General features: G+C 44.0%; 3 protein-coding genes across 12 annotated transcripts; all 3 read left to right on the forward strand.

The window, feature by feature from the left end:
- Window positions 1–7,914: 7,914 nt before the first annotated feature.
- Window positions 7,915–41,869, forward strand: IL1RL1 (interleukin 1 receptor like 1). Of its 7 annotated transcripts, none has more exons than XM_054010151.1 (12): window positions 7,915–8,007; window positions 14,586–14,656; window positions 16,957–17,155; window positions 17,467–17,641; window positions 17,731–17,899; window positions 24,570–24,641; window positions 25,528–25,660; window positions 25,749–25,906; window positions 34,070–34,213; window positions 36,018–36,176; window positions 38,874–39,224; window positions 41,010–41,869. In XM_054010151.1, exons 2-11 carry the CDS (start codon window positions 14,593–14,595, stop codon window positions 39,218–39,220), a joined length of 1,620 nt encoding a protein of 539 aa, XP_053866126.1. In that variant the 5' UTR covers window positions 7,915–8,007; window positions 14,586–14,592; the 3' UTR covers window positions 39,221–39,224; window positions 41,010–41,869. The 7 variants fall into 7 exon arrangements, with proteins under 7 accessions (XP_053866126.1, XP_053866131.1, XP_053866138.1 ...); XM_054010156.1 differs by having other exon boundaries at window positions 41,027–41,869; XM_054010163.1 differs by lacking the exon at window positions 41,010–41,869 and adding an exon at window positions 9,048–9,145 and having other exon boundaries at window positions 38,874–39,558.
- An 11,621-nt stretch (window positions 41,870–53,490) lies between these two features.
- Window positions 53,491–90,031, forward strand: IL18R1 (interleukin 18 receptor 1). Of its 3 annotated transcripts, none has more exons than XM_054016536.1 (11): window positions 53,491–53,579; window positions 59,569–59,653; window positions 61,246–61,486; window positions 65,811–65,988; window positions 67,983–68,136; window positions 69,071–69,136; window positions 72,735–72,885; window positions 79,983–80,119; window positions 82,885–83,046; window positions 85,581–85,739; window positions 87,753–90,031. In XM_054016536.1, exons 2-11 carry the CDS (start codon window positions 59,596–59,598, stop codon window positions 88,139–88,141), a joined length of 1,695 nt encoding a protein of 564 aa, XP_053872511.1. In that variant the 5' UTR covers window positions 53,491–53,579; window positions 59,569–59,595; the 3' UTR covers window positions 88,142–90,031. The 3 variants fall into 3 exon arrangements, with proteins under 3 accessions (XP_053872511.1, XP_053872510.1, XP_053872512.1); XM_054016535.1 differs by lacking the exon at window positions 53,491–53,579 and adding an exon at window positions 54,162–54,378; XM_054016537.1 differs by lacking the exon at window positions 53,491–53,579 and adding an exon at window positions 54,162–54,378 and having other exon boundaries at window positions 61,249–61,486.
- Window positions 90,032–106,116: 16,085 nt separating this feature from the next.
- Window positions 106,117–135,912, forward strand: IL18RAP (interleukin 18 receptor accessory protein). 2 transcript variants are annotated; one of them, XM_054016538.1, is made up of 11 exons: window positions 106,117–106,199; window positions 109,424–109,606; window positions 113,362–113,632; window positions 113,893–114,067; window positions 115,729–115,903; window positions 116,698–116,766; window positions 117,051–117,174; window positions 123,904–124,058; window positions 124,479–124,616; window positions 129,183–129,353; window positions 134,909–135,912. In XM_054016538.1, the coding sequence occupies exons 2-11, from the start codon at window positions 109,534–109,536 to the stop codon at window positions 135,319–135,321; spliced, it is 1,764 nt and encodes a 587-aa protein (XP_053872513.1). In that variant the 5' UTR covers window positions 106,117–106,199; window positions 109,424–109,533; the 3' UTR covers window positions 135,322–135,912. The 2 variants fall into 2 exon arrangements, with proteins under 2 accessions (XP_053872513.1, XP_053872514.1); XM_054016539.1 differs by lacking the exon at window positions 124,479–124,616.
- Window positions 135,913–140,529: the final 4,617 nt, after the last annotated feature.

The raw sequence follows: 140,529 nt of genomic DNA on the forward strand, positions 1-140,529 counted from the left end.
AGCTAAAGTTACCAAGAGCTGAGATCACTGAGTGCTGTGTTAACCAGTGGGGGAGCCTGAAGCTATATTGCTAAGCGGCTGGCAGAGCGGAGCAGTTTGCAGTCCACAGAATGGTGAGTGGAGCAGTTTGCGGGACGGATGGTGGAGCGGCGCAGTTTGTGGGACGGTTGGAACGGCCCACGGAATGGCGAGCGGAGCTGAGCAGTTTGCGGGGTGACTGGAGGAGCAGAGTGGAGTGGAGCGGAGCGGCTGGTAGAGCGGAGCTGTTCGTGGGGTGGCAGGAGTGGCTCACGGTGCAGCTGGTGGAGTGGAGCAGCTCGTGGTGAAGGCTGCAGCGGAACCCCACGGAGAGGCAGGCAGTCGGCCTCGGACCACGTAAGGTGCCACTTAACACCCTATGTGTCCCCTTTTCTCCCCCCCTTTCCACCCAGGCTAGGGGGGGTAAAACCCTGCAGATAAACTTTTGAACTCTGGGGCTGCACTGACCACGGGCAGAGACTTTTGGGTTGTTGGACTTTTGGGATTCTTGGGTTGCTGGTCTCAAGAAACTTTTGGGGTGTTGGACTTTGGGGACTCTTGGTGATTTTTGTGTTGCTGGATTCAAGAACCAAAGGGAAAGGACACGGCCCAATTTGCTGGGGTAGGTCTTTTGCTCATGGTTTGTGTTATAAATCCTGTTTGTGGTGTTTTTCCAATTTAATGCTGATGTCGTTTACCTCATGTTATATTTTCTGCTATACTCAGACTCCGTGCTTGCAAGAGGGGAAGTATTGCCTCTTAGAGGCACCCAGGGGGTGGTATGTAATTGTCCCAGGTCACTGGGTGGGGGATCGAACCGGTTTTGCATTGCGTTATTGAAACGGAACCCCTAGATACAGAACCCGGCCCTTGTTGCTACCAACTCAGATGGGCAGAAGGGTTACACATGTAACTACAGGGTTGTTCTCAGGGCAAGCTCTAGGTTTTTTGCTGCCCCAAGCAAAAAATTTTTTGGCTCCCCCCCCCAGCCCACCAGTGCCCCCCCCCCACACCCCTTGCCTCCCCAGCAGTGGGTTCTCTCTTCCCCCACCCACTCACACCCCCTGCCGCCCCAGCACTCGGCTCCCCACCCCCAAATGTGGGATCCGCTACCAGCACATGGGCAGCCAAGCCCTGGCCCAGCCGCAACTGTCCCCATGCAGGTGGAGCTGCTGGGCGGCACAGCGCGGGAGTACTTCCAGGTGGCGGTGCGGTTGCAGGGCGGCGCCGAGAACACGGCCCCTCCCTGGGATTTGCGGCGCTGCTGGAGGCCGAGGTGGATCAGTTCGTACTCACCGCCCTCATCCCTGACGTGCTGGCAGCCCAGGATCTGGAGAGCCCCCGGACCTGCTGCTCTGCAGCCTCACTGCGCCCTGGCCCAGCTCCGGTGGGTGGGAAGGTGAGGATCTCCGGCTGTGGTGCTACCTGCTCAGCACCGACAAGCCCAGCCAGCCACTCACCTCCTCACACACTCCAGGAGCCCCTTGCTGCCGCAGCCCGGGCTCAGCTCCAGGGGACCCCGCTTCCTTCCCTTCCCGCTCCTCACACACTCTGGGAGCCCCTCTTGCCACCGCAGCCCGGGCCCTGGAGCCGAGCCCCGGCTGCGGTGGTGAGAGGGGCTCCAGGAGTGTGTGAGGAGCTGGGGAGGGAGGGAAGCGGGGCCCGGGATGCAGGGGGGAGGAGGAGTCCTGCTGCCGCTCCGAGTCTCCCCAGGGCGGCACGGCATTTCCCCGCCCGAGTGGGCTGTGCAGGGCGCTGCCGGGCTGTGTAGGGGTCGCGGATCCCAGCTTGCGCGCTGACAGGGCCAGTGGCTTTTTGCTGCCCCAAGCGGAAAAAAAAAGGGGGGGGGGGCGGCAGAGTGCTGCCCCTTAGAAAGTGCCGCCCCAAGCATATGCTTGGAGGGCTGGTGCCTAGAGCCGGCCCTGGTTGTTCTATAAAAGATGTCAGGGAGCTGGCTGAGCTAACCTTGTAGTCTGTCACTAGTAAGCCCGCTGCAGCTCTAGAGTGCAGTAGTTCAGAAATAATAAAAGCTAATTGTTGTTCAATTGTTATAAGACAGCTAATTTACTATGTGTATGCATTGACCCAGCTGGTGAGGCCGTGCACTCAACTTGATGGCATTTCTCTGTCTGTCTGTAATGCAATTACTTTTAAATGTCACCTCTGATCAATTCCAAAATGTCAGGGAATGTTCTAGGCATCAATGGGCAGAACTCTATTACTTTGGGGGGGAACTGGAAAACCTAAAGCGGGGAAAATGGGGGACATATGGAGGCCTTGTCATCTGTTTAGCCAAGCCATGGCTTCAAGCTCTTCTGCAATAGTCTACTACTCAAACACCTTCCAGAGAAGTGTCCCATCTCTTCTCTGCTCATCCACTCAGTAGAATTTAACATGTTGACACTCTGAATAATTTATCTCCCTGACAAACAATAATGGTGTGTTTGGAGAAATGGGGTGTGGAGAATATGGGGGAAGGGCAAACGGGGATGAAGGGGTACACATATAGCCCCTGGCAAAAGGAGAGAGATTTGGGGACCCTGGTATGGGGAGAAGGGGGAAATGGGATGAAAGAAGGGAATGGGGAACACATAGAGCCCATGCTATGGGGAGAAGAAGGGAATGGAGAGCATGGAGGGAAGTGGGAATGGGGTGCACACTGACATGAGGAGGACCATGGGGAATCCTAGTATAAGGGAAAAGGGATGTGGGAGGGGGGCACAAAGAGACCCTGGCATGGAGAGAAAAGGGGAATGGGAGGTACAGAGCTGCAGGCAGGAGGGAGGAAATGGGGGAGTTGCAGGGAGTCCCTGTAATAGAGGAGTTGGGAGGGGGCACACAAGGAGGTTGGGGGGTGGAAAGGAAGGAGGCCCTGCTGTGTGCAAGGAGCCTAGTCCTTACAAGCTCCGACGTATGCGATTCCCCCAGGTTATTTTGACTTGTATCTAAAAAACAATCAGCAGTCCTAGTCTCTAGGCATACATGAAAAATACAATCCCATAATAAACCAATCCAACTGTTTATTTTCCCTCCAAACTAAAAAATAGCTAGCTAATGAGGAAAATAAGCCTAAGCAATACCCAACTTCATCCACAAATGCAAACCTTTAGCACATACCTCTCCATAAGGCCCAAGTTAATAGACCGTGAACTAGGCCTTGTAGGTCAACAAGTTCAGGCTACTGCAGTTCAAGGTGGATAATATGTTCCAGCGCTGAGGCCCCAATCACCGTGGTAGTATGGCAAGACAGGTTCTAAGTAATTTAATGTTGTATAGGCCACCAATGCCCTAAACTACCGAGAAATCAACAGGCAGTGCAGATAATGAAGCACAGATGTCACGTTCTCCCAGCAAGATGACCTGCTTGATAAGCAAGCCATGAGCTTCAGTTTCTGATCATTGATGTAACGGATACATCTGCCCAGTGCTGAGGTGCATCAGCACTTGTAAAGTCCCTAGTAACATGTCAGCGACAGTGATAGCCAATGGAAGCTAGTCTAAAAGACCTCTAGTCTCTGTCTGTGTACAGTTGTGCTTCGCAATAGTCCCCAGACAGTAGTCCCTTCTCTTGGGCCTAACACCTGGTCAGAGCACGCTGATCACTTCTCAGACTAATTCCCAGTGTGTAGGGCAGTTTGCAATAGCCTTCTTCAGGCTCTAGGCCTTTAGGAGCCTGAGCTAGCTGCTCACTGTTTGCTCTGACTTGTGACTGCAGGACCCCTGCCCAGTCCCTGTTGCTTCCAACAAGTTCTGCACAGTTCTGAATTTGTCTGTGAGTGTCAGCCATCGCAGCCATGCTACACTTGTGGCTGTCTCCTGCTGCAGTCTGTGCCCCTGCTTGGCCTCCTGCTTGCCATGTAGCTCCTCAAAGCAGCTTCCCATGCAGTCAGCTTCTCTGCTCTGCTGCCAGCTCACCATGCAGCCCTTGCCTTCTCCCACAGCAAGGTCACTTCCAGGGTCAGGGTTTTTGCAATCATTTCTGCACCATGCCCTATTGGCTCCAGGTGGGGGGATGTGCCTATACGTCTGCTCTGGAGGGTCATAGATCAGCAGAGAAGGCATTGACGAGGGAATAGTAGTTACCTGCTTAGCAAATTCATCACAACTGGTGTAGGCCCATGCAGAGTGCATTGCAGTAGCCTAGCTTTGCGGTGACAAAGCATGGATGAGAGTAGAAAGAAATGGCTGTACTCTCTTAGCCAGAGGGAGATGGACAGAAATGTTCCTGGTCATTGCTGGGGTAGGAACATTTACTAGCAGCTGGCGATCCAACAATATTCCCCAGCTGTGGACTCTTGTAGGAAAAAGGGAGGCACACATGCTGTAAGATGGACTATATGGGCCAAAGGTATTAATGTAACCTAGTCACTGTTCAACATTAAACAGTTTTATACAAGTTTTGGGGTTTGGCATACACAGACTGCAGACTGCTTAATGCCATGGCAAACACACCATTAAACGTCCTTTTAAATCTTCTATTAAAGATACAGAAAAGAAGGAAAAACAGTTACAACATTTTAAATGTAAAGTATTAAATAAGGCTTTCATTTTAACAACATCCCTCATTCCCTTTCCCTTTTGGGGGGTGTTATAGAAGGACACGCCCCATTTGACCATCTCGAAGATAGCATGGTAAAGATAAGTGAGTAAAGATTGGCTGGAGCAGTCACTGGTACTGTTAAAGTCTGATCCTGTTTCCTAGAAGACAAAACGAGACAGACACAAACAAAGGGGGAGAGAAATGAACAGCAAACACAGAAATGTAGCTTTTGTCTCTGGTGTTGACTCTGAGGCTATGTCTACGCTACCGTGGTAAGCTACGCAACTCCAGGTACATGAATAATGTAGCTGAATTCAATGTACCTTAGGTCGAGTTACCGTGGGGTCTACACCACGGGAGGTCGACGGGAGAAACTCTCCCATCAACTTACCTTACTCTTCTTGTCGTGGGTTGAGTACAGTGATCGACTGGAGAGCAATCTGCTGTCAATTTGGCGGGTCTTCACTAGACCTGCTAAATCGACCACCGGTGGATCAATCTCAGAGCGTTGATCCTGGCTGTAGTGTAGACCTGCCCTGAGTTGCAGTCTCACTGCTGGAGAAACACGGGCATAGCACATGGTCTTATCAGCCACTGTGAGATCTGGTACATTTGTACCAGCATCAGGCTGTTCAGGGCTTTGCTTTTAGTTGCCTGTTTCTGGTCACTGGCTTGCAGCAGTGTTGAAAAATATGTATTCTTGGCCAGCTAAGCCAGACTCTTATTAGATAGAAGGGAAAAAGAAGAGAGACAGGAAAGAGAAGAAACAAGGTGGGTCAAGAAAAGGACACATGGGAGGGGTAGTGGGACAGTCTATTCCACACGGTGTTCGGGATTCAGCCAGTAGAGGTGGTGGAGTCATCTGCCATGATGGTGAAGCTTGTTCTAGTAGCCAATGTTCTTCCCCAAAGGAATAGCCCATCCTGTCTTTATTTTGCCCACCAATTAGGCTAACTTTCTCACTCACCAATTTTGGGTCATTGATTTCTGGTTCCACACTTTTCTTGTTTACCAAGCATGAGCTCTACACAGTCCTTGAGTTACTTCAGTACGCCTTTTTGGTTGGACTAATTCAGTCTTTCTGTCTCCCTTTCATACCTTTTCCCATCAACATTTGTTTTTATAGGTTCTTGTGACATCTTATGAACGTTCATGTATGTTTTATGTAGGACCAATTTGTAGGCCCAATTATCACAACATACCTGCCTCCAACCTACTAGCATCACCTAGGTTTTATCTGCATTGAGCCTCAACTCACTAGTTCCCAAGAGTCTCAGACCCTGGGTAAAGCATTCAACAACAGTGACTGGATGGGATGAAATAGAGATACAGAGATGAAGGTGATCGGAACACAGAAAGCATCACAGTCACACTTCCTCACTAACTCTCTCAGTGGCTTCTCTCATGTACACACATTGATCAGAAAAGCAAACAAGATGGAAGCTTATGGAGCTCCACATGTGGCTGCCTTCTGGGCTAATGAACAACTGTCCAAGGCTATCCTTTGAGTGTGTTCAGAAAGAAAGGAATGAAACCACCCATATGCAGGCCAATTCACTCTTGTCACAGTGCTTAAGTGACACAATAATACTTCATAATCAATGGTACTGAAGGCAGCTGACAGATCTAACATCAGCATAAAGCTCTATGAGACTTTTTTCCATGTTTCTGCACAGTTTTAATAAAACTGTATTTTGGATTGTCTTGCTGCTTATGGAGTCAGGCTGTATAAAGAAGAGACTGGGTAGAGCTGAACCCAGCTATATACCACCTAGAATGCTCTCAGGCCTTTATGGAATTAGTTCAGAGGCTGCCTGGCAGAGCAGGGACCAACCAAGTCCTATGTTGGCTGTGCTTGGGCCTGCATGGAATGGTTTCATGATGGGAGGGAGGCAGGTGGAGATGAGTCCAGCAGACTACTGTTTTGGCTGCTCTTGGGGCTGCCTGTAGTCAGTCAGTGAGTGGCTTGACAAGTGACAGAGACAGTGATCTGAGCTTTTAAAGCCATCACTGAAGGGTTGGGCTGAAGCGTTGTGGGATTGGATTAGAAGGATTAATTGTTCAGTTGTAGCTGTTACCCCAGCACTTACTGTCTGTAGTGGCAGTGCAATGACGCAGAGAGCCAGGGTGGACGATGTGATGGTTAACCTTGTTCAGAGCCAGAGCAACAATGGTGGTAACAGTGGTGGTAACAGGTGTAATAATGGCAGTGTACATATGGTGTGTTACTTCCGCAGTGGTTGCAATGTCATAACTTTCTGGTGTATACATGTCCTGTGTTGTTGGATTGTTTGTTTGGTAGTGAGAAAGAAAGTACAGCATAATTCCTGAATAAGTTCTTTAGAGGGCAGTCCAATAGGAAAGTATCTTTTCCCTCAGGGTTTGTAAGATCTCGTACCCAAGATGCGCCTTCAACTTTGCCCCTCTCTGAGAGGGAGATAGTCCTGGGGCCTTGGTCTGACAGCCCTGGGTGTGGTTCTGGTACTTTGGAAGCTGCTCAACACTCATGCAGAGGCTCTCAGCATTGTCTCATTGCTGTTTCACTGCTTTGGTGGCCTGCATCTTCTCCTTGGCAGTTCCTGCTCTTGTGGGTAACATAGTATAACACCATCCCACTTCCATTCTCCAGCTGCTCCCACAAACCTTGTTCCCTGCTCTCTCTCAGTTATTGTTGGTCCAGCTCCTCTGGCTACCTTCTAGACTGCTCTTTCCTGCAGCAGAAACTGCTGCTCAGGGGCTCCCTTCGGCATCTTCTAGCCCAACCATATGGCTGCACAGCTGCTCTCCTTTCTCATCTTTGCTGTAGGCTACCTCCTGGCTGCTTCCCTCACTAAAAAAGCTGCTCCCGCTACTCCAGCTCTTTCTCTGGTCATTTCTTTGGCCTTGCTGCCTGGCCAGCCATTCTCAAGTTCCTCTTCTGCGCTCCCTCCACCCTCTTTCAGTTCACATTTTTGGTCCCCAGTGTTCTTTGTATGTCACTTCTTTTTGGTTGTTAATCAAAGTGAATCATACAATTCTTTTTATTGTCCAAGTGCAGCTCTGTCCTTTTCTGCCAGATGTTTGTGGGAAAGGGTGCACTAGAATTAGCCAGCAGGCTTATTACATTGTAATCCAAAGGCTTTAAAAAGTTGATTTAAGTGTTGCACATAGTTGCACATTAATAACCAATGCAGTGTTGTTTAAGAAGTATATTTATTTCTAGTTAGTAGCGACCACATCTGATAGGCACTGGTTACCAAAGCAATTTCTGTGTCTATTACCTGATAAGCCCTATGCAGTGGGAGGTGCCTTGAAATGAGGTTACATATCTTGTTCCTACAGGCATGAATTGCAGAAGCAAGTTTATAAAGGTTCTACTAATCTCTGGCATGTGCTGTAATAGAGGAATCAATGCAGAGGACAAGACACACAGACCCAGCTGATTCTCTCCATTCTGAATTGTCCAATTGGTAGGTTCAATTTCTATATTATAATTTAAATGTAATTCAGTGTGTGATGGAGAACCAAAATAAAGATCACACAAAAAAGAATTCATGTAGGAAACTGAACATTCTGTGGGATCCATTCCTTTGGCATGAATAATTGTATAATCTCATTTACATGATTCTTTATTTCTGATGTAAACAATGTTGAGTGAAAGAAAAGGGAGGGACTCCAAGTTTGTGTGGAGTACAGGTAACTTTGGAATTCAAATGAATGACCTCCCTTGAAATGAGGTACAGTTTGAAACTAACATTTGTCTCTCAGTTTCCTAAGCTGAATATTTATTTACAATTCAAAGATATGATAGATGCTTCTTGTGTGCAACTGGTTTTTGCAGCACTGCATTTTCCACATTGATGTACCTGCCTGTTTCAAAACACTGCATTACTACAATATGTACGGCATTTGTGCCAACACTGTTATATTTTAATGTTGGGCTTGCTGAACTATACGGTTACAGTTTTGACTAACGTGGAAGGTACTGATTCCCTTGAGAGCTATTCCTAGCTCTAAATCCAATGCTATGCTCATTTTTTTAAAGCATCATTTTCTGTCAGAGTGAAAGCTTTGTGTATTGATAAAGTTGTGAAAATAACATCGGAAAGATGAATGGGTGCTCATTATGAAGGCTTCTAAGATTTCTTCACATTATGGGTATCATCTGGTATTTTATTCAAAGAGTCAAAACATTGTGAATGAGTAAATTCCTATAATATTAATTGTCAGTTTTTGCTAGTATGAAGTGTATGCATTTTATGTTTAGTCATATTTGTAAACAATATTATAAGTAATATCCGTATGTATTGCCAATATGCAAGTCTGGAAAACAGCTGACAATTGTGTTTGTTAACACAGCTGTATTTGGGGAGGCAAAACTATAAAAGAGTAGTTGTCTACCAAAGTAACACAACAACTAGATCCTGAGCACTCTCACTGTCTTTGAAATCAAAGGCAGCTGAGGCCACTTGGCATCTTACAGGGTCTGACACTTAACATGTCTTTTCAGAGAACTATGCTACATTGGAGGCACTCCTGTATGTTCAGACATTGGATATACAAAGTCTCCTTCACATGGTAAAGGTTTGGAGAACTGAGCCCACAAAGGTATATCTCTTCCCTCAGACCATGGAACTTATTATCAGGGTCAAAGGAAAGTTGCAGCAAAGCTGTTAAAGAATTACAGGAAAAGCTATTTTATCTAGAAAAGTGATGTTTTTGGAAGGATATTATGGAAATAAATCTATTGCGCAAGTGGTGTTCCAGGGAACTGTTAGGTAGTTTTTACTTTAAACATATTGTACGTTCCAAATATATCTGCAAAAGTGTGTGTGGTGAAAATCATATTCCCCTGTAAATATACAATACTGCCACATAGCCTGAATCCTACATCACACTATTTTAAGAGATTCCACAAATGTTTGAGCGTCCAAAGTCAGGCTGCCTCTGTCCCTCAGCCAAGATATAGGAGTCATTTGCCCATTCTTGCCGTTCTGGAACCATGGGCCTGATTCTTTGCACCTTACACCTTGTGCAAACACTTGTGCCCAGTGGATGTAACATGCTGCTAAATGAAAATGGTAGCATTTTACATCTGCTTTGTTCTTACACTTTGCATGAGCGTAAATGATAGCACAAGGTATAAGGTATTGGAGAACCGAGTCCATATTGCCAGGTCCATCGGTGTGTCTAGACAGTGCTAATCTGATCCAGCTTTTATTGAGGTCATTTGTAGATTTGCCATTGACTTCAATGGAAAATGGAAGCAGAATCAAGTTTTTGTTTTTAATTTCTGAAAAAAGTGTGTTTGAAAAACATACTTCTCTAATTATAACTCAACGTGTGCTGTATGTGAATCAGGAGCCCACTGAAAACTGATGCCAAGGCACATACAATGAGTTTTAAGAATGCAGTGATACGGCACAGTGAAAAGCACAGTGGCAAAAATTATTTGGGGAGAATTTGCCCTTGCAATGCGACTATTTTTGCACCCACTCTGCTGGTGCAAATTGATCACAAACCTAAAAGCCCCTCCAGGAAATACCCTTGGAACAAGGAGCCTCCTTTGCAATCTAGTTTTCACATCTGGTTCCATGGGACCCCTGACATAGGTGGTTTGCCAGTTCCAAGTCCTGGCCAGTGCACAAATTAGGGCAATGCTAGTTGTGCATTCTCTCCCCTCTCAGTCCTGTTGACTCTAGCTTGGTTATCTTTTATTTGGAAAATGCTGGTATTCAAGTAGTGTGAAGTAGGCTTTGAAGTTAAACTCTTAATGTGAACAAGGAAGTGCATCACGCCTATGGACTTGTCTGCATTACAGAGTCTTTGCCAGTACAGTAATGTCAGCAAAACACCCTAGTGTAGATGCAGTATATGCTGACAAAAGAAGATCTTTTGCTGTCAAAGCTTTACCACCTGCCCAAATGACATTAGCTATGCCTACAAAGCACTATTCTATCAGTAGAACTGCATCTCCACCGGGAGTTTTGCTGGTATAGCTATATTGGCTGGGGTGAGTGGTTTTTTTCCACACTCCTACCCAACATAGTTATGGAAGCAAAACTTTGAAGTGTAGACCAGGTTTTTCTGTTACAGTATGATGCAGTATTTTTGCAAGGCAAATCTTCCTTAATTTATATAAGGAAGAATGTATGTTAAGGGATATAAACTTCATTCTCTAAAGATGAAAGCTTAGATCTTTTAGTAAATGGCCAATGCTACTTCTCAAAAATTAAGAGAGTTGTGAGTGCTCATGATTTTCCATTAATCTTCAAACCCTACCCTCTACCCGCTGCCATATCACCCTCTTGTCGCTCGCGCACATGCACATCACCCTCTTGTGTGTGTGTGTCTCTGCCCCCCCCCCCCCCCCCCCCCGAAATTGGAAAGAGAGTTTGAGTTTGGACAATTTCTTACTCTAGGTAATATGTACAGTTCTTAGAAAGCAGATTGCTACCTTTATTTTTTGTCATCTTGTTTAGGTTTACACTTGCTTAACAAAATGTCTTTGAAATAAGTAGTAAAACAATTGTCATTTTCATTGGGATAAACGTGTTATGGACACAGCACCAGCAGTTTCACAAAAACTCACTTGGAAGAAAACATTTCCGGATTTGGAGGAGAAGGAAAGTTGTTCTGAACTGCTTCATGCCTATGTCATTTCCAATATTCTCAATAGCCTTCCATTTCATTACTAGATCAGAGGGTGTTTTTTCACCTATCTGACTCTTAGTCTCAAATGATGAACAAATAGGTCCAAATTTTAAAAACGATTTAGGTGCTACTGTGCTCAATGTCACAAAACCTAACTCATTTGAAAAAGGGATTTAGGCACTCAGTAGTCTGACATACCCCTTTGAAAGTGAAATTTAGGTCCCTAAATCAGTTAGGCATTGCAACAATGAGTGCAGCAATGCCTAAATAGCTTTAAAAATCTGGGCTATAATGACTAATGGGTATAATATTTGTATCTCTTCTTTCCCTGGAGAATATGGGGCTATGTTTCCCTATTTAGGAAGAACCCACAAATGGCAACAGTTTTAAATTATTACCAAACTGGACCTCAGTTGTGGAATGAAGTCAATGGCACTACTTACATGCATAAGTGTTTTCAGGATCAGGGCCCCCAGTTGGATGGATTCAGACTTGAGGTAAGCTGGAGGTGGAAAGCTCTACATTCCCTTACCAGTCCCCCGAATTATCTAGCTGTCAACCTGAGACCTTTAAAAACAAGATTTCAAACAAACAAACAAACAAAATATGAGGAACAAAGAGAAGTGTTTTGATATTTACTGTGTAGAAAAAGCAGATTTTGAAAAATCTATGAAATTTGCCTAAAATTGCCTGAGAAGAGATTGCTTTCCTCTTTTGAATCTAATTAAAATTGGCTGAAAATGTTCAGCTAATGATCTAAATCAGTGGTTTTCAACCTGTGGTCCGCTGACTACTGGGGGTCCACAGACTATGTCTAAAATTTCCAAAGGGGTCCACACCTCTATTTGAAGTGTTTTAGGGGTCCACAAATGAAAAAAGTTGAAAACCACTAATTTAAATGGTCTCTAAAAATTCCCCACAAATTATTTGTTTTTATTACAGCGTGATGGCAGTGACGCTGTAAAGTTAAGACTGAGATGATGCTTTAGTTCTAAAATCTTATATTTTCTGTCACTTCTGAATCTCCCTAAAAAGTATCGTATAAATGGAAACTCTAATATTTGCTCTCATTTCAGAATTGATTTTCATTATCACATTTAAAAAGTCTGAGAAAAATCCCCTGGCTGCTATTGAGCTTACTAAATTTGGAACAAGGGGGAAAGAAATCTAGCAAGATAGCTAAATATAAAAATGGTGCTTTTCGATGTGCTCTGAAAAATCAAAACCAACTTTGATTTACACTTCAGGCTTGGCATGAGCATAGCACTAGATGAAGAAAATAATGCAGTAGCTGAGTTTGAAGATATTTGACGCAGTCAAGGCTGATTCCTCACTCTGGCACTGCAAGTGCAGAAGGTGGGGGGCTCGCAAGGACTCTAAAAATTAATACTTGCCACTCCAGGCTTGTATTAAACTCCCAAGGTTACAGCTTTTCTCTGAACTTGGATGGGTAGATGCTGCCACCACCTAAGTGCAGAACCCCTTTCAGAGACCAGGAAGGCTCACCTGGGAATTCCTTCCTGTGGGGTGCCCTCAAGCCCTTTCACCCCCCCCCCTCCAGGGAAGAGCTGAGAAAGGAAAAAAAAAATCAGCTGTTGCCACCAGCTAATTAAACAACATGTGCACAAACCTCTTAAGACACAAAAATCCAATTCTGTTCTTAAAAAAGGTAAATTTTATTAATAAAAAAAGAAAGAAAATACATCTGGGAACTCAGGCTATTGCTAGGTTTTAAAAAAGGATCTACGAGGATTAAGCACCAAGAATAGTTTTCTTGAGGTCTAGCTTAAAGGTTATGAGCAAAACAAAAAGTACCTGGGGTTAGCACAGAGGCATCCACTAGCCAGAGACATTTCCTAATCTACTTACTTATCTGGGGTTTTTAAATGAGTAGTTTCTAGGTATGATACTGATGATTTTTTCATACCTGGCCCAAGCTCTTACAGCATCGCTCTGTCCTGTCCGCCTCTCTCCGGAGAACAGCAACAGACAGACAAAATTTTATTTTGAAATGAAGTTTTTAAATTTTCCCAAACAGAGTTGGTTTTTTTTTTTTTTGGCATATTCGTTTCGTAGGAAATTTCAAAAATGTTTTGAAATGTCAAATTTTCTTACAAAACAGAAATGCTGAATTTTGACCAGCTCTAATGGTACGGTAAGCTGTTATGGCTGCTTAGTTTAGTTGGATTGTACTTATTCTCTCTTCTGAGCTGTTGTCTGGATTCTTCTTCCTAGCATATGCATAATGTGCCTCTGGTAGCATGTTGCCTCTGGTGGCATACTGATTCATCACCGAATTTGGTCCACTGGTTGGCTCATCAGCTTCCAGGCACCGAGCCAGGCACTGACGGGGAGTGCGACATAAATGCTGATCCATGCCCTCCTTGTCTGTATTGAGCTAGGATAAGGCTATATTTGCAAATCTCCACAAATGTATACCAATTACACCATTTCCCCCCAATAAAGTATTTTGTTGGGGAAGTGCTGAGACATGCTGCTCATTTTGAATTCTAGCAGGCATTGTGAAGTCTCTGGAACTTTCTGGTACTGTATGTAATGGGAGTATGTCTGCTGCTACACCCATTAAGAGGGTACAGTTTGCACTCTCTTCCTTGCACATCTGTTTGGGCCATGTCTTCACCTCCTCTTTGGATTCCTTAATGCCATTAATGGCACTAATCCTGCACAGTTCTTGTGCTTAGGTGATTGCAAGGGCTCAGGCTGACACCACCCTGCATGAGGAGCACAAGAATTGGAGGGTCCTTGTGCCTTACTCGCTGTTATGCATCAGCGCATGGGGTTGGGTGCAATCTTGGCCTTCATTAGAATACAGAGATATTTTTCATGCTTGGATAAGCCAAGAACTGTTAAACAGCTTTTGCTCAACATTTTGGAACAAATTCACCTTTTAGCAGAGACCAATCTTGGGAAATATCACAAAAAAGAATAATTTTTTCATAAACATAAGAACGGCCATACTGGGTCAGACCAAAGGTCCATCTATCCCAGTATCCTGTCTTCTGACAGTGGCCAATGCCAGGTGCTTCAGAGGGAATGAACAGAACAGGTAATCATCAAGTGATCCATTCCCTGTCGTTCACTCCCAGCTTCTGGCAAACAGAGGCTAGGAACGCTGCTGTGAGCAACTCACACTGTAATGGCAGTGCCAACATAATCTAACTCTCATATTAGCTTATGAGGCAAATGCTATAAATCAAGCTGCAGAACTAGCATACTATACAGTCAGCAGCCTGTATGACTCAGTTTATCATCCCCCTGTACTGTTATCTCTTAATTGATGTGTATCTTTATCTGTACTCCAGCGATAGTACGGTGGATGCAGGAAGAGAGCACTCTGCAAAATCCCACTCTTTCTTTTTATTTCTTGATTTAGAATCGTGATGGACCTTTTGCAGTTGATCCTGCTATCTACTTTCCTCTCAGTTTCCGTGACATCAGAATCATGTAAGTCTCATGCTACAAATATGTGACTGTCTGTTCTACAGAAATAGCTTGAATGTCACCAAGTAATGGACACTTTACTTAAAACTAGCTGCTTTAGCTTAAGCCACCAAACACAGTTTATAATTAGTCCCAGATAGTATTGCCTAAGGTTATTGAAATACATCAACCACTGCCCGTCTCTGAGATATTAAACTAAGGGTATGTCTTCACTAGCAGCGCTTTAACGTGGCTGTGTAGTTGTGGCACCAGTGCTCAGAGGGAGCTCTCCCAGAGCTATAAAATACCCACCCTCATGAGGAGAGTAGCTACCAGTGCTGGGAGCGTGGCTCCCAGTGCTGGGGCACTGTCTACACGGCCACTTTACAGCGCTGAAACTTGCAGTGCTCAGAGTGTTTTTTTTTTCACAGCCCTGAGCGAGAAAGATGCAACGCTGTAAAGTCCCAGGCCTAAGCTTCCTTCATCTGCTTGTGGTAGCTATGCAGGTGGAAGATAAAGGTGCTTTATGAATGGATAACTGGTATTCTGGACCCCAGTTCAACAAAATCACCTAAGCACGTGGTTAAGTTTCACTGAAGTCAAGCATATGCTTAAGTGCTTTGCTGAACTGGAATTCCATTTTGTGAAAAATGCTGAAGTTTCACAAGTGGCTTCATTCCACATTGGAACAAAACTGAGCCGTCTCAAAAATTATTTGTGAAAAACAGAGCTCCTCTTAGAGATGTTCCAGTTTGTGTAAATAATTAAATATTCCTTGGGCCAAAGAGTGAGAGTGTGAATCTAGAACTTGGTGGTTAGGGCACTCACCTGGGATGTGGGAAACCCAGGTTAAGTTCCTGCTCTGAATCAGGCAGAGCAGGGATTTTAACCTGAAACCAATATATTGCCACCAAAATTTTCAATTTCACTGAATTTTCGGGTGAACCATTCCTGACCATATTTTTGACTATTTGATTCTGATATAATTCTGGACTTCTCTCTGTCTCACATAGTTCTATAAATAACTTATTACATCATTCATAATAAGAAAAATTTAGAAGGAATTAAAAATTGAATGGTGCTAAATTAACCCCTGTGCTGACTCCAGAAAGTCTGCTGTTGCTAGTGTTCCATAATTTAAATATGAGAGTAAGAATCAGTTTCCTTGTGTGTTTGTTACTTCATGGAGCTGCTAATCAATTAACTAAAACCATAAAGCAATCCTATTGTCCACTATAATGTGCTCTGGTAATTTAGTTTCATACCAAATCCAGCCTAAATTCCTTTTTCTAGCTCACAGGAAACATGTTGCACTCACAAATGCAATCTGAACTTGAAGTGAAGCATTTGTAGCAACGGCAATGCTGTATGCTCATGTGTTAATGAGAAGAGTATGTCACTTTGGATTTGCACTTATGTACTAAAAGCTAGTCCACACCTGAAAGTTTCATTAATTCAACTTAATACTGATTTAGTTAAACTGATGCAACACCCTGTGTAAATGGGGTGGGATCTGAGTTACTACAGAGAATTCTTTCCTGGGTGCTGGCTGGTGAGTCTTGACCACATGTTCAGGGTTTAGCTGATTGCCATATTTGGGGTCAGGAAGGAATTTTCCTCCAGGGCAGATAGGCAGAGGCCCTGGAGGTTTTTCGCCTTCCTCTGCAGCATGGGGCACGGGTCACTTGGTGGAGGATTCTCTGCACCTTGAGGTCTTTAAACCATGATTTGAGGACTTCAATAACTCAGGCATAGGTTAGGGGTTTGTTACAGGAGTGGGTGGGTGAGATTCTGTGGCCTGCGTTGTGCAGGAGGTCAGACTAGATGATCATAATGGTCCCTTCTGACCTTGAAGTTTGAGTCTATGAGTGTGGTTACTCTTATATCACCTTAAACCTGGTTTATAACAGTTTAGTTTCCACTTGGTACAACTGACAAAAGCCAGGTATCAACTGATATTGGAGCGCCCCCGTCCCCAAGTTGCACCAGTTTACCTAACTTGGTTTAAAATTCCACCTTTAGTTAAACAGGTACAGTTTTGTGTGTAGACATGGTTTAAATTATACCTCATCATACTGTCCCGTGATGAGTGTCCCAAGATATAATGCATTAATGATCATACAGCACTGCTCCTTCTGAAATTTTATTGCATTTTCCTATTAAATATGTAAAATGTCAGATACTCACAGGGTGAAATTCTGGCCCCTTTGAAGTCAATGTCTAAACTCCTATTGACTTTAATGGGGCCAGGATTTTACCCACAGTTTTGCCATGTAGTTTTTCTCCAGCCAGCATTGGGAACCTTTTATTTTCTTCTTTTCCAGTTCATGCAATGGAAGACGAGGCTTTGGTTGTAAAGTGTCCCCAAGACTGTCAAAATAGGACTGTCAAATGGTATCACACACAAACTAACCAGCTCATTCCTGCAGAAGAGGGTGGACGGATACATTCCTCTGGGCGATTTCTTTGGTTTCTGCCAACATCAAAAGAGGACTCGGGAAACTACACTTGTGTTACACACTAGTAAGCAGAACATTGAAAAATGCAAGTTTTAAGGCTATAATAAGCATAGATGGATAGTTATAATCCCAATCTGTATAATCTCACTTACTTTCATGGTATCCATCTGAATCCCTGAATCTTTTATATACACCAATTGCTATTTTTATGTGGTCATTTCCCCAACATTTAACTGCAAGAGAAATATAGTATCATGTGCATATGTATAAAGCAAAAATAACATTCCGTAGAAATTGTAGGTTATTTCTAGCTAATCCTTAGAAATATTCCACAGCCCTCTGTGTCTGATCTGTTTTTATTTTTATTTTTTAAAGTTCTAATTATACAAAACAGTCCACTGTGAGTGTGATGGTGTATCTACACAAACAAGGTATTTGTTTCCCAAGTCAGATACGTTATCCAAATGACACCGGAACGTTAACTTCTGGAAGAATTGTTTGCCCTACGATTGACAATTATGAGAAGGCTACTATTGTCAAGTGGTATAAGGTAAATAAAAACACTAACCACATCAATGAAAATCAGATTATTATTCTAAGTTACGTACAGCCAAATGACGAAAGTGTCTTATTTTTCAGGACTGCAAACCTCTCCAAGGACCACGTGAAAAATATTCAATGGGAGGGAAGTATCTTTTTATTAAACGTCCACAAAAAACTGATGAAGGACATTATACTTGCCATTTTACCTGTATACACAGTGGAAATATATATAATGTATCGGCGACAAGAATCTTTAGAGTTAAAGGTAAGCTGTTCATATTGCTGCTTAATAAGATAAGGATCACTACCTGCCTTGCTACAAAGTGAATTATGTGTATAATTAGAGAGAAGAAGGTTATCCACTAATTCGTTGCTCCTTGATGATGAAGCTTTTGACCAGCTGCTTACAACAGACTTTTGTGGATGGAGAAAGTTGAGATTCAGAGCCTGGTTGGGCTCCATCTCATAATAATCTCTCTGCCTTCCAACACTGCCTTGGCCCTGAATTGTGCTTTCTGACCACATTAAATCTCCCAGCAGCAGCCTCTGATAACACTGGCTGTTGGATGTGATGACAACGTTGCTGTTCTTGGGGCTATTCTGGTTGTGCTCATTTCTGGAGGTGAGAACTTGCTTGCTTGGTTCCCTCAGTGGAGTGCCACAAGGTTCCATTCTGTCCCCTTTGCTGTTTGGTGAGTATATAACAGACAACTCAGACAATATGCACAGAGGGAAACGTTTTGAGTTTTGTAGATGCATTTTGAGTTTAGTAGATGCATGAATCTTCATTATTTTGAAAGTGTGGGGGCCTCTCATGAGACAGGAGTGGAATATGGGGTACACTTTTGATTGCTGTCTTATCAAGGGGGCCCATCATTATGATCATGGTCAAGGACAGAGCTGACTGGACAACAATTCCATTTTGCAACAACATTTGAAGTTTTGAATTTGTTTTGTTTTTGATCCTCATTGGAATGTGGCACGGTGGGGGGTGTCTTCTTCCTCTGAAGCATAAGAGATGGCCACAGCTGAGGATGGGACACTGGAGAGGGAGGATAGGGCTCTGAGATGGTACCAAGCATTCTCTCCTCTCTCTGGTGCTTGGCTGGTGGGTCTTGCTCACATACTCAAGGTCTAACTGATTGTCATATCACTCTCACTCACTCATGCTCGGCACCCCAGTTGGGGTATGGGCCGCCAATCACAGATCTCCAGAGTCCTTTATCCTGGGCCATTTGCTCTAGCTGGTTCCAGGTATAGCCCATTTTTATGCTATCAGCCTGAAGGCCGCGTTGCCAGGTGTTTCCTCATCTCTGCTGCGACCTGCACCGTCTTTCTTGACTCGTACATGGTCCTCACGTTCCATGTACCAATGGTAATCCTCCTGGTTGCAAGAAGGGTAATTGGCTTAGTGGCTTCCTCACGACTTTCACCACCCAGTGTCATGCATCTTCGACTTGAAGACCCTTCTTTTTCCAGACTAAAGGTCTCTGTTATCTATATTGTTGGCGTTTCTGTAGCAGGTTGATTTTTTTACGGGGTGGAGTTGCTAGCCCCACGCCCAACCCTCCTCCTTTATCCTGACTTGGGACAAGCAGATGGCCCCAAAGGACCTCTCTGGTGGAGTTGATTGTCATATATAGGGTCTGACAAGAATTTTCCCCCAGGTCAGCGTGGCAGCACAAATTGGCATATTGCTTCTCCAGCACCAGGCCTGGTTCACTTGCTATGATCATTTGGGCATATCTCACTTAACTAATTCCCTGCCACTGCAGGGGTTTCTGGCACCGGTGCACCTCAGTTCTTTGTATTTTCTGATTATGACACACAATCATTTAGAGCAGGGGTCGGCAACGTTGGCACGCGGCTCACCAGGGTAAGCACCCTGGCAGGCCAGGCCAGTTTTATTTACCTGCTGACGTGGCAGGTTCGGCCGATCGCAGCCCCCACTGGCCGCCGTTCACCGTTCCGGGCCAATGAGGGCGGCGAGAAGCGGCGCGGGCGAGCGATGTGCTGGACAGGGCTTCTCGCCGCCCCCATTGGCCCGGAATGGCGAACCGCGGCCAGTGGGGGCCGCGTTTGGCCAAACCTGCCGCGTCAGCAGGTAAATAAAACTGGCCCGGCCGGCCAGGGTGCCTACCCTGGCGAGCCACGTGCCAACATTGCCGACCCCTGATTTAGAGAGTCGAGGTAGATAAGGTAATATATTGTTGTCATAACTATAAAGGGAAGGGTAACAGCTGTCCTGTGTACAGTACTATAAAATCCCTCCTGGCCAGAGACTCCAAAATCCTTTTCCCTGTAAAGGGTTAAGAAGCTCAGGTAACCTGGCTGGCATCTGACCTAAAGGACCAATAAGGGGACAAGATACTTTCAAATCTTGGGGGGGGGGGGGGAAGGCTTTTGTTTGTGGTCTTTGTTTGTGCGGCGTTAGCTCTCGGGACTGAGAGGGACCAGACATCAATCCAGGTTCTCCACATCTTTCTAAACAAGTCTCTCCTATTTCAAACTTGTAAGTAAATAGCCAGGCAAGGCGTGTTAGTTTTCCTTTGTTTTCTCAACTTGTAAATGTACCTTTTACTAGAGTGTTTATCTTTGTTTGCTGTACTTTGAACCTAAGACTAGAGGGGAGTCCTCTGAGCTCTTTAAGTTTGATTACCCTGTAAGGTTAATTTCCATACTGATTTTACAGAGATGATTTTTACATTTTTCTTTAATTAAAAGCCTTCTTTTTAAGAACCTGATTGATTTTTCCTTGTTTAAGATCCAAGGGGGTTGGATCTGTATTCACCAGGAGTTGGTGGGAGGAAGGAGGTGGAATGGTTAATTTCTCCTTGTTTTAGATCCCAGGGGGGTTGGAACTGTATTCACCAGGAGTTGGTGGGAGGAAGGAGGGGAATGGTTAATTTCTCCTTGTTTTAAGATCCAAGGGGTTTGGATCTGTATTCACCAGGGAATTGGTGAAAGGTTTCTCAAGGCTTCCCAGGGAAGGAATGGTGGCAGCGGGACCAGAGCTAAGCTGGTAGTTAAGCTTAGAAGTTTTCATGCAGGCCCCTACATTTGTACCCTAAAGTTCAAAGTGGGGATACAGCCTTGACAATTGTATTGGACCAACTTCTGTTGGTGAGAGAGACAAGCTCTTGAGCCACAAAGAGCTCTTCTTCAGGTCTGGGAAAGGTACTCCCAGCTTCAGCAAAATGCAAGGTGGAACAGATTATTTAGTATAAGTAGTTAGCACCTATTCTGAGGGACCATTCCATATACATTCACTACATACCCACAATCCTTTAGGGCGTAGCAAAGCCCCAGATGGTCCTGGTGCAAGAATAGAGTAGGGACCCCTTCCTAATTCTGAAATCTAAAATTTTGCTTACTTTTACCCTCATGGAAAATCAAAACATAGCCAACTTATCCATAAATACACAAATCCAATATGCAGGCTATGTCTACACATTTTTGCAAGTTATCTACACATTATTTACACATTTGTACAAAATTCTTACTGGTAGTACAGTGCTAAAATTTTATAGTGCAGGAGCCCTGCAGAGATGATCTTATGTTGGTAGTTCTTGTGTGTGATGTCACCATAAGATACAGCATCCATATTTTAAACCTAACATTTTACCAGTAAATAGAGGCTAATGGGAGAGTGTAGCGAGGTGAAGACTCAGTGGCACAGCGCTTCCTGCTGGTCATCTTGGGAATGAGCTCTTCCAGCCCAGAGCGCCCTCTGCAGACCGGTGTCTCACCTGTCACTGGCCCCCGTGTCCCTCCCGGATCCCGGTGCCCCTTTTCCTGGGGGTTCTGCCCCCAGCAGTACCTCCTTGCTGGGTTTCCCCTCCCAGGGGAACCCCGAACCCTCTATGCCCACCTCGCCTCAGTGGCTACTGCCAGTCATCAGCTAGCCCCCGCTCACTGAGGCAGACTGCAGTCTGTAAAGGCCACTCATCATCGGCAAGGGGGATTTGGACTTGCTGCCTCTGTCTACTTTGGGCTGCACCTCTCCAACCCCAGTACCCGGTTATAGGCCCTTAACAAGGCCTACAGCCTGGGGTTTTATTAGGCTGGAGCTCCCCAGCTCCCTCTGCCCTTTCCCAGCACTGCTCAACCTCAGGTACCCTGCTAGTACCCTTTGTGGGTCCCTAACTAGACCTACAGCCTGGGGCTTCGCTAGGCTGGAGCTCCCCAGCTCCCTTTGCCCTTCCCCAGCACTGCTCTACCTCAGGTACTCTCCTCAGCTTTCCAGACAGCCAGGTCCTTCTCTCTCAAGAGGTTAGATAGAGAGTGTGTGCTCTTTTGGCCCACTGCTATGATTGGGCTCTAATTACACTGGCTACTGCTGTGTCTGCTTTCCCAATCAGCCTCTCTTTTCCTAGCTGCAGCCCACTCCTGGGCTGTTCTAACCCCTCCGGGCAGGAGGGGGGTGTCCAACCCGCTACAGAAATCTGTGCAAGAACAATTCTGAGACTTCCCACATTAGTAATAAATACACATATTGTATCAACATAAACCACACATAACTCAGTTTTGATATGCCAAAATTTAAACTAACAAATCACACCCAAAGCAGGCATCTAGTTAGTCAAAAAGCCCAAGAGCTTGAGTCAATATTGTGTTACTCCAGATTCAAGTTGGTGCAGCTGTACTGGAACTAAAGGAATGGAATTGTTAAAGGGGAGGAATGCAATGGGGAATTAAGCCCCAAATCCTGAACCCACACTTTTGCCAAGGAAACACGTGGCAATTTGCACACTAATAGCATTTGCTTTGCATTCGCCAATCACATAGCTGGGCATCAAATGCAAACAAGAGTTATCACCAATTTACAGACCACTCAGGAAATTTTGTGGTCTCTGTGTCCCAGAAACCAAACACCAGGATCCATGCTGCCATTCAGTTAGAAAACCAAAACCTAGTATTAAAATAACTGCCTCTTCAGCACTTTTCAAAGTTCATGATCCCTACTCCATTTTCCATTACTGTCTAAGTCAGGCCCTTAAGGTCTAGCTGCTTCCATACAATAGAAGTGTTACCTGACCTAGATAAAAAGTCAGCTCCCACCAATATCTGTAACATCTTCTACGTACTTCTAAGATACACTCACTAATCAGATAGGGTTTGATCCTATCCCAGATGGAGCAAGATTTACTGGTATGCTTCAGCTACTTTAGGGCCACTCCAGAAACCCAGTTTAGCTGGCTGGTCAAACCAGTTTGACGATGGTTTTCCATTGTCAAAATGTTGCACAGGAGCTGGAGTGCACCAGTGAATCTAGCCTGGTTAGGAGAAACACACATTCTAACAGTGAAAACTGATTAATTCTGATCAGGGCTCGCTCCTCATCTCCCCCCTGAAACCTCTTCCCCAGCCTCCACCCCCTAGGGCAGGGGTGCCCCATCCCCCGAAATCCTTGCCCTGGAGCCGCTCAGCTCAGCCGCAGTGGGAACCTCCACACCCCCATCCCATCCCAGCCTGCACCCGCTGCCTGGCCCCCAGCAATCTCCAGTCCGCTCTCCCATACCTTCCCATTGAGCTCCTCATTGTTGAAGTAGCCACCACCGTGGCCTCTGCCTGGGCAGCAGGCCCTATGGGGGATGGGCACTGAGCAGCAGGTGTGGACTGGGTGCAAAGTGAAGCTTCAGCAGTGCTCGCGGTGCCACCAGGATTAGCTCCAAGCTGCTCAGCATCTGAGCCCTGGCTGCAGCCGTAGCTTACCCATACTGGGGATGGGGATCCCAAGGGGAGGAGGTGGGAATGCTTCTCTAGTGACCCAGCTGGGGGTTGCTTACTACTCCTCAGAGCCCCCACCAGCTGGTAGGTAGCTGCCTAGTCTGCCTATGTGTAGACTATGGCATAACTACAATGGTGCCTAAGGTATAGGGGCCTCTGCTGGTTGGGCCCCCATAACCTTGAGGGCCCTAGCACGACTGCAACACATGCATTGCATCATTGTAGCTACACCACTGCTTGAGGCCTTAGTGTGCTGATCTAATTCTGGTTGTTGGGCTTGGTGTAGGGGTGGCTGGGTGGCGTTGATGGCCTGTGATATATAGCAGGTCAGACTAGATGATCTTTGGCCTTAAACTCTGACTCTGTGAAAGCTGGAGTCAGGGGTTTGCAGCTGTGCACAGGTTGTGCCTGCACACTGGAAAATGTGGACCTATAAATATGTCAGTAGCATTATTACTGGAGATCTGAATTGCCACTTACCCCAAAGGAAAAGTGCCATCACTGCTAAAAGGTCAAGGAAAAGGAGTCTACCAAGCTGAAGTGATGGACAATAGTCCATTGCTCAACTGCCTGAGGGAATTCCCCATCCAGTCTTTAAAAAAGATTTAAATGTTACTAACGAGCAATGTAAACAGGTGAGAAAACATGATGGTGCATAACTAATTTTTCTTCTTCACCAAGTAGCTAAAGCAACATGCTTTAGAAAGTATCAGAGGGGTAGCTGTGTTAGTCTGAATCTGTAAAAAGCAACAGAGGGTCCTGTGGCACCTTTAAGACTAACAGAAGTATTGGGAGCATAAGCTGTTGTGGGTAAGAACCTCACTTCTTCAGATGCAAGACTGAAGTGAGGTTCTTACCCACGAAAGCTTATGCTCCCAATACTTCTGTTGGTCTTAAAGGTGCCACAGGACCCTCTGATGCTTTAGAAAGAGACTCTTTCTTCTTTCCCCTTATTTATGAATATTGATGTAAAAATGCAACAAAAATTAATAAACAACCTTTGCATGTAATACAAATATGCAGATTTTCTAAAGTATGTTGTCATGGGAGCAAAGTCAGATAATTCTAGTAAATATATGGACCACTGATGTTCTGGTGTTAGCTTGCATTTCTGCCTCTGCAGTGCTAAAAGGTTAGCACGGCAAACTATAACAAGAATGTGGTAAACCTGTCTGATACTTGCTTTCCTTTTGCCTTAATTTCAGAAGACGTTTCTTCACCTATGCCTTCCCAAATTCAATATCCAACAGACAATGCTGTAATACAAGTGGAGTCTGGTATGTATCAACTTCTTGTCTTAATAATTTTTAAATTACATTCCGCAGTGGGTTGCCTAACTCGGGATTGATAACAGAATCAGTGATAGAATTCTTCACCTTGAGGTTACTAGACTTCCATAGTGACAGAAAGTTATTTTCATTTAGTGGGTTGTTTGGGCATTAATTAACACTCTTGGGGCCATTCTCAGGAGAGAGGCCAAGGAAAGATCATGTAAACTAAGCTCTCCTCTCACCACTAGACATATTGCTTCCTAATCATAGTTTGGGTGCATTGGGCAGAGTGTGAGGATAGATTGTATTGCCTTCTGTGCTAAAGGATTTCATTCTCCTGGGTTGTCAGTTTAGCACCTTTTGTGCAGAGCAGTGGGTTCTGTCTGGGTTTTCTGCTCAGTGTCCCCATTTGGTTCCCTTGTTTTAAACCTATGATCTACCCTCCTATTCCTGCTCCCCCACCCATTACTATTTGTCCCCTGTATTTAGTTGATCCCAGTTCCTGTGGCTGCTCCCTTGATTAAGGGGATGGACCTTTAGTTCTAGGTGGGTTCTGTCCACCTTTCCAGGACATCAGATAGACCTTTTGCAAGCACTTAATTTACTTAAAGAAATACAATATTCTAAACTCTTTGCTATAATGAATCTATCATTCCCTATTTTCAGGAATGTTAGAATTCTTCTCTCTCCCTTGCACATTACCAGTTTATGCCATGAAGTATAAGATTTGTTAACCTTATTTTAGGCCTTGCCAACACAAACTTTCACAGATATAATTAAATCAGTTTTAATTCACATCTTCCATTATTTTAGTGCAAGTCAGTACAACTCTTATTTTGGAATTTTGCTTGTGTCAAGGATTATTTACAAAATCCCATTGACTTTTGTTTAGGTTCTCCTGTGAACATTAGCTGTGGAGCCTTTCTGGGGATTGGGAAGCAAAATATAGCCGTTGTTACATGGGAGGTTAATGGAATCAAAGCTGAATATCTTAATACTTCAAGGTTTCATGAAGACCATCAATTGTAAGCACAGCACCATGTGAAATAGTTTTCATATTTTGCAAGCTGTGCCTATCCATTAACAACTAACAGTAACAACTTTCTCTACTAGTTTTATGAGAGGAGATCGGGGATATTATGGAGAGTCCATTTTAACTATTGAGGAAGTAAAGGAAGAGGATCTTCTGTCGAATTTCACATGTACAGCACTAAATGAAATAGATCATGTAATGGTCACGGTGACATTACAGCTGAAAGTGCCTTGTAAGGGTAAGGTACCTTTCAATTTTTATACAGTTTGAAGAATCAGAAACATGTGGTTGTTTGTTTCAGCTGGCAAAAGTAAAATTAAAAAGTACCATCCCTCCCACTGCCACCCCATATTGTCAAACTATACAACATATATATAGTATACAAATATATATACACACAATATAATATGGAGAGTTTTGTTGGTGGATTTGTGGAGATCTGGTCTTGAAGCTTTAGGATAAAATCCTGGCAAAATTCCCATTGACTTTGCTAGAGTCAGGATTTCACCCTCAGAGTTTAGTGCTCTGAGGCAGGGGTTCTCAACCATTTTCTTTCTAACCCCCCCCCCCCCCACACACACACACATGCTATAAAAACTCTCAAGGCCCAGTTGTGTCATAATAACCGGTTTTCTGGTTTTCTGCATATAAAAGCAAGGGCCGGCATTAGGGGGTAACGAGCAGGGCAATTGCCTGGGGCCCCATGCCACAGGGCCTCCCACAAAGTTACTTTGCTCAGGCTTTGCTTCAGCCCTGGGTGATGGGGCTCAGGGCCCTGGGCTTCAGCCCCATGCAGGGGGGTTTTGGCTTTCTGCCCTGGACCCTAGTGAGTCTAACACTGTCCCTGCTTGGTGGACCCCCTGAAACCTGCTTGCGCCCCCCCCCCCCCCCCCCGGAGGGCCCTGGACCCCTGGTTGAGAACCACTGCTCTGAGGGACAGGATTCTGCTCAGTGTAAGTGTGGAGTGTTGCATGTATAGTGTAAATGAGAGATTCAAAATGACATGCAGCTAGGGTGACCAGATGTCCCGGTTTTATAGGGACAATCCCGATTTTGGGTCTTTTTCTTATATAGGCTCCTGTTACCCCCCACCCACTGTCCCAATTTTTCACACTTGCTGTCTGGTCACCCTACATGCAGGAGATCCAATTCTGCATCATGAGAATGTCGCTGCCAAATCACTCTTTCCTTGTGGCAAGATTAACCTTCCTTGAATCTATGCAAAGCAACCACTTGCCCATGTGCTGAGCACAACAGCCCCATGCAGCCTGCTGTTCACCACAGAAGGCCCCCCAGGATCAAGATCTGAGTCATAGATCAGTGTGTGGCATAGCTCTGATACAAGTCTCCGTTTCTGTTATCAGCAATGTTCAAATACTCTTTCTATCGCTTTTTGAAAAGAAACGATTGCTGCTAGTGCAAGACAAAGTCAGGAAACACAAAATCTTTAAGAAAAAAAAAGTTGAAGGTTGAGTTGCTAGTTCCTGTAGAGACAAAGGACTGCCCTTTCCCTCTCTTCTATTCTAGTCAGGTTCTTATGTCACCCTCATCACCCTAGTAACTGCCCACCTTCCAGAAGTGAATTAAGCCATGTGACTTGCATTCTCTCCCCAAGGGAGAATTGTGTGTACAGTGGTTTGCTTTTGTAGGGTGCTACTTTGGGGGTGGTTGTTATTTTTGTGTACATGCTGCTAAATGTGGTACGTGAGAGAAGGCAGGTTGAAGCAGTGCACCATGCACTTGGAGCAGAAGGTAGTGAGGTTTGGGATGGTCCTTAGCTCCTGGGGGAGTTTGTTCCACAGTCCCAGACCAACCCCCAAGAAAGTTCTATGTCCTAAACAGGTGAGCTTGACTTTTATAATAGAAAGTTCCATTGTGCCTGAGGAGCAAAGCTTTTAATTATGGTCTCCATTCCAGAGCTTTGGGTGGTCTTTTAGGCTACATCTACATTGCACATCACTGACGGCAACACGTAGAGACACATCGCATTGAAAAGCACACCATGTCCACACTCTGGTGTGTAGCTACATATGTCAGTGAAAGACTCTGGTAGAGGGGAGGTAGTGGGAAAAGCCTTTAGCAACTCTGCACTACAAGGGCTTTTCACTGCGGTGAGGCACCTCCCCCCACCAGAGCCTTTCCTCGCTGCCAGAGTTTTTCCCTGTGGTGGAGCAAAGGCTCTGGCAGCGGGGCAATGTCAGAGACTTTTCCTGCTGCCTGGAGTCTTTCCTCATGGCATGGAACTACTGGAGCCTTTCCCCACTGCTGGACTCCATACCCACTGCTGGAGAATTTTCCTGGGTTGGAGAAAGGCTCCAGAAGTGGGGAGGCAGTGGGCACTACACAGCTAAAAATAGCAGTGTAGCTGGGGAGGCATGGGTTGAACAAGTAGAGAGCTGTGTAGAGGATGCATTCAGGTACGTACCCACACCCTTCAGGTTTGTCTTTATTCACCTAAGCTGTGCCTCACCATCTACACTGCTATTTATACCTGTGCTCTGGGGACTATGTGTGTATGTACACTACACCCCACCAGAAGAAGAGTGCAGTGTAGACACACCCTTAGATATGCTAAGCGCAGGTCATTGAGTGCCTTGGAGATCGGACCTTGGCCTTGACTTGATAATCTATGGGAAGCAGGTTTGATATGCTCAAATATCCCATGTTGCTGAGGAGATGTACTTCAGTGTCACTGGCGTTTCCAAAGGGCTGATGGCTTCATGCTCAGATATATTGCATTGTGGTAGTCCAAGACATACGGTGATGAAACTGAGGCAAGGCCATCTTCCATCAGGATGGGATGGAATCTCCTAGCCATCCAGAGATGGTAGGAAGTGTTACTCAGAGATACTGCTGTGTGTGAGCTTAGTGCCAATGAGGAATTCATTCCTAAACTATGAACTGGATTGACCTCTTGTGGGTGTGTACCTTCAATCAAAGGAAAGTAAAGCCAGTGGGGCAGCCCCTGCAGTAATGTTGCTAACCATAGGTAATATATGTCTCTATATAATATATATAGTACATGGTAATATATGTCTCTTGTTGTGGTTCATATACAGCTGGATGAAGGAAACAATGACTACCTGTGTATCTGACTTTCAGTGTAAGAACAATTTTTGTCTCTCTGAATTCTGGGCAATGTAATCATTAAGTATCTGGTCCTTGCTGTAGACAAATCCTATTTTGTTTTTATCCATAGGTCATCAATAATAGTTCATGAAAGGCTCTTAAATGTGCCCACTTTGCTGCTGCCAGTGTGTGTGATGTCTGTACCCCTCTGTCTATTGCTGCTATCGCCAAGATCCCTACTTCTGTCATTCTTGACTGCTGGTGCCACCTCCAGGAGTGCTTATCCTCTGCTGTAGCTGCCCCCCCCTTCCTAATATGGCTCAACAATATTTATGGTGAAATGACAGTAGCTGGCATTTAAATCTAATCATTGATACAGTAGGGATTTCTTGTACCAGATGAATTATAACCTTGCAATAAAAGTCATGTAAAATGTCTCCCTTGTTGTTTTTTCCTGAAACAAGCAGACTTTTAAACAAATCCAATATCATCCTCCTTCACCATTTTCTTCCACTGTCCACAACCCTGCGCAGGCCTCCTAATGCCCTCTGCTACCCCATTGTTAGTGGCTCTTCCCACCCATCCGCACAGTCCCCTTCTGCCGGTGATGTGCTGCCAACATTTTCACAATTATTATTTGTATCACAAGAGTGCTGAGAGACTCTGTGGAGGATTAGAGCCTCACTGTGCTAGGCACTGTACAAACACATAGAAACAGTCCCTGCCTCAGAGAACAAGATGGAAAGAAGTTCTATTTTACAAAAAGAGAACTGAGGTATAGATGGATTAAGTGACTTGCCCAAAGTCACACAGGAAGTCCGTGGCAGAGCTGAAACTGAGCCCAGATCTCCTGGGTCCCAGTCAATTGCCTTAACTACAAGACTATCCTTAAATACAATGTCCCCCTTAATTTGTATTAGCAGGTGGAAGGGTGACAAAGGGATTAGGGTTGTGCTCACAAACAGGAGTGGGGAGGGATTGGGAAATCTATTCTTCCAGCTGCCCCCCGCCCCCCAGGTAAAACAGAAGTGCTTTCTCATTATCACTGCCAAGGAAGGAGCTGACACCTCTTGGCAAACATGCTTAGATTAAGTTCATTTCAGTGGAAATGTTTGCATTTCCTTCCCTTGGAATATACACAATGTATGTAGATTTGAAGTGTATGTGAAGATTTGTAGGAGGGCCTGGGTGTCTGTCCCAAAGATTTTTCTTTTTTAGTTTGTTTAATGACTGTGGCATGGTGCAACCCAGTGCCTTCCAAAAGCAATAAATCAGCTTTTCAGACACCTCTTATGTCACCAAAGATCCTTGCATACTGCTGCTGCTATACATAATAGTACTACAAATACCATACAATAAGAGAGACAAGGTGACCAACTTCTGTTGGTGCGAGAGACAATCTTTTGAACTTACACAGAAGTTGGTCCAGTAAAACATATTACCCCACCCACCTTGTCTCTAATATCCTGGGACCAACACAGCTACAACAACACTACAGACATAAAACCATGCAGTCAGCTCTGTCTGGGATGATTTGGAAGTATCCAGAAGGGGGTGAACTCTTTCAGTGGCAGGGAAATTGCCCATACCGTCCTTCCACTTTAGTACCAGAATTTTAATGAGGAGTTCCTGGGAATCTCGAGTCCCTTCAACCACCTCTCTGCCTCCTACTCCTCTACCCTCCTCCCCCCGCCTTCACCACCATCTGCCTCTACTTATGTGGTATGGCTCTTCCAGCGTACACTGTATCTTCTACCACTACTACTCCTCTAAGTGACTCTTCCTCCCAAGCTAGCCTTCCCCTTCCATCACTATCTCTAATCCACCCCATACACACTGTTCTTTCTCCCACGTGAATATTGCTCCCTTCCTCCATCCCACTCTCTCCTACTTCCTTTACCCCACAAACACCAGACTCCTTTCTCATGCAATCAACAGGCCCAAACACTTCTACTACAAACACCAAGTCTCATCCCATACTCCACATTCACGGTTTGTCCCTGATGTCTTCTGATTCCTCCTCTCCCAGGTCATGAAAAAGACGTTCCTGATGTCTCCTGACCCCTCTTCACAGGAACAACAGGCTGCTCCACTGCCTCCAGATGCTCCTATCTTCCTCTCCTTTGTCCCAGAGAGGGCAATCACCACATCCTCAGGATTCCCTCTGGCAGTATCTGACTGTCAGAAGCTGAGAGTGGATGACAGGGGTTGGATCACTCAGTGATTGCAAAGTTCTGTTCATTCCCTTTGAAGCATCTGGTGTTGGCCACTGTCGGAAGACGGGATACTGGGCTAGACGATTGATCTGACCCAGTGTGGCCGTTCTTATGTTCTCCCCATTCCCAGACAAGCCATGTCTGATGTCCTCTGAGGTCAATTCACAGACATGTTTTATCTGGTCTATATGTCTGTTTATGGAGTGTTGGTCTCTGAGCACCTACAATGGCAGGTTATTCCTCACATCTCTTAATCCCCTTTTCCTGCTCCTCTTCCACAGTTAGGCCAATCTCAGTATCTCTTCCTGTTTGCAGACTGGGTGCCTGAATACCTCTTAATTCTGCCCTGTCTCTTCACAGACTGGTTGCCTCTGGCATCTCTCTGTCCCTCACGCCCATTCAGAGATGTTCCACCCAGGACATTTCTGGGTTTACCATCATAGACAGCCCTCAGTGATATCTTCCATTTCTCCCTTCATCTTGATCTGGTGTCTTCTTATCCTCATTCACAGACAGGCTCATAATGTGGAAAAAAAATCGTTTCCTCCATGCACTCTCTGTTATAGAAAATATTTACTTCTGTAGACACCAAAATCATGCTGAGTGGAAGTGGGCCTACTTCCAGAACACCAGCTTCATTTTTTCTCAAATTCTTGGGAAAGTTCAGGACTGAATCTGGCACTCAGGTTTATCTCTGGAAGATAGATTTGGAAGTGAATTGCAGACATGGATCCAAACTTTGCTACTTGGATCTCTTTCTAATTTTGAGGCAAAAGCCGTTACAAAATATCTTCTGGCTGGTTTCCATTATGCTGTCCCTCTCCAGTCCCCTGATCTGTCTTCTTATCACCTCCTGTCTCCTAGTGTTGTTTTGTAAAGAGACAGCAATGCCATGTTCCCACAGCTTTTAGCTGTTACTTAAAAAAGCCCAACAACAACAAAAACCTATTAATGTGCTGTTTTTAGCAGGATGAAGTAAAGTAATAATTTAATAACGAGAAACACCTAAATCATCTTGTACAAGGTCTTCACAAGTACCCTGCCCAGAAATTGCACGTAACTCAGTTTCTCTCTCCCACAAGGACAAGAGGCTGAATCAGCCCTGTTGAGAATTGAACCCATAGTTCCAGGAAGCCCAATGTGGAGATTTCTGTCTGATACGTATACTTCATAAACACAGGAAGTTTATGACCTTTTTAACAATCCTTGTGTATCCAGCACAAATACAGATGTCAACAGCTCTTTATAAGGCTCCTGTATTTGCACTGCCGTAGAGCCAGGGCTCCATGACATGCAGATGAGGTACAGCCAATTCTGCTACATGAAGCGGGGGGCTAGATTTGCTCCCCCAAAACTCACTATAACTGTAACTGTGCCCTGGGAAATGACAGTGTTTCTTCCATCATTTTTTAAAATGTACATTAGACTGGTGGGGTGAAAGTGAATCCCTAAGCCTCAGTCCTCCAAATGGCGCCAGGTGGATGGATCCCTGTGCCCACATGGAGCCCCATTGACTGCTGTGGTGCTCTCTCTGTGCAAAATTTCTTGAAGAATCAAGTACTTAGTACTGGCTAGATACAACATGGTCAATTTGCTACATGAGGATGGTATTAGATTTAAGTACAAACAAAACTTGACAGTGATATAAATTAGCCAGTGAATGTTTGTTATAATGAAAAATGGTGGATCATAAATCGCATTGGAAACTATTTTAAATATTTGGAACTAGAAAGTGGTTTAACAATTTCTGTCTGTTTTATTATTATTATTTTGGCAAAAATATATCTGTGCTGGAAACTTGTATACCAAGGGCCAAATCTTCAATCTTTACTGAGCTAGCACTCCTTTTTCAGTGCAATCTGAATGCTGCCTAAGATTGGAAAGCCTTTGATTCTAAGTTATGGCTCAATGTCCTTGGAGAAGGCTAGGATGTTCTACTTAAATTTGCCTTGTCTATAGCTTCAAATGTAACACAAGCGCATAGGCTCATGAAAGAGAAAGCAAGAAAATAGTTTTTGTTTATAGAATTTAAACTAACAGATTTATTTGGGCATAAGCTTTTGTGGGTAAAAAAACCTCACTTCTTCAGATGCATGGAGTGTATAGATCAGTGGTTCTCAAACTGTGGGTCGGGACCCTACACTGGATCGTGACCACTTTTTAGGGTTGCTAACTTTGGTTGGATGAATTACTGGAGGTTTCATCACATGACATTATCTTTAACTAAAGATTAATCTTTAATTCCTGGAGACTCCAGGACAATCCGGGAGGGTTGGCAACCCTACTCCTTTTTAATGGGGTCACCAGGGCTGGCGTTAGACTTGCTGGGGGCCACAGCTGAAGCCAAACCCAAGGGCTTCAGTCCTGTGGGGCTCAGATTACAGGCCCCTTGCCTGGGGCTGAAGCCCTTGGGCTTTGGCGTTGGTCCCCTCCCCATCTAGGAGGGTGAGGCTCGGGCAGGCTCAGGCTTCAGTCCCCCTCCAGGGTTGTGTAGTAATTTTTGTTGTCAGAAGGGGGTCGCGGTGCAATGAAGTTTGAGAACCCCGGCTAGATGCAGCTCAGCATTGTTATTCTGCTTGTATTGAGGGGAGATATAGCAAAAAATACATTAATCTAAGGCAGGATCTCTCTTAGCACAGCTGCTGTCTCCTCATCCCACACTCCCCACCCCATGTCCCCTGATGTCACCTGAGGGGGGTGCGGCTGATGGTGAGGTCCTCTCTGCAAAGCAGCTACAATCACCCCACCCCTGATCTCACCTCTGATGGGAAAGGGCAAATGTTGGGGGCCTTCTTAGTGTGGTAGCTGCTTTATACCTTGGAGATAAAAGCTTATAAACCTCACCCAGCCCTGAAATGGCATATGGGAGGCAGGCCAGTGCGGGGAGCCCCCTCAATGCAGTGACTATAACACTCCCACCACACAGTCCCTGACATAACCTCCAGGAATGGAGCTGAAGGTGGGGTCTTCTGGACGCATCAGCTACCACTCACTGGGGGAGGTTCTTTTAATCCCTTTACTCCTTAACATCCTATCCAGGGTCTGTGTGAGAGGCAGAGGACAGGGCCCAGCTACTAGCATCTTTAATAATACTGTCTTTTTTCTTTTCTTGGCAGGAGATAATCACAGCACCTACACAACAATAGGGATTCTTGTTTTGTTAAGTATAATAGCCCTCTTGCTCATACTTTACCAGTTTTTCCGAATTGATATTGTCCTACTGTGTCAGCGGATATTTAAACCCTACAAAACCCAGGATGGTGAGTAAGAATTATGCAAAAGATAAGGGGGGGGGGAAGCGGAAGAGGTAAATTGCTCTGAAATGGCTTAATTGCATAACTGTTTATTGCATCCCATGTACTTTGGGCCTGATTCTCCACTCCGTTACTCCGTGTGAAGTCATTTGTACCCAGGCAACATAAGGGTAAAGTGGTAACATTCTGATCTCACAGTGTTGCATGCTCACTTTGCACAAGTGTGAAAGGCCATCTAATTGGCAAGGCAGTAGAGAATCAGGCCCTTTATAAAATATGAAGGCTGTTTCCTAAATTTAGTATGGGGGCGTGTATTTTGATGTACAAATACTAACCTCGAGGTCAGTTAGATTTAGATAGGCTCCCTAACCATCTGCAGTCCCTGTGTAAAGCCCTTTGTTCTCATGGGCTCTGTGTAAGTACTATTAGTATGAGAAAAAGCATTTCAACCCAAAGAAAATCCTTGTTTAATACTCTAGAGGGACAGTGCAAATATGATAAATAAGGCTATCAATATTAATTGTTGTAAGCATGCCTAGAGCATACAATGAGCACCTGTTAATAGAAGAACAGCTTTTATAAATCAAAGCAAAAATATATACATAAATAATAGACAAGTAACTGTTTGTTTTTTAAAAGGTTCCTTTGAGAAGGCACTTTTTATTTAACAGGTAATGTAAGTGAAGAACTTCACGATATAGTCATTGCTGCTCTATGGCAAAACATAATGAAAATTTTGTGTAAAACCAACCTGTTAATATGCACTGAGTTAATTCTGGCAAGTCTTCATTTATTTCATGCACCTTCTTTTCTATCTAATTTTATTTTACTTAAGGCAATTCACTTTTCTTTTGCATGACACCTTCCTTTATATCCCAAAGCACCATACAGAGTTCATTAAGTACATTTACAGTTAAATACAGGTGGGAGACTTAAAAATGGAAAAAAGAAAATGGAGGAAACAGAGTCCCTGTTTAGGAGGAAGTCAAAGGAGGAAAGACCAGTCCAGGAGAGGAAGTAGATGTCAGATTGAGGAGATGGCAACAAGCCAAACATGACTAAGATTAGAGGGGAGAATGAGATGAAGGGAGAGATGTTTGAAGGAGATGAAGGGCTTTAGGGTGACCAGACAGCAAGTGTGAAAAATCGGGACAGGGGGTAGGGGGTAATAGGATCCCATCTAAGAAAAAGACCCAAAAATCGGGACTGTCCCTATAAAATCAGGACATCTGGTCACCCTTGGCATAACAGAGACAATGGAGAATTTGAAGTAGGCCTTGGCTGTGATTGCGACACCATATCTTGCGTGAACAGGACTTTCACACAGATACATGAGGTATCATGGGAGTGAGGGGTAATTTCCACAAGCAGAAAGACTTCAAATGTACTGTCTGGTCCCAGCATGTCAAAGGATGTTACTGGCTTATGATGCCACCAGAGGAACAAATGCTGAAAATTATATTGGATTCATGCTGACATGTGTTGGTTTGTTTAATTCTTACTATATGACTAGTCTGGATTGTTGAATTTAGGGAAACAGTCTTTTGCGCTGTAAATTTCCACACGTGCATCAGTGTTTGTATAAAACCAGGGCCTAAATCATGACATCCATAATGGTAAAACACCAATGATATTGCTGCACATTTTTTTTAGTTTACAAATATCCATAAATTGATTTACAAGCTTCTGCTTAACAGAAAGGTCTAATTAAATCTATTTCAAAAGATTATTTTTTCTTTTCTAACTCTTGAAATAACTACTTTTCATCCACGCTAACAGCAATGTGCTTTCCCCTTGTTTCAACTTGCAGATGGGAAGATATACGATGCATATGTTATCTATCCCAAAAATCGCACTAATGAAGCTAATTTTGTGGAATATTTTGTTCACCAGATTTTGCCAGATGTTCTAGAAAATAAACACGGATATAAACTGTGTATTTATGGGAGAGACATGTTGCCTGGGGAAGGTAAGGATCAAAAGCCATTTTGCGGTGAATGACTTGTGGTTTGGGGGAGGTTTGTGTTCCTAGCTATTAGCCCACACTGGGGAGTAAGGAGTCTCTTTATGCTCTTGTGCAGGTTACTCTCATTGTGGGCAGCAGTGTGTGAGAGTAGCCTCTGTGGAGCTGCTACTCTCCCTCTGCACAGGTGGGTGAGGAGCACATGGGCAGAGCCACAGGATGTAGCTTTTGCTGGCTGGTGTGCCAGGGACAGTAATCTGCAGATTAGAGGCACAAATTATTTACCACCTTTCTGAAGAAACGGGGAACCATGAACTAGATTTTGACTCTTTTAGGTGTGTCTACATTGGAGCTAGAGGTATAATTCCAGTTTGGGCAGACATACTCACACTAGTTCTGATTGAGCTAACGTGCTAAAAATAACAGTGTAGCCATGGCTGCACAGGTGGCAGGATGAGCTGCCTAGAGTGCATACCGGGGGTCTCGGATGGGATTGTACTTGTGTTGGCTAACCTCTCCTGGTGCTCATGCCACAGCAGCTACACTTCTATTTTTAGCACTCTAGCTCAATTACAGCTTGTGCGGGTTTGACAGCCAAACCAGAAATTATACCACCAGCTCTAGTGTACACATACCCAAAGGCACAATCTGGTTCACGGGACAGTGCCTCAGAAGCAGACTCAGGACTTGTGGCAAAGCCACAGCTAAATCCAATGTGAGCAGCTTTACAAGAAACCGAAAAGGGAAAAATCACAGACTAACAGTTTAGGATTCAATCCTGCTGCTCTTTCTCATAATTGTATGCACACTGATGTTTCCTGAGGGATAACTTGCATGAGTAGGGTAGCAGGATCTGGCTATAAAGCACTAATCAAATACTCATTGGCCATGTAATAAAGGACTGATGCAAGCACAAGTCTTTGGAAAACTTTGAGGTAAGACTCCAGTTGATTTCAGTCCCTTCATCATTGGCACTCTCTATCACTGAAATACAGTTGCATAGGAAAAGTCAAATGACATGACTAGATTTAAAACAAGGATTGGATAATTGTTGGCTGGTAATCTTAGACAGATATGATTGATAAAATAAGGGCAATAAAATCGCACTCTATAAGGCATTTTCTGTAGGTATGGAGAAGAAATTATTTATCCAAGTACAGTATACTGTTGCATAATTGGTCAAATGCATAGGGAGTGCCACAGCGTGTCTGGCCCCTTTTAAAAGGCTGTATGGAAAGATGAACTCCAAGAAGGGGCCTGAAAAAGAACAGTGGGGAGCTGTTTGAAAACCCTTCAGGAAAGAAGGTAGGCCCAGAGAGGGCAGAGATTCAAATGGGGAGGGGGGGGGGGAGAAGAGTACACCTCTCCTGTGATTGGAGAACATTATTTCCAGTTAACTGTTGGGAAGGAAACTGAGGACTGCATCCCAGAAAAGGTAATTGAGTGGCTGAAGAAGTAGGTGTGGAGAAGTAGGAGATGACAAAGGTCTGCTTTAAAGATGATGGATTGAGTTATCTCTAATGTTAATAAGTAAACCAGCAGTGGGGTTATTTAACAGAAAAAAGGTTTCTGTGCAGTAATTGAAGAGAACTTGAAGAGAAGTATAGTCATGACTGGACCAATAGGCCCATATTCGGCCAGCTGAGGGCACACATGGATGACCCCAGCCGATGATAGGGGAATATTGTCTTCCTGTGAAATGTCAAATATTGATCTCTGATAATAGCAGGATCCTGGACTTTGTGAATCAATGGTCAAATCTGGTTTGACAAATCCTATGTTCCAAAATGAAATTTCATCTCTCAGATCTACAGTAGTTTAGCTGTGATTTTGTTAATAAAAAACACAGCTATTGCATGTCTCCTTAGGATTTGCATATGTTTGTAGACTAGACAGCATGCTTCTTGCACTAATATGGATTTGTCTTGCTCTGTGTTCATTTTGTCAGCCCAATTCTGATAATATTCACAAAAGCCCACACCATGTCCTTGAACTCTGTACACAACTTCTACTAAAATTACACACACAGATTAGGAGCAAAGTATGGCTCTATGTGTGTGTACTGGATCATTTACCAATTTTTTTTCTTTCTTCATAAAACTGGATCATATTGTTCCATCTATTTTTAAACAGAATTTCCCATAGATTGTGGAGAGTTCTGCATAGAAATGACTGGTATGATATGGATCACATATCCAATGCCGCAACATCCTTGTATCATTCCCAGAATCCCAGGAGTGAGTAGCAAAGGAGTGAGATCCTATTAATCTGACTGTACCATATGTCTGCATTCCTGAAAAGAAATATGTGAGAAGCTGATTATGCAGTTCAGAGCTGCATATAGCCAGCCAGTTCTCCATGAGAATCAGTTTGAGAACCTCTGATATAATTCTCAATTATCCATTGAATTTTACCTTAGGTTTTCAAAACTATGTAAAGCACCGAAATTAGAAATGCCCTCTAAAGAGTGGGCACCAGTAGTTAAGAATCCTCAGTGTATGAAGGTTTCAAATAAAGAGAGCATTTGAAATAATACCCTTGATTACTGTATGCTTTTCAGCTTCCATTCATAATGAGAGACTAATTCAGATTCAAGTGAGACAGAGGTTATATTCAATGAAAATATATATTGAGCGGAGAGAGGAGTCTGTAAAAGAAATCTCTCAATCTTGTGATTTTTTTTTTTTTTTTGCACATTATTAGATGCAGCCAATGCATTAGAAATGAGAATACAGAAGAGCAGGAGACTGATAATCATTCTAACACCACAGCTAATTCAGTGTGAGGAATTTGGTTATGAACATCAGATTGCCTTATACAGTGCCCTCATTCAGAACAACATAAAGGTGATCCTCCTTGAAATGGAGACAATTGGGAACTATGCGGGCTTGCAAGAATCCCTCAGGTACATCATCAAGCAGCAAGGTACCATAAAATGGAAAGAGAAGCACAAAGAATGTCCACATGCATCCAACTCTAAATTCTGGAAACTTGTGAGGTACCATATGCCACTGATACACAAGCCTTCACAACTCAACCATGCAGTGTAAATAGGTAGTTTTCTTAAATACTGTTACTTTGTCTGTTTGAATTGTCTGCTCTGGTTTGCTTTCTGTAAATATCAGGATATAGATCAGGGGTCTCAAACTCAAATGACCATGAGGGCCACATGAGGACTAGTACATTGGCCCAAGGGCCGCATTACTAACACCTCCCACCCCTGCCGCCCTCGGCCCCGCCCCCACTTCACCTCTTCCAAGAGGCCCCGCCCATGCCCCACCTCTTCTCACTCATTCCCTGCTCTCATTCCAACCCCTTCCCCAAAATCCCCAACCCAACTCTGCCCCCAAGGGGTGCAGGAGAGGTGTGGAGTGTGGTGGGGGCTTAGGGCAGGGAGTTGGGGTGTGGGGTGCAGGAGGGGTGAGGGGTACAGCAAGGGGTCAGGGTGCAGGATGTGGCAGGGGGCTCAGGGCAGGGGGTTGGGGTGCAAGAGGGGTGCAACAGGGGGATCAGGGCAGTGGGTTGGGGTGCAAGAGGAGTGCGGGGTGCGGCAGGGGGTTCAGGGCAGGGGTCAGGGTATGGCAGGGGGTCGGGGTGCAGGAGGGGTGCAGTATGGGGCTCAGGGCAGTGGGTTGGGATGCAGGAGGGGTGCGGGGTGAGGCAGGGGGTCGGGGTGCAGGGTGCGGCAGGGGGCTCAGGGCAGGGGGTTCGGCTGCAGGAGGGCTTCGGGGGGCAGGGCCTGGCCCGGCATGTACCGGGGGCAGGGCAGGCTCCCTCCCTGCCTGCCTGTCTGCCCTGCTCCCGCCCCACTCTGGGAAGAGGCTGGAAGGGGGAGCAGAGGGGCTATGTGTTGCTTCAGGCACCACTGCCAGCAGCTGCAGTTCCCCGTTCCCAGTCAATTGGAGCTGCTGGGGGTGCTGCCTGAAGCAACAGCCACACACACAGCCCCTCCGCCCCCCTTTCCCCATGTTCCAGCCTCTTCCCGGAGCAGGGCAGGTCAGGCAGGTATGGAGCCTGCCCTGCTCCTGGTGCATGTCCAGCCGGAGCTGCTCCGGTAAACACTGGAGGAGGGCAGGGGGCTGCGAGAGGCTGCAGAAAATCACCCCGAGGGCTGCGTGTTTGAGTCCCCTGATCTAGATCCTTCTTACTCTACATAAAATTTAAAAGAATGGCAACAAATTAAAATCCTCTTCCTTACTCCATCATTTTGTGAAGTAATCATGTTGTCTAACTGGTGGTCCCTCTAATCTTCATCCCCTAAACTCTCCTTCTTGTCTTATCGCACTATAGCGTATTTAATACTGGTTTTAATTCTGGGTTCTACTATCTTTGTGGGGCTACATTGACTTGTATCTGATAGCAGGATCAAAGGCTTAGTTTGTAAGCTCTTCAGCTCAAGGACTGGGACTCTTCTGGTTTTGGGAGGCTCCTATAACACAATGAGATGCTATTATAAATAAAATTATAACAACATACTAGTAATAATTAAGAAATGCTTTAGATGCTGCTGCTTATGTATTTTTGAATGCTTGGAATAAAAAATTTGAAATGTGAATAAAAATACATTCCTTATATAGGTAGTGAATTTATTATCTCTGTAATGTAAAAAAAAAAAAAAAAAAAAAAGAAAATATCACTCCAGTGTACTTTCATTGTACTGTAAACATGTTTTTAAAATTAATATTTTAAAGCTAAATTTACAGAAAGATGATTTTAATGAAAATTGCTACATTTTCAAAATCATCAACAAAATTAATTGCAAATAGTTAAATATTGTGGCTGTGCTTGATATTGGATTCTGAAGTAAAATGGGATATTTTGTATGCTTGATTGTTTCAGGTATCTTTTTCTCTTAGGTTCATGAGAGTTTGTAAGAATAATTCCAGATTCTGGTCCAGCAAGATCTTGTAAAATTCAGAGAAGAATCTGTGGGTTTGCTTAACTGAAAATCAAGCAATGACTTCTATCAGCTCTTGCAAGAAGATAGGGGCCTCTTATGTGTGTCCTTGCATGTGAACATGGGAAAGAGCAAGCTATGCAGAAAATAAGAGAGAAATTCTTACAAGCGATTGAAAAAGCATGTTTGTTATAAGGTTCTTCACAGAAGAGCCTGAAAGTCCTTTTTTTTTTCCTGCATTGATAAGAAGGGTTTTCTTGTGTGAATGGGGTTTCTTGAATGGTCAGAATGTTGGAAAGACAGCACACTTGTTTCTATCTCTAAATAATAGTTTACTTGCTTTTTTAAGTAGAGCTAGTCGAAAATTCACCATGGGTTTTCAGGTTTTGTTTTGTTTTGACAAAAAGTCTAAATTTTCAGCTATTTTGGTGAAAATTTTTGGTGGAATATTTTCCCCCTGACCAACTATATTTGACAATATGTTTGACATTAATTTGCCTTAGCTGAAAATGTACAAATTCAGCCTGGTTGTAGTTCAGATTTCCTCTGAGTTTGTGCCTGTTTGATTGGATCCCTGGCAAATTTACCCTCCCCTTTACTTTAATATCTATTTCCAAATAGAGAATCCTGCCTCACATACATGACAGATATCTATCCCAAAGTATGTGTTTCATTAGAGTATTCAGAAAGATGTGTTGGAGTAAAATAGAAACATTCATCTCTGAGAACTGATCAGTTTTTCAGTTTGTAATGAAGAGGAGTCAGAGCACCATCTAGTGGGTGAGTGGAATTGTTAGATTGCAGTCAGCTTAAAAAACATTTAATAGAAGTAAATACAGCGGGCCAGTTTCTCAGCTTGTGTAAACTGGAATGGCGTATTGAAGTCAATGGAGCTACACTGATTTACATGTACTGAGGATCGGAGAGAGCAGACAGGGCTTTTGAGGTACTAGGTCCACTAGCTCAGTAAAGAATAAAATACCCCTCGCAAAAGAAAAGTTGTTTGCCTCCAAGGCATGGAAGTTATACGGATGTGATACAATTAGTTGTGCCTTCTCATCTTTGGATATGGTACATCTCACAATGGCGTGCTCCAGCTGAAGCAACAACATAAGGTAGAGATGGAGAAATGAGGAGTGACATACTGGCCCTGTTGAAGTCAATGGTAAAATTCACATTGATTTCAATGGAGCCAGAGTTTCACCTGAGATACCTGCTAACATGAACCAAGTTGGTTTCGTAACCTGCGTACTACAACTTACGCTGTGTATCCCTTACATGTATTTAATGTGTATAAACCCTTTGTACAAACATGTTAAACACCCAAGGCCTGATTTACCACTGCAAAACTCCAGCTTTATACAGTTGTAACTCCACTGAGCCAGATTCACTGGTATGATTGCAATGCTTTGCATTGCTGCGTGGCACAAAGCAGCCAGAGCATCTCAATGGATCTGGCCACTGATTTCACTTGAATTATGTCAGTAAAACTGCAGTAATGCAATGGTAAATCAGGCACATTTTCTGATGTGTATTTTTCTATATACCACATATTTGTCATTATCTAAAAACTATAAATTTGGTACCATAAAATTACAGTTTACTTTAATTCACATTATTGTGGACTCTGTTGTGCAGTAATTGACCACCAAAGGAACTGTTTTCTATGCTGAAGGTAAGTGTAACAGGGGTAAATATCATTTGTGTGGTAATAGTGTCTCTATTTCTCAGCCTTTGAAAAATTTTCATTTTGAAGATAATGAAGTCAGCTGGCCAGAGACTTTTTATAGCAGAGTTAATATACAAAGGGAATTGTATGTCCCCGATCCATTCATATGTTGAAAAAGTTAAACTCTTGTTATAGGCCCATTCAAACAAAATGTTACCAACCCGCATAATATTTGCTGGCTTTCTTAAAGCCGAGGCCTTGGGGAATCATTTTCTCGTGATAATCTCAGCTTTTATTTATTAATTTTTAAAAAGTAAGTTTCTAGCCCAGCTGGTTATGGAGAAAAGCTCAAAAAAGATGAACCTTAAAGGGTCAGAAAGCAGAAGGCAAATAAAAAGAACCCATAATTTATCATTTGTTTAAAATCTCATGATTATTAAGCCACTGTCATGAGTTGGGGGCCTGGTTTTAGAACACCTGGGGCTGGCAATATTGCAACAGACCTTTAAAGTGAGTTAATGCCTACTTGAGAAATGACTGCATGCAGAAATGGGAGGATAGACTAACAGAATACCGCAGGCTAAAGGCAAAGTACTGTTTTTTCCTGTGGTCATGACTCTAGGATGTGTTGCTATTTAAGACGGAAGTTGTTTTGCAACTAAGTTCTCACGTTCCAGTTTTTAAAGTTAGCCCTTCTGTTTAGATAGAAAATAATCTTGAATAGAAAAAAAAAGATTGTGTGAAAACTCATTTAAAGCAAATAACGTTCACTAGATGTTTAATTAGGTGACCATGGCTGTCTCAATGTGGCACATTTTTCAGTCTGTTTGATTTTCATGATGATCAGATCATGTTGCAGTCCTGAAGTGTGGATATTTCCTATAGTCAGGTTGCTTTTCTGTTATAAGGCAGTTGTGTTCTCTGTGGACTCAGAACATTGGACTTGATTCTGCTCTGACACCAGTGTAAATGAGAACTCACTGTGAGATCAAAATCAGGACTATTAATGCAGCCAAGGGTCAGATCTCTGGTCAGCTGTGTGGGGTGTGACAGGCCATTACTGCTATGCATGATAAGTAGGAGAGCCAGACTGAGGTTCTGGATGATATCACAGACCCAGTCACGCTACTAACCATCTTGTACCTATTGTCGTGTGTTTTTCCTGATGGGGAACCCATCCATGCATAGATTCAGCATCAAGCACATGCTCCTGCTTTGGCCCATTCTTCCCCCAACACAGTCCATCAGTGAACCAGCCTGTCACCACTGCTCAACGTCTCCCGCAGACTAAGGATTTGTTTGTAGGTAGAGTTAGAGCACTGCAAGCTGGGTTGTAAATCTACAGCTCTCCAGCAGGCTGCGCAGTAACTGTCCCTGTGGACCCAGATACTGCACACTAAAAATTCCCTAGTGCACTTTGAGCTACTCTGATTTGAAACAGCAGTATGCAAAGCACACTAGGGAGTTTTTAGTGCTCAGCAGCAAGGTCCACGTGGACAGTTAGTGTGTGGCATCTTGGAGCGCTGTAGATTTACACCCCAGGATGCCATGTGCTAACTTGCTGTATGGACATGCCCTAAACCAATCCTTCCCTACAATGTGCCACAGCCCGGTAACCCACCAAGAACCTATACCGATCCTCAGCCCCCAGGTATCTCTGTTTCTCAGGCCATGCCAAAACACCTGATCCCTTCTCTTTTACCAGTCCTTACCCACATCCTAGCACTCTTGTGTGTCTATTTCCTCCCCCAGAACACAATCACCTTTGTAAATCTAACCCCTGGCTCTGTAACCCTGACCCCCTCCCAGCAGCCTACTCAGGGTCAATTGAACCAATCTGTCTCTGGCAGCCCTGCTTCTATATGGTATCGTAAATGCAAGGTCAGAGGGGGGTTGGCTGACCCCGTCCCAGCCCATCTTTCCAGGCAGGCCCTGCACCCTGGCACAGTGCTCCAGACATGCTGCGATTACTGCCACCAACCCAAAAATCTAAAACACAAAAATGAGCAGTGGTTTGCAGAGAACATCCCCTAATGCACCCCCCTTCTTCCCACATTATAGATAGAGGAGGTGTCTTCCCTCTCTACACAACATTAAGACTATGAGGAAACCACATAGACACAGTTGTGTTCCAAATAAATGTTTTTAACATATATATATATATATATATATATATATACATTGTTGCTCCATACCATAAGCACTCAGTAGCTTTTGCAATAGAAGATGGGGAGGCCCACTACATAGCTTCCCAACTAATTAAAGGGGTACTTCCCAATTCCTATACATTGTAGGTATTCCGTGTTGCACTACTATATTATGCAAGATGCAGCATGCCAGGAATATCCCATTGACCCACCTGGGCTTATACTGCAGTGTGCCACAAGACAGATGAAGACACCTCCACTGAATCTTGATGCCAAAGGCTCTCTCACTATTACTGGCTGAGTGGTTTAGTGGGTATGATGATAATGGGTTTTCAGTCTGAGAGTTGACAATGGCATCATGAACCATGATTGTGTGGGATATTGTTGACAAGTGCTGAATTTCAGCTTTCCCTGGGGTTGGTTTCCCTGCTCCGCCCTAGGCCCTACCCCCACTCCACCCAAAGTCCACCCTTGCTCTGCCTCTTCCTGCCCCACTCCTCCCCCCCCACCCAGTGCCTCCTGCCTGCCACCAAACAGCTAATTGGTGGTGGACAGTAGGCGCTGGGAGGGAAGAGGGAGGAGCTGATTGGTGGGTGGCTGGTGGCTGGTGGGTGCTGATCAGCCACTGTTTTTTTCCGTGGGTGCTCCAGCCCTGGAGCTCACATCGGGTTGGCGCCTATGATATTGTCTCTCTTCTGTGAAGGAAACATGTGAAGCAAGGAGAAAGAACCCATACCATTATGCGTGTCTTGCACTGTAGTATTGGCAGTGGGTTGGGATAAGGTGTGCTTGGTCACGGAAGGAAGGGGTGGGGATGCACTGTGTGTGTGTGTGGGGGGGAGGGGGCGAGAGGGTGTGTGAATTTCCTATCTAGCAGCCACCCTGCTGGGAATTCCTCTTTGATGAAGTGCCTTGAGAGTCCTGCCATCGCCCAGATGTGAGAGTCATGGCAGGATCCAGGATGACTTCCGTGAACCGGAATTGTTCATTGCAGGCAGCCATCATGTTGAGAGTGTATGCTGTATATCTATTGATGTAAGCGTATATATCTATGCTCAGCTTCCTTATGGTGACATAAGTGCCATCCTCAACTCTGAGTACAGATGGGAAATGCAGTGACAAACCTATCAAACGCTCACATGTTCTTCTGATGCATTCGTCTATGCATTGGGAAACCAACATAGTCAAGGGTGTAGTTCAGCAGAACCTCAGGAATTGGTGCACTACGTAGGAGGCAGTGGACTGGGTTATTCCTATGGTCTCGCCTATGAGTCTCTGGGATGATCCAGTAGCCAGAATATCCAAGGCAGGGATGACTCTGATGGGCTCTAGGAGTGCCTGGTTCCATTGTATGATGGTGTAGAGATTATTGTTGGGTAAATTGCAGAGGTCATGGATGGACTTCTGGGTCAACCTATATTTCTGTATGCAGACTTGCTCAGGTAGCCCAAGGAAGCTGCTGGGAGGCTGGTAGATGTAAGGGTGTGGGTATGGGTATCTCCATGCCCCCTCCAGCTCAGCACTGGTCTCCATTTGCACTGTCTCCTTCATTTCTATTAGGAATGGTACTATGCAGCTGTTCCAAATGATTTTCTGCTCTCCGGCCTCCCCGCCTCAACCCAGCAGCCTTCTTACTCCCTCTTCCATCCACTGGTGATCCTGCTCACTAGCTCTGACCCAGCCCTTTCCCCATTTCCTGAGGATGCCCTCACAGCTTTCTAGCCCTACCTAGCTGGGTTCCACCTGCCCCACCTTATCTGACTACCTGAGCTTTCCATACACTCTTCTCTTCCCCTGCTGTGTCCCACTACCTCCCCCGCCCCCTGTTCACCTAACCCAATCCCCATCCCTCAGCAACTAAACTCTGTCAAACTCAAAAATGTCTCGTCACACACATCTGTTTCTCTGGCTCATGCCAATAACTCTCACATTCACCCTGAAGTTCCTTCCCACCTTGTGTCTTTTGAATGGGCATATTGCTGCCACTCACCTATTAGTGGCCCCCATGTGGTTCTCCTGATGCAGGCCATGGCAGGTGACAGGTGTCAGGTTGATCCCTCTATGCCTACAGTGAGATAGGCATGCAGCCACCTAGGTTGAAAAGGCCAAATAGGCATTCAGGGGATTCTCTTTCAGCAAGGGGACTGAAAGGTGGCAGGTGCATCTGTGCACATGTTCTGATGGTTCAGGCTGGGGCTGCACCTAGGAATGAGCCCCAGATCCTATGGCCTTGGCCCTTTGCCATGGGGGTACTGGTTGTCTTTTGAAATGTCAATAGGTACTGATAGGTGGGAAAATAGGTGCTATGGGGACTTTGGTGTGGCTCTGAAAATGTCAGTAGTGCTTAAGCAGTTGACTTGGTCACCTATCTGCATCTTCAGGTGCCTAAATACCTTTATACATCTGGCTCTGTGCCTACATGGTAACGTTTTACCAGTTAAACCAGTATAGTTCTACTGGAATGGTTATACTAGTCTAACCCTCTGTGGGGAAATTCTTATTCTGAAATATAGGTGGCTTTTTTTTTATTTCGCTTAAACCACTTCCCAAATGATGTAAGCTAAAACTGGCCATCTTATACTGGAATGTGTCCATACTGGGTGTTATGCTGGTATAACTATATTGGTTTAATTTCATATCTTATACTAGTATAACTTTCCTGTGTAAACAAGCCCCGAGTAAGTCACTTACTCTGAGGCCATGTCTACACTACAAAATTATGTCGACTCAGGTACGTTGGCATACAGCCGCTGCAGTTATCACTTGTACATTTCAACACTTTGCACCTTGTGTCAGCAGTGCATGTCCTCACCAGGAGTTCTTATATCAATGCAGAGAGCAGTGCACTGTGGGTAGGTATTCCACTGTGAAACTTGCCACCATCCAGCGCAGGGTGTTTTGGAAAGTTTTTGAAAAGCCTGATGGGGGGCTGAAACAAGTTGCACTGGTGTAACTGAAAGCATGCTATCAATTTCCCATAATGCAGTGTTCTCCATCCCATAATTTCATCTGCCTCCCCCAGTATATTACACCTTCTTTTCAAAAACTGCACAAACCTGCATGTCCCTCCCCACTGCTTGCCATTTCTGAGAGAATCATGGAGCTTGCACAGCTCTGCACTATTGTCAGGAGCATTGCAAGCACAGGGTGCATGATCCTCCAGTATTTGCAGAGCTACAAGAGGAGCCATGGGGAACATGATGATTTCTTGGAGGCTAGGTTGCTGTGGCACATAGAAAGAAACAATTCAAGGTTGTTAGTGGCATTCATGAAGCAGCTGGAGATGGAGTGCCAGTTTTGGGCCCAAGAAACAAGCACTGACTAATGGGTTGTGCAGATTTGGGATAATGAGCAGAGGCTGCAGAACTTTTGGCTGCGCAAGACCACATTCCTGCCAAACTTGCCCTAGCGCTTTGGCAATGGGACACCAAAATGAGGGCCGCATTAACAATTGAGAAGCGAGTGGCGATTGCACAATAGAAACTCGCAATGTCAGATTGCTACCGATCAGTCAGGAATCAATTTGAAGTCAGGAAATCCACTGCAAGGGACATTGTCATGCAAGTGTACAGGCCCATTAATCACCTCCTGTTATGTGGAACTGTGACTCTGGGCAATGTGAAGGACATGGTGGATGATTTATGCAGCAATGGGGTTCCTTAACTGTCGAGGGGTGATAGATGGCAGGCATATCCCTATTTTAGCACCAGACCACCTCATCACAGAGTACATCAACAGAAAAGGCTACATTTCTATGGTAATGCAGGCACTGGTGGATGACCAGGGACACTTTACTGACATCAATGTGGGCTGGTCAGGGAAGGTATATGATGTGTGCATCTTTAGGAACACAGGACTGTTCAGAAAGCTGCAAGCAGGGACTTTTTTTTCCGCAACGGTCAGATTACCATTGGGGAATGTTGAAATGCCAGTAGTGATCCTGAAGCCCCTTGCTACCATGCTTCATGAAGCCATATATCGGCCACGTCAACAGCACCAAGGAACACTTCAATTATATGGGGTCAGCAGGTGCAGGATGACAGTTGAATGTGCCTTTGGTCATTTGAAGGGTCGTTGGCATTGTTTTCTTATAAGATTGGGCCTCAGTGAGAAAAATATCCCAATGATTATAGCTGCTTGCTGTGTCCTGAATATGTGAAGCAAAGGGGGAAAAGTTTCCGCTGGGGTGGAGGACAGAGGTGGAGCAGCTGTCGGCTGAATTTGAACAGCCAGATACAAGGGCTGTTAGAAGAGCTCAGTGCGGAGCTATCTGGCTCAGGCAGGCTTTGAAAGACCATTTTAATAGTGAGCCAGAGTAGTGTGTGTTGTTGTAGTGTGCTGCACCTGATCTTGCTCCTTTGCAGCCTGGTATGAATCTTGCAGTGACTGCTCTGTATGTAGGAATATAACATTGTCAATGCACCTATTAATATTGTCTGTGAATGATGTAATGGGTTCTGTGACAAAATGAAGTAATAGGAAATTGGTGGGTGTCAGACCAGCTCAGCACCAGATTTATTTAATAATAATAATAAAGATTAATTTTGTTCCAAAGATAGAATTTTATTCTGTAACATGAACCAAGCAATTATAAAAAACATTGATAAATGAAGGGAACAGAACTTATGAAGGGGAAAGAAAAACTCCATTTCAGGTACACATACATCAACAATGGCTTTCACAGGTCATGATATGTGAAGCTGTGATTGTCTTTAAAGTCCCCCTGGGTGGAGTGGTAAGCATGATGCTCTGACTGCTGAGGTTACATGGAATGTAGAGGGGGGGGTATAGGGAGGTCCTAATATTACAATCTCTATAGGCTGCAGAGGGAGGCGAGCACAGGATTGCTGAACCTGCAGATCCACCAAAGCCTGCAGCATCTCTGTTCTCTGTCTGAAAAGCGCAAACATGTCAAGCTATACCTCCTTCTCCTTTTCCTGCTCCTTTCTCCTCCCGACTATATCCTTCTCCAGGCTGTCTGCAAGGGTGATTCTCCAGGCCCTGGTCTTGTTCTCTGATGCAGGACTAGCTTGTAGGATCTCCAGGAACATGTCATCCCAAGTCCTCTTCTTTTTCCTCTGTATCTGGCTTAGTCATTCTGAGGGTGTGGAGGGGGAGACACTGAAGGCTACAATGTCAGCAGCTGCAGAAAAACATACAGGCACCATTGTCAGTAGGGTGACTAGATGTCCCAATTTTATAGGGACAGTCCCGATTTTTGGGTCTTTTTCTTATATAGGCTCCTATTGCCCCCAACCACCTGTCCCGATTTTTCACATTTGCTGTCTGGTCACCCTAATTGTCAGTGTATTTGTGACGGAAACTGAAACTTAAGATACTGAACTCACTCCCCTTGTTCCCCAAAAGTTGCAAGCACCACATTTTCACTTCTGCTTGGGATTGATAGAATGGGGCCGGGAGGGCGGCAGAGTGTTAGGGAAATGAGGGTGGAATAGCTTGTTGACATAATTATGGTTGTATAGGGAAATAGCACTGAATACTGGCACCATTTTACACAGGAGGTGGTGATTTTAGCTGATATCTCACTCCCTAGGATAACGGAGGTAGAGAAAGCACAGCCGGTGCTGGAGTCCCGATTCTGCCTGCGCCCATATGCTGCTATCCTGTGAATTGCAATGGTGCCTGTTGAAGTAATTGCTGAATGGTGTGGGAATGCGTCATAGCACGGCAGAAGAAATAAGGCAGGCCTCCCAGAAACCTCCAGCAGAGAACTACAGAGTACCTCCATGAAAGTTTCATCTAGAATCCTATGGAGGATTCATAGGACATCCTGGTCCACATAAACAAACTGCTCTGTGTGGCCCCCCCCTCTGCCTAACTCTAGAGCGGAATGAAAAGCAGATAGCAACCCTACTTCTCTTATTTTTTTCACTACCTTTTCAAGTAAAAGAAGAGTAAATTAACAGATGTACTGTTAACTGCTACTTTGGGGGTTCCAGCTATGTAATTTCAAAGCAAACTGCATACTTACCAGAGGTTCCTCCCCCTGCATGAGGCTCACCCATGTTCCACTGGTGGGACTGGCTGGATGGCAGCTGGATTTCCCTGGTCGCCTGTTTCCCATACGCCTCCTCCTCTTCTTTCCTACTCAAGGCAGGGGCCTGTGATTCCGGCTCCTCGGAAGTACTCATGGTGCTGTTGGGCGTGGTGGTGGGGTCTCCGATCGATTGTTGGCCTTCCTGGCCTTCTGATATGCTTGCCCCAGCTCCTGGGCTTTCATGCGGCACTGCTGCTGGTTCCTGCCATACCCCTTCTCCTGCATCCCCTGAGCAATCTGCTTGTAGATGTCCATGTTTCTACTGTTGGATTGGAGCTGTGCCTGCACAGCCTCTTCTCCCCACAGGCCCAGGAGAGCCAATATGTCCTGTGTACTCCAGGAAGGAGCACACCTGCAGTATGTAGCTGGCATGGTCGGCTGGGCAGTTGCACTCAACAATGGAGAGTTGCTAGGTGTACTCACCAAGCTGAGCAACCAGGAAAAGGAATTTCAAAAATTTAAAGGGGAGAGATGGCTTTCTGTCTACCTGACCCCTGAGCCCCTAGCGGAATTCACAACAGTGTCCAGAGCTGTCAGTGTGGGGCATTGTGGGACAGCTCCTGGAGGCCAGTAACAGTTGACATAAGTAACACAGTATCTACTCTATCACTGTGTCAATCTGATTACATTGACCATGACCTAAGCTGCTCAGGAAGGTGTAGACCGACCATAGGCCATTTGACCGTTGTGTCATCTACTCCTGCTCAGAGCAGGTCTAGATGACATGGCTGTCTATATTACAGTTTTCACTATTGCTAGCATCCATGCTAGATCAATGGTAACAGACCTGTCTAAATGTTTAAGTTTTTCTGTTTTTAGGTCCTGACAATACTTTAGGCCTGGCCTACACTAGAAAATTAAGTTGGTTTAACTACGTTGATCAGGGATGTGAAAAATCCACACCCCAGAGCGGCATAGTTAAACTAACCTAAGTCCTGTGTAGACAGAGCTAGGCTGATGGAAGAATTCTTTCATTAACCTAGCTACTGCCTGTTGAGGAGGTGGATTACCCATGCCGATGGAAGAACCACTCCTGTCCGTGTAGGTATTATCTACATTGGAGCACTACAGCGGCACAGTTGTGCTGCTGTAGTGTTTTAAGACAAACCTTTAGTATAACTTTGATAGGGTTACTGGCCTATTGGATGGGGGTAAGCAATAGACATGATATAGCCTGATTTTAGTAAGCCTCTTAACACAATCCCACGACATGCTCATAACCAAACTAGGGAAATGTGGTCTATGTGAAATTATTATAAAGTGGATGCACATCTTGTTGAAACACCATACTCAAAGAGTAGTTATCAACGGTTCATTGTCAAACTGGGAGGACCGTGTATATTTCTTGAGAGCCCACGAGGATCTGTCCTCGGTCCAGTACTATTTAATATTTTTATTCATGACTTGGATAATGCTTATAATAGTTGCAGATGACACCAAGCTGGGAGGAGATGCAAGCACTTTGGAGGAAAGGATTAGAATTCAAAATGACTTTCACAAATTGGAGAACTGGTCTGAAATCAACAAGATGAAATTCAACAAAGACAAGTGAAAAGTGCTTCACTGAGGAAGGAAAAATCAAATGCACATCTACAAAATGGAGAATAACTAGCTAGGCAGTAGTCTGATTAAAATAATTATAAATTATTTATTTATTTATTGCTGAAAATGATTTGGGTCTTACAATGGATCACAAATGGAATATGAGTCAACCATGTGATGCAGCTGCAAAAAAGGCTAATATTCTGGGATGTAAACAGGATTGTTGAATGGAAGACAAGATATGTAATTTTCCTGTTCTGCTTGGCACTGGTGAGGGCTCAGCTGGAGTACCGTGTCCAGTTCTGGATGCTATGCTTCAAGAAAGAGGAACAAATTGGAGTGTCCCAGAGGAGGACAGCAAAAATGATAAAAGGTTTAGAAAATATGACCTATGAGGAAAGATTAAAAAATATGGGCATGTATAGTCTTGAGAAAAGAAGCCTGAGGAGGGCCCTGATAACAGTCTTCACATATATTAAGGGGTGTTATAAAGAGGATGATGATCAGTAGTTCTCCATATTCACTGAAGTAATGGACTTAATTTGCAGCAAGGGTTTAGGAAAAACCTTCTAACACTAAGGATAGGTAAGCATTGGAATAGGCTTCCATGGGAGGTTGTGAAACCTGTCAGTGGAGGGTTTTAAGAATGTTAGCAAAACACATATCAGGGATGGTGTGCATTTACTTGGTCCTGCCTCAGCACTGGGGTCTGGCCTTGATAGGGTTGCCTGGTGTCCAGTTTTTGACAGGTAAGTCCGGTTTTAAGGGGACCCATACAGGCTCTGGTCAGAAGTATTGACTGGACACCAAAAGTCCAGTCACTGCATATCTGTCGTGCCCCCGATCCCACCAGCCCAAGACTCCTTTAGCCCCCAAGTGCTGGCCCCAGAGCCAAAGAGGGGCAGAGCTGGACTCAGCCACTAGTCCCCTCCCAGCGGGGCTGGGGAGGACACTTCTCCTGTACAGGGCCTGGTCAGACATACCTCCAGGAACCTCCCACAGCTGCAGGAAGCTCCCTGAGAACTCTTTGCCTCGAGCTGCTGCTGGCCAGAGCAGGAGAACCACGGTCCCCGTCAGCCTCCCTCTTCTCTTTATGGTGAGTGAGCCTTTGGGTGGGGATGCCTGGTTTTGAAACATTGGAGAGTTGGCAACCCTAGGCCTGGATGAAACCTCAACGTCCCTTCCAGCCCTCCAGCTCCAGGAGCCTGAAGTCAGAGACCCAGGAGTGGCACTGGCCCCGGCCTCGGTTAGAACAGCTGCTGTGGTTGAGACCTAAGCCTGCACTGCCACGGCCAGTCAAGTCAGGGGGCAGCCAGCTTGTCGGGGGCGCCTGACTGGCCTGTACTGGGAGCGGAGACTGGGCCGCAGTTTCCCCAGCTGGACGTGGGGTAATGACAGCGCTCTCCCACGCAGCCTAGAATGTTAACCGGGGAGAGTCTGTACAGCAAGTGGGGCCGGGCCCAGCCGCGGCCCCTTTCCACGGAGAGCAGCCGCAGGGGCCAGGGCTCCGCGCAGCAAAGCGCGGCTGGTCCCGGCTGCCCGCGGATTGCAGTTCCCGCCTCAGCAGCAGCCCGGCGCCGCGCGGGGCGCAATGCCCTGGGCAGGCGGAGCCCGAGCCTGGCCAGGACGGGGGCGCTTTGCGGGCGGCTCCTTCCTGGCTGGCAGCCCCGGAGGCTGCTCCTCTGCAGGCGCCTGTTGCTCTGCCCCGGGGCGCGCTCCCTGCCCGGGCTCCTCTGCTGTTCCCGGGGCGCTCGGCGCTTCCCCTCCCTGCCCCGGGCGCTTCTCCTCTCGCCCTGCGCGGGTGAAGCGGAGCCAGCGGAGCAGAGCGAAGCGCGTCTCCCTGTCAGGCCGGGTTTCTGCTCCTTCGCCGCTGCCCGCTGCCGCGACAGGAGCCGGTAAGAGAGCTAGTCCCTGGCGGGGGGGAGCCGGGGGGTGAAGCTCTTTGGTGCTGACTGGGCACCTCTGAACCTACAATGAGGATCTGTCGCTACTAGGGAATCCCCCGGGCTGTTCCCAGGCCGGGCTGGCCAAAACCACCCCAACTTCTTCAGCGAGTCGGTAGCCAGAGCTAGCCCGTCCTTCAGCCCCCGCGCCCTCGCCGGGAAGGCGGAACTCTCCTGTCCCCGCCAAGCGAAGGATGCGCAGAAGGAGGGTCGCTCGCTGCGGAGCAGAGGGTCCCTGTGCCGAGGTCCCCTGTGCGAGCCAGACACGCGGAGGTGTATTCGCCTGTAGAATCAGCGATGTGCTAGCCTCCAGTTGAGACAATATGTTACTCACAGTAAGCAAGGTTTTCACTGTATGTGAGCCAGGGGAATCCCCCCCGCCCCATCTCACCGTCAGTTTCCTGACTGCTCATTCAGTAATTTCGCAGGCACAGATTATTCATTTTTTCTGCTTTTAAATGTTTGTCTGCCACTTACATGATCGTTTACCTACATATATACTATGATACACTATTGAACAGCTGATAGCTCTGAGACCTCATTGTGACCATCTTTGCTGATCCTTGGCACCAAAGAAATGTCACCGAATCAAACTGGCTTACAGAAGGGCTAGTTCAGGGGTGGGCAAACTTTTTGGCCCGAGGGCCACATCTGGGTATGGAAATCGTATGGCGGACCATGAATACTCACAAAATTGGGGGTTGTGGTGTGGGCTGCGGCTGGGGGTGCGGGCTCTGAGGTGGGGCTGGGAATGAGGGGTTGGGGGTGCAGGAGGATGCTCCGGGCTGGGACCGAGGGGTTCAGAGGGTGGGCGTCCAGGCTTTTGGCAGAGCTTACCTCAAGCAGCTCCCAGAAGCAGCAGCATGGCGCCCCTCCGGCTTCAACAGAGGCACAGCCAGGCGGCTCTGTGCGCTGCCCCGTCCACTGGAGCTTGGGGTGGGGGCAGTGTGTGAAGCCCCCTGACTGCCCCTACATGTAGAAGCTGGAGAGGGGAACGACATGCTGTTGCTTCTGGGAGCCGCGTGGAGTTGGGCAAGTCCTGGACCCCACTCCCCAGCAGGAGCTTGAGGGCCGAATTAAAACACCTGGAGGGCCGGATGCGACCCCGGGGCCGTAGTTTGCCCACCCCTGGGCTAGTTTAATCAGGCCAGCTAATGCCATGCAACAAGGAATATAACATACCCCAGGACTCCGGTATGTTATATTCTCCTTAAAACCGTTGTAACGGCAACAGGAATGATCGCTTACTAAGAAATTTGGATTGCAGGTCCTTTATTCACCAATTCTGAAATGCTAACATTCTTGACTGCATATTATCCATTGGGCAGTGAATCGGTGTTGATAAAGAGATTTAAACTCCCTTGCCTCTTCTAGTGTTCCCTGCAAGTCAGCAGTTCACATAGAACCGCTGAGCATTCTTCCCTCTTCAGTCTTTAAAGTCTCATTTCAGCAAAATGCTCACGAGTATGCATAATTTTAAGCATATTTTTAAATGCTTTGCTGGATTGAGGCCTAATATAAAGTAATGAGAATTGGTTTTTCCTAGTTTCACCTGGAAACCTGTCATTCCCTGTTACTAACATGTCACTTAGCCTGGTGAGTTTTCCTGTATTCTTCAGATACACCTCTACCTCGATATAACGTGGTCCTCAGGAGACAAAAAATCTCACCGTGTTATAGGTGAGACCGCATTATATCAAACTTGCTTTGGCCTGCCGTTCCTTATTCCCTGATCGCCCCCTTCAGAGACCCCCGTCCCTAATCACCTCCAGGACCCCACCCCCTACCCAACTCCCCTGCTCCCTGTCCCCTGTCCATGCCCTCCACCCCCTGACAGGCACTCACCGGCAGCGGCGGGAAGCGGAGCAGCCCGGCCCCAGCCCGCTCCACTCCGCCACCTCCCAGCCGCAGCGCTCCGCTTCCCGCCGCTGGTGAGTGCGGGGAGGTTGGGGAAAGGACGCCCCCCGCACGCACCGGCGGCGGGAAGCGGAGCGACGCGGCCACAGCCCGCTCTACTCTGTCATCTCCGCTTTCCGCCGCAGGTGAGTGCGGGGAGGTTGGGGAAGTGGCAGAGTGGAGCAGGCTGGGGACGGGCTGCTCTGCTGCTGCTGGTGAGTGCGGGGGGGGGGGATCCCATCCCCCAAGCCCTCTCCCCCGAGCAACACAGCTGGGGCCAGGGCGAGGGAAGCGGAGCGGGCTGCTCCCGGCCCCCCGCTAATCCCCAGGGCCACTCTGGGACTGCGGGGCCCCCAAAAGTGCTCCCCACAGCTCCTGCCTCCCAGGCGCTGAGGGAGGGAGCCCCTGACCACCCCCCAAGACCCTCTGCCCTTTATCCAACCCCTCGGCCCCAGCACCCTTAACATGCTGCTCAGAGCAGCGTGTCAGAGCTTTACCACTTTGTATGCGAAAATGTTATATCAGGGTAGAGGTGTATCGGACCTTATGTTTTATTGACAGGAAACATTCCCTTGGTTTGTTCTAGTACCGTTTTTAAAAATAGTTTTTCATTCCTTTCTGAACATCACAACTTCTTCCTCTTTTTTGAAAGAATCTCTTTTTATAAGACAAATTTCAGCGGAAACAATTCCCTCCCACATTTTTCCTGATCGTGACATGAAGATGGTGGCAGATAATGTGGCTCAGGAGATTAAATCTCCCAATTTGCTAGCATGAGTGGGAGAAACCCAAGAGAAAAAAATCAAATCTAGCAAGCTGAAATTAAGAGTGTGTGTCTTGCCTATGAGTAGCAACTATTAGTCACAAGTCCAGATATTATGAAGTATTTTGCATACCACTCTGTACCTTAACCTCCCTGAACACTCTTCTGCCTGTTTCAAAGAATAGTTTGAATCAAGAGTGGAAACTCTTAAAATATGCTGCTAAGAAGGAAAAAACAACAACAGCATCAACAAAACTGTGCTACTAAAGGATGAGAAAGTGAGGTTTAAATAGAGTAGATATTAAATGGTGCTCCTGAGTCTATATCAGAAGTTCCACTCATCATGCTGGTGTGATCTGCCAAAAAAAGAATAGTATTTAAGAACCATAAATTATCAGATTTCAGTTTCAAACCTTAGGTAGCTGTGCACATTTTCACTACCTTTTTCAAAGGCGGTCTATGATTTTTGTATCTCACCTGGTTAGGATGCCTGCCTCTAGAAAAAAAAAGTTCGGCTAGAAGATATGCAACCCGATATAAACTCAAAGAATTAAACAACAAACAAACCTTGCATTAGTTTTTATGCATAATCCCTGAGTCTTTATATTCTATTCAGGATAGGGTATGGAACCTTATTATTCATGTGACTTTTGTTTTTTAGCTCAGTACTTGGTCCTGCTAGTGAAGGCAGGGGGCTGGACTCAATGACCTTTCAGGGTCCCTTCCAGTTCTATGAGACAGGTATATCTCCATTTTTTGGGGGGAGGGATAGCTCAATTGTTTGGCCTGCTAAACCCAGGGTTGTGAGTTCAATCCTTGAGGGGGCCATTTAGGGATCTGGGGCAAAAATCTGTCTGGGGATTGGTCCTGCTTTGAGCAGGGGGTTGGACTAGATGACCTCCTGAGGTCCCGTCCAACTCTGATATTCTATGATTCTATGACCAGTAGCTCAGGAGCTGAAGAAGTCACAATAGCCCAGCTGCTGTGGAGATGAATTTGGGCTAGGTATTGTCCTATGGAAATAGGTTTTGCCTTCTTTACATTAGTAACTGGAATATTTTAAAAGAAAATAAGCTCATGCTGTCCTCCTGAAGAAGAATCCAGTCTAGGCAGTAGGTAATACTGGCTCTCAAAGGTTGGAAAATTAACTTATTTCTTCTTTGTAGGTATGTGTCTGAGGCAGGCGGGGGAGAGGGAAGGGAAGGGACAGGGAGGAGACAGTGAATCTTCAATGGATCAGAGAGAGCAAGTGAAAGAGGGGGAGAACAATTACATCTATTTGTATTATTATTTTATTTTTAAAAAGTGCTATTTTAATGATGCAAGAGCTTGCAGTTTTAATTCAAAATTGTGTATAGTTGTAAATCTCAATGGCAAGCTTTACAACAAGCTTATGCTAAAATTGCAAAAGGTTTAGTTAAAATACCCCCAAACAAACCTGAAATCAGAAATCTGCTTCTCTCAGAGCTGTCCACAGAGTCCTAAATTATACCATATTCATTGGATGTGTGGCACATATGTCACAAATTCAGGCATATGTGTACATGTGGCTTAGGGAGAGGGACTGGGTAAAGTTGCCTCACCTGGCTGTAGAGGTATGTATTAGTTGGTCTTAGTTTATTATTCTGAGTACACATAATGTTTACATTAATAAAGCACAACAGTACAGTATTAGAACCGATCCTATTATTAGGTGCTGTGCTGACTACCCTGTGTTGTCCCACTGAAGAGTCTCCACTTCAGTCTTATTTACTAATGTTTTACTCTTGCTTTTACTGGTATAAATGTCAATACATGATGAAAAGCAGTGACTCATGCCTCCTCTGCCCTCAAGTAGTGCATAAGGCAGTTAAAATAATGTATACTTCTATCTAAGTGGCATGTTAAAATCTAATATGAAGAAAATTGAAGACAGCTGGCATGCTTCCTGGTTTGCCAACAGATTTTTGTATTTTTAGCTATAACTACAGATGCCTTCAGACTGTGGGCTTGATCTTATGTTAATTGAAGTCATTCGCAAAATTTCCATTGACTTTAATGGTCCAATCCTGCAAACACCGTAGTCATGATGGAAAGCCCTAGCGCCCAATAATTAAGGTTTGCAAGATCAGGTCTTTAGTTTGATTGCGTCTATAGCTAGAATGAGCAGCATTTTATAATGTACAGTACTTAATCAAATATGAGTCAAAAAGAAATGATATAGAACATCTAACATGAAATATAAATAGTGGAAGGAAAAACAACCATTCTCTCCAACTGATATGAACCTTGCCAGTAAAACTCCTGGATTATGACCTTATACATGTAAATACGCTTTGATGATAAAAAAATTTCTGGTGGAAATCCCATCTTCACTACACATTTGTTATATTACTCATGAACTTAGTTTTAGACAAATTTGTTGTATATGTGATGGATCATGTATATTTGTTTTTCTTCCAAAACTCTGTCAGTTAAACGAAGAACACTTCCCTTTTTTCCAGAGAAGAAGCTACAAGTAAGTCAAGAAAATGGCTTTTGAAAGTCTGATTATTCCATTTTTAATGTTCCTCAGCAAAGCTACAACTGGTAAGCATAAATCAGTTTGACAGTAAGACATGGCATAATTTAGTGAATATTTGGTATACTGTAGCTGGGTGAATTTTTTTTGAATGAATAGTTTATTTGCTGAAAAATGCAGTTTTGGGTCACTATTTGTGACTTTGGGTCAAAGTTGGCAGATAGTTTGGGGCAACACAATTTTTTTTTTAATTGAAAATGTCTAAATGTTTCATTTAAAAAATGTCAAAATGAAACATTGCAACTTTTTGTTTTGAAAAGACATTTCATTTAGAAATTTAGTTAAAGAAACAAAGGGTAACAAATACTTGAAAACAAAATGAAATGAAAAAAAAAAGGTGTTTGTTTCAGTCAAAGAAAACATTTTGTTCAACTCAAAGTGAAGTTTTGTTGGATTTTCATTTCAGCAAGAAAAACTGAAGAATTTTCATTTTGGGTTGATTGGTTTGGCCACTGAACTGAAAAAAATCGGTTATTTGCTCAGTTCTAGTGAGTAATGCATAATGCAATGACATTCTGCTCTTTCGCTTGTTGCAGTACTGGAATCTACAGTACATACCAGGAATTAAGTAGAACAATGGATAGTTATTCTAATTAAGTTAGTAATGGGTCTGAACCAAACCCTAGACCAAACACTTCCAATGTCTGATAAAGTTCAGATCCAGTTCCAGACTTTGCCATTTAGATAGACCCATCTTTAAATAGAAAAATTGTGAAAGGAGAGGAAGAAAGATTCTGCCACCCTTCCTCACTAAAAGTAGTACCTTACGTCCTGATCCAAAGTAGTTACTGTCAACAGAACAATTCCAATTGACTGAATGGGCTTTGGATCCTGGCCTTGCTCTGTAATTAGCCCCACTGAAATCAAGTAAGTAAGGTACTATCCCACCTGAATAAGGATTGCAGAATTGGGCTGTGACAGAGAACTGGGAACCAACAGCTGAGCCAGCACTCTGATCACTTGAACACCAATTAAATCCATCACCCCCAGGCTGGACCTGACTGTGCCTAATTAGTGGATTAGAATGGGCTGAGGAGGACTAAAAAGGTAATTAACCCGTTAACACAGAGGGTGGAAGAAGGAAGATGCTGTGGAGGGGCAAGTTAGTGGGACCAGAACCAAAAAGGGTCTATGGATGGAGAGATTTCTTCTCTCTACTTGGCAGAGGAGAAATTGATGCTGTGAATGATGTAGTCAGTAAAGGGGGGAGAGCAATGTAAAAAATTATAGGGTGGTGGTTAACAATAGAAAGTCTCTGAATGACCTGTGGAGAAAGAGTAGAAGACAGGAGCAGGACCATGCTCTATCACGGAGGCCCTTACAGATGTTTCCTGAAGTCCATGGGAAAAACTGCCACTTTCCTGTAGGCATGAGAAGTTTTGCCTGAGTAAGGGCAGAATAAAGGCTTGAAAACTGGGTCCTCAGGTTGGGATAAATATTGATTTCCTGATATGGCCACACTCTTCAGCAGCTATTAGGTCTGCTGAAAGAAAATCTGTTTAGAAAGAAACCGGATAGACAGCAAGTGCCATTAGAATCAGTCCAGTCTCATTATCTGAAAACAGTGTTTTGCTTCCTAACCATTCTTTTTTCTGCGAAGAAGAGCTGTGCCCCTTGCGTCGCTCCATTGATGTACTTGAAGGGGAATATTTTTTCCTTTGCTTCCCTGGATCAATCCGAGATAATCTTCGCAGTAAAACATACACAGTGACCTGGTTCAAAGAAAATGAAGGAAAGATTAATTTGATCCAAGAAACACACAGACTTGTTTTAAATGGGAGATTTCTGGAGTTTTGGCCAGCTGAACTCAGTGACCTGGGGAATTACACATACATACTCAGGTGGGTACACATGCCCAGTGGATTATGTAGAGTCTTTGCAACTGTATAAAAATAGGACCTGATCCTCTACTATCAGAACCTTGTGTTGTTATTAGGACTTATGCAAAGGGGTACAAAAAGCTAAATTTACCCAAGTAGTATCATGTTACATTCATGTGCACAACTCTAAATAACTACACAGAGTGCAAGGCAGTGAAGAATTGAGCTCATAAAGTTTACAATTAATTGTAGGTAGACAGAATCTCTAAACATTTAAGCAAACCTTTTGTTAAAGAAGACTGGTGGTTTTTTTGTTCCTCCTAGACATGACATATTATCTATGCTTAAAAACTGATTAATAACATATTTCTTTCAAATCATATGGAGAGGTTTACTTGCGTTGAGTAAGTAACTGACTGTGTGTGAGTGTTCCCGTTGAAATCAATGGGACTAATTGTATGTTAAAGTAATACACAAGACGAGTAAGAATGGCATAATTAGGCTCTGGCTTTTATACAGAACTTTACATCATTGGAAGTATTAAAAGCACAAATGGAATGGTTATATTTGATTTCTAGCTGAGTATGCTCTTTCACCTCAGAATAGCTTTTACAAAGCAGTGACTCAAATGGAGCTGTAAGACTAGTGCACTCTGAGTTGTGATATTGTTCAGGAGGGCAGGAAGAAAGTGTGGTTTAACAATGGTTAAATCCAGTTTTGAAAAGGTGAAGATGCTTCTATTATAACTGACTTATACTGAAACTGCAGTACGTTTCAAGACAAAGGCTAAAAGAATAATTCCTTTCTCATAGTGTATTATGTAAGCAACGGTTTGTGCTTTTATTACCGGAAAATTTTAAAGGTCCTTTCCTGTTTATAAAATACAGGGTAGGTGTGACTGCAGTTATATAGTGCTGAAAAATACAAAACTCAGTTCTCCAGTAATAAAAAGGGCTAGTATTTCATGGACTACAACTTTTTATTAGACTTAATTTATCAACAGCCTCCATTATTTTTTGAAATGTCCAAAAATTGTAATTAGTTTAGAATATGATTTTATTTTATTTTTAAATTAAATTTATTTAAATATTAACTTAAAAATTATAGGAATGATTTTCAGAATTTTTGATATCAAAATGGTTATCAATTAAAATGTTGATTAAAAGTATTGAAAGTTCATTATAGAAAAAAGTCATTTTTGGTAGAAAATTTGCAACTGGCTTTACTGGACAATGTACTAAAAGAAATAGGTGAAATTGATTGAATTGTTTGTTCATGTTATGTTCTTTACTCAGCTCTTTTGACTTGGAAGAAAAATAGAGGTTCCTTAGGTAAAGCAGCAATGCACCAGTGAAACATTTTCACAACAAATCACAGTGTTCTGATGGGAAAACCAAACAAACAATAAAAACAAAATCAAACAAACCAAGCCCCCCCCCCAATAAATGAAATGACTGCAGATTTGTTTATTGAGTCAATTTAACAGTTTAGCACAGAGTTGACCACAGTTAGCCCCATTTCTTGTCATGAAGGCTCCTGCTACATTTGACACGTGGAGTTGGCTGACAATCTTTGCCACACATCTGTGTTGTTTGTATGGTTTTGTGCAGCACATATCTTAAATTCCTGTGGTTACTGGAAATCAGGTCAAATAAGCTCTTCCATAGTAGTGACCTTGTAAATAGGTAAATTGTAAGTAACTGAAAAAAAAATTAGAGGTGGAAGTCAGTGACAAGCAAATGACTCTTTAAGGCTCTGATCCTGCAAAGACTTGTGCATGTATTTAGCTTTATGCATGTATGGCCCTGTTGAATTCAATGTGACCAGGGCCAGCTCCAGGCACCAGCCCTCCAAGCATGTGCTTGGGGTGGCACCTGGAGAGGGGCGGCGCTCATCCGGGGAGAGCGGGGCTGCGCTCATCCGGGGAGAGCGGGGCCGCGGCCGGGCTCGCCGCCCTCCTCCCGGCGCTCTGGCGAGAGCGGGGCCCCGGCCAAGCTCGCCGCCCTCCCCCTGGCGCTCCGGCCGCCAGGGAGAGAGGAGCCGCGGCGGGCTCGCTGCCCTCCCCCGGCGCTCCGGCCAGCCAGGGAGAGCAGGGCCGCAGCGGGCTCGCCGCCCTCCCCCGGCACTCTGGCTGGTCAGGGAGAGCGGGGCTGTGGCCGGGCTCGGCGCCCTCCCCTGCCGCGCTCCCCGCCGGGGGGGGGGGCGGAGGACGGCGGGAGGCTTTTTTGCCTGGGGCGGCAAAAAAGCCAGAACCGGCCCTGAATGGGACTATACCCATGCTTGAAGCTGAACACATGCTTACATGCTTTGGGAACAGAACACTCAGCACTCAACTGTAAAGTGGTAATACTACATCAAAATCTGACCTTGATAGTGAAATGGCCGAGGGGTGATTTGTAATCTAATATGTATTCAGTATTTTTTTTTTTTTGTAAAATCTTAATTGCTACTTTATGAATTTTCACTCTCCAATGGGCTTTGCTGAGCCAGGCTACCTGTTTTGAGTTTTAGCCAAATAGTGATTTTTTGTAATACCATATTCCCCACAAAGGACAACCAAAGAACTAAAGTGAAAGCCAAGACAGAAAGATAAAACCTCATAGAGTGTAAGAGACAAGGATGTCTCTTACTGCATGTTGACTAAAATCTTATGTGGCAGACTGGATTGGAGATGCTCCAAGCCAAATTCATACCTAGTGTAAGGCTCATCTTCTGTAGAGTTACACCTGTTTACACCAGGTCTGAATTTGGCCCAACATATTCAGTGAACTAACTAGTATTAAAAGAAATGTGGGTTCAGTTCCTCATTCTACCATAGGCTTCCCATGTGATTTTGGGCAAGTCAGTTGTTTGTCCATCTCTATTCCCCATCTGCAAATTCTAGATGATAATACTTGCCTACCTCACAGGGGTGTTGTAAGGATACATCTATTATTAATTCTCAGGTGGTGCTCAGACAAAGGTCACGTTGAGCATATAAATATATAGGTTAACTGTTCCTGCTTTCTTAGTTTTCCCTCTTGTGATACACTACTAATTTTTAGACTGTGCCAAGCCAGTTTTTTTGGATTGGTTTACTCTGACCCCACATACATTTATTAATCAGAACATGAGGTCAACGTTTAATCCACTACCTTCTTCTGAAATGACTGTTATATATATCATATATTTGAAAACAGTACCAGTGGGTATTTCCTCTAACAGAACTATCTCCAACTCAGTCCAGACTAGATAAAACAAAAGTAGCTTATTATTTATTTTAGGATTCAACAGAGAAATTATATATAAAATAAAGGATGTTTAACATTAACAGAGTTGTTGAGGGTCATATAGAAGGCTGATAAAACTACAAAACCTATTTGGTACACTAGAATTGGGAAAACGTTAACGTATTGGGGAACATTTAATTGAGTAAAAACTGAATTTGCTTTGATGGTTTTCATGACTCTTTTTATTGCAAATATTTTTATTTGTGATTTTTTTTTTGTTAGCAAGTATGTTAACATAAAACAAAAGTCTGTGAGTATTCTTGCAAATCAAGCTACTTGTTTAGATGCCTTAATGTGTAATTGAGAGCTGTACTTTTTTTGAAATGTTGATTATTGGCTTTCAGTAACATTCATTTTTCTCCAATACTTTAATTCCCCCAAGACTCCTCCAGTTCCCATTGGCTCACACTTATGTACATGGGAATATTCAACAATGAAAGTATTTACATATCGTATCAAAGTAATTAACTCTGCCTTTTGGGTAATATGTAACTATGAAACAAAGTGCCTTTGCTCAGTAGTAATTTGTGCTTCTCCATAAAACCCTCAGGATTTGTGAACATTTTCACAAATACTTTGGCGGTTGTCTGTATGGCAGCAAACAATGAATAATGTGACCACATGAACAACAACAGAGTGAGCTTGCCAAGTTTATTTGTTCATAAATATTCACAAATCACTTTTTAAATTATCTCTACATCAAACCTTAGTGAATTAGATGAATAAGTCTCTAAACCCACTAACTGGTCATTTTAAACTACTTGGGCATCATTATGCTAATTTGTATGTATACTTGCCACCATATATTGTTATATTATTATAAATAATTATGAAACTGAATGGTTTCATGATTCTGTTTTGATATGCTTGTCTATTACTTAAGCTGGGGCTTTACTAAATATAACACCTAGTTTATGTGGGGAAGTAAAGAAAAGGAAGTAAAAGAAAATGGGATAATATAGGTATGCTTTTTTTTCTAATGATTATATTTTAGGTATATATTTTGTTGTTGTTGTATAATTACCCTACCTACATGACTTTAAAGAACACCCAAAACTGTTTATTTTATTCCATAGCAATGGAACGTACAATGTCACATCACAAAAGTGGTCCCTGAATGTGCTCAAAAGAAGTAAAGACAGTTGTTTTAACACAAATCATTTATCCAGGCAAGTTAAAGCTGCTGGAAGAAGTTATACATTGAAATGCAATGCTGTGCCCCACAATAAAAATGTCACCATAACGTGGTACAAGGTAAGTACCAAAAACATCACCACCCAACTTAGTAGTGTAAAAAAAAAAAAAGAAATGTTAGACCTTAGGAAAGGTAGAGGTAGATTACAAACTTACAGCCATCTAAAAATATCTCTACAGTCTTGTAAAAATCTTTAGTAATTCTGGTAAGTGACACAGTTCTTAATACAGACACACAAAGAAAACCCATTTGTCTGCTTGCACAGATTTGCAAGATAAAGTATACTAGCAATCAGGAATTGCTTGTGATCTCAGGGCTTGGGAATGGTAAAAGATTTGATGCTTGAACCTACCTGATAAATTACCCAGCCTCTACTCTCTTTAGTGCATATGGGATCCTGACACTAAAAGGAGTGCAAAGGGACTTACTGAGTATTGGGATTTGCTTATACAGTAGTTGGCAGCTTGGAAGTTTTGGTGTTTCAGATCATTTATAGCATTAAGAGATGTAAAATAAATTCCATTGCTTAAAGTGAACCTCTTTTGTACTACAAATACACCATATCAGGGGACCTGGTTACAACACAGTTGCAGTTGTAGTGAACTGTGTTCCATAACTGGGCTAAAGCCTTGGACACATTCCTTTAGTTTTCCTATCTCTTCATCATGCTGGGTAGCCCTCTCCATTCCTCCATGGATTTATATGGATGCTGTTTGTCCGCTCCCAACTGTTGGGATTAGAGATGTCTCATGCTCATTTTGGAACATAGGAGCTGCCATATTAGATCAGATCAGTGGTCGGTCTGTCCTGTCTCTTGCCAGTGGTCAATATCATTTATTTCAAAGGAAAGTGCAAGAAATCCTGGAGTAGTCAGTTATTAATAAATCTGCTCCAGGGAAAGTTTCCTCCTGACCAGCAATGGCTAGAAGTTGGTGTGTGCCCTGAAGCATGAGGGTTTATATCTCTTTCCAAACTCTTATTTGCTTTTTAATTTTTACGTTATAACTCTGGAAATATTTATTACCCATATAAATGTCCCATCCTTCTTTGAACCCAGCTAAGCTCTTGGCCTTAGTGGTAACTTGTGACAATGAGTCCAAAGGGCTAAGTGTACATTGTGTGAAAAAGTATTTTCTTTTATCCGTTTTATGTACGGCCTTCAGCATTCATTGAATGTCCCTTTCTTCTTGTATAATGAGAAAGGGTGAATAGCAGTGCCTTATCTACCTGCTTTATACCATTCATTTGTAAAGCACTGGTCTAATTTGGGAACAGTGTTCTACCAAACAGAATTTTTTGTGAAATTCTTCACCACAATTTAAATCTTTTTTTTTATCAAAATCATTATTGAAATGGTTAAATTTTTTGAAAACAAACAAACAAACAAAAAAAAAACAAAGGGGTTGTTTTGAACCCTAGAAACAATTTTGAAATGTTAATTCCCCTCACCTCCCCCCCCATTTTTTGACGAGTTCTATTTCTATGTGTACATAAATCATTAATCTTTGAACAAATTTCAACTGAGGCAAGGCTGAGATACACACATGGCACACTAGAGAACAACTTCTTTGAGTAATAGATTGGCTAAGCTTGCAGAGCCTAGCCAAATTTTTGAAAAATGGATACTTAAAATTCCATTCCTAACTCTATTTTTAGACACCTTGAGTAAATGGCCTGATTTTCAGAAGTACTGAGCAACCATGGCGGGAAGGAGAGAAGGGGGATTTGAAAATAAGATGATAATTTTTTAAAATCTTGACCCCGGTTTTCAACATGGGACTCTGTCTGGTGCCCAAATCATGTGATTGGGTACTCAGTTGGGTACTTAATCTACATGATTATTTTAGATTACTCTGATTTCTTATTTTGTGTGCTATATTGTCATTTGGATGTCCCAATGCTGTATTTGGGTGCCCATGTTTGTAAATTGGACCTTAGCCTCTCTCAGCATTTTCCCCCAAAAGGTTTAATTTTAAAATATTTAATTTTTTACTTGAAGCTTCAGAATGTATCCGTAGCATGAAAATTATTTAAATTTTCTTTATTGAAACAGAACTGTAACATCTATAACTCTACAAAGGAGGAGGAACTGCATTTTCCTAGTTTAACAATTGAAGACTCTGGGAATTACACATGTGATGTTTCAATTAGTCATGCTGGAAAGGCATTCAACGCCACAAGTACAATAGAGCTGATGGTGAAAGATGGTAAGATTGTTTTCTTAGGAGTCTGAAGACCATATAATTACATGTTTAATGGAGGCTTCCTGTGCAAAGTCCATTTTCTCAGACTTTGTGAAGAGGAAAGGATGTAGGTCATTATCTCTAACTGTAGATATCATTAGGTCATGTAGTTAATTGCATATTGTGATCAGTTAAAATCGGACAATGTTGTTCAGTCTAATTGTTGAACAGGCACCATTTACCAGTATAAGCATGCTGAATATTTTAGAATTCAACAGAAAAAAAAAATGAAGATGATCTATGGAATAGAGAGAAGTTCTTTGAAATGAAGTAAAATCCTCTGAAATATGCATCATCTCAGAAAAGAGTGAACTTGAAAAATGTTCCAATCTATTGTAGTTCTTGTACTGTACATAGCACTATACCTCTCTTCCCCCAGGGAAAGCAAAACTCTTCGACTTTGCACTTTGACTTATTTTATAAGTAAGCTTCTTAATTTAAAAAGCAAAAAGAGACAAGCAAAAAAAAAATCTACTGGTTTTATTTAGTCTTATGTGAATGTTCTGATTTCTTCCCCCACTTCCACCTCTTCAGTTCTATTAAATTTAGCCACAGTAATTAATGCAACTATTTCAGAAGCGGTCTTGGAGATGAATCTTTGAGGACCTCATAAACTGAACGCTTTGAGTTCATGAAAAAAATTCAACAGGACATACCATTTTGCTGTTTTAAACTACTTGGTAATGCCAGAGCATCAGCCTCCTGTTATTGTCATGCTGTTCTTAGTCAGATGAAATTATACTGCTGATTCATCAGTGTTCATAAATATATTGGTAATAGGCTGAAATCTATATGATATGCTTAAGCAAGGGTTTTTGAAATAAAGCCAAGGTATCATTTTACAGAGGTGGGATGTTAGAAAAATAGCATTTTAAAATATTGCATTTTTCCCCCTTAGATGCAGCTGAAGTTGTTAAATTGGAGATAATTGAACCTGGAGAAATTTATGTTGAAACACAAATAGGTATCTAATTATATGAGTAATCTTTGTGATTGTATATTGTTTTGTTCTGATCTCTATGTGGTGTATGTTCTGGTTGAGTTTAGTGAAACTCAGAACTGTCTGCAAGTTTTCTTTGCTCAGATCTATATCTCCTTATTGGGTCAAGTGTTGATATGTGGCTCCCCTATTTCAGATGAGCCATCATTGGTAGTAATGGGCATAAACATTCACTGAGTTCAGCTACCTTGTTCAAGAGATGCTCACAAAAGGAAGGTCTAGTTGTGTTTCCTGGTTCTGTAGATCTCAAAGCCCCATGGGATGGCTGACACAAGAAGGATAGGTTGTCAAGTGGATAGTAAGACAGAGCAATCCCTTTAACATGTGGTTCAGTGTGTTTTAGGGTATCTTTCTGTACAGAGACATGGGAAGTAGGAAGGTTGGCAAACCTGTCAACACAGACAGGCAGATCTGTCTGAACTGCAAAAGAACTACTGTTGTACACATTTGTGCCAAGAGCACTAGTAAAGCCAAAATCTTGTATGCCCCAGTGGGTAGGAGCTGTGCATTAACTAACTTGTGTGTGGACATATTTTGTGTGGCGTAAACCAGGTTAGTTTATTTAAAAACATGTTAAAGCTACACTGTAGGTGAGCAGTGGATATACTTTTCAGTCCCTGCAAACTGTGATTCAGTATTTAATGTGTGTAGCTGAGTTAGACAGATTTTAATATGGATCCTATAATGAGGATTCTAAGAACAATTCCATTTGAACCGTGTGCTGTGACAATGGTGCTCAATCTAGGTCAACTTCCTATAGCCATTTATTTAAAATGTGCTGCACAAACCTTACAGACTGACAGCAACCTCATAAAATGTGCAGAGAGATTTTAAATGAAGCTACTTTGTGGCTTATGAGGACACAATACCTTGGAAGTGTGGATGAGTATTGACACGATTGCATTCTTGGAATGATGTTTTAAATTAAAAAATAGCTGCAGATCAGGCTTCATGTGACAAATTCCTTAGAAAATTGGGTTTCTAGTAATACCTGAATCTCAATGGGTTAGAAAATGGTCTCACTGAATTCTTTGAGAACAGCATACCCTGTCCTGTTCTATATGGTGTCCTTGATCATCTACAGATGTGGGCGGGGGGGGGGGAATATTCTGAGTTGTCTTGGTATAAGAACTGGCTCAGGGACACAATTAACTTTTAGCACAACTGGTCCTTTGATTGCAGTTTAGTCCGGACTCAATTTAGCCTCATGTACATTGATGCAGCACTTGGTTTGTTCTTATTGGCTGCGAAGTTTGGAGGAGGTCAGCAACACATACTTCCTGCTCCTGGAGTCTGAGGCCTGGATCCAGAAAAGGACTAAAGTGTGCAACGCTGAGCATCACAATGCCTAACTTTTAAGTGCCTAGAAAATTACAGGAACACCACTGCAATCCACAAAGCCTGAGTTAGGTTCCTAGGCTCCCTATGCAATGAATGGGGAGATATAGGCAGCTTACAATGTGATTCACAAAAGCCAGCACACTAGGTGGGTACCCACCTAAACTATCCAATAGGAGATGCTGATGAGAGGGTGTGTTCTAGGGCAGGGAGGCACCTGTCTCTGCTTAATGATCCATGAATGGGAACTCACCACCTGGAGTCAGACAGCTTAGGTATCTAAGGCATTTACTGAAGTAGGTACCTGCCTTCATACCAGATGGCTGAAGGAGTGGTGGCGCCCACCTTATACCTTTTAGCTCAGTGGTTAGAGCACTTGCCTGGGATGTGTGAGCCCCAGGTTCAAATCCCCCATCTCTGCCAGAGGGGAAGAAAAGATTTGAACAGGAGGTCTCCCACCTTTCAGGCAAGTGCTCTAACCATTGGGATATTCTTGTCTGGATTCTCTGTCTCTCCTATTGAAGCTCTTCAACTGTGTTTAAATGATGATCTCTTTCTCTCTCTGGCCCATTGTCTGTTTAAGTATTTACCCAGAATGGAACTGCCACTGGGCGAGAGCGAGAAAGAAAGTGAGCAGAACTCTGTAGCCCGGTGGTTAAGGCACCCGTGTGGGAAACCCAGGTTCCAGTCCCCCTGCTCCGGTTGTTCCTTCATTATTTATCCATAGTGCAACAGGAGAGACTGAGAGAGCCCCACATCAGCCTGTCTCACAGCTTGGTGGTTAGAGCACACTTCTATGTAATGGGAGACCCGTTTTCAAATCCATTCTCCCTTTCCGGCAGAAGGGGGAATTGAATTCTGGTCTCCCATGTCCTAAGTGAGTGTGCTAATCACTGGGCTAAAAGTTACAAGAACCACAGCCTCCTCCGTCCAGATTTTGAATGGGGCCCAGTTTTGTAGGTGGCCACTGAGCAAGCCTACTGGGTCCGGCCCCACACACGACTTGGGTGGATGGATCTGTCTTTCTCAAGTTTGTGAATCGCTCTGGGGCTTAGGTGGGAGATAGGTGTCCGGATGCCTAGAGAGATGCAGTATGCTCAAAGGCAGAAACTTAGGCACCATGGGAACTTTTACCCTGACATAGGTGCCAAGTGAGTTTAGGCACCTACAAGGTTTGGCAGGAGTTTTGAGGATCACAGTGTTGCCAAAACTGGAACTTAGGCACCTAAACCCCAAGCCTCTGTGGATCTGGGCCTGAGCCACCAAACAATGCCCTCGGAGTTCTAAAATCAGGCAGCTATTTGACCTCTAGGTTTACATTGCATACAGTCAGGGCCTGCTCCAAAAAAAAAAAAAAAAAAAGCCGCGATCGCGATCTGCGGCGGCAATTCAGTGGGAGGTCCTTCGCTCTGAGCAGGAGTGAGGGACCGTCCGCTGAATTGCCGCCGAACAGCTGGACTTGCCGCCCCTCTCCGAAGTGGCCGCCCCAAGCACCTGCTTGGTAAGCTGGTGTCTGGAGCCAGCCCTGCGTACAGTGCATAGCAATAATAAAACCAAGAATGTTTCTCTGAAAATGAAATGCCTGTGCTATTAAATTAACCTTACAGTATTTGAGAGTCTCTAAGCTGATTACTTTCACAACACATGGGCAAACGTAGTTGCAAAATGTCAGCACCTGGAGATGACAGAGCTACAACGCTTCATCATTGCACAGAAAATAACTTGTGATGTAGGGATATAAAAATGGGGGAATATTTCTTCTAGTATGGAATAATTGTGTGGCGATGTGAGAGAAGGCTTTTGTAATCTGGTGGGCCACCTACCCATCACACACCTGGCTTGAATATATATTGTTAGTCACAGAACAGGGGCATATAAGGTGTTAAGAAGGAAATGGCTCATCACCCCTCAACTATAGGACATCTGAATGTCTATCAGTTGAAAATTAGCATCAACTGAAGCCATCCAAATTCATTGCTAGTATCCCAACTGTTAAAGGGCTCAACATGTTTTAAAGAGGACAGTTCAGTCAATTTTCAGTGCACTTGTGTGGATACTGTAACACACAGAAAGGTTGGCTCTATTGTTCGATATGCTGGGAGCCACACTGAAGGTTGTCCTATGACATCTAGATTGCATCTCTGGCAATCAGACTCCCCATTGCATTGTGAAAGCATACACTATTCATATGAACGGATGTTAATTTTCATATTGTTTTGCCTAGGTAAAGAGGTGATACTCAACTGCACAGTTTTCTTGGGTTACTCAAATGCTGCCAAGCCAACATACCTCCTGCGCTGGATAGACAATAGTTTAAATTCATGTTCAGAGAACACTAAGAAGGAACAATCAATATGTGAAAAGGAATATAATTTGTAAGTATGTTTACTGCAAAATGTTTTTCTTCAGTGTTTGTGCAATATAACATACTGCATTTTGTGGTCTGCTAGTTAAGTATAACATCTGAGTTTCCTTCAGTCCTATCTCTTACAATCTACCTATCAGCTGGCCATAGGTTTCCATGAAGGATGTCTGTGATCATGACTTTTAATGTAGCTTAACATTTTTTTAAAGAATGTCTACCATGTTTTCACTGTAATTACATGTGCAATGCCCTAGGCATAGCCCAATCCTCCACTTTGTCTAGGTCACTCTGGATTCTGTCCCTATCCTCCAGCGTATCTACCTCTCCCCCCCATCTTAGTGTCCTTCATGAACTTGCTGAGGGTGCAATCAATGAAGATGTTGAACAAAACGGGCCCCAGGACTGACCCCTGCACTTGATACCAGCTGCCAATTAGACATCGAGCCGGTGATCACTACCTGCTGAGCCCAACGATCTAGCCGGCTTTCCACCTTATAGTCCATTCATCCAATCCATACTTTTTTAACTTGCTGGCAAGAATACGGTGGGGACTGTATCAAAACCTTTGCTAAAGTCAAGATATATCATGTCCACGGCTTTCCCCATATCCTCCGAGCCAGTTATCTTATCATAGAAGGTAGTCAGATTGGTCAGGCATGACTTGCCCTTGGTGAATCCATGTTGAATGTTCCTGATCACCTTCCTCTCCTCCAAGTGCTTCGAAATGGATTCCTTGAGGACCTACTCCGTGATTTTTCCGGGAACTGAGTTGAGGCTGTAGTTCCCCGGATTCTCCTTCTTCCCTTTTTAAAAGATGGGCACTATATTTGCCTTTTTCCAATCGTCCGGGACCTCCCCCGCTCACCACGAGTTTTCAAAGATAATGGCCAATGGCTCTGTGATCACATCAGCCAATTCCCTCAACACCCTCGGATGCACTGCATCCAGCCCCATTGACTTGTGCACATCTTGTGCGCAGTTTTTCTAAATAGTTCTTAACCTGTTCTTTCACCACTGAGGGCTGCTCACCTCCTCCCCATATTGTGCTGCCCAGTGCATCAGTCTGGGAGCTGGCCTTATCTCTGAAGACCAAGACAAAAAAAGCATTGAGTACTTTTTCCACATCATCTGTCACTAGGTTGCTTCCCCCATTCAGTAAGGGTCCCACACTTTCCCTGACCACCTTTTTGTTGCTAACATACCTGTAGAAATCCTTCTTATTACCCTTAACATCCCTTGCTAGCTGCAACTCCAGTTGTGCTTTGGCCTTCCTGATTACACCCCTGCACACTCGAACAATATTTTTATACTCCTCTCTAGTCATCTGTCCAAGTTTCCACTTCTTGTAAGCTTCCTTTGTGTGTTTAACCTCACCGAAGATTTTTCTGTTAAGCCAAGCTGGTCTCCTGCCATATTTGCTATTCTTTCTGCACACTGGGATGGTTTGTTCCTGTGCCCTCAATAAAGCTTCTTTAAAATACAGCCTGCTCTCCTGGACAACTTTCCTCCTCATATTAGCCTCCCAGGGATTCCGCCCATCAGTTCCCTGAGGGAGTCAAAGTCTGCTTTTTCTGAAGCCCAGGGTCTGTATTCTGCTGCTCTCCTTTCATCCTTTTGTCAGGATCCTGAACTCAACCATCTCATGGTCACTGCTGTCCAGGTTGCCACCGACTTCTACTTCCCGTACCAATTCTTCTCTGTTTGTGAGCAGCAGGTCAAGAGGAGCACGACCCCTAGTCAGTTCCTCCAGCACTTGCACCAGGAAGTTGTCCCCAACACCCTCCAAAAACTTTCTGGATTGTCTGTGCACTGCTGTATTGCTCTCCCAGCAGATGTCAGGGTGATTGAAGTCCCCCATGAGAACCAGGGCCTTTGATCTGGTTGTCCGAAGAAAGCCTCATCCTCCTGGTCTGGTGGTCTATAGCACATGCTCACCACAACATCATTCTTGTTGCTCTCACCTCTAAACTTAACCCAAAGACTCTCAACAGGCTTTTCTTCTGTTTCATACTGGAGTTCTGTGCAATCATACTACTCTCTTACATACAATGCAACTCCTCCACCTTTTCTCCCCCACCTGTCTTTCCTGAACAGTTTATACCCATCCATGACAGTGCTCCAGTCATGTGAGTTACCCCACCAAGTCTCTGTTATTCCAATTGCATCATAGTTCCTAGACTGTGCCAGGACCTCCAGTTCTTCCTGCTTGCATTCGTGTACAGGCACCTAAGATAACTAGCCAATTGCCCTACTTTCTCAGTGTGAATCAGGAGGCCTCCCCTCTTGCACCCTCCTCCTTGTGTTTCCTTCCCGTATCCCACTTCCCTCAGAGCTTAGGTCTCCATTCCCCGGCGAACCTAGTTTAAAGACCTCCTCATTAGATTAGCAAGCCTGCTTGTGAAGATGCTCTTCCCTCTCTTCGTTAGGTGGATCCCATCTCTTCCTAGCAATCCTTTTCCTGGAACAACATCCCATGGTCAAAGAATCTAAAGCAAGCATGCATTTACCTCCACAATTCGATGGTCCCTATCTGGGCCTTTTCCTTGAACAGGAAGGATGGGCGAGAACATGACTTGCACCTCAAACTCCTTTATCCTTCTTCCCAGAGCCATGTAGTCTGCAGTGACCCGCTCAAGGTCATTTTTGGCAGTATCATTGGTGCCCACATGGAGAAGTAGAAAGGGGTAGCGGGCCGAGGGCTTGATCAGTCTCCACAGACACTCCGTCACATCCTGAATTCTAGCTCCAGGCAAGCAGCACACTTCTCAAGTTTCCCAGTCTGGACAGCAGATGGATGACTCCGTCCCCTTTAGGAGGGAGTCCCCGACCACCACCACCCATGCCTTCCTCTTCAGAATGGTGGTCTTGGAACCTCCATCCCTAGGACAATGCATCCCATGCCTTCTGGCCAGTGGGGTCTCCTTCTGATCCCTCCCCTCAGATGACTCTTCCAAACCATTCTCCACCGTAGCACCTGTGCAGAGAGCTTGAAAATGGTTTCTTACCTCTATCTGCATTGGGGGTACATGGGTTCTCCTCTTTCTTCTTCTGGAGGTCACATGCTACCAGTTTTCTTCCCCACTCTGCACTGCTCTCTCTGATTCTTCAGCATGCTGTGTCTGCAGTACCAAACACTGACTTCTGTCCAGAAAGTCTTCATTTTCTCTGATGCAACACTGGGTTGATACTTGGGTCTCTAGTCCTTTAACCTTCTCTTTCAATATGGAGACCAGCTTGCACTTCGTACACACAAAATCACTTCTATCCTCTGGGTGAAAGACAAATATGGCACATCCTGTGCAGGTCACAACAGCTGATCACTCACTATGCATATTGTCTTCCTTCTAAGAGCCTCTTCAGATATTGTATATTTACTACTCACAGAAGCCTGAAAGGAGCGGGGGTGTTGGATGGGTTGAGGGTTCTGAGGGGGGCGGTCAGGGGGCGGGAAGTGGGAGGGGGATCCAGGCTGTTTGAGGAGGCACAGCCTTCCCTACCCAGCCCTCCATACAGTTTTGTAACCCCAATGTGGCCCTCAGGCCAAAAAGTTTGCCCACTCCTGCCTTAGACTCTCCAGTTTAGCTTGTCATCCAGGCAAACTAGACTTAGTGATAAATGGTCACTTACACCAAAGATCACAAAATATTCAGGTTGCTTCCAATCCCAAGAGACCAGTCACTTACCCCAGATCAATTGGTACCCTAGAGCTTACACCAAAGACAACGCCTGTAGCCAATTCTGTAATAAACTAACGAAAAGTTTATTAACTAGGAAAAAGAAATAGTTATTTACAGGTAAAAGCAAGCCAACACACACACACACACAAATGAGTTGCAATTTAAATTCTAAGAGTGACAGAGTTCTAGAGATCTGTCAATTCAAAATGTCTTCCAGGCAGACCTAGGGGTAGCCTCTGGGGATCTCTGTCTTCAGTTTAGTGTCTCTGGCCCTGTGAGAGTTCAAACAGCGAAGAGATTAAATATTTTCCTGTATCTTTGTTTTATTTCCTTCATTCAGCCTCCACGTCCATAAGATGAGCTTCCTTGCACAAAGCATTTCCAAGGTGCCATCAGGCCATTAACCAATCCTTTGTATTGTGACATTCCTTGATGACTTATCTGATTTTAGTAGTTCTGGATGGACAGGAAGAAACACTCCTTCCCATCTGAGTTCACAAGTTTAGAGCAAACATTTTCCAAGGGATACAGCAAAACTTACATATTTCCTTATAGCATGAAATACAGACATTACATTAATACATGCAGCAACTTACAAACATTCTATAGACTCTAAACACTAAACACTAAACACTAAAAACACTCTCATAAGAATAATACTTATTTTGAGCAACACTAATACATAAGTGAACTGGTCTGGTCTCCAGCTATGAATTTGTCAGCTCTTCGCTAATGCCTGCTACCTTGGCAAGAGCTGACACTTGGCCTGCCAGCATCACACCATCTAATAACTTTTTGCTTTGATCAGCTCTGATAGCCTCCATTCCCTGTTCCTTTCTAGATTGGTCTGCAGTATCTAGTGAGGAAGTTAACTTTTTAATTGATCCATAATGCTGTAATAAAGCACCAGGCAAGGATTTTATCCCTGTAGAAGTATTTAAGGAAAACGTTGACTAGTGGGCACCTGTTTTGGCTAAACTTTTCTCTAATATAAATAATACAAGGATTTTCTCCTCAGGTTGGGCTATCAACATTATTATTCCACTTTATAAAAAAGGAGGATAGAAAGGACTCTGGGAATTGCCACCTAGTTAATTTATTGGACTTACACTAGATATCTTTTCATGAGACTAGAGAACTTGGCAGGAAAAAGTAATTTGTTTGCTGAGGAACAAGCTGATTTCCAAAAGAGCCGCTTCACTACAGACGATTGTTTTTTCTTATTTGATTCACAAATATGTGCCTCCTTCAGGGGAGGAAATCGTATGCAGCTTTTGTTGGTCTAAAATTGACCTTTGTATTGTATTGATGGGGATTGTCTTTATGGCAAATTGGAGATTGCTGGAATAGATCCTTGGTTACTTTTTCTTTTAAGAGCTCTTCGCAGACACAGTGACTAAGATTGGGATAGGCCTGTGGATAATTAATTAATTCTTTTCCAGTTACGAAGGGGGTTCAACAGGGCTGTCTTTTAGCCCCTTTTCTTTGTAATGTTTATATTGATGATTTTGTTCTAGCATTAAAAGGGGCTCAGTATTTTCCCCCATAAAATCATGAATCACACTGTTACTATCTTTTTATATGCAAATATGGTTTTACTGTCACAGACACCTTTGTGACTGAAGTGTTTTTTAAATGTTTGGTTTATACTTGCAATGGGAAGGTCTCTTGATATATTATGCCAAAGCTAAAGTAATTGTCTTTAGTCAGAGACGGAGGTTGTGTAAATGGAAGTTTGATGGCATTATACTGAACAAGTTAACTCTTTCGGCTATCTGGGTATCTGGTTCTCACAAAATGGCTTATGGGATAAGCATATTCAGGTAACAAAAGAGAAGGTCTCAGATTCAGTGTTAATGTTTTTATCCGGACTCAGGGGGTCAATTTAAGTGCACTAGTCCTTAAAGTGTTTGAGGCTAAAGTATAAGCTCAAATTTTCTATGGCACAGAAATGTGGGAGTAGAATGAGCCCCCGGGACTGGAAGTGATTCCATACAAATTTCTTAGGAAGATTTTTGGTCTGCCAAATAATACTGCAATCATCCTCCTTAGAGTTGAGACAAGTATGAACTCTAGGCTGTCCAAAGTCCTAAATTGTAGTATTAATTTTTGGATTTGAATAGGATTACCCACAGCATTTGCCAAGGTTATGCTTAGAGGAACAGCTCATCAGGATTCTCACACATAAATTTCCTTGGTTAGAGCATTTTCAAAATTCTTTGCATTCTCTAGGTTTCACAGAATGGAAATGATTAGATTTAAGTTTAAAAAGGTGAAATCCCTGATCAAATCGGGAATAGAGGATATTAATAAGCAATTGGATATGGCAGTTGTCTCTATTTCAGATGTCACTGTGGTTTCCCCTTGTTAAAAAAAGACTTATGGGTATGCCAGATATCTAGACAGTCTGTGTAATAACACACTGCCTTCACAGGTCTCCATTACCTATTCATGCAGACAGCTTGTTTAGAAGGCTGGTATGCTGGCATTGAGAAGTGTAACCGCCTTTGTCCATGCAGTTTAGGGCAGGTGGAAGATCTAGCCCATCATTTATTACACAGTAATTTGAATTGCCACTTGAGGTCAAAAAGCTTTCTGTATTTTTGTCCTGGATGCCTTGTTCTATGACCTCTCAAAAAAATAGAATATTTGTTAGGAACTGATAGTGTGTCTGTGATTCAAGCGGTTGCTCTATTTGCATGGTTAGCCACTAAAATAAGGCAAAAGTGAGTGGCATGGTGATCATATAGTCATTAATGATGTATGTCCTTTTTTTAATCTGTATTTATGAGTATTGTAATATATTATAATTTTGGATTTAGTTTTAAGTTTTGTTGTACTACTTTTTTTTTCTGCATTGGCCCAAGGCCAAGGTGCTATTAATAAACTACTATGGGTTTTAATTTCTAATAAATCTTGGATTTGCTCATGCATAGGGGCCTGCGGAGAACAGGACCATGCTGAGTCTCCTCCACATCTCACTGATAGAGTATATTGTCCTCACTGAAAAGATTAATTTAAGTTTGACAATAAGAAGGAAAAAGGAAGCAATGTAGTTATATATGTCTAATGTATGAGTTGGCTTATTCATTAACTGTTGGTTTGTTTTTTAGTACAGAACAGCTAGTTTATTCTGATCTGCAGTCATAAAGAATCATAAAAACGTAGTTTCTTATTGTAATGATCTGTTAAACATCAGGTTTTGTATCTTAACTGTGAAGGTGAAGAAGAAGACTATCTTGAAAGGGTTATTTGAAAGTTTTGTTAGCCTATTTTTGGACTTATAAAGTCCATACTGGGTGTGAATACTAAGTCGGCCCTTTAAGACCACATTACATATATTTGTGCCTTTAAATTACTTTATTGAAATGAATCCTTTGGATGTAGTAATGAGGAAAGACTGTTCATTAACTCTGCACCTCTGTTGTAGTGATTCAGGAAACAAGAAGTATGCCTCAAAACTATTGTGGATTAAAACAGTTAAAGAGGAGGACCTGAATTGTAATTATACCTGTCTCTTGAAAACTACAAATAAGCCACAATTAAAAATATTTAAACTGAAGAAAGGTACAGTATGATAAAATACTCTTACTTCTGCAGTTTAATGACTTACAAATACTATATGTAGGCTTGGAAGGATTAGATTTTTATTGGTAAATGTCGATTTCACTGTACACACAAATTGATGAAAATGTATTTCCATCGATAATAATCAATGTACAGACAGGCAAAGTAAGAAAAATACTGCTTGAGAACTTAGTAAATATCCTTAAATCAAACTTTAATGTGTATATTTTGACATGTGATGTTGACAATTTGTATTTTAATGGTTACAAAGTTTTGACTTTTTGAATCTCAAAGTCATTAAAACTTGTCTGAACCCCTCCCAATAATTTCCCACAATTGAGAAAATTTAAATCCATAAAAATAAAAAAAATGCTTAAAAATAAACATTGATTTCATCCGTTGAAATTATTCCCCCTCCCCCCCAAATTATGCCAAGCCTAATGATATCCTTTAAGAATCAGCATTTAAGTTAAAGCCTGGGGAAGGGTTATTTCTCTGCATTCCTATTAGTACCCCCAAAGATCCCATCTCTACCATTTCCTCCTATGTATCTCCTTCTGGCTGAGGAAAACTGGTTTCAACACTACATGGCACACACATTGTCATGGTTACTGGGTAACTACACCACTGTCCCTTCTCAGGGTCTCTCTGAATGGGCCCCAACTTAGTAGTTACAGAAATAGATTTAAAATAAGAGTCCTACAGGCATATTCCCTTACCTAAGCATAACCTCTCTATCCATAGCTCAGGCAGGCCTGACTTATTCCCCACCTCCGCGTTCAGAGAAGTAGCCTACACTGCTTGCGATCTTCTCCCTCTGTCTCTGTGGGTATGTCTACACTACAATCGAAGAGTGTTATTGCAACTCGAGTAGACGTATCTGAGCTAGCTTTAAGATAGCTAGTGAAGTTGCTGCAGCATGAGCTTCAGTACCATCTAGTTCTACAAGAAATTACCCAGGATCCCAGATGGGTTTAGACAGCCTGTGCAGAAATGCATGCCGTCACAGCTTCACTGCACTGGTACCCAAGCTATCTAGATTACAGCTAACTTGAGTATGTCTACTCGAACTGCAGTCACATCCTGTGACTACAAGACAGACATACCCAGTGTCTCTCTCATACTGAGAAGGTGGGTGTGTTAATATCTTTTATTGGACCAGCTTCTGTTGGTGAGAGAGACGAGATTTCGAGCTTACACAGAGTTCTTCTTCAAGCTTGTCTCTTTCACCAGCAGAAGCTGGTCCAATAAAAGATGTTACTACCTCACCCACGTAGTCTCTCTAATATCCTGGGACTGATACGACTACAACAACACTGCATAAAGATATCTCAGTCAGACTGTCAGCCTTTTCACTGACATATCCTGGCTACCAAAAGACTTGGTCTGGATAGAGCTAACTAGGTCAATTCTTCCACCAACTGATGGGCCAGCCATTGTTCTCTTCTAACTCCTTTGAATCTGTGTATGTGAGGCTCACTTATCTCTGTCCTCATCTTACCTTTCCTCCTACGTTCTGTAATAACCCCTTTACAGCCTCCAGTGGTTTAGCTCTAGTCAGTCAAGCAGTATTACAAAGCTGAATGGGGAAACTGAGTCACACACAATATTCTAGATTGGAATATCTGCTATGATGAAAAATAGAAAGTGAGACATTTTGGGGTTCTCCCAGAGCAGCTGGGGGTTCTGTCACTGTCTTCCTTGTATCTCTGGGGGCCTTTGTGCTGTGTAGCAAGGATTCAATGTCCTGACATCAGTAGCCTGCCCACAAGCATAAGGACTCACTCTAGCTCTTACCAGCCTAGTTTCTCTCTGCAGGGTGACACCAACAACCCTTCCAGTCCTGGGTGTCCCCATATACATCCTCCCTGCATTCTTAATTAGCAGACACTTGGACCGTTCCCCTCTGGTTTGTCACTCATAAAGATGTGAAACCGCCTCCCAGTTATCAGGTCACTTTGGCATATACATTCCACGTAGTTTGTACAACAGAGACCTGCTTAGGATAAAAATACAAAGTTTATTTCATAGAAAAACAAGAGATTCAAAGTTGAAATCAGAAGGGAAAGCAAACATAAAACGTCACACAGAAAATAAACATAAAGAAAAAACAAACAAAGCTGCAACCTCAGGCTTCACATTTTCATATTAGGTAAGATCCCCTTTCTAATAAGAGTTACCTATTGCCTTAAAACAGCTCCACAGTCTACCCCGCTGGGGATCCAATGTTCATGAACAGCCTCCCGCCTCCAGACTGTCCTTCCAGTTCTGGATGCTCTTCAGTTCAAACCCTTTCCATTTTAAAGGATTTTCAGTTTTTTTCCTTCAGTCACTATAGATATTCAAAGTGGGGAAAACTCCCTCCTTTCTTAGGCTACGTCTACACAGTTCACACTGTGCACATCCGCGCCATTGTAAGGCACACAGTGTAGCTGCTCTTTGTCGGCAGGAGAGAGCTCCCAACCAGGGGCGGTAGCTTTCTCAGTGGGAGAGCATCTCCTGCCGACAAAGCGCTGTCCACACTGGCGCTTTTTGTCGGTAACGCTTTTGTGTAGACATAACCCCCATCTTCAGAAATGAAGGCTTTCCTTTCAGTTTCAAGCTGTTCCCATTTGCTCTGATGATTCCTCAATGTTTTTTCCTGAGCTGGACAATAGTAGAGTTTTCTAGTTCTAGCTGTCAGATGATAATGACTTTTACTAAGAAAAATCATGTCATGAGCCACTTGTCACGAAGTTGTAATTTCTTGGGCTTTTGTTTTACAGGGAACCCTCCAGATCTCCACCCACATGTATTTACTACTGGAATAATCATGGCTGTATTCTTTACACTTGTTCCTGTGCTCCTGGTGGTTCTCTCTGTGATATTCAGAGTTGACTTAGTTTTATTTTACAGGGACATCACTGGAAAAGATGACACAATAGGAGGTAGGATTTGGCAAATGCTGCCATTGAAACAAGTTCATTTAGTGATATAGAACTATTAATAAAATAGTGTATTCTGGCTTCAGGTAGGTCCTATAAAATAATGAGATGGAAACAAAAGACAATCCAGGAGAGGAGGATATTGCATAGGAACAGGTGGAGAGGGCTAAACAAGGCAAGATTTGGCTCAGAGAGAAGTGTCTGGGATTGGGAGAAAATAGTAAAGGTGACAGATAGCATTACATGCTGTTAGCATGCATCATCCTATAATGTGTCCTGATTTTTTCGTTCTGAAAGTCAGGGGTTGGTTGGTGGAGGAGAGAAAGAAGAGGCGATTGAGAAGACGAGTGCCCCGGAGCTGTCAAATTCCTTCTGTGCTCACCTGACTTGTGCTCTAGATTCATGTGCTTTCTGGAGCTCACTGGAGAGATGCTGGTCCAGTGTTAATGAGGGTTGTCAATGTCAACCTTAAGGAGAGCAGGCTGTCACAAAGAAGACATCACTTGATGTTGACAATTGGCCAACTTGTTTTGGGTCTGATCTTCCCTTTGTGGTTTAGTTTCTGAGAAGGTTTTGGTGAGACAACCCTCATAGTATCTAGATGCCTCAGATTTCCTTAACCCTTGTCAGTCTGTATATACAGTACCTAGACTGCACTAGTTGCATAGGTTGGTAATCTCTTAATAATGCATGAAGATACATTGTATGTGCCAATATTTTTTTTCCTAATTCTATTATTGATCACAAGGCATTGTTGACTCACTTGAGGACCTCCGAGTGCATGGTTGGGGTTACACTTGAGTGACCTCATTCCCATCTCTTGAAGAGATCCCAGAGATCCCTTAGGGCCTCTCTCATGTGCAGTTTTATACAGGTTTTCACTTTATGTTCCCTCTTGTTAAACATGTATAGGAGGACATTAGGAGAGTTAGTACAAAACTTGGGTTGTGGTGTTGACATCCAGTTTTGTGTTTATGTGTCTTTTGACTCAGATGGCACAGTGGGAAGCTTTTCCCAGTGTCTGGTAGAGATCAGAACATGGTAGAGAGTGAGGTGACTGACCTTTAATCCAGATAAAGCAAAATTGATGTTAGTAGGTTGGGGAGAAACAGTGGAGGCTAGGAAGAGGATTATGTCCATTCCTGTGATTGCAGATGTGTGTACTTGACTTGTTTCTTGTCTCCACAACTTGGGAGTCTGGTTAGATTCCCACTTTTCCCTGGATGACCAGATTTCATCAGGACTAGGACAGTCTTTTTCTTTTACCTCTGGATAGGAGGTTGAAGCTTTTACTCTTGGATACAGACCACACTAGTGTAATTTCATGCTTGTGTTACCTAACTGGTAGATTACTACAGTGTGCTTTAATTGAGTCTTGATCTTAAAGCCTACTTGTTAAGGTGGAGAATCTCACCAAAAACATGTTACACTGGTGCTTCATAACCGATAAAGATGGATTATTGGTTTCTGCATGTACCATAAAGTTTTTGTCCTATAAAGTCCTAAATAGCCTAGGACCTGCCTACTTGAGAGAGCCCCTCTTTCCCCATATCATAGTGCGACAGCTGAGATCAGTTAGAAGTGTTCAAGATGGAATTATCTCAGTAGAAATGAGGTGGCCCACTTTTTTGTGAGCGTCCCTGAACTTTGGGACTTGCTTCATGGCCGTTGGTCTAAGGTAGCGTCAATTTGTTGAGCTATCCTTTGTTAAGCTATCCTTTTTACAGTGGATTTTGGGAGGTGCTGCTTGAGGAAACTATATTTGAAGAGGACAGGGTGCTATTTTTCATTGCTCAGTTATAAAGTTTAATTAGTTGCTATATATGGTGGCAGTTGCTGCTGAATTTGTCTTTATGTTTGTGTGTGTGTGTGTGTGTGTGTGTGTGTGACTTACTGCCAACACCACTTACGGCCTGAGAAGGTGCCTTTTTTTGTTATGCTATTATAAATATAAATACATAAAATAAAATATATCCTGATTTTTTTTTCCTTTTGACAATCTCCACACTGCAACACTACCCAATAGTGGAATAATAATAATACCTAGCTCTTTTTCATCAGCAAATAATATAGTGCTTTTTCATCAGCAAATCTCAAAGTGGTTCACAGTCTTTATATAGGAGAAGAACTGAAAGAAACCTGGAATCCCACAATGCTGTTTTTACAGACTCACTTTTCAGGGTAAAACCACATTTTAATGATGCAAGTTTCTATCAATAAGTTCAGTTTAACTGGATATGATTAGTGCTGGTCAAGAAATTTCATATTTCAATAATTTTCAACAAAAAAGGGGATACAGTTTTTGCAACCTTTTGGGAAAACAAAGTGGGTAGATCTATTTGTGTCAGATTGAAATTGATCCTGGGTATTTTGTGTGAAAGGTGACTGGACGGATGGATAAGAGAAATCTCTTATCTCAAAATGGTTGCCAGTGGTGCAGTATTATAAGGGTCAGGGTGAAGGGTCAGCTATCATGTGTGTAATGGGTCAGATCTGTTCAGTCACCAACAGGACAAAAATTGGTCATTTTTTTCCAGATGGAAAAGAATATGATGCTTTTGTGTCTTATCTGAAAGACTCCATATCTACCAACGTAGAAGAAAGAAAATTTGCTCTGGAGATATTGCCCAGGACATTAGAAGACCATTTTGGTTACAAATTGTGTATATTTGAGCGGGATGTGTCTCCTGGAGGAGGTAAGCAAATGGAATGTCCTTGGTATTAAACTGGTACAAAATTCTCACAAAGATGCCAGGATCTGTAATTAGAAAGATCTCTGTAAATGTGGCATTTTTGCTTAAGTGTCACATTTTCAAAGGGGATTCTCTTTTGGGATACAAATGACAGAAATTCTCATCAAATGACATGCATACAAAATCAGAGGCTGTTTAGAAAGTTTAGACTTATTCTGTCCTTCATTTCAGTGTGTGGAGGTAACCAAAAGAAGAGTTTGATCCAAAGGCTATTGAAATTAATGGAAAGATTACTATTGACTTGAATGGTCTTTGGATCATCCACTAGGTGCATAGAGGAGGATGGGGGAGTACTAGCGCTATGACATGCTCTTTCCTTTCCTAGAACCTGAAAGGCCTGCAAGATTGGGCATCCATAGCTTTCAGAGACAAGAATGAGAGAGGGTGCAGCATGATAGCAGCAGCTCTCTGTGCCATGTTCTTTTCTGCTCTTAGGAATACAAACTGTGACTTAATGCTTCTTCAGGCATCATTAGCACCCATAAACTCCCTACCTTGGCTACTACTGTGCAGCTTGGGGGCAGGTCAACCATTGACAAGACCGTCCTCAGATTTCCCAGGATTTGTACAGATTTTATAAGACCCACTAGCTTAAGAAAGTCAACACCTTTTCTCTTTCCAGCAGTGTATGGAACTGGAGCAGATTTTGAGCCCCGATGGAACAAAGACCATGAAATTCTATCAGCTAAAATATATCACTCTTCCCCCCCAAACAAGAATAATCTGTGCAGGGTAGAACATTGTCCTTTATCTAGTTAAATGCTGAGATTAATTCAGAGGAGAAAAACAATTTAGCTCTGGTGTTACCACAGAATGAGTGTGAGAGTTCTGCTTTTGGCTTTCTTCCGTTTCAGAAACCTTTCTGCTTACAGCTTCTCAGAAACCTGAGAGATCTTAATGATTGTAAAGCCAAGCTTCAGTAAGCTTGGCTTTACAATACAATTGCTTTTGCTGTATCTGTGCTATGAAACACACATTTTCCCCATGGCACACTATATTAACTATTTCTGTAATCTTTAAAATGTAGACGATGAAGCAGCTTTTATTAAAACTGACTCAGAGTTATAGCTGACACCTATGTGATGGGTGCTGCAGAAATATTTAAAATAGATGTGAAAACATGGAATTTTGAATATGCAAAGTCTATAAATAGATGACCCTTTACAAAGGCTGCAATTCTCAGACAGTACAGTGGGATTCCATGTAGTTCTGAGGTCTATAGGGGAAAAAATCTTTAGATAAAGCTATGGCCTGCATGAGCATATTGTTACATATTGCTTGCAGGATATAGGGCTTCTCCATTGAATTTCATTCACTGTTTTTAATAACAAAATTGTTCTGCAATCCCTGTTTTAAGAAAGCACTGTTTTTGAAAACCTGTGAAATAATGGTTTGCTAGATGTCTTCTATAGTAATCTATACTGTTACGTGTGGCAGAGGGTGCAAGTATGACACAGACTTGGTTATCTGTGGTACTGATATTACTGAATAAGAAGGTAAGAAGGTATCTGGTGGTACAAAAGGTAGTAAAGTGAGGGTTACAAATTTAGTGAATGTTACAGGAAGTGGTTAGCTGTGCCTGGCTGATGACTTAATTTGAAGGTACTCTTATGCTCAGGATGGACCTTTATGGATGACCTTATCTGTTAAATAAGGAATAGCCAGAGCTGATATGTTGGTTTGTAATTGCTTTCCAACATGAAAGAAATGTATGCTGACTACAGGCAAATTAGGATTCCATCGCTGTTTTGCATAAATTGATCAGAATTAAACATCTGAGATTATTTGTTTTTCTTTTTTTCACATTATTTAGTAGTATGATAGATTAGGAAGGAACAAAACATACAGTAATTTAGTCACTTTGAAATATGTACAATATTATTACTACTGCTAAAAGATGTCTTGAGTCTGTACTTTCAACTGATTTTAATAATGACTGTATCTTTCAATTTACAGCTGTTGTTGATGATGTCCAGTCATTTATTGACAAAAGCAGAAGATTAATCATTATACTGAGCCGGAACTATATTTCTGACAGAGCCATGTATGAACTTGAGACTGGACTGCATAAGGCACTGGTTGAAAGGAAGATTAAAATAATATTAATTGAATACATGCTTATAAGTGATTATAATGTCCTGCCAAAATCACTGGAGCTTCTACCATCCAGGAGAGTTGTGAAGTGGAAAGAGGATAAGTCTCTTCCCTTGAATTCCAGATTTTGGAAGAACCTTCGGTACCTGATGCCAGTGAAAGCTTCCAAGTCAAACATCAGAAGTCACAATAATTCTGAGTCCTATCTCAGAAGAAGGAACTCAAGCGACAACTGTGTGTTGGGAGTCTAAAACATTCTTATAACCAAAAATTGGAAAAGAAACATGCTGCCGAAATGAGCACATGATGTTACTTACATAGAAGATATTAAGTGCACATGTTTTAGGGAGGCAACATGGTCCAGTGAATAGAGCACCGGCTGGGACTTGAGAGATGAGACAAATCCTCAGCTTGTATAAATTGTCATAGCTCAGAGGGCTAGGTTAATCCTGCCCCTCACCCTTGAGGCTCTGACAGTTTACACAAACTGAGGAACTGTCCCAAGGAATCTAACCTGACTCTGCCTTGGATTCATTGTGTGACATGGGGGCAGATCAAAACCTTTCTATGTTACAGTTTCTTCATTTCTCATAGAAAAACATTAATTCTGCTTGCACACTTTTGTAAAGCAATTTGAGCCCTGTGAATAGTCTATATTTTCAAAGTATTATTATGTAGAAATGTGATTACTATTGTTATTTATGATTTCTTTTGTGATAGCATGTAAGGACTCCAGTCAGGATCAGAGCCACATTGTACTAAGCACTATACAAACATATAACACAAAGACAGTTTCTGCCCTAGGAAGCTCAACATCTAGGATTTAGACAATATAACACAAGTAAATAAAGTGACAAATGGGAGGAGGGGAGTGATGGGTTGGAAGAAGGGGATGGGGAGGACACTGTAATAGTAGAAATATGGTGTATTTGTATATATCAATCCTAATAGTAGTCTCAGTAGTTATAGGTGGTTACTGCCATGACCAATGCCAGATTGTGTTTTTTTAGGCATCATGGCAAAGCAATATTTTAGTCCCTGGATTAGTGTTATTCAACTCAGAGTACTCTAAATAACTGTTTAGGTGAGGGGAGTGGGAAACAATGCTTTCTCCAGAGAGGCCAGTAGGTACGACTTGTATCTGAGCTGCTTCCAGGCGAGGGGCTTGAGGTGATAGAGGTTGGTACTTTGATAAACAGAGGGAAAAATAATTGCCAAAATCTAAGATACCAGCCTTGGTTCGCCAGTGCCTTGGTGTTGTGAGTAGTTATTTACACCAGGTCAAACTGGTAGCATTTTGTACAGATTTTCACAGATATAAATGGTGACATAAGTGTGATGTTGCACCCCATAGTGCTTTATAAAAATATGCTTATGAGTGTAAATATGACATAACTGGAATATGTTTTATGCTAGATATGCCATGTACCATATCTTTGCAAAGGTTATGATCTACTGAATATATCCGTCCTATTTGTAGGCATGTATCATTTTTATATCTTAAGTTATGAGCGTTGGCTCTATGCTTGTATTTAAAGTGTTTACTGTAGGAAGCACATAAGGCAGATTTGGTCAACATAGTGTGAAGGGGTTATTCAAGTAATTGGGAGTATTTAACTAACAATGGACTTTGGGAGACCCCAATCCACATCTGAGCTTTCCTGAGAACATTCAAACTAACATGTAAACAATGGCATCTGCCTGCAAAAAGCAGAATCATTCATAGACATGTGACTTGCCCAGGCAGCTAGAGACTCCATCTTGTGGCTGTGATGTTGCACAAGAGAGAGAATATAAAAGGCCCTGGAAACCCCTCCATTTTGTCTTCAGAGGGCTCAAAAGATACCCTCTCCACCCCAAAGAGATGCCTGAAAGAAACTAGAACAAAGGACAGTAACTACTGTGGTGTGAGTGATTCCTGGACCCAGACTAGAAAGGAGTCTAGTCTGCGAAAGAAGCTTATTGGAACATCTCTGAGGGTGAAAATTACTTGCATTTAGTTCCCTACTGTATTAGGATTAGACTTGCGTGTTATTGTTTTATTTTGCTTGGTAATTTACTTTGTTCTGCCTGTTATTACTTGGAACCACTTAAATCCTATTTTTTATATTTAATAAAATCACTTTTTGCTTATTAATTAACCCAGAGCAAGTATTAATACCTGGTGGAGCAAACAACTGTGCATCTCTCTCTCTGTGTTATAGAGGGTGAACCATTTATGAGGTTACCCTGTATAAGCTTTATACAGAGTAAAACGGATTTATTTGGTGTTTCAATCCCATTGGGAACTGGGTATTTGGGTGCTAGAAACAGGAGCACTTTCTAAGCTGTTTTCAGTTAAATCTGCAGCTTTTGGGGGATGTGGTTCAGACCTGGGTCTGTGTTTGTAGCAGGCTAGTGTGTCTGGCTCAACAAGACAGGGTACTGAAATCCCAAGCTCCCAGGGAAAATGGGCTCAGAGGTGGGCTCAGCACATCAGGTGGCAGTCCCAAGTTGGTCTCTGTGACCCAACCCGTCACAATAAGGTGCCAGACAGTGGTGAATCTAGGCCTCTATTTTGGGTTCTAGAGTAGCAGATCTTCCAAGCTTATTCAGTATTTACAAGATCCAAAGTACAAAGTTGTGCAGTTGCACTTGGTCAGGGTTTCTAAGATTGTGTTTTTGAACATGGGCTTTCAGATATGCACACGATTATTTCTTCTTTAAGCACATGAGGACTTTTAAGTAAGTCTTTAAACTGATGCTGAACATTCTGAAGAGCCCGAATCAAGTGCATAGTTGATAGTAACTCGCAATAGCTGGTTTCATGGCATAGGGTGAATTTCCTTGACTTTGTTCAACCTGATGTTCCTAAATCCTGCTGCTACTAGAATGTTCTTGCCCAGCCTTAGGTCAAATGTGGAACTGGTTAGGAGTTTTCAGTCAGTGTGATTTGTTTCATGGCTACAGAGGAACGTGCAGGGAGAAAACAAAATTGGCAAGAGGCTTCTAGGCAGGTAGCTGGCGAGACAAAAAAATCTCTTTTGGTCCTCTCATTTTTTGACATTTTGTCCCAAATTGGGGTGAAAATGTTTTCAAAAACATTTTCATAGGAAGGGATTTCCATTTTTCAGCCAGCTCTAGTCAGATATCCCACTTGATCTTCAGAGACTAAGCTGAGGAAAAATAAATATGCCCTAAGAAATCCATGCTGGTGCTATAATTCAAGATTACATCTCTGGTACTGGCACCTGAAAAGGGGGGTCATATTTTTTAAAAAGCCCCCCAAAAAACAAACGGTACAAAATTCATTCCATCTGTAGCTATATTGACTCCATGGAACTACAAAAGGGTTAATTTAGCCCTTGGAATGCAATCTTGTACACCAGGGAACAAAGGGGGGGAAAATCAAACAAAAGTGAAGTGTTGAATTCTCAACTGTACTTCCATTACGAATACTGCAGAAGTCCAATATAAAATAGTAAGTAAGAGAGGCCTCACTGATGATGAAATAAACCTTACTTATGCCCAAAGCGTGGGAGAAATTGTTCAAGAGTAATTCATTATAGGAAGTGTGTTATCTCATTAATGCCCATTGCTGTTAATGAGACTCTGGATTGTTGGCTGCATGCAGCACTGTATAGAGAGTCTAAGAGCATATAGCCACAGCACTGTTTAAGGGATGATACATAGTTTCCTCATCCCAGCAGGAATTCCAGGAATTTGTAAAATTCTTCCCGGGGCACAAAGGGAGCACAGTCATTGCATTACCTTCGGAGAAATTGCTCCATCTGCTTTTCTCTCTACCCAGCTATCTCTACTGGCCTCATCATCTCCCCATTCATTGACCACTCCCTTTGTGGAAGCCAGTGTCAGGAACAACCATAACCCAATGGAATCCTTGTATTCTCTGGAAGGTGTGGGGGATTGCTAATACCTCTTCTGTCCCCTATCTTTGGGTATGTCTACACTATGGGATTACTCTGAATTTACAGAATTCGATTTTTGGCAACCGATTGTATAAAGTCGAGTGCATGCGGCCACACTAAGCACATTAATTCGGCGGTGTGTGTCCATGTACCGAGGCTAGCGTTGACTTCCAGAGCATTGCACTGTGGATAGCTATCCCATAGTTTCCACAGTCTCCCCCGCCCATTGGAATTCTGGGTTGAGATCCCAATGCCTGATGGGGCAAAAAACATTGTCGCTGGTGGTTCTGGGTACAGCCTCACCCCACCCTCCATGAAAGCAATGGCAGACAACTGTTTCGCGCCTTTTTTCCTAGGTGAACACTGCAGACGCCATACCACAGCAAGCATGGAGCCCGCTCAGCTCAACACAGCAGTCATGAACATTGTAAACACCTCACGCATTATTGTGCAGTTTATGCTGAACCAGGACATGAAAAACCAGGTGAGGAGGAGGTGGCCACGGCAGCGTGGCCACGACAGTGATGAGGACATGGACATAGACACAGAATTCTCTCAAACCACGGGCCCTGGTGCTTTGGAGATCATGCTGTTAATGGGGCAGGTTATAGCTGTGGAATGCCGATTCTGGGCCCGGGAAACAAGCACAGACTGGTGGGACCGCATAGTGTTGCAGGTCTGGGATGATTCCCAGTGGCGGCGAAACTTTCGCATGCGTAAGGGCACTTTCATGGAACTTTGTGACTTGCTTTCCCCTGCCCTGAAGCACCAGAATACCAAGATGAGAGCAGCCCTCACAGTTGAGAAGCGAGTGGCGATAGCCCGCTGGAAGCTTGCAATGCCAGACAGCTACCAGTCAGTCGGGAATCAATTTGGAGTGGGCAAATCTACTATGGGGGCTGCTGTGATGCAAGTAGCCAAAGCAATCACTGAGCTGCTGCTACCAAAGGTAGTGACTCTGGGAAATGTGCTGGTCATAGTGGATGGCTTTGCTGCAATGGGATTCCCTAACTCTGGTGGGGCGATAGATGGAACCAATATCCCTATCTTGGCACCGGAGCACCAGGGCAGCCAGTACATAAACCGCAAGGGGTACTTTTCAATGGTGCTGCAAGCACTGGTGGATCACATGGGACATTTCACAAACATCAACGTGGGATGGCCGGGAAGGGTTCATGATGCTCGCGTCTTCAGGAACACTAATCTGTTTAAACAGCTGCACCAAGGGATTTACTTCCCAGACCAGAAAATAACCATTGGGGATGTTGAAATGCCTATGGTTATCCTTGGGGACCCAGCCTACCCCTTAATGCCATGGCTCATGAAGCCATACACAGGCAGGCTGGACAGTAGTCAGGAGCTGTTCAACTACAGGCTGAGCAAGTGCAGAATGGTGGTAGAATGTGCATTTGGATGTTTAAAGGGTCACTGGCTCATGTTACTGACTCGCTCAGAATTCAGTCAAACCAATATTCCCATTGTTATTGCTGCTTGCTGTGTGCTCCACAACCTCTGTGAGAGTAAGGGGGAGACCTTTATGGCGGGGTGGGAGGCTGAGGCAAATCGCCTGACTGCTGATTTTGTGCAGCCAGACACCAGGGCGATTAGAAAAGCACACCAGGAAGCACTGCGCATCAGAGAAGCTTTGAAAACCAGTTTCATGACTGGCCAGGCTACGGTGTGAAAGTTCTGTTTGTTTCTCCTTGATGAAAACCCGCCCCCTTGATTGACTCATTCTCTGTAAGCAATCCACCCGCCCCCTTCAATCACAGCTTGCTTTCAAAGGAAATAAAATCACTATCGTTTAAAAATCATGTATTCTTTATTAATTAATTATAAAAAGAGGGAGAGAACTGACAAGGTAGCCCGGGTGGGTTTTGGGAGGAGGATAGGAGGGAAGGAAAAGGCCACTAAAGAAGTTCAAAATAATGACAGCTTTTGCTTGAGCTGTCCACTGGGGTGGAGTGGGAGGATGCACGGAGCCTTCCCCCACCCCCCGCATTCTTACATGTCTGGGTGAGGAGGCTATGGAACCTGGTGAGGGGGGAGGGCAGTTATACAGGGGCTGCAGGGGCACTCTGTGATCCTGCTGCCATTCCTGAAGCTCCACCAGATGCCGGAGCATATCCGTTTGCTCACACAGCAGCCCCAGCCTTGCATCCTGCCTCCTCTGATCTTCCTGCCGCCACCTCTCATCTCGAGCGTCTCTCCTCTCCTCACGTTGGTCCCTCATGTCCTGACATTGGTCCCTCCTGCCCTCATGTTCACTGGCCTGTTTTCTGAACTTTGATACCGTGTCCTTCCACTCATTCAAATGAGCTCTTTCATTGTGGGTTGATTCCATGATTTCAGAGAACATTTCGTCTCATGTCTGTTTTTTTCGCTGCCTTATCTGAAATAGCCTTTGGGACGGAGGAGGGAGGCTTGAAAAATTTGCAGCTGCGGGAGGGAGGAGAAAAAAGGAGAGAAGTATTTAAAAAGATACATTTTACAGAACAATGCTTATACTCTTTCACGGTGAACACCACTATTCACATTACATAGCATATGTGATTTCGGTATGAGGTCGCATTTTGCCTCTTAATATTGAGTGCCTGCGGCTTTAGTATTAGAGATCACAGACGCAGGTCCGGGCAACGGAATTCGGCTTGCATGCGGCCATGGTAAGCCGTTGTCTTTCAGCTTCTGCAGCCTTCATAAAAGCAGCGCCCTTCTTTCCCACATACCAAGCAAAGCCCATTGAGTACTGCGGTTTTCCTGTTAATGTGCAGCAGCAGAAACCAAACTAACCCCCCTCATCCAATCCCCCATCCAATTCTCTGGGATGATCGTTTTACCCCTCCACCCACCATGTGGCTGATATGAGGGAAGATCCCTGCTAGCCAGACGCAAAAAGCTCAGTGCCAATGATCCCCCTCTGCCCCACTTGGCTAACTGCAGGGAAGGATTTATTTTCAGCCACAGGCAAACAGCCCAGTAGGAATGGCCACCTCTGTCCCCTTAATTAAATTCCCATATTTCATCCAGGTTGCCATGAACAATATCACTCTCCTGAGGAGAACACAGCGAGATAAAGAACGGATGTTGCTTGAATGCCAGCAAACACCGGGACCATACACTGCCAGGCTTTGTTATGCAATGATACCAGATTACTTGCTACTAGCATGGCATGGTCATGTGTCCTACCCTGGAGGACGGAATAAGGCTGCACTGCCCAGAAACCTTCTGCAAAGGCTTTTGGAGTACCTCCAGGAGAGCTTCATGGAGACGTCCCTGGAGGATTTCCGCTCCATCCCCAGATACGTTAACAGACTTTTCCAGTAGCTGTACTGGCCGCGAATGCATCCCAAGTCCTCGGCAAATTAATCATTAAAAAAGCTTGCTTTTAAACCATGTTTTATATTTACAAAGGTACACTCACCAGAGGTCCCTTCCATGGCTTCATTGCCTGGGGTAATGCCTTAGGAGGGTTGGGAGGGTACTTCAGTCAGGCTGGGAAAAAGATCCTGGCTATTGGGGAGAATGGAGTGCTGTGTGCTCTCCGAAAGCTCGTCCTCCTCCTCCTCATCATCATCTTCCCCGTCCGCAGAATCTTCAGGCATGGCTGAGGTTACCCCCTCCTTTGAATCCATGGTCAGAGGTGGGGTAGTGGTGGCGGCCCCCCCTAGAATTGCATGCAGCTCAGTGTAGAAGCGGCATGTCTGCGGCTCTGACCTGGACCTTCCGTTTGCTTCTTTGGTTTTCTGGTACGCTTGTCTGAGCTCCTTAACTTTCACGTGGCACTATAGTGAGTCCCTATTGTGGCCTCTCTCCATCATGCCCTTAGAGATTTTTTCAAATATTTTGGCATTTCTTCTTTTGGAACGTAGTTCTGCTAGCACGGAATCCTCTCCCCATATAGCGATCAGATCCAGTACCTCCCGTACAGTCCATGCTGGTGCTCTTTTTCGATTCTCGGACTGCATGGTTACCTGTGCTGATGAGCGCTGCGTGGTCACCTGTGCTTTCCACGCTGGGCAAACAGGAAATGAAATTCAAAAGTTCCCAGGGCTTTTCCTGTCTACCTGGCCAGTGCATCCTAGTTCAGATTGCTGCCCAGAGTGGTCACAATGGTTCACTGTGAAATAGGTCCCAGAGGCCAATACCTTCGAATTGTGGCCACACTAACCCTAATTTGAAATGGCAATGTCGATTTTGGCGCTACTCCCCTCGTCGGGGAGGAGTACAGAAATCGATTTTAAGAGCCCTCTCTGTTGAAGTAAATGGCTTCGTTGTGTGGATGGGTGCAGGGTTAATTTGATTTAAAGCTGCTAAATTCGACCTAAACTCATAGTGTAGACCAGGCCTTTAATGCAGGATTTGAAGGGTTTGGGGACAGGGAGAGAGCAACACTTTGATACCGTTGGAGTTGTATCACCTGCCCATGCTGTTTTGTACATGTGCAAACTTTCTGTTACATCCGCTTTATTTGTATCTGTGTTTACAAGGCATTTCTGACTTCCTAAATGTCCAAACTACATCTGTTTAAAGGCAGATTTCTAAATGGAATTCAATACCTCAGTCATATTGGAAACATCATTTATTTAATTCTAGGGTGACCAGATCACCCAGGTCAAATATCGGGATGCGGGGGGGGGAAGGGAGCAAAAAAAAAAAAACAAAACACCGCTGCAGAGCAAAAAAACAACACCCCCCCCCCCGTCCCTCCTCCAGCGCTGGAGGGAGGCCCCGGAGACACTGGGGCAGCACGGGGCCGGGGTAAGTGAGAGTCTGCCTCATCCCGCAGGGGAACGAACGGGGCTGGGCTGCCGATGCCTCCGCCCTGGGGCCGCCGTGGGATTGCATCAGCTGTGCAGCCAGCCCAGACGCGACTGGCCATGGGCTGGGCGCAGCGTGCCCCACAACAGGCCCGGGCTCAGAGGGTTCGGGACCGGGTGCCAGAGCCACAGCCGCTGAGCACCATGGCCGCTTCCTCCGGCCGCTGCAGTAGGAGCTGCAGCAGCGGCTGCTCCTGAGTCCCGCTGCCCAGGTGGGAAGAACAGCCACCGCCTGGCCCCGCAGGCCGCCCCCCTACTCTCCCTCCAGGAACCGCCCGACTGAGTCCTCCCTGCGCTCAGGGCCAGGCCTGACTCTCACTCACCCCGGCCCCGCGCTCCTCCTGCGTCTCCGGGGCCTCCCTCCAGCGCTTGTGGAGGGAGGAGGAATGGCGTGCTTGGGGAAGAGGCGGGGATTTGGGGAGGGGAGCTAATGGGGGAAGGAGGGGGCGGAGTCGGGGGGGGGGATGCGAGCCCTTCCGACCTCCGGAGCCTTTGCTTGTTTGTCCAGTGTCCCGATCTAACATTTGTTGGGACGCGGGACAAACAAGCAAATATCGGGACAGTCCCAATAAAATCGGGACGTCTGGTCACCCTATTTAATTCCATCCCTCATTTATTAATGACAGTACTTTCTCACTAGTCTTTTCCATACCCCCTTGATACCTTTGTAAAAGCCCTTCTTGTTTTTCCTACCACCAGACCTCTCAGATAGCAGAGATGGAAGCTGAAGTGTGGCTGTAGTGCAAGGGGCTATATTTTGAAGTTACAATTACTTTTGGTGAAAGGGAATATTCTGCTTGTCGTCTATCAAAATTAAGTGAAAATAAAATCTGCACTTCTTATGGATGGAATCTGTTCAAAATAAAGCTTATTGTAATCACCTGGGACTTTTTGAATTTTGAATTATTTTTAAAAGTTTTAAATATGAATACATGATGTAATTCCTGATCATGTTCATAATAACTTAATGTTAGCAGCATGCCAGAAGATATGGCATATGTTTTGGTGTTGTATAGTTATTTCCCTTTCTTTCTTTCCCTGTTATACTGGACTTATTAAGTAAATGACTGTTGCTTGCTATGAAATACATGTATGATTTAGATCCAATGTTTGTGTCTCTTCTACAGCTATATAAGTAGTTACCTTTCAATGTACAATGCCTGTTTTATTCTTTATTATAGCACCATACATTCATGTAACACTTTAAAAACGTAGGGTCAAAATTCCTCTTGGCTTTAGTGGTGGCAACATTGGCGTCTGTAGGGTAACATCCATTTCCTGCACCAAAGAGATTACAGTATAGCAGAGATTGAAAAAGAAGGAAAGTTGAAAGATGAAATCTGATAATAAGAAAATTGAATTTGATGTACCAAAACAGAGAAGCCAGGGATGGGATCCAGAAGGGGAATGATGGGGTCAGAGCATTTGGGAGCAGCATTTTGAACAGCCTGGAAGGGGTATAGGTGGGAAGCTGGAGCTGAGAAAGATACCAAGGAAAGATTAGACTAAAATGTGGACAAGGAATTTATCAGTGGGCAAAGTGATCAATTGGTGGATCTGAGTTATTTAAAGGATTTAGAGAGTTGGTGTCGGGGGCAAGAAGCGAGAAAATTCAGAGATGAACCTGAAGTTGTTAGCCTGCGTCATGGGAAGGGTAATGAAACTGGCAATGGTGATACAGAAGGAAGTGGTGTAGACAGATTAGAGAGAAGGATGGGATGTTTACTTTTGGAGAGAATGACTTTCAGATGCCATTGAGTCATCTGAGAGGTGACGTCTATAAAACAATTGGAGATGTGAGAACAGGTAGCAGGTGGAGGTCCAGAGATGGGAGAGAGATTTGAAAGTAATTGACATAGAAGTGGTAGCTGAATCAGCACAATTCTCTGCTGTTGGCTGTTTTTCAACCAGCTTGTAGAGTGGTCACAATGTTTGGAAAATTTGAAATTGAAATGAAAAATTTTCAACATTTTTTACAAAAATGTACCTGCATTTATTGACCAGCCCTAAAATTCAGTAGCTTTATACATGGCACCCCCTCAGAGCCATGGCAAGCATAGGAGTGGAGCAGTGTGTCACTAGCATTATGATGACTACAAACAACAGCTGCAAGATACTGAGCGGCAAGAGTTCAAAACTAGAAATTCCAGTTGTGACAAACCTAGCACAGCTGCCTGTTGGTCAGCCAGGGGAGCTGCTTCTTCAGCTTGACTGAAAGTGGCTGCAGATAGACCATGAGGGTCCTATGTTTGCATATCAGCTTCAATATAGGTTAGATGCATGGATGAAGTCTTCAGCTAGGGAATTCCACTGGTTGCTCTGGTGTCTGGCCTCTAGTGGGAAGAGAATATAAGCACCATTCAAAATGTTACTGCCATAGCACAGAATATAATAGACTCATGGCTCAGTGTATTGTGTAATTCTCAAGTCCACTGACATGCTTAAAACTTTGTGTCACTCTTGTGGAGGAGACTTTGGGAGGTCTGTGGCAAAATGTCAAAAGATGGTTATAACAAGGTTCACTTTACTATACATTGCAAGACAACGCTGTGCTTCAGCTGCATCGAGGGACTACCATGCTGTGGGAGGCTGGCACAAAACAGTACTTGCCACCCTGTAGCTGGGGCTTAAGACTTTTAAAAACTGAGTGTCCCCACCCACAGACTTTCTATCTGTACATTACTATATCTAGGTACTTATGTGGCACTGATGGCCTTTTATCTCAGTGCTTACGACGCATGGAGCAAAGATGACTGGGAAATTCCCTAACTCCGTGGCAGATTGTACTTTGCTGCAGCAAATTAGAACAATCTGCACTGAATAAAGTCCCTTCTACTATCATACAAAGTAGCAACGGGCGTTTAGTTCACTGGGCTAAATTCCGCTCTGTTATATGCATGTAATCTCCCTGACTTCACAGTCTGCTAGGTGTGACTTTTCCTCTCAACCTCCTCAAGTTCTGGTACCTACTACTAGAGCAGCACTAGCAGCTCTGACTCATGCTAGGAAACAGAGTTAGGGGTTGGAAAATTCTTTACCTACTCTGTGAGAGTGTGGCATTAACCAGAACCCAGGATGGGAGTGATGTGCAACTACATCACCCCAGTGGGGCCTCACAAACCTATGGAGGCACAATCCCTCCCAGCGCTCTAGGCACTGCCTGGTAAGTGTGCACTCTTTTCCCCTCGCCTTGGTCAACTTCATAAGCCAATGTGGGGCAGAGGTGGTGGAGCCACGGGCCCATCTTTTGCCCTGTTATTCATACAGGAAGCAATCACTGTGCTTTCCTGAGCAGAGGGACTGTAATTACCTTTGGCCATTGCACTAGGTATGCAAGATGTGGTGGGCAGAAGGGGAGAGAGGGGAAGACTCCTTGAACTCGCCTTTTTCCTTCCTCCTGTGTACTTGCTTTAGAGAGACAGCTAATCTGATCCTATAAAATAGAGATGGGAGGAGACAGTGGTTTTAGTATCCAGCTTACTTTTAAAACATGGATAGAAGCTAAGGCTCGGGTTTGGATTTGACATTATTGAAATCTGATAAGATTTTGAGGTAAAATGATGGAAATCTCATTAGATCAGCTGATCTTGTGATAAGCTTTGATCCAGAACCCTACGAGACCTGTCCTCCCAAGACTTCCACTGTGTCTGAACTGGTACCATAAAAAAACAGGCCCTTTCCAGCTGGGGCTGGATTTCTGATTAGGCATAGTAGGCATGTGCCTAAGGGTGCCAGTGTTCTAGGGGTGCCTAAAAGTTAAAAATCGATTAAAAGTTTCATTGTTTATGGAAAACATGAAGGTCGGCTGTAGGCATGGGGGGCACTGAAGATGCTGTGCCTAGGGGCACCTAAGGTGTAAATCCGGCCCTGTTTCCAGCCTTAGATCTGTTCTAGAATCAAACCTCTAGGGCCTGGTGCAGCTCAAATGTGACCTTCATGTCTGATATTCAAAGGGGTCAGGGTTTGAATTTTGGACTGTTCCTTCTATACATTTGAATGTAACAGATATGTTATTTGGAGATTATTACACTTACTGTCTAAAAGTGTGTAGTAAGTATTATGGTGTGTGGGGGGGGGGGAGGGAAGGGGGAGATATCCACTGCATGTGATGGTATCAGCCATGGCTTGACTGCTCTTGTCCATGTTGTGCTCCGTGAGTTCCTCAGGAATTCATGCCCCAAAAGGGGAGTGAGACATGGCTATGCTCTTAGATGGTGTTTGTTGACCTGACCTGTGTGTCGGCTGGTAAAGAGGATGGTTTGGGGAGTCGTCGCAGAGAAGCGTTTCAATGTACACATTTCTGACAAGTGTGAATGACCATAAAATAAAGGAATGAAAGAGCCCAGAGCTAGAACCAAGTGTTAGAGAGGAAGAATGGCCTTGTGGTCAAGGTGCTGGCTTCAGGCTAACAATACCTGGCTTCAGTTCCTGTTCAGAGTTCTGTTGTGAGCTAGGGCAAGTCACTTGAACTTTCCATGCCTCAGTTCTCCATTTGTTAAAGGAGGATAACTATTGCCTTCCTTTCCCCCAACCTACGTCTGTCATGTCTTTTTAGATTGCAAGCACATTGGGCAGGGACTGTCTCTTCTTACTATTTGTATGTACAGTGCCTAGCACAATGGGGCTCTGATCTTGGTGGGAGGGGCAGCTATGTTTTTCTTGAATATAAAAAATAATAATCGGATCCTTTTGACATATTATGGCTGTCCTTGTGTTGAAAGGACTAATTTTCACCTGTTGGGGTTTGAGCATCAGTAGTTTGCAGTGAACCATTTGTTGAGAGGTTCTAGACATATCACTTTTACAAGCTTTGAGAATCAGTACAGGTGAGGATCAGTAAGGATCCGTGTAACGTGCTGAAAGGGGATTGCTTTGAATAATCGGAAAGCTCTACTTTTAAAGGAGTAATTTTTTTAATTTAATAAAACTAAAGAGGCAGCAATCAACCTCCTCTTGCCTACAGCATAAACCTTTTCACATATGCCAGGCATATCGTACATGAGAACTAAGAATAATAAAAAAAAAAAGTAAAATAACAAAACAAAATGGCCCCACCATCTTTGACTGTCTGAGGGCTCAGTTCCACAAAGTGCAGCAGACCTCCTGTGAAGTGCTGCGCACCCTCTAACCCTCATTGCCTGCAATGGATGCTGAGGACACCTTGCAGGATTGAGCCCTAATCTTGGCCATTGGCCATGGGAATGTGTGTGTGTAAATCTATGGCAATACTGGACTGTAACCCTCTTAGAGCAAAAAGTCCACATTTTACTCCTCATGATGGCAAGATCCTGAGCAAAATGTGCATCCAACCGTCAGGGAAGCCATTGCGGCAGCAAGAAAGAGGTGCATATGTAAAGAGAAGGACCAAGCGCTAATGTTTTTGCTAGATGTGTTCACATGGCTGGACTTCTGGACCCATATGGAGCCACACTGAAGCCAATGAGGTTGTATGAAGGGTGTTCAGGGACAGGCCTATGTGTTATCACTATGCCTTACTGGGAGGGAGAGACCAGGCCAGAGCAGGATGTGGTAGCCCAGGATTTATGGCACAGAGAATATGACACAAGAAATATGGCATATATTGCTAAATTGAGGAGTGAATGTCAGGCTGTCTGGAGTGGCTCGTGAAACGTGGGTGCCAACCTCAGGGCAGACTATGAAGAAGGCGGGCACAAACCCCAAACTGGCTGTGAGTTCTATACTTAGATTTCACCAACCAAGTATCAAATATGAACGCCTCAAGCACTACAACAGTCACAGTCTATCTTGCCACCCAGGAAAGCCTGCCTTTGTGATTAGATGGTCCCTTAAATGAAAAATACAATATTCACATTACTCCCAGCACTGGTGCTGACTTCTATTTTTCCCCATGGGTGCTTCACCCCACTCTGCTCCTAGGTCCCTCTCCTCCCCGAGGCTTACCCTTGTTCCATCTCTTCCCACCCCTACTCTGCTTCCTCCCCCGGAGGCCCTGCCCTCCCCTTGGCTCATCCCGCTCCCACTCCGCATCCTCCCCCGAGCGCCTCCCGCCAGCTGCCGAATAGCAGTTCGGCAGCTGATTGGTGGCCCTGCCAAACAGCTGTGGCTGGTGGTTGCTGAGTACCTCCTATTTTTTTCCTGTGGGTGTTTGAACCCCGGAGCACCCACGGAGTTGGCGCCAAAGGACCAGTCATTTACCCCAGGTCAATTGTACTTTAGATCTCTCACTAAAGACAATGCTTGTAGCCCATCCTGTAATAAACTAACTAAAGATTTATTAACTAGGAAAGAGTTATTTACAAGGCTAAAGCAGATAAACATGCACACACAAATGAGTTAGTCTTAGGTTTCAAAAGTAATAGAAGCTGCTGTGATATGCAAGCTCTATATGTTCTTTAGGGCTAACCGAAGCTAAGCAGCTTGGGGACTCCTTGCTTAAGGTTAGAAATATTGCCCACTCCAAATTCCAAGCAGCACAGTGATACGGTTCCTTCTGGTCAGGGATTTTTATTCTCTTCCCCCAGAGTTCAAACGGTAACGGGACGAGTGTTTGTGCATTTCCTTTCTTCGTGGGTGTGGGGGGAGCAATCAACAAAGTGGCTTGACAAGTGATGTGCCAAATAGTTCAGCCGATGTCTATGGGCTTTTTTTGTTGGTCACGAAATGACACCTCTTGTGGTAAACTAGTATTTCACACTTGTTAATGCTTCTCGCCTGCCTGGGCGGGGTGTGTGTGTCCAGTTTAATAGCAAACACTTTTAAAAAGACAAAACAAACACTAAACTATTGGTTTAATATTCTGTATCACTTATAACATGGGATACAGATATTATAAATGAGATTAATGCATGTAGTAACTCACAAGCACTTCATAAAGTCCAAACACTAAATGCTTTCTCGTAAACTTGTCACCTATTTTAACACATAACTGAGCCACGCTGGTTTCCAGTTATTCATTTGTCAATGTTCATTGAAGCATAGGGGCCTTGGCATGAGCTGGCGCTTGATCTGCCAGTGTCACAATGGAATCCAGCAGTTTGAAGAAAGCACTGATTAAAAAAATGTACCTATTTTGCTGACGGCTATGCTTTATCATACGAGCCGGCTGATCTTTTATATATTGAAGAGATTTGGTACTTTATAAACAGATAATTTTATAAAGTAAATTTTATGAAACATTATCAGCATTTTGGCAAACCTCACCCCCCAAAAAACTTTGTTTGTTCTTCCTGCTGTGAAATGAAACAAAATAGCCCATAAGCTTTTTGTGTGGCTAACGATAGATTTTAAAGAAATGACAGGCTGTTGTCTTTCATCAAAAGGTTACACAATTTTTGTTCTGTTTTTTACAAGAAAACTAGCCGGAAATTGAGTTTGAACATTTTACAACTAAGTTGAGAAAGGAAGGGATGATGACTTTGAGGTAAAGGAAATTCCTGTAAAGGAAACAAGTTCACAGCTAGAACTAACCACAACTTTTATCATGCATGGCAGGATGTGCAGGTAAGATTTTTAGATATTACTTCTTTCAAGTAAGGTTTAACTGCTATTTCCTAACACTGTCTTCCCTCCTGCTTTTGTCTATTTTATTGGCTGGTTGGTTTTATTTTAATTATATATATATATTGTAATATTATCTTTCAGTGCCTATGCAACCATAGCAGTATGTATATTTTAGTAAGTTGTTTTGCAAGATTGTCTAGTTTTTGCTTCTTTCACGGACATATCTGGCTTTTCTCTTCTCTATATTGCTACCGTCAATCACCTTCTTGCGCTTCACATCCGATTCTGCTCTCCTTTACATTGATGTGCATCAGGAGTGACTCTGTTGAAGTCAGTGGCACTGCACTGATGTGAAGCTGCTGTAAATGAGTGAGATCCGACAATAAACTCTCAGTTGTTAGCATGCTGTTCTGCACTAGATCTTCACGGGCTTTCCTGACACTGAATTTCTCATGAACTGGATGGTCATTTCTTTGGATCAAAGATGCTTTATAAATAAACAATATGTAGTGTACATAGGCTTGCTATTATTCTGCAAGAAACCTTGAGGATCTGAAATACTGGTAGGGTAATACTGTTCATTCACTTTTCACCTTCATTCCTTTACCACAGGAAATTAAGATAAGATTGCAATAATTATTTTGTATCTGAAAGGCTCTCCACAAATTGAATCGGTATCCTGGCTGGTAAGAAAGTTAGTTTTCTTCCCAGCGAACTGTAGTAGGAAATTTTCCCCCTTAAAGTGAATATTCACTACATATCCAGAGAACACTAGCTCTGCATAAAAAGGATGGATTGATAAAAAGAGATTGCTTACTTTGCCCTCTGCACTCAGATCCCCAGTATGAGACTGTGTGCACTGCCACACAGGGACAGAACCCACTTCAAAATAGTTAGCCATTAGGGGAATGCATACAAGCCTTCTGCTCCAGTACCCTAGAACCTAGACTAGAAAAGCCCCACCTTCCTAATTGCCCCTCAGTTCCTCTCTATCTCTGGCATCTCCTTTAAACCACCCGAGTAGCTGGATCTTCACGGATCCACAGAGGCAATGCATTCAGAGAACAAGGGTGACTTTGGTAAGTATGGTCTTTTTCTCCTCCATTGTCCTGAAGACTCTGGCTTTGAGAGACTAGGTAGCAATAATAATCCTCAGGAGTACTAATTGAGAAGTGATTTAAATACTGCCTAAATGGACCGTTCTTTCTGAGCTGTGCTCCAGTAGTAAAAATGTAATATTTTGTAAAGGTATGAATCAAAGTGCAAGTAAGAACCTCCACATGCCCCGTGAAAACCAAGAGTCAATCCCCTGTATTCCCTGGTTACTATTTTCAAACCATACTAACACAAATCCCCAGTATAGAGAGGACTGGATTCTGTTTTCATTCAGGCTGGTGGAAAAAGAGGAACCAGAGGCATAGTTTCAGGGGGCGGAAGGAAAGGACTTGTGTATTCTGGATTCTAGAATACTAGAACAGAGGGGAATGCAGCCCAATTTCTAACTGCTTTCAAATGCAATCAATCCATCATTATATGGCAGGGCATGCAGTCTCTGAAGGGGGCTCTCCAGAGGCACTGTTATAAAGGAGATGAAATTAATACATTTAGAGCTGGTTGAAAAATGTAAGTATATTTCATGAAAATTTTCATCAGAAATGTCTTTTTTTTTTTTTGGCTGAAGAATTTAAAAATACACATTTTTTCAACCAACTGTAAGTACAGTCCACCAAGTTATCTCCATGAATGCCAAAAATTCAGCATTGCTTCATGCTTCTCTCCAAATTCTCATCCAAGTGATGGGATTATTCTTCCATAAGAGGTTTCACCTGCAAGCAATCTGTATTGCCAGGCAATAGACAAGATAATGTATTAAGTTGTTTTAATCATGAATGGTCTATGAGTTTCTTCATTAATTTAGATGCTTATGCTTCTCAGTCTAGTTATATACCCATTATCCTTGGAAAGCTGTATCTAGCCAGATGTGGCAGAAGCAGAATTAGCCTTTGGGCCTCATGAAGACTTTGGTGATGGGCTCCTGTGATCTGGGGGAGCTGGCCAAGTGAAGAAGAATCTCAGCTTTTATTTATTTATTTTTAATAAAGGTAAGTCTCTGGCTCTTTCCCTTGTGAAGATAGCCTCAAATTAGAAATCAATGCAAACCAATAGGTAGTGGTGAAAGGAACAAATGGCTGGGCTGTACTTCAGCAGCAGGAGACTTCACAGTCTCTTCCTGACACACATCCCAAAGTTAACTGATTAATATTGTGTATCTCAAAGAATCATCTTGCTGACCCTTCCCCACGCTCCTCAAACCAGCCTCCTGTCAAGTGGTGTGATTGTGGTGAAAATGCGTCTGTTTTCTTTGCAGTGTGGAGGCTTTGCTTAGCTGACTCCCAGGCCCACCCCAAAAATGCTAAATCTGGCTTTGGACAAAAGTGTTAGAGAGCGTATGATTTCTCCCTCGCTGCCTCCTCAGCAGGTCAGCGGGAGAGACTTTCCTCCCATAAGAAGGGGGCTGGATGTTGGCTGTCAGGAGGAGGAACCTGGTGGAAGGAATGAGTCTCATTTGGTTACTGGAAATTTGTTGTGGGTGCATGTGTGTGTGTGATGGTTAAGATATACATCAAAAGAGTGTCCTGGTTATGATTTTACCCAAAATACAGAAAAAGTACCATTGACTTAGAAATGACAAATACAGTATGGGATGTCGTCACATGACGCTTTGACCTAACCATTGTCCAAATGCTCTTCTGCTGCACTTTCTGCCACTGGGATGGCTGTCTTCAGCCCTGCCTCCTGATTCAGCCTATCCCAAGACCCCCGGAATGGCAGCTTCATGATGATTTTAAAATCCACAAGAAATGGACAGGATGATCAGGAGTCAATTTAGTAGCAAAACAGAGGAGGGAAATGAGAACCATATTCGTCAGGAATAAAGACAAACAGAAGGCCTTGTTCAGTTTCTGGCATGTGACTGCAGTGCACCTCTCTGTGTAGAATAGCTGCCCCAAAGGCTGCAAAATGGGAGTGTGTTCATTAATGCCTCTGATGTAAAATAAACTGGGTGAAGTACCTCTCTGCTTGTGTGAGTGGGACCTGATTTGCATAATGTGCCCACAGCTCAAAAAACTCACCCAGGGATTTTTCTTCAGTGTGAGTCAGAGCCTGATACACAGCTTTGCAAGTGCAGTGTCACTCAGTGGGCTGATGAAGGGGGTCAAAAACAGTTTATATAGCCAAAGTTCACCCAGTTCAAGAGTAGCTAACGCAGTGTTTGATCAGAAGCTGAATAGCTCAATTCAAGCCTTGTATGATGCCTAGATACTGCAGAGGTAGACACCGTATACATGCTAAAAATGTTATTAATTATTATGCTGAATGTCACACTGAACAACTGGCTTGCCTGCTAGAATTATAGCCGCAATCATGGTGGGGTTATTGGGTATATTGCCAACTTGCTTTGAGAACATGTTTGGGTTTTTTTACATTATATCTGCAATGGCTATTGGAAACTCTGTTCCTGCTGCAAATCTGTGCTTCTTTGTTGGTGCAGATAACTCATACTGCTTGGAAGGCTGTGCTAGACCAGAGTTAGCCTAGAAAGGAGGCTACATTAATTTACAAACCGAAAGGTCATTTTATCAGTCATCTAAATCATTTGATTAGATGGAAGCAAAACAGTCACCTGGGACATATAAGTGAGATGGGAATTTAATTTGCACATTGGTGCAATTCTAGCAAAATTGTGGTCTAAATCTTCTTAGGAGAGGCTGGGTAAGAGGTGGGACTGAATGAAAACAGAGTGTGGCTTATGCATATAGGGGAGCTGCTCTCATTTAGCAGTGATGAAAGCAGTTGTAACACAAGGATCACAGCCTAGGTTGCTGTAAACTGACATAACTCAAATGACTTCAATGGAGCTACAATGATTTACACCAGTTGAAGATCTGACCCACAAGTGTCTAATTAGTGCTTAATTCACCCTTTTTTGGGGGGGAGAATGGACTATCAGGCTAACTGCATGCACAAATGCTTTTGAAAATATGACTCTACATCTATCACTCCCTATACAACTTGTTTAATTAAAGTTTGCAGTATGTGTATATGGTCTACCATGGATCTGCACAAAATGCTCTGCATGACCAAAACGTGGCACATATCAATTTTCTAAAAGACACGATCACTTGGGGGGAAATGCTGTTTACCATTTTTATTAGGGCTTTCAAGCAATTAAAAAATTAATCACAATTAATCACACAATTAATTGTGCTATTAAACAGTATTAGAATACCATTTCTTTAAATATTTTGGATGTTTATTACATTTTCAAATATATTGACTTCAATTACAACACTAGAATACAAAATGTACAGTGCTCACTTTATATTTATTTTTGATTACAAACATTTGCACTGTAAAAAACAAAACAAAAGAAATGGTATTTTTTCAATTCACCTCATACAACTACTGTAGTGCAATCTCTTTATCGTGAAAGTTGAACTTACAAATATAGAATTATGTACAAAAAAAACCTGCATTCAAAAATAAAAGAGTGTAAAACTTTAGAGCCTACAAATCCCTCAGTCCTACTTCTTGTTCAGCCAATCGCTCAGACAAACATGTTTGTTTACATTTGTGGGAGATAATGCTGCCCGCTTCTTGTTTATGTCACCTGAAAGTGAGAACAGGCATTGGCATGGCAATGTTGTAGTTGGCGTTGCAAGATATTTATGTGTCAGATGTGCTAAAGATTCATATGTCCCTTCATGCTTTTGACCATAATTCCAGAGGACATGCGTCCATGACTGAGTACATCTGTAGATGCTAAAGTTTTACATTGTTTTGTTTTTGAGTGCAGTTATGTAACCCCCAAAAATCTACATTTGTAAGTTGCAGTTTCACGATAAAGAGATTGCACTACGTACTTGTATGAGGTGAATTGAAAAATACTATTTCTTTTATCATTTTTGCAGTGCAGATATTTGTAATAAAAATAATATTATAAAGTGAGCACTGTATGTTTTGTATTCTGTGTTGTAATTGAAATCAATATATTTGAAAATGTAGAAAAACATCCAAAGATATTTAATAAATTTCAATTGGTATTCTATTGTTTAACAGTGCGATTAAAACTGCGATTAATCACAATTAATTTTTTAAATTGTGATTAATTTTTTTATTTAATCGCGTGAATTCACTGCAATTAATTGACAACCCTAATTTTTATGCTGCAGTTTTGTGCACCAGGTGAAATAGCTTAGCACTTCTCACTCCTGTGTAGTGTAGACTATCATTCAAAACAAATGGCTATTTTCCTCTTTTGCAGCAAAGAAGATGATGCTAACAGAGAACATCTCTGATCATCTATTTCATAGTACTTCACAGGCCAACTAAGAACACATGTTTCCAGAGTGAATCAAAGTTTGAAAGGAAAAAATGTTTACTTTTTGCTGGATTTTACTACTACTGTTTATCAAAGGAGCAGAGGTTAGAGAGTTTAATCTGACAGGTAAGAGATTGTTTCATGTCTTACTGGAAATGTTTAAAAAAATATTTGTATTGGCTGGTTAATATCAATATACATCCTATCATCATTTTATGAGTTTTCACTGATTCTGTGTAAGATTTTTTATGAATTATAATTTGTATGCATTTTTTTTGTTAAGCACCAATGATGTGCTTGGCACTGTATAAAATACAAAATCCGTAGTCCCAGAGTTAGCACTGAAAGGAGATGGACATTTTCAATATAATGGAAAAATAAAAACTGGAATTTTGAGAGCATAATGGAACAAATTCATTGCTGCTGTAACGCCACTGAATAATATATCAGGAATAGACGGCTTTCTCTCCATAGATTTTCCCTCTTTCTTAATCTCATCACCAAAACTCCTTTCATTACTTTGTTTTGTCCTGCCCTATATTTTATTGGTCCTCATGGTGCTATGTATTAGTGGAATTTCACAGAGCTCTAATTAATTTCAGTTGGGAAAGTTGCAAGGTGCCTGCTGTGAGTCCTTTGACATCTTCATCCAAGCTAAAACATTGCTTCATACAAAAATAGAGCACTACAATTGGAGCTTTTTGGGACTTTTCTGTCAAAAAATCATCCTGACGGAAAATGCCCTTTGCATAAAATCAAAAATTTCCATGGGAAAATGTCTGCTTGGAAGACTCTTTCAATTTCACTTTCTGCCAGCAGGGAGAAAATGAAATTGAGAAGAGCTTGGAATTTTTGTCCTGTGAAAAATTTCAAGGTTTTCACTTTTTGTCAGGAATCATGACTAATTTTTTCTGAAAACTTGAAAATTTCCCCTCTGGCTGGAAATTCTGTTCTCCAACCAGCTGTAACTGCAATAGCCCATTACCCAGAGTGATTCAATACCAGAATTAGCTGAAAAAGAATATAAAATAATCAATAAATTGTGTGGCGATAATGTGTCCCTCTGATATGGTAGAACAAAGAGACAAAGGAAAATGTGTGCCTGTGGATTGTTGAGAACAGTTGGATATAGAAGGCTGCCATTGACACATGCAGTCTAAAGACAATGGCAAGGTATCAAATAAGTATACAGATAACATAATGATAATACTTTGCATGTATTCAGCACTTCTCACAATAGGATATGAAGATGTTTCAAAGCACTGTTTTATTAGCATTGCTGCGACATAGGTGAATATTATTATATCCATTTTGCAAATGAGAAAACTGAGATATAGAGAGACAAACAACTTGCCCAAGATCATATAGTTAACTCAGTAGTAGAGTTTGGATGAAACTCTTTTTCTTTAAGCTAACACTCCACCCACATCTCCTGGATGCCTCCTATGTGGAGTGAAATTTAGTTAATGTAAATTAACTCTTATATTAAACCCATAAAAATAAGGATGCTTGGAGATAAGTCTATAGTTTAATCATAGATTCATAGATTCTAGGACTGGAAAGGACCTCGAGAGGTCATCGAGTCCAGTCCCCTGCCCACATGGCAGGACCAAATACTGTCTAGACCATCCCTGATAGACATTTATCTAACCTACTCTTAAATATCTCCAGCGATGGAGATTCCACAACCTCCCTAGGCAATTTATTCATGACAATCTGTCTACAGCAGAGGATAGCAGCACCCCGTCGAAGACCTGGACTTTGGAATACTTTGTATTTATTACTGTACATAGGCAAAATCAAAACAGCTGCAACATATTAGTTTGTGTTTAAAGACATGTAGCCGGATCCTCAGCTAGTGTAATCAGCATTGTCATCAGTGGAGCTATGCCAATTTACACAAACTGAAAGTTTTTGGTCCTCAGAGCCCAATCCAACTGCTATTAAAATCAATGGAAAGTCTATTTGTATCAGTGGGAGCTGAATCAGACCTATAAATCCCAAACACTCGTTAATTTTATATAGTTATTAGTGTTATTGGGCTAAATTTTCAAAAGTGACTAGTATAGTTGTAGCTGTGCTGGTCCCTGGATATTAGAGAGACAAGGCGGGTGAGGTAATATCTTTTATTGGACCAGCTTTTGTTGGCAGAAGATACAATCTTTTGAGATACACAGAGCTCTTCTTTGTGTCTGGGTGGTTCTCAGAGCCCAGGTTCCTGCCTGATCAGGGACATCTACACTGATATTTTTAGCCATGTAGCAAACCCCATGAGCCCAAGTCAACAGACCAAGCTCGGAGACTCATTGCTATGGGTTGGTTTTTTTTTCAGTGTAGACATAAGCTAAGAGACAATGTCTGAACTATTAGCTGGGACGATGCTACTTCCAGGCTCCATCCAAAATTATAAGACTTGTTCTGCAAAGACTAGAAACCAAAAGATCTTAAGGACATTAAACAGTTAAAAAGTCACTCTCTAGAGAGGGGGAAGGCAGTTGCCAAGAGGAAGACACAGAGACCGATTCTGCTGGAGAAACTGAAGAAGCAAAATCTTCCTGCTCCACTCCCACATGGGACTTAAAGTAAGGTAGACATGTGTAACCTTGATATATTGGGTGCCCAGGAAGAGGATGAGGCAAAGGTAAGACAGGGTAAGGTAAGAAGTGGTGCAGGGAGACAGCAAGGGGTCTGTATAGTCAGGCCTTGACTGCTTGTTTAAGGGTCCCTGGAAAGGGAGAAGCTGGGTTCCCCTATCAGTCCACTGAGGAAGATGGAGCAGAAATGCCCCTGAGACGGGTAAGGTAAGGACTACTGAAACTCCCTGATACCAGGGGCAAGGACTGGTGGGTTCAGAGTTGGTCTGAGGATCCAACGTGAAACTGAAGGACTATCAGTTGTTGGACTACTGGTTTTACTCCAGAAGGGGTGGACCTATATGTGACCAGCCAGAATGCTGAGTTGCAAGAAAAAGCAAACCACTGCACGACTTGTTAGTCTATATCCGCAAAAAGAACAGGAGTACTTGTGGCACCTTAGAGACTAACAAATTTATTAGAGCATAAGCTTTCGTGGACTACAGCCCACTTCTTCGGATGCATATAGAGTGGAATAAATATTGAGGAGATATATATACACACATACAGAGAGCATGAACAGGTGGGCGTTGTCCTACCAACTCTGAGAGGCCAATTAAGTAAGAGAAAAAAAACTTTTGAAGTGATAATCAAAATAGCCCAGTACAGACAGTTTGACAAGAAGTGTGAGAATACTTACAAGGGAAGATAGATTCAATGTTTGTAATGGCTCAGCCATTCCCAGTCCTTATTCAATCCTGAGTTGATTGTATCTAGTTTGCATATCAATTCCAGCTCAGCAGTCTCTCGTTGGAGTCTGTTTTTGAAGTTTTTCTGTACTGACCGCTACACTTACCTACATGCCTCCAGCTTCCATCCAGGACACACCACACGATCCATTGTCTACAGCCAAGCTCTAAGATATCTCCTCAATATTTATTCCACTCTATATGCATCCGAAGAAGTGGGCTGTAGTCCACAAAAGCTTATGCTCTAATAAATTTGTTAGTCTCTAAGGTGCCACAAGTACTCCTGTTCTTCTCACTGCATGACTGGCATAGCTGTCACAGGAGGTGCTAAAGGAGGAGAGCCTGCTATACCACACTTAACCAGCGGAGTGGGGGGTGGGGGGAGGGGGTGCATCTGCCGGCGAGTCACATGCTTACAGGCCCTTTAAGGAACCTCCTAAAATATACCCCAAATCACCAATCATGTTAAAAATCTTGGCCATTCCCCCCCCCAAATATAATGAAATCTCTGCTATATTCATGTCAGATTGCACTGATATGTTTGTTGCCTGTCTTTCAGAGTGTCTTTATAAAGGACCTGAAAGGATTTATCATGCAATTACTGATGAGGAGTTTATCTTGGAATGTGTTTTGCCATCCCAACACCATACCCACATGTACAACAACTCATTTCTCTATAAAAGTAAAGTGCTGTGGTTCTGGCAACAAAAAGATGGAGAACCAGTGAAGATTATCAGCAATGAAAGCACTAACCCCACTCAGGAAGGGAATGCACTTTGGTTTAGACCGATAGGGATTAATGCTTCTGGAGTATATATCTGTATGATAAGGTATGTCAGTGTGTCAAAAAGCCTTCCATGATGTACACTTTCACTGATAGCTGAAATTCATAGAATCATGCAAATAAAGGGCTGGAAGGTCAAGAGATCATCTACACTCTGCACTAAGACATGATTAAGTATACCGAGACTATCCCTGACAGAAGTTTGTCTAACCTGCCTTAAAAACCTCCATGCCACTAAACTCTTCCTTTGGTCTGATATGTCTGATTGTTTTCACTTGACCTTGGTTTCTTTTCTTTGCTGTACAGGGAAGAAATCCCATGTCTCTCAAACATCATAAAGGTTCAAGCGAAGAACAATGCAAATTGTTCGGATAATGGCAGAAATGAGCTGTCTCTTCTCATTCAAACGGGACATTCAATTTCTTGTCCTGGGATACACTGTTACAATCATTTACGAAGGTCACCAGTGACATGGTACAAGGTAACAGTCACTCTGTTCCAATTCTGTGCGAAATAAAATCAATGCTGTTACAATTTTAGGCTAAATTCTGCACACTTACACATTTGCCCACAACTTTTACTGAAGCAAATGCAAATTGTGCACAACTCCCTGAGGGGGAATATTTTAGAGGTTTTTAATTAGAGCTGAGATGGAAATGGATTTTCTATTTTGTGGGAAACTTCATGATTTGGAGAAAAAAAATTGTTCCAAAATGGAACAAAACCAAAGAATTCTAAGCTTCCCATGAAACAAAATAAATTAAAACAAAAATTTCTGCTGGATCAAAACATTTTGTTTCAATAAAATTGAAGCATTCCATTCTGATTTTAACCCTTTAAAACTTTAAAAAAACATTTTTATAAATTAAAATATATAAAGATTTCATTTTCAAAAGTTATTTCAAAATGAAACATCAAAATGTTCCATTTTTAAAATGTAAAAATGCTTTGTTTATTTTCTAAATGAAATTTCATCAAAATTGGCGTTTTTCTAAAAGTTTCTTTAGAGATGAAAATGGCATTTTATTGAAAAATGATTTGGTGAAAAATTTCTGACAAGCTTTACTTATAATGGCCATAAAATTGGCTCCAAGCTAAAATTTGGCAGACAAGAAAGGGATGTTCTTTCTTTTTCACACAGTTTAAAAACATGGATCAGTTCTGTATAAGGTTAAAAAAGGTCAATAAATGGAAATTACTATTTTGAGATTTCTTGGCATTCAGATAATACCAAGTATGAAGTCTAGTCAATTTCCTAAATAGACTTACCTGCTATACAGGAATAACTCTTGATATATTGTACCTAACTATGCATTTATATCATCTAGTGTTACAGCACTAACTATATGTTCAACCAAGACTAGAACCATTTCTGTAGCCAAAGTGACTTTTGAATTTCCTGTAAAAGATGTACAACTTCTATGGCAAATTTTCTTTCCTGGTTTCTTTCTTTCTTTGAATTTCCTTACTCTGTTCATTTAAGACCTGATCCAAAACCCTTTGAAGTCAATGAGAGTCCTTCCATTTACTCTAATGGGCATTGGATTGGCATTTATTGAAAATCTTTAATCATTCTAGAGGATGTGTGTATATTTAAGACATTAAGAATGTCTGGAATTTTCAAAAGCATTCAGTATTGCTCTGTGCTCATAGTGAAAGCAATAGCAGTATTGCTAACCCCAAGCATTCAAAATTCATAAGTCAGACCTCAAGAAATCATGAGATTTATTTAAAAATCATAACGTATGAAAAAAAAAACAGTGTTCCTTTTATTTGGCTTCTGTTTTCTAAGTCTTCAGGTCCCACTTCATTCATATTTGCAGAATTTTTGCCGCAGTCATGAGTGTTAGCAATTTGCTTTTTTTTTAAATATGAAAGCTAAGATTCTCATGTACTCAGCTGCCTTCAGAAGGTAGGGCTTGCAAAGCAAACAAACATACACAACCCTGCCATCCCCACCCCCAACACCAAATCTTATGAGACTCATGGTATAACAGACACCGTTATTGACTTCAATGGGAACAGAGTTAGGTCTGCATTCAGCTCTCTTGACAATTCCACTCTAAGATTTTAAAAGAGAATTTAATTAGTAGCAAAGAAAACCCCCCATCTAATTGCTTCATTTTCCTTTCTTTTTGTTAGAATGGAATTCGAGTAATGTTTCAGGAGATTAGACAAAGTCTAAAACTTATGGATGATAAAATCGTCTTGCGTCATATCTATGAGCAAGATGCTGGTATTTATGTATGTGATTACATTGTATGTGACAACAGCATCCAGTGGACAATGAGACGAGTAGTTAGAGTAAAAATCATTGGTAAGTAACATATGAACTCAGAATAATAAAATATCTGTAGTAACAACTTATTTTCGATAGTAAATTAGTGTCTCTTTCCTCCCCAGCACTGTTTTTCTTTGTGCTCACATTCTGAAAATCTTGTCCTCTCTCACGTTGACAATGCTGTCCTCTCCTGGTTCTATTCCCGCTTCTCCGGCTGTTTCTTCAGAAACCTTTAGTGGGTCTCCTTCTCCCTCCACAATGCAGTGAACCCTTGGCCTGATAACCTGAGGCCTCACTTACAAAATGACTATATGTTAAGAATGTTCAGACCAGGCCATCAGGCTAAACATCATTAAAGTCCTCATCCCAAGTCCATTAAAGTCAATAGAGAGATTGCCATTGACTTCAGTGGGCTTTGGGTGGAATGTTAAATGTTCAGTAATAACATATAATAGACTGTCTGTAACCTAGAATAATTAATAACCTTATCAGATCTGATTCCATTTTGAGTTTACCATAGCCTAAGACACTATACAGGGCCGGCTCCAGGCACCAGCTTGTCAAGCAGGTGCTTGGGGCGGCTGCTCTGGAGAGGGGCGGCATGCCCAGGTATTCGGCGGCAATTCGGCGGACGGTCCCTCACTCCGCCTGGGAGCGAAGGACCTCCTGCCAAATTGCCGCCACAGATCACGATCGCGGCTTTGTTTGTTTGTTTGTTTTGGCTGCTTGGGGCGGCCAAAACCCTGGAGCCGGCCCTGACACTATAGCAACCTTTTCACTACACATAATATAGTCTTATCAGTTATTTTATTTTTTATTTTGTATTGCAGCACGAAACACTGTCCACACCCCAAACATCTTGTCTCCCAGTGGCGTGAAGACCCTTGACGTAGAAGTTGGTAAGTGGGAATTTTTTGCGGTTCTTTTTCTGGCCTGGAAGGACATTACAATTTAATGGAGTATTGACATTTTACTGGATGAAAGAAACCAGTTTAAAGACATGTATGGATCTTAGGTCCAATGTTTTGTATGGATTAGGTCAAAAACTGAGACAGTGTATGCCTTTGTTGGCATCAAAGGGGAAAAAATGCATCTCAACCCAGCAACCACTTTCCCATATTAATTAGGAGAAAGATTTTCCAGTGACTTTTGTAAACAGTGTTTCTCTGTTTCCTTTTCACAGGAAAACCTCTTACAATTGAATGCAAAGTATTTTTTGGCTTTGAAAGGGATTTTTTGCCCATGATAACTTGGTACAGAGACAACAAAAAAAGTAAAAGTGAGCCACTTTTGCAGAAGCCAACACGGTAAGGGGAAAAACCAACCAAACAGAAAAACCCAGCTACAAATGTTGGTTACAAATGTCGAGTCTTCAATATCTACTTTATCTTCTTACCTGGAGTCACTGGAAGATCACTAACAGAGTATCAGATAATGTAAGAAAAGTCCACTGAGGATTTTTAGACAAACATATTACATACTAATGTGTATGACACACACATGTTCTTTCTAATATATATAATACACGTTAACACACTACTATGTATGTGTGAATATATGTATGTGTATATATAATTACATACAAAAAAGTATGTTAAAAGAACATTATGGTTCTACAGTGAAGCACTGAAAATTTAGCAAGTACCAGGGGTTAGGTTGCTCATGCAATTCCACCCCCTTTTGCATATGTATTAATATACAGAATTACAGTCTTTAATTAAATGCTCACATAGTATTTCGTCCACAGAACCCTGCCTTGCTCAGTGCACAGAATAGATCAGGGGTAGACAACCTATGGCACGCGTGCCAAAGGCGGCATGCGAGCTGATTTTCAGTGACACTCACACTGCCCGGGTCCTGGCCAAAAGTCCGGGGGCCTCTGCATTTTAATTTAATTTTAAATGAAACTTCTTAAACATTTTAAAAACCTTATTTACTTTATATACAACAATAGTTTAGTTATATATTATAGACTTATAGAAAGAGACCTTCTAAAAACGTTAAAAAGTATTACTGGCACACAAAACCTTAAATTAGAGTGAATAAATGAAGACTCGGCACACCACTTTTGAAAGGTTGCCAACCCCTGGAATAGATGGTGCTCAATTAATGAGAAGCTGTTCAATAATTTGATTCTCTTCATACTGAGGTGGCCCTAGGCCTTGTTTACTGCACATTATGCAAACCCAAGACTGGTGCAACCCATTAGGCGACCTAGGCAGTTGCCTAGGGCACTAGCATTTGGGGGGCGGCATTTTGGGTCCTTCGGCGGCGGCCGGATCTTTGGCCTCCCTGGTCGTCTTCGGCATTTAGGCAGAGGGAGCTGGGGCAGGGGGCGCGAGGAGGGCCGCCTGCAGCAAGTAAGGGGGGTGGGCAGCACGCAGGGGAACCGCTCCCCGCCCCAGCTCTCCTCTGCTCCGCCTCCTCCCCTGAGCACGCCGCCCCGCTCTGCTTCTCTCCCTCCCAGGCTTGCGGCACCAAACAGCTGATTGGCGCCACAAGCCTGGGAGGCGGGAGAAGTGGAGTGGTGACGGTATGCTCGGAGGAGGAGGTGGAGGCGGAGCAGAGGTGAGTTGGGGCGGGGAGCTGCCGCATGGCTCCCCGGGCCAGAGGGAGCTGCTGTGGGGGGGGGGTGCGCCTCAGGGCGGTGGGTGGGGGAGCTGCCGTGGCGGGGTGCCTTAGGGCAGAGAGCTGCTACAGGGCTCGGGGGGGAGGGCTCAAAGAGGAAGTTTCACCTAGGGCGCAAAACATCCTTGCACCCACCCTGTGCAAACCCTGCTCTAAAGAAAAAATGAACAATCTCTTTCTGGGCTTTTCTATAGCTCCCATCTTTATAGAGTCACAAGCAATGTATTTGTCTTCACAGCCCCTAGTATTATCCTCATTTTACAAATGGGAATTGAGGCACAGAGAAGTTAAGCTCAAAAGTGTCCACTAATTTTGGCTGCCCAATTTGAGACACCCACAACTTGATTTTTCAGATTACTTAGCATTATATAGCACTATATATGTTCAAATAATATATAGCTTTACATAAAGCTTTATATGTAGGCACAGCTCCCATTGACTTCAGTTGCAGCTCCCAATGCAAATCCGGCACCCAGAAAACGAGAGAGACACAATTAGTGACCACCTGTGAAAAGTTTGGTTTGAGCGACTTGCCCTGCATCACACAGGAACTCTGTGACATATGCAGAGACGAATCCAATTCCTCATGGCAGCATTCAACTATCTTGACCATCAGACCCTCCTTTCTCTTCTTGCAATCCCCTGCTTCAGTTACTACATACCTTTGAATTCTGCAACAAATGAAGCAGGGGTCCTACAGACACTGGTCTCCTTTACTACACAACCTTGGTTAATCCACAGAGCAGGTCCATCCTGAGCACTGAATGAGACAGGGGTCATGTGGAAAAAATAGTATGTGATCATGCCATTAAAGACTGTATCATAATCCATATTCACAGGGGGACTGAATTAAGATTGCGCGGGAGACCTTAATTTGGGTATTAACTTTTGAATGCTTGGCTTTTCAACCTTAATGTTCTTTTAACATTTGTGTGTGTATCTGTGTGCATATGGGTGCGTGCATGTAAGCACCCTCGCGGGCCGGGCCAGTTTGTTTACCTGCCACGTCGGCAGGTTCGGTCGATCGTGGCTCCCACTGGCCGCAGTTCACTGCTCCAGGCCAATGGGGGCTGCTGGAAGCTGCGGCCAGCACATCCCTCGGCCCGCGCTGCTTCCCACAGCCCCCATAGGCCTGGAGCAGCAAACCATGGCCAGTGGGAGCTGCGATTGGCTGAACCTGTGGATGCGGTAGGTAAACAAACCGGCACGGCCCACCAGGGTGCTTACTCTGGCGAGCCGTGTGCCAGAGGTTGCCAGCCCCTGTCCTAGGTTTAAAAAAAAGTGAAAAAACAGAAATCCCACAATATGGCATCATATTGATGCCTACGTGGGACATCAGCATGGTTGGAACTTTTAGATCCACCACACACACCTCCGCCACTTGAGCTAATGGAATACCTGAAAGCAGTAGTAGGTTGTCATTGTCTATGTGGAACAGCACTAGAGGGAAATGAGATGCACACTTTGCCAGTGGATTTCACAGATATTTGCAGACAGCAGAGGACTAGTGAAACTCAGAAATCTTGGGTTCCATTCCAGGGTCCAGAGGAGAGTAGTTAAAGACTCTTCTGCGTGTTTTCCCCCAAGCTTAATCCTGTCCACTCGATCCCAGCCAGCTTGTCCTGGTCCTGTCTCTTCTCTGTCCCTGTCTCCTTGTCCCAGTCCCAGTATCCTTGCCCAGCCAGTCCTATTTTCCCACTCTGGGTTCCCCATCAGATTCTCATTCTCCCCCCAGATGCCAGTCTCTTCCTCCCACACACACTTCCAATCCCAATTTCCTTGCTCTGTTAGTCCTATTTCCCTTCCTCTCCCAGCTCCTTGTTCAATCTCTCTCTCCCGTCCCCACCTCCTGGCAACCAATCCCAGGGGTCCTCATCCAATCTCAGTCTCTGCCTCCCTCCCCACCCCGTCCCTAGTTTCTTGTCCCAGTCTCTTTGCCCAGCAAGTTTCAGTTTTACCCTTGCACCGTGGCTCCTCATTAGAACTTTCTTTCCCCTGCACAACCCCATTCCCACCCCCGCGGTGCCCAGTTCCAGTCTCCTTGTGCAGCTAGTCCCATTGTCCCCCCAGATCCTCATCCAATCTCAGTGTCCCCCTCCCCCCTTATCTGTCAACTGGCTCCCTGCTGCCCTTCACATTTCCCTCACTGGGTGTCCTTCACTGGGTTGCTCCCAGTTCCAGCTTCCTCTCCAGCTTCTAGTCTCAGTCTTCTTGTGTTACCTGTCCCAGCCTCCCTCCATGAGTCTGAGTCACAGTATGCACCTCTTGGTTCCCAATCCTAGTGCCCACCTCTCCAACTCCCCATCACAATTTTTCCCCTCCCCACCCCGGTCTGACCAGGCTCTTTGTCCAAATCTACTCTTTCAGTCTGGCTTTTGTTCCCTCAGCATTCAAGTCAGAAGGCTTCCTTCTGAACGCTGCTTGGGCATCAGCAAGGAGAATCATTGAGAGCACAACCAAGACAGGCTCCCTTCTCTCAGTTGCAGTGCCTGGCATCATCCCAGCATCTGGGAGCAGCAATTCTAGAGAAGGTCTGGCTTTGCCTCTGCATCTCTGGGATAGAGCATCCACAATCACTCTGTGGGGATGGCACATGCAGTCTGGTCACAAACAGGATGAAGTGTGCAGATTTTAGCTGATATGCTCAATAGAGGTTTCTTAGAGTTTGTGCAAACTGAGATTTTTTTCAAAGACATCTAGCTTGGCCAAATTTGGGTAGTTTTTGATAGGAACAGCAATAAGCACATTGGTAACACAAAGACCAAATTTCAAATCCTTGGTCTGAACTATGGGAGTGCAAGAGTGTCTCAAAGTAAAGGTCACCAGCCAATTTTTAACAGGCAGATATCTGGCATGGAAAATTTCTGCCCAATGGTTAAAGTTTGGCAAAGCTGTAAGCAACTGAAAACAGGGTCTTATAATAGAAAGTATTGTGCAACCTTAATATTAGGCTGTGTTACCAATGTCACCTATAATGATATATATTTATTATTATATGACAGAGAGTGAACAAATAAAACAAATGGTATCAACACAGACAACTCTGGACAGAGATTTACAAATATGCATGAATTTGATTTATTATGATTAAAGCCACTCACTGGCACATGTGTGGTATTACAGAGATCAGTAGGTTATCAGCTTCTGAACAGAGTAGTGCAAAATGGTTATAATGGTTGTCTTTTTCAGAATTCATTAGAAACTCAAAATTCAAACAAAGCGTATTGAAAGATTTGTAAAAATTTGGGAACACTGCTCAATTTTGGGTAAATGGGGATCCACTTTCAAGGAAATCAAGTCTGATTTATGGATTTGAGTCAAAATAATATGATTGCATGATTTCACGAAGTGATCAGGTGTAACTTGGCAAATTACATGAGTGTCACTTCATCTGAAATGCTAAGTGAAACTTCAGGTGTGACACCACATTGTCTGAACCAAAATATGAATGACATTCTATAAAGCAAACCCCACTAGTTTTCACACTGCTTTGTTCAGGTGTCCTCAGCTGGTGGTTGGGAAATGACCATGAGATATGGGATATGATTCTACAAATTCTTAGTGTCTTGCAGTACCTGAGAATTTTGCTAGCATGAAATTATTTTAAGATCTTTCAGAGCAAGGTCCCTTGCCACTGCTATAGAGTCTGATTTTTAAGGCTGCAATTCAGGTATGTACTTACGTAGGTACTTAACTTTAAGTACATGTCAATGGGATTAAGCATGCATTTAAAGTTAGGCGTGTGTTTAAGTACTTTGCTAAACTGAGGTCTGAGGACTGATCAAGAGCATTTTATTGTGCTGTCTGTGGGCATTAGTATCTTAGGACTTGTCTATATTACCCGCTGGATCGACAGGCCGCAATTGATCCAGCAGGGGTCAATTTATCGTGTCCAGTCTAGACATGATAAATCGACCACCAAGCGCTCTCCCGTCAACTGCACGAGGGCGAGTGGCGCAGGCGGAGTCGACAGGATAGCGTCAGCCGTCGACATACTGCAGTGAAGACACCACGGTAAGTAGATCTAAGTACATCGACTTCAGCTACGTTATTCATGTAGCTGAAGTTGCATAACTTAGATCGATTTCCTCGCCGCCCCCCCCCCAGTGTAGACCAGGCCTTACTATGAGATCAGAACCAAATTGAACTTTCATACAAGGACATCATTTTTCTTTTGCGACATTGTCAATGATCCACAGGATTGGTGCTATGCCCCCAGCTTTGGAACAGTCTCTAGGAGAAACTCCTTCAGTATGCCAGACCCCCTATGGGTCCCACTCTGTCTCCTTGTTAGCCATGTGGCTTCACTGCTTCCTTAGACTGACTTATGGGCTTTCGGTGCTCCTGCTTCACACCATGAGCTCCATTCAGCAAGTCCAACTGAGACAGACTCCTGATGGAGAATTGTACACTCTTCGGGGATTAATGCACCTCACCAAGCATTTGCAGTGATACCAAGAAGTGTTGTCAAAACAGTTGGGTTTATTAGTTAACTGGAATGCAGCATAGGAAGTCCTTAGGGTAGTATAGAGAACGGAAAATTAAAGCATAGTTCATTCTGGTTAGCCCAGAGCCCAGCCAAGCTGTAATGAACGTCTTGGTTTAAGCTCTGTCTGACCTCTTTCATCTCACTCCTGGGAAGAGCCCTGAATACTTCCAGCAGCCACTTCTAATTCCCCCACTTCACACTTCTCCTGTCCTTTGTTCTCTGCTGCGGAATGTTGCTCAAACTCCCTGCTGAGAGGTGGGGAAATCCAAATCTCTCTGGGTCGATGGTTGCTAGGTGTCTATGTCTGAGCAATTGGATTTGCCATTGTCTTTTCAAATGTTCCACTGCTATGGGGACCAAGCCTCAGGGCTGGTCTACATTATGGGGGGGGGGAGAGGAAGGAGGGGGAATCCATCTAAGTTACGCAACTTCAGCTCTGTGAATAACGTAGCTGAAGTCGACATACTTAGATCTACTTACTGTGGTGTCTTCACTGCGGTGTGTTGTCGATTCCCCTTGCGCTTCTCGTTGAGGTGGAGTACCGGAGTTGACACTAGAGTGATTGGCGGTTGATTATCGCGTCTATACTAGATACGAAAAATCAACCCCTGCTGGATCGATCGCTGCCTGTTGATCCGGCCGGTAGTGTAGACAAGCCCTCAGACTGCTAAGCCATACCCAGACCCACATCTCTTAGCCTGCCCTGAGAGCAAACAATCCTTTTCCACCCACTGGGTAACAATGGAGCATAGAGGGGAAAATAAGGCAAAAACAGGATGCCTAAAAATACTCCTACTCCTTCACAGACATCACAAGTGAATGACAAGAATGTTAATATCTCTTTATTTGTACAATCATGGGCTTTTGTGACTTATGTGAATGAATAGTAGATGGATGATAGGCGTGTTTTTTTGTTTAGGATTCGTGTAAAAGAACTTGAAGGCAAATCATTTGTTCATGTCGCCACACTCAGGGAAGTTACTGAAAGGGACCTGAACAGCAACTTCATCTGCTTTGCTCAGAATTCTGTGGGGAACTCGACAGGAGTGCTCAAGCTAAAAAGGAAGGAAAGAGGTAAATCCAGAAGTTGTCTGGCTATTCCTCATAATGAGATATGTTTTGATCACTGTCACTAATATGCTTGTGGTCATCACTGCCCTCTACTTTTCAATAAGTTAGAGGGGTTCCTTGAAACTGAACGGAAAAGGTTTTGTTTGAAAACTGCTAGAATTTGCTCTGTGTTCCAGAACAGATCTGCTTTTTACACTGTCAACAAGACACTATCTATTCTCTTGAATTCCCATGCTAGGCCTGAGTCACAATGTTCAGAATTGGACTTAGATCCAGTTCCAAACTTCCTTAAAGTTTGGGAGGCAGGCAGAAGTGAATCTTGTCCGTCAGTTTAGTCCCCATTCCTGGTATTAGCATTTCTTGTAAATGTCAGTATTATTATGGAAACACTGAATTTTAACAGCAATAATTTTGTTTTAACAGCACTTTTCAAATTCATATTATATGGTGCGATTGCAGTTCTAGTTGGACTCTTGGTGGGCAGTGCTTTTGTTTACCAGCATTGGATCGAAATAGTGCTGATGTATAGAAATTACTTGGCCAAGGACGAAACTATAGGGGGTAAGAAAAATAGAACCATGATAGACTGTTATTTTACTTTAAGTTTTCTATTGTCATTTGCAATATCTGTTAACCATTTACTTTAATGTCTTCAATCACATTAGGGCCTAATCCAAAGGCTTCTTAAGCCAATAGTTGACTTTTCACTGACTTCAGTGTCTTTGATTCAGGATCTTAGAGAAGCCAGAACACATGGGGCAGTACATATTTACTGACTGAAGTCTTTTAATGAGCAATTTACAATAGCAGTAATTTAGCCAGGGAATATCAGAGTAGGAGACAGAGGTTAGGAAAAACCATGAAGACCAGGGATCCAAGAAGTTCCCACAACAATTTCTCCCTTAATCTGTGGTAAAATCTGTAGACTAGAGGTGCATGTGCTTGCAGAGAGATGGGTGAGGAAATGGAGACATATAATCATTTATTTTCCTATTTAATCAACATGATTTCTCATAAACATAACCAAGGAGGGAGACAACGTCACTTGGCAAATCAACTTATAAGGGCACTTATTGGAAATATTTATATATTTTCTTCCTAAAAAAATACATGTTGATCATAGTGATCAACTTCTATTCATGAATAGTGCAATAACACCATAGGTCTCTACCAGGTTGGGGTTCCCAGGTGCTAAGCTCTGTAAAAATGTATAGGAAATGGCAGTTTCCCTACCCCAAAGTGCTTACAAATCTAATGTGAGGTGCAGCGGGTGGAGGAGTCTGGTGGTTTCTACCTGTAAGACTTTTCTGAAACACACCTTGCCCTTGATGCAAGCTGCTATATTTAAAAAGAAATTGCTCTTCAGAAAGTGTATTGGTGAGCCCAGAGATAAGTCACCTCTGGCCATGGTGATTTGGGAAATCACCTAATCCCCCATTTAGTTTGGTGACAAAGTTTTCATGAGGGCTCTGGAAAGTCCCCTGGAGGTTTCTCTAGATGATCCCTGGGATAAAGAGGTGTTAAGCCAGATCATTCCTGGAGAGGTAAAGCAGAATCAACTCTTTGTTTGTCTTGTCCACTTAGACTGTAAGCTCTTTGGCCCAGAGACTGTTTGTAGCATGTAGCATGTTGTAGTATGTCTACACTTGCAGAGTTTTTGCACTGTAAGTTTTACCGGTGATAGGGAACCGGTGAAAGAAAAGCTCTGGCTTGTGTACCCACTTAATTCCTCAGGTGTCAGAGAGTGTTTACACTAGCAGCACTTCCATCCCCGATGAAAGCAGCGCTATAGGGCAGTTATCCCACAGTGCAGCTCTCTCGATAGGTCTTGTGGGAAGGGGAGGTGAGGGGAAGGCATTCTGGGTCCCTGCTTACTGCCTATGATGCACTGTTTCATGTTCCAGCAGCCCCATTACTTCCTTGTTTATTTTGTGGCATTTTTTTTTTAAAACTCTGATGTCATCTGGCTGCTTTCCCCGCCACATCTATAAGCAAAGGGAAAGGGAGTTTCAAACTTCCAGGGGCTTACAGGGGGAGGGACGGACGTCCCTTTACCTGGTGTCAGAGCAGCAGAGAGGCTGGCCAGAGTGGTCACTTTTGGAACTGTGGGATATCCTCAGGAGGCCAAAGGGTGTTTACATGGGTAGAAAGTGTCTTCATTTTCACAACAGCACCAAAAAAAAAAAAAAACAATCCAGCAGAATGATCTGTATTCCTCTCATGAAGGTGGTTTTCTTTCTGTGGTGAAACTTCTGAGTTTCATGCCAAAAAGTCATTAACTAATGTAGAGGCTCCCATGGTTTTAGCAGAAGAAAGGGTCTTTTTGCGCTTTAAATGGCAAGTGTAGACATAGCCTAACACAATGTGGCCCTGACCTCAATGGCTACCATAACAATACCACCACCACCACCACCAATAATTATGAGAAGCGGTGGTTTATACTATGGCGACAGTGACCTCCACTGGTGAAATGAGGAAATGCAAACTTCTAGTGCAAAGGATATTACTTGTTTTCTATTGCAAAGGGACCACAACTCAACCTCCAAATCTGCGAGTTGAAATTTGCATACCTACATTTTTTTTTTGATGCACACGTTCTGGGACCTAAGTTTTTGAACATGCTAAACTTAGATGGGGATATACACAAGCATGCACATATAGTTTTCTAGTGACGCTGACTGTGCCTCACGTAGGACAAATGACCTGTTCAAGATCACATAAGGAACTATCACCTAATTAGTAATTACAGATTAGTATTGATAATTGTTCTTATAGGGCTGGGTATTGCAAGATGCTAAGCACTCTTGCCTCAATTCAGTAAAGCAGGTAAGTGCATATTTAATTTTAAGCATGTGAGTAGTTCCATAGACTTCAGTGAAGCCACCATCTTGCAGAAGTGAGCCCCTATCCAGTACTTTTGCTCTGAGTACTAGGCAAGACAGCCTGTTTCACAGCTCTCCCCAGCTGTCTCCAGCATTCATTACATCCTTGTCTATATTTAGTCATTAACCTGTTCAACTGTTAACCCCCTGCAAAAGTTTGTTTTTAAAATGGAAATACGTGTTACATTTTTATTTAAGAAACAAAAATATATCGGGGTATGCATTGTGTAGCCAAAGATGGGTCCAAACTAGAACCCTGGACCCAAACTTTCTGCTCAAAGTCTGGGAAAATGTTAAAGAAGTATGGGCTGGATGAATGGACTGTAAGGTGGATAGAAAGCTGGCTAGATCGTCGGGCTCAACGGGTAGTGATCAATGGCTCCGTGTCTAGTTGGCAGTCGGTTTCAAGCGGAGTGCCCCAAGGGTCAGTCCTGGGGCCGGTTTTGTTTAATATCTTCATTAATGATCTGGAGGATGGTGTGGACTGCTCTCTCAGCAAGTTTGCAGATGACACTAAACTAGGAGGCGTGGTAGATACACTAGAGGGTAGGGATCGGATACAGAGGGACCTAGACAAATTAGAGGATTGGGCCAAAAATAACCTGATGAGGTTCAACAAGGACAAGTGCAGAGTCCTGCACTTAGGACGGAAGAATCCCATGCACTGCTACAGACTAGGGACCGAATCGCTAGATAGCAGTTCTGCAGAAAAGGACCTAGGGGTCACAATGGACGAGAAGCTGGATATGAGTCAACAGTATGCTCTTGTTGCCAAGAAGGCTAACGGCATTTTGGGCTGTATAAGTAGGGGCATTGCCAGCAGATCGAGGAACGTGATCGTTCCCCTGTATTTGACATTGGTGAGGCCTCATCTGGAATACTGTGTCCAGTTTTGGGCCCCACACTACAAGAAGGATGTGGAAAAATTGGAAAGAGTCCAACGGAGGGCAACAAAAATGATTAGGGGTCTGGGCACATGACTTATGAGGAGAGGCTGAGGGAACTGGGATTGTTTAGTCTCCAGAAGAAAAGAATGAGGGGGGATTTGATAGCAGCCTTCAACTACCTGAAGGGGGGTTCCAAAGAGGATGGAGCTTGGCTGTTCTCAGTGGTGGCAGATGACAGAACAAGGAGCAATGGTCTCAAGTTGCAGTGGGGGAGGTCCAGGTTGGATATTAGGAAAAACTATTTCACTAGGAGGGTGGTGAAACACTGGAATGCGTTACCTAGGGAGGTGGTGGAGTCTCCTTCCTTGGAGGTTTTTAAGGCCCGGCTTGACAAAGCCCTGGCTGGGAATTGGTCCTGCTTTGAGCAGGGGGTTGGACTAGATGACCTCTTGAGGTCCCTTCCAACCCTGATATTCTATGATTCTATGATTCTATGAAATTTTGGATCTGGATTTGAAATCCACAGCTCGGATCTATTTCTTTAATGGGACAGAACCAGAACTCAAGAAGTGGACGGCTCCAAAGTTTGAGGTGGTGTTTGGATCCTGACCTGAACTTTGCATCTTTCCCTCATGTCTATTTATAACAACATGTGGATTTTTCTAGGATTGTATTAAATAATGCATGTGTTTTTATGACAACAGGGTGTGTAAGAGGGATAACTCAGTAGTTTGAGCATTGGCCTCCTAACCCCAGGGTTGTGAGTTCAATCGTTATGGGGGCCATTTAGGGAACAGGGGTAAAAGTCTGTCTGGGGATGGGTCCTGCTTTGAGCAGTGCGTTGGACTAGATGACCTCCTGAGGTCCCTTCCAACCCTGATATTCTATGAAGAGAGATGGGTTTTTACTTGCAATAAAATGCACTGCATTTTAGAAGCAGCTTGTGCATTGGAAATACCATGTTTTTCTTGAGTAGCCGCACCCTTTGATCTGATATAAATGAGAGGGCCAGATCTTCAGCTGGTCATGCAGCAAAGGATATTACTTGTTTTCTGCATGCTTTCTGAAATGAAGCAAAGGGCCTGATTTTCCACTGCTTTTCATCTTGAGTACAAAATGAATGTCTACAAAAGTTGCAAGGTAATGGAGAAGCAGGCCTGATCTTGAATTACTGATTGACTCCACTACATGATTTGACAATTGTTTGCTATTGATCAAGTGTATTCAGGTAAATAAAATATTTATATACTGACTATAATGAGAATTTACAATTACATTAAATTAAAGGCGATAGGTACTTCAGAAATACCTTAATTAGATTAGATGATCTGCACATTTTAAATTGTATTTTCTTTTAGATTCCAAAGAGTTTGATGCATTTGTGTCCTATGCAAAACAAGACTCCTTTGAAAGTGATTCCACTTTTCTTAATGAGGAACAGTTTGCCCTGGAGGTCCTTCCAGAGATGTTGGAAAACAAATATGGATACAAACTGTGTCTTCTTGAAAGGGACATTCTTCCAGGAGGAGGTAAGGTCCCACCTGATATGTGGAAAACATCAATAGACAACCCTTCGCTCCAATAGATTTTAATTTTCAAAAGCCTTATTCATCAAAAATGCCAACCATGTGATTTGGTCATGGAGCTTCTGCTCATCTCACTAAGTCACAACCCCTACAGTCTAAGGTTATGTCTACACTACCGCCTATGTTGGCAAGAATATTCCACCCCCAAGTGACAAAAGTTACACTGACATAAGTGCTAGTGTGTGCAGTGCTAAATCGGTAGGAGAGTTTCTCCCACTGTCATATAGTGGTGGATTAGCCACTGGGCCAATGGGGCCCATGCCCAGGGGTCCTGGCCAATTCGGGTGTCCCTGCCCGCCCGGGGCTCCTGCCGAGGAACAAGGGAAGCCCCCATGCCCCGACCTCACTCCCGGTAAGAGTGCCAGGCAGGGAGGTGGGGGGGACTGCAGGCGGAAGGAGTGGAAAGGGGTCCCCATTTGCTCTGGCCCAGGGCCCCACAACCCCGAATCTCCCTCTGCCATCATAGTTTATGCTGCTCACACTTTTGGGGGTGGGGTTTATGTTGATGGGAGATCTCTCTGTACATGTAGACATGGCCTAAGATATCCCATTCACACAGAACTTCAGTGTCGTCACTGAGGACATATTAGGTTGGGGCAAAGTTCTTTTTCAGCATTCTTAAAGGACTAATACACTTTTTGTATAAGCATTTTGTAGCTTGTCATAAATTTTCCAATGGAACAGTTTCCCGCTGGAAAATGCTGATTAGATTAAATCAAAACGTTTGATTGATTTTGTCAAAATTTTCAATGGGAAATTATTTCAATGTTTCATTTTAGTAAGGTTGAAACAGTGCATTTTGACTTTCTCTTTACCTTTTCTATTATATTATAATTTGTAAAAGTCAAAATGTGTAGACTTTTATTTTACATAATATAAAAATCACAATATAAAGACAAAATAAAATATTTTGAAATATTTGATTGCACAAAAAAATTCAAGATTTTGATATTTCATCCTCATTTGGGATTAAACGAAATTTTGAAATCTCGGAATTTGCTGTGGAACAGAAATTCTGTTTTTCAACCAGCTTTTATTAAAACCTCTATCTATTTCTATACCAGAATGTCAGAGGAATGCCCCCTCCACATTCATATTGCAATTTACTTATATTACTCATTTATCCACATTAAACATTTTCTTAGCATGTATTAAGTATGTTTTGCTATCTGTCGGATGCCCCTTTTTTCAATAAAAAATAAAATTAGTGCAGAAATACTGGGTCAAACTTATTGGCACCAACATTGGCAGGCACAACTCAGTGATGAATTAGGCCTACTGTAAGTAGCTTTAAAAAAAATCCTACCTAAATTCTACTTATAGTTAAACTAAACGGGAAAAATCATTTGCCTAGACAGTGTTTCAAATCTTCGGATGACTTGTTCTGGCATTTTTCAAGGGTAGGTTTTCTTTATATAGAACCAATGCACAGTAATTCACAGGTCCCATTTTTCCGCTCCCAACAAATTCATAACTTCAAACCTCGGTGACGCATAGGGAGGGGATGTGGGATCAAGTGCCCTCCCAGATTTTGGCAAGTCCCAAGCTGCCCTTACAGGGCTTGCTCTGTTCAGCCTGATGCTCGGGGATGATGGCTCTGCCCTCCTCCTGCTGTGCCTCCCCGCCTGGCACTTCCAGCTCGCTTGGCTCCTCCCTCCCTGCAGCTGGGCCTTGGCGGGGAGCTGAGGACGGGGGACAGAGCCGCTTCTCATGCTGGCAAGTATCAGAGGAGTAGCCGTGTTAGTCTGTATCCTCAAAAACAACACGGAGTCCAGTGGCACCTTAAAGACTAACAGATTTATTTGGGCATAATAAGAAGTGGTAAGAACCCCACTTCTTCAGATGCATGGAGTGAAAATTACAGACATAGGCATAAATATATATTAGTACATGAAGGGCTGGCTGACTCCGCTCAAGGTCGATGTCTGCGAGAGAGCCTGGCTGCAGAGGTGACAGAGGCTGGCTCCCAGCCAGAGCCCAGCTGCCGGGGACAGGGGCGGAGCGAGCCGGAGGAGTGGGGGGACTCTGGCTCACTTGGCCCCTGTCCCCGGCACCTGGGCCCAGATGGGGAGTGGAGGGGCCACCTCCTCAGCTAGGGTCTCTCGCAGATAAGCGCTGAGCTGCACAAAGGGAGTGACCCTGAGCAGAGTCAGCCAGCATGAGAAATGGCTCCACCCTGCTCAGGCAGGCCTGGCTGCCGGCAGGAGGGGCCGAGTGAGCTGGAAGTGCCAGATGGGAGGCGAAGCAGGAGAAGGATGGAGCTCGGGTGGGGCAGGGAGAGCACGGTGGCCTCGGCTGGGCACAGAGCGGGGGGTTGCTGCGGAAGGCGCTGGGAGCAGGCTCCCACTGCCCAAGCTGAGTTAGGGGTGTTGCCTGTGCCCCTCCCCTTGCTGAGGTGTCCACAAGGTCATGGGAGCTCTGGGGAGACACTGGTGCTGTGAGTCAGCCCGGGGCTGGTGGACCCGGTTCAGGGGCATGTGCTCCCCACTCCTGTGGCCCCAGCCTCCCAGGACCAGGCGGGATTGGCTGCCCAGGCTCAGAGGGATGGGGCTGGAAGGTTCCTCCAGGGGCCAGCCATGAGGTGGTCACGTGGCCCCCCCTTTAAATTGTATCCCCCCCAGTATCATCAGGCATAAGCCATCTATGCTTCAAGAGCTGGCTAGAAGTTTCTAGAACCTTCCAGAATCCCCCAAGTGAAGCAGGGGACTAAGGGTATGTCTACACTGCCCATGTTACAGCACGGCTGCAGCAGCACTGTGACGTGGACAGTGTAGACATGCTTTATCGCCAGGGGAGAGCTCTCTCAGTGATTTAAAAAAACCCATCCCAAATGAGCAGTGGTAGCTTTATCTCTGGGAACACGCCTCCCGACGCTAAAGCGCTGTCTATACTGGCGCTTTTCAGCGCTAAAACTTTTGTCACTCAGGGGGGTGTTTTTTCACACCCCTGAACGGCTAAAGTTTTAGCACTGAAAGTGGCAGTGTAGACAGAGCCTAACACAACTTTACACATTCTGTCACGTTCTTTTAAACATCACCACAACTTTCTCTTATGTTAATTAAGATATCTCCCCAATATCAAAGGGAAGTGGAGAAAATATTCATCTGCGGAGATCTCCCATGCAGTAGAATAAAATACCTCTAATAAGTAGAATAATAGAATCACATAATCCTAGACATAGGACATCAGGAAGTCATCTAGTTCATCCCCCTGTGCTGAGGTGGGATTAAGTATAAGTAGTAGAATGGGAACATTTATAGGATTAATTTGGATTAATAAATAATTAGGTTAACTGTAATGAAAACATACCCTTTTAAATCAACTTTTTGGGGAAAACAGCCATTCTAAGTATATCCTAGATGTGTGCCACTACTTCACTTCTAATTGTGCACTCATTAGCTCTGACAAGTTAACAGGCTTGTGTTTAGTCAGCACGTTAATGGGAGACCTCCCAGGGAAATCACCAAGGTGCTGAAGTAAGTGGTGTTGTTGAATCAGTAAATCAGTAAAAGAGTAAAACACTTCCCTTTGGGGCAGAACTGAACTAATGCCCCAGCATAGTGTTAGCGGATGCTGGTTGAAAACTGGGTTTTCTGTCATGTGGGAAGCAGGATGAAATATCAATTTTTTTTGCAGAAGGGAAAATTCAGAAATTTTTATTTGGAAATTTCAAAACATTTTGTCATGTCAACATTTCTAAATCAAAATATTTTTCTTGGTTTGTTGAACTGAATTGAAACATTTCCTATTGGCTTGGTTAGACATTAGTAAGTGTCCCCCAGATCTCAGTGGAGTTCTAGTTCAAGTACCAAATGCATCTTTTCTCCTCTAAGGGCCAGACTCTTTGGATGGACTGGCATGATACACCATGGTCACATAATTCCCATGATACACCACATTGGTTCAACCAAATGGGAGACCATCTTTCATCATGGGAGATGTAGTCTGCTACAAAGCTGAGGCCAGGGGGAGAAGAGGAGCACGAGTCACCTGAACTTCACCTTCTATGAGTCACTGTGGCAGTTCAGGTGGACACAGTTTAATTTTGAACTGACCCAAAAGAAAACATTTTGATTTGGTTCAACAAACCAAAACGGTTTTAATTTGGTTTGACACAAAATATTTTGTTTCGATTTTGCTGATGGAAAATTGAAACATTTCAGCAAAATTGAATTTTTCCCTACATTTTCTGTCAAAAAAAATTGCATCACTCCTTGTAGTCACTGAAGAGCCCATGGCACCTGTGGCAATTTGGGGAACCTGTCTATGTACAACTTATGAATTCTGTCTGGAGTCAGGAGCTCTTTTTGTGTATCTGTCAGACTGCAGATTTAATTTTGAATGAGGGGTTTCTTTGCCTTCTCGGTTGTTCTTTTACCTCCATGTTGGACCTCCAAGGTTTAGCAGCACAGGGCTAAGAACAAAGGGTCATTAACTTACGTGCTCTCCCATTGACATGGCATCACCTTAGACAATAGGCTGACTCCTGCCCAAGAGAACCAGTCTGTGCAGGTGGGTTGATAATGATGTAATAGGTCACCTGGTAGGGGAATTTGATCACCTGATGAGGCTGATCAAGAAATCACCTGATAAAAGCTGGAGATTATAAAAGAGAGGGTCTCTCAGCAGCTATTTTAGAGGGAGATGGGGAGAAGTGAGACTAGGCCTCCATGTTCTGGATGAGAAGCCATGTGCAGGAGGTTGGTTGGGGGGTCGGGGGAGAGGTGAAACATCCTGGACTCCTTAGAGGGCTCTGGTGTATGCTCAAAGAACTCTCCAGAGTAGTGTAGAAACTGAGGCAGGAAAACTATGTTTACGTATGTTTATTATTTTGTGTAGATCCATTTATCTTTCATGCTACATAAGGAGAAAACTGTGTTTAGAATGCTGTGCTAAGACCATGTGTGTGTGTGTGTCCATTGTCTTCCATGCGTACCCTTGAAGAGGAAAAGCGTAAACCAGAAGGCTCACACCTTCAGTGGGATCCTGGGGAAAGTTCAAGAACAGCTGGGGAGGCACTAGTTTCAGGGCCTAGGCCACTGGACTGCGAGGTCCCCACTGCCATGAGGGGGTGCGTTCCTTAGAGGCCCAAAGCCAGGGACAGTGCCTACATTCTGTCCAGCCTTAGCAAGCTAAGAGTATGTGGGATTCAGCATTGGAATCCCGGTACAGCAGTCTGGAGAGCATCCAGAAGGGGCACTCAGCCAGATCTTTGACTGCACTTATCAGAAGAATGAAAATGTTAGCCCAGGTGTCATTGCCAAATTAATTGGGTAATGGCTTTCTAAATGCTCCTGTGGTTTCAGTTGTATTCTCTTCTTCTCATGATGTAAGGGACATTGCTATGTGCTGTTGTGTGTAGTTGTTGCATTTTACTCCAATGGTGGCTGCATTTACATGGTTGTTAACATGATTATATATTAAATTTTTTAAAATGTTTTCGGTGCCTGTGGCTGAAAAGCCCAAAGTGCTAGTACTAATCATTACTTCTTTTTCAGCTTACACTGATGATATCGTAACAGCTATTCAACAAAGCAGGCGAGCTATAATTATCTTGAGTCCTGGCTATGTCAATGGACCCAGCATCTTTGAACTGCAGGCAGCAGTGAACTGTGCTTTAGAAGATAACATGATAAAATTGATTTTAATTAAGTACAAGTCGTTCCAAGAGCCAGAATCTTTACCTCCAATAGTGAAGAAAGCTCTTAAAATTTTACCAGTGGTTACCTGGAAATCTTCTAACTCTAACTCACCAAACAAACAATTCTGGAAATATATGCGGTATCACATGCCAGTGAAAAATACCAGGGGGCTAGGGAAAAACAGTCTAAAGTTTTTTTCCCATAGGTTATTTAGCATGGTTATCAATAGCAGAAAGGTCGCTTGGAGAAGACAGCAGACTAAGAAATAGTGAGGTGATTGTAAAGGAACTTCCTGTATCTGCTACCACCTGACCACAAATTTAAGAGCTCATCATCTTTTGTCTCATTGATAGCTCACTCTAACATAAAGTGAAAAAAACTTCCTATAATGTGACAACCCTAAAGTCTTCAGTAGAAGCAAGCGGGACTGGATGCAGCTGTGATATGATATGTTTTTCTTTTATTATTATATTTAATATTTATTATTTTCAGCAAAATTGTAGCCAGAAACCTCAGTGAGAATTTGGGCCCCATTGTAGTAGATAGTGTATAAACCTAAGACAATAGAGAGCTTACAGTGCAACTATATAATTAATAATAATAGTAATAATATCATAATTCTATTTCTAACTAATATGCACTGTGTACACAGGCTTTCCTGTGTGAAAAGAATTAAAAGCATAAAGAAATACGGATGGGATTTTCATTGTATTTGCCTAGTTCTGCTGTCATTAAGTCACTGGTAAAACTCCCATGGATTTCAGTGGGAACAGAGATAAGCCAAGTTTGAGCATTTTTGAAACTCTAACCCTGGACTTTTTTGTTTGTGTTCTTTTGCCCTGCTGTTGATAATAACAATACCCCAGTTTGAATGCCTTCCTCATTGCATTGTGTTTTCATTTGATGTTTGCTTTTCTATTTTTCTTGAAAAATTAAAATTGCAAAATTCCTTTGGATTCTTTTTTAATGTAACTTTTCCTATGCAGTCCAGAGGGAGCAGCCCTAAAATTCTTAGCCCAGATTGTTCTTTTCTGTGGGAAAAATCCATGAGAGAGGGCCTGTAGAGAGGAAAACTCTGCAAGGATCCCCTCACATGGCTATGCTGGGACAGGGCCGGCTCCAGGGTTTTGGCCGCCCAAACAGCCAAAAAAAAAAAAAAGCCGCGATCACGATCTGCGGCAGCAATTAGGTGGGAGGTCCTTCGCTCCAAGCCGGAGTGAGGGACTGTCCGCCGAATTGCCACCGAATAGCTGGACGTGCCGCCCCTCTCCGGAGTGGCCACCCCAAGCACCTGCTTGACAAGCTGGTGCCTGGAGCCGGCCCTGTGTTGGGATGACAGATTTGAGGTTCTCCTCACCCACAGAATGGGGAGAAGTTACATCCTGAATGTTGAGGATCCCCCAGAGTGTCTTCCAGTTGCTTTCCTCTGCCAGCATCACCTTACTTTGTCTGAGCATGCCAGCCTGACAACTATAGATCTGGGTGTCAACAGCATAATGAAAGTACTGCAGCCTGTACCACAGCAGCCCCATATATGCATTGAACAAGAGGGGAGACAAGTTGAAATTCAGTGGTTCTAATAGGATACTATTTTCTTAGGGGATTGAACCCAGGCATCCTGGTGATTCTTGGAATGGGGGAAAGAGCATTCTACTAGCTTGGAAACCTTTCACTCACACAGATATGTACAGTATTAGGGTTACCATATTTCAGCAAGCAAAAAAGAGGACGGGAGGAGCCCCGCCCCCGTCCTGCCCTAGCTCCGCCCCTGCCCCTCCCACTTCCCGCCCCCCTCAGAAGCCCCAACGCTCCCCCCGTTCCTTGTCCCCTGACTGCCCCCTCCTGGGACCCCTGCCCCTAACTGCCCCCCAGGACTCCATCCCCTACCTAAGCCTCCCTGCCTCTTGTCCCCTGACTGCCCCCTCCTGAGACCCTCCCCCCATCCTAACTGGCCCCCTAGGACCCTACCCCCTACCTGTACCCTGATTTCCCCAACCCTTATCCACACCCCCACCCCCAGACAGACCCCTGGGACTCCCACGCCCCATCCAACGACTCCCCACCCCCTGACAGCCCCCCCCAGAACTCCCGACCCATCTAAACCCCTCTGCTCCCTGTCCCCTGACTGCTCCAATCCCTCTCCCCACCCCTGCCCCCTGACATCCCCCCCCCAGAACTCCCAAACACCCCCCCCGCTCCTTGTCCCCTAACTGCCCCCTCCTAAGACACTCCCCAAACTGCCCCCCAGGACCCTACCCCCTACCTGTACCCTGACTGCCCAAAACCTTCCCCCTTAAAAGCCCCCCCCTGAACTCCCGACCACCACCACCCGTCTCTTGACTGCCCCCTCCAAAATCTCCCTGCCCCTTCTCCTGCCCCCTGGCCCCCTTACCCTGCCGCTCAGAACATGGTGTTGGGCTCTGTGTGGAGCCGGACACGTGGCTGCGCTCCCCAGCGCAACACACAACCCGGTCCCTGCCCCTGCACAGTGCTGCCGGAGCGGGGCGCTGGGCTGCAGGGGAGGAGGAGCTGCCGAGGCGCGATGCAAACGGCCTGGCCGGCCGGCCGGCTCAGAATGCAGGGAGGGAGGGAGGAGCAGCTCTACAGCTGCTCCGGAGTCCAGCCCGGCAAGCTGCGGGGGAAGGGCTCTGGCTGCCAGAGCCCCATGCGAGCGGCTGACTTTCCTGCAGCCCTCCCAGCCGCGCCTCGCTCTGCATGGGGGGGAAATCCTGGACATTTTTAGTGATTTACAAATTCCCCCCCGGACGCTATTTTTAACACAAAAAGGAGGACATATCCAGGTAAATCCAGACGAATGGTAACCCTATACAGTATACACCATTGACTTGATTTCCAGAAGTGCTGCACATCCACTGAAGTTGGTGGGAGCTCTGGGTGCTCAGCAGCTGTGCCAATAAGGCCACATACCAACATCCCTATTATCACAGTTACCGGGCTAACTGTACCTCTGAACCCTCCTGTTCTCTTTGAGTACACCCTCTTTCAGGTGTCACGCCTCAAACTGTTACTTTCTTGGGGTGCAATCAGGTGAGTCTCCCACTCTCACACAGGGCCTTGGGCAGCAGTCACCTAATGCTAATCATAGTTACCTCAGCAGGTCTGAGTTATGTTCGGTTCCTGCAGTTCTGCTCCCGCTGGGATAATGACTGTAGTAGGGTTACCATATGTCCGGTTTTTCCCGGACATGTCTGGCTTTTCGGCAATCGAACCCCCATCTGGGGGGAATTGCCAAAAAGCCGAACATGTCCGGGAAAAATACTGTCCGGGCACGTCCCCTCCCGCGGCTGCTCTGCGAGTCCTCCCCTCTCAGACTTCGGCTCTGTTTAAGAGCCAAGCTGCCCGAGCCAGCGCTACCGGCTTCGGGCAGCCCCCCTTGCCTCCGGACCCCAGCTGCCAGCCGGGCACTTCTCCTCCACAGCTCCAGCTGCTCTGCTCCGGTGGCTGGGGTCCGGAGGCAAGGGGGGCTGCCCAAAGCCGGTAGTGCTGGCTTGGACAGCTTGGCTCTTAAACAGAGCTGAAGTCTGAGAGGGGAGGAACAGAGGCAGCTGGAGCCGGGGAGGAGAAGTGCCCGGCCGGCGGCGCAGGGTCTGGAGGCAAGGGGGCTGCCCGAAGCCGGTAGCGCTTGGGCAGCTCGGCTCTTAAACAGAGCCGAAGAGTCAGGGGAGGAGCAGAGCCTCCGGCCGCGGTGGCTCTGCTCCTCCCCTGACTCTTTGGCTCTGTTTAAGAGCCGAGCACTACGGGCTTCGGGCAGCCCCCATGCCTCCGGACCCTGCGCCGCCGGAGCCCGGGAGGGGAAGTGCCCGGCCGGGGGCGCAGGGTCCGGAGGCAAGGGGGCTGCCCAAAGCCCAAGCGCTACCGGCTTCACGGTTTGCCGGGCAGCCTCCAGACCCTGCGCCCCCGGCTGGGCGTGTCCCCTCCCGGGCTCCAGCTGCGCTGGGGAAGTGCCGGCCAGGGGCGCAGGGTCTGGGAGCTGCCCGGCAAACTGTGAAGACAGTAGTGCTCGGGCAGCCCTTTTCGCGTGGCTGGGAGTGGGAGGGAGGAGGGGCGGAGTTAGGGTGGGTTGGGGCGGGGAAGGGGTGGAGTTGGGGCGGGGCTGAGGGTGGGAAATGGGCGGGGTCAGGGCCCCGTGGAGGGTCCTCTTTTTTTATTTGTTACATATGGTAACCCTAGACTGTAGTATCCAGCGGCCAGACAACCTCCCTAAAGCAGAGTATTGTTTATTTAGAACCAAAGCATTTAAGAGAAAACACATCTTAAATCAATAAACAGTCTCTACACCTGCCTCTCATTCCTGGGAAGGCCCCAACTGCTTCAGAAACTCCTACAGGAGAGTCTGTATTCCATGACAGACTCTTCTCCCCAGAAACAGCTCACTCACAACTCCCTCCAGAGTCCCTCTCTCTCCAGAGAGTGTCCTTATAACTGGTTAGTGTCCATTTGGCCTTTCGGTGCCCATCGTTGGCAAAATAGCTGTGTAACTTTGGGCTGGAGCCTAGGGTTGCCAGGTGACTGGGCCGTTAAAAGTCCGGTCAGCGATGCAGCAGGGCTAAGGCAGGCTCCTTGCCTGCTGTGGCTCCGTGTGGCTCCAGGAAGCAGTGCCATGTTCCCCTGCCCGGCTCCTAATGTAGGGGAAGCCAAGGAGCTCTGCATGCTGCACCTGCACCAAGTGACGGCTCCACGGGGGCGGTGCCTGCGGACGGAACAGCATGCAGAGCTGTCTGGCCACGTCTCCGCATAGGAGCCAGAGGGGGGACATGCTGCTGCTTCCGGGAGCTGCTTGAGGTAAACGCCACCTGAACCCTGGACCCCATCCGGCACCCCAACCCCCTGCCACAGCCCTGATCCCCCTCCCACCCTCCGAACCCCTCAGTCCCAGCCAGACCACCCTCCTACACCCCAAACTCCTCATCCTCAGCCCCACCCCAGAACCTGCACCCTCAGCCGGAGCCCTTATTCCCCCCCACCACCCTTACCCTCTGCCCCAGCCTTGATCCCCCTCCCACCCTCTGAACCGCTTGGTCCCAGCCCGGAGCACCTTTCTACACCCCAAACCCCTCATCCCCAGCCCCACCCTACAGTTTGCACCCCCAGCTGGAGCCCTCACACACCTCCTGCAGCCCAACCCCCTGCCCCAGCCTGGACTCCCCTTCCACACTCCGAACCCCTCATCCCCAGTCCGGAGCACCCTCATCCCCCCCACACCGCAACCCCCTCCTCCAGCCTGGCGCCCCCTCATTTCTGGCCCCACTCCGGAACTTGCACCCCCCAGCCCAGAGCCCATACCCCCCTCCCACACCCCAACTCCCTGCCTCATCCTGGAGCTCCTTCCCATACTCTGAACCCCTTGACTCCACCCCAAGCCCTCTCCTGCACTCCAAACCCCCCATCCCCGGCCCCACCTCAGAGCTGGAGCCCGCACCCCCTCCTGCATCCCAACCCACTGCCTCAGCCTGGAG

Source organism: Malaclemys terrapin, chromosome 1 (genome assembly GCF_027887155.1).
Source record: "Malaclemys terrapin pileata isolate rMalTer1 chromosome 1, rMalTer1.hap1, whole genome shotgun sequence".
NCBI lineage: Eukaryota > Metazoa > Chordata > Testudines > Emydidae > Malaclemys > Malaclemys terrapin.

What these genes read in the sequence shown, in the direction of transcription:
- IL1RL1 (XM_054010151.1), top strand. Translation starts at nt 14,593, where the DNA reads ATGGACCTTTTGCAGTTGATCCTGCTATCTACTTTCCTCTCAGTTTCC. An exon ending in AAGAATCTTTAGAGTTAAAG is followed by an intron (nt 17,900 to 24,569) that starts GTAAGCTGTTCA and finishes CCTTAATTTCAG; the next exon opens with AAGACGTTTCTTCACCTATG. An exon ending in AGACATGTTGCCTGGGGAAG is followed by an intron (nt 36,177 to 38,873) that starts GTAAGGATCAAA and finishes GCACATTATTAG; the next exon opens with ATGCAGCCAATGCATTAGAA.
- IL18R1 (XM_054016536.1), top strand. Translation starts at nt 59,596, where the DNA reads ATGGCTTTTGAAAGTCTGATTATTCCATTTTTAATGTTCCTCAGCAAA. An exon ending in AGAGCTGATGGTGAAAGATG is followed by an intron (nt 68,137 to 69,070) that starts GTAAGATTGTTT and finishes TTTCCCCCTTAG; the next exon opens with ATGCAGCTGAAGTTGTTAAA. An exon ending in TTATGTTGAAACACAAATAG is followed by an intron (nt 69,137 to 72,734) that starts GTATCTAATTAT and finishes TGTTTTGCCTAG; the next exon opens with GTAAAGAGGTGATACTCAAC.
- IL18RAP (XM_054016538.1), top strand. Translation starts at nt 109,534, where the DNA reads ATGTTTACTTTTTGCTGGATTTTACTACTACTGTTTATCAAAGGAGCA. An exon ending in TAGAGAGTTTAATCTGACAG is followed by an intron (nt 109,607 to 113,361) that starts GTAAGAGATTGT and finishes CCTGTCTTTCAG; the next exon opens with AGTGTCTTTATAAAGGACCT. An exon ending in GTATATATCTGTATGATAAG is followed by an intron (nt 113,633 to 113,892) that starts GTATGTCAGTGT and finishes TTTGCTGTACAG; the next exon opens with GGAAGAAATCCCATGTCTCT.